The sequence below is a fragment of the Coregonus lavaretus genome (assembly GCF_964263955.1).
Source record: "Coregonus lavaretus genome assembly, chromosome: 17".
Classification (NCBI taxonomy): domain Eukaryota; kingdom Metazoa; phylum Chordata; class Actinopteri; order Salmoniformes; family Salmonidae; genus Coregonus; species Coregonus lavaretus.
The window spans coordinates 29304402-29448580 of NC_140004.1; the positions used below are offsets into that span (position 1 = coordinate 29304402).

Consider the following 144179-nt stretch of genomic DNA (forward strand, 5'->3'; position numbering starts at 1 on the left):
CCCATGTATTGAATAGGAAGCAAGATAGCTTGTATTTATTGTGCACATGTCAACCATTTGTTTTGTTTATTATTATTCAGGTAACCATGTACTTGACACTTCAAAACCAACACAACAAAAAGTATTACACATATTTGTTTTTTTGTAGCGTCCCTGTAATCAATCATACTATGACCAGACTCTGCCAAGAGATTCGGGTGTTTATGGCACAGGCAGTAATGCACTTGCTCTATTTCTCCATGGACTGCTGGTTCAGGCCCCACCAATGATTACCCTTTATTTACTATACCAAGCAAAACAGTATGTCCAAAACATCTGGATAAAATGTTGATTACAAAGAACAGAAAGTAGTCATTGTAAATGGTTTATGTTAAATAATGTGAAATTAAGAATTGATTTTTGGGCATTTATAGTCCATAAATCTAAATTGAGGATAGTATTAGGCTAATACGGCAATGTCCTCAATTTGAACCAGTATACTATACTGTCTGTCCTCAATTTAGATGTCCGATTATGTAAATATGGTAAATGTGAAGAATGATCCGTTTCCTTCATTGTTTAAATCCTGTTGTCGTCGTCCCTCCCTACATAATCGCTTTATAGCTTTTAGTACATGAGAAATCCCCTTTTTCATACGATTCAATTAACTTGCGTCGTAGCCTATGTTTGTGAACTCATTTTCTGGTTTGAGCGTTCGCAGGCGGAACTAAACAACTCCGGAGTAAAATCACATCTGTCGGCGAAGCGAAACAAACCACACTGGGAAACAAGCGCGTCTTGAAAACAACTTTCAAAAATAGCTTAACATTTTAAGTGATTTGTGACGTTTTAGTGCTTTTTCAGGGAAGATTTCTCTGAAGATAACTCGGTGCTGTCCATAGAATGCAATATTGTTTTTCGCCTCTTATTCTTGGAGAGGTGCGAATCACTATTTTGGGCAGGTGAAACGCTCTGACTGTGCCTGGCCTTGAGGAGTGGGCTTATGTTTCTCAGTACTGGCTGTCTTTTTATATAAGCAAATAAGAAAATAGCTACTGGATCCAAGACCAGAGACATACTGATCAAGTATGCGCTTAACTGGAGTAGCCTACACTGGCGAGGTGTCCCTTGGATCACCGCTGGGATTACGTTGTCGTAATGTTCAATACTTCGGACGTCGATCACACTTTCAATAAGAGAGAGGATGTTTCCGAAGTTATCAATGGCACTCTGGGGATTTTCTACAACGTCACCGCTGATCCTACAGTCATGTGGAACGATACGTGCGGGGAGCCACTACTTGATTTCGGCAGTGGAGAGAAGATAATTATCGGAGTGATGTTGGCTATCATCACAGCGGTCACCGTGATGGGAAACACATTGGTTGTCATAGCGGTTTGCGTGGTGAAGAAACTAAGACAACCATCAAACTATCTTCTTGTGTCGCTGGCCGTGGCAGATCTCTCCGTGGCAATAGTTGTCATGCCTTTTGTTATAGTGACAGACCTAACTGGGGGCAAGTGGCTTTTTGGGGAGGTGTTTTGCAACATCTTCATTGGTATGGATGTAATGTGCTGCACAGCCTCCATCATGACCCTGTGCGTGATCAGCGTTGACAGGTGAGTTAGTTAAACTCTAACAGTGGAATAAAATGTAGGGTGCGTATTGGTTAAGTGGGACACTTAAGCTTTATAATGGATATCTTTACACTTACGCTTTATAATGGATATCTTTAAATGTGTACAATAACAACCAACAATCAATGCCTGTGTGTTCGTGAGGAAGTATGTGATGATAACGAATGGGTTCAATGGGCATTAAGTCATCATTGTGGGCGTGGCATCCTGTGTAATGACACGTGTCTTTAGAGGCATAATGGTAAGTAAAATGACATGGGTTCTGAGGTAAATAATGTTAAGGATATAAAAAAATAAGTATTAAGGATATAAAAAACTAAGAAAGGATATTCAGTGTCTCATTACAGCATATTTTGTAATGGGATGTAATTGTAAATCAAAATGACTGTAAATGGTTTTCTTACTTCTCTCACCTTTTTAGAATATTGACATTTTGGCAGTGTCCCAGGATGCCAATTAACTACTATAAAAACTGGGAGACTCCTCTAGGCCATTTTAATGCAGAAAAATATTTAGTGGGATTATGAAATACATGTTTTCTTAACAGAAATCCATTTTCTAAATCGGATCTAATGTTTGATTACATTTTCCTCAAATCTGCTAGCTTGCTAGCAAAATCTAGCATAGCTGCATTTTACTTAAGATATGAAAGATATTACCTCACCAACATAAAAAATCCTATCTAGCTATATTCATAACCATACAGGTATATGATGACAAAAAAAAGTGTATTTTGCTGTATTTGACTCTGGTGACAATAAAACAGTCATTTAAATTTTAAGGGGTGAGGTCTTTCTGGTTTCATTCTACAAAATGACCACTAGGGTATATTGTTGAGAATGTTGAGCTGATAGGCCTAGATGAAGTTCATTTTATTTTATTTATAGGCAATGCAATTACATATAGGCTACATCATATAATTATAATCAAGTATGATGATGATAATAGTGGCCTCCTGTAGCTCAGTTGGTAGAGCATGGCGCTTGCAACGCCAGGGTTATGGGTTCGATTCCCACGGGGAGCCAGTATGAAAAATGTATGCACTCACTAAAAACTGTAAGTCGCTCTGCATAAGAGTGTCTGCTAAATGACTAAAATGTAAATAATAATACGAATAATAGCCTAATAATAATCATAATAATAGTAACAATAACAATAATACATTATAATTCCACTAAAATATCTAAATAATGTTTTAATACATTTCATGTGAATGAATAATTGAAATTCCTCATATACTCTAATTTATCCTTCTTTACAATAAATAATGAAGTGTCCCACTTTGCCAATCAAGGTGTCCCAATTTGCTGTTATCTCGGGACAATATGTGTATGAAGAAGAGTCATCCATCCTGTTTTTAATATTTATTTATTTCTTCTTTTGTATAGTGTAGTAGAGTTTTTAGGCTATTTAGAATGGTATCATGTTGGGGGTTAAGACAATGGGATGATTCTCTAAGGTGTTCCAGAAAGCACATTTTCAGAAAGTGTCCCACTTTACCAATACTCGCCCTATAACAAGGAAGGAAGTATCTAATGTATAGGCTGTTAGGTGACATTAGTCTAGGGTTGGGCCGATATGTGATTAAATCAAATATTGTGATATTTGACATTGAAGATGTATCATGAAGTACAAGACGATATATCGATAAGACTAATAAGTGCAAGACTATACTCTATTTGAACATTACAAATAAAAACAGTGCCGTTTTTTTTTCAAGTTAGACTGTATCAATATGTTGAACATTAAGTCTAAATTAATAAACTAAGCCAAAACAAATTCGTCACATGAAGATTATTTAATGAGAATAGCTAGGTTTCCATCCATTTGCCGACAGATTTTCATGCGCATTTTTCCCACCAGAGATGTTTCCATCAAATTGACTTGTGGATAAAATGCTGTGTGTTTTATTTTATTTATTTCACCTTTATTTAACCAGGTAAGCCAGTTGAGAACAAGTTCTCATTTACAACTGCGAACTGGCCAAGATAAAGCAAAGCAGTGCGATAAAAACAACAACACAGAGTTACATATGGGGTAAACAAAACATAAAGTCAAAAATACAACAGAAAATATATATACAGTGTGTGCAAATGTAGCAAGTTATGGAGGTAAGGCAATAAATAGGTTATAGTGCAAAATAATTACAATTAGTATTAACACTGGAATGATAGATGTGCAAATAGAGATACTGGGGTGCAAATGAGCAAAAATAAATAACAATATGGGGATGAGGTAGTTGGGTGGGCTAATTTCAGATGGGCTGTGTACAGGTGCAGTGATCGGTAAGGTGCTCTGACAACTAATGCTTAAAGTTAGTGAGGGGGATAAGTGTCTCCAGCTTCAGAGATTTTTGCAATTCGTTCCAGTCATTGGCAGCAGAGAACTGGAAGGAATGGCGGCCAAAGGAGGTGTTGGCTTTGGGGATGACCAGTGAGATATACCTGCTGGAGCGCATACTACGGGTGGGTGTTGCTATGGTGACCAATGAGCTAAGATAAGGCGGGGATTTGCCTAGCAGTGATTTATAGATGGCCTGGAGCCAGTGGGTTTGGCGACGAATATGTAGTGAGGACCAGCCAACAAGAGCGTACAGGTCACAGTGGTGTGTAGTGTATGGGGCTTTGGAGACAAAACGGATGGCACTGTGATAGACTACATCCAATTTGCTGAGTAGAGTGTTGGAGGCTATTTTGTAAATGACATCGCCGAAGTCAAGGATCAGTAGGATAGTCAGTTTTACGAGGGCATGTTTGGCAGCATGAGTGAAGGAGGCTTTGTTGCGAAATAGGAAGCCAATTCTAGATTTAACTTTGGATTGGAGATTCTTAATGTGAGTCTGAAAGGAGAGTTTACAGTCTAACCAGACACCTAGGTATTTGTAGTTGTCCACATACTCTAGGTCAGACCCGTCGAGAGTAGTGATTCTAGTCGGGTGGGCCGGTGCCAGCAGCGTTCGATTGAAGAGCATGCATTTAGTTTTACTAGTGTTTAAGAGCAGTTGGAGGCTACTGAAGGAGTGTTGTATGGCATTGAAGCTCGTTTGGAGGTTTGTTAACACAGTGTCCAATGAAGGGCCAGATGTATACAAAATGGTGTCGTCTGCGTAGAGGTGGATCTGAGAGTCACCAGCAGCAAGAGCGACATCATTGATATACACAGAGAAAAGAGTCAGCCCAAGAATTGAACCCTGTGGCACCCCCATAGAGACTGCCATAGGTCCAGACAACAGGCCCTCCGATTTGACACATTGAACTCTATCTGAGAAGTAGTTGGTGAACCAGGCGAGGCAGTCATTTGAGAAACCAAGGCTATTTAGTCTGCCAATAAGAATGCAGTGGTTGACAGAGTCGAAAGCCTTGGCCAGGTCGATGAAGACGGCTGCACAGTACTGTCTATTATCGATCGCGGTTATAATATCGTTTAGGACCTTGAGCGTGGCTGAAGTGCACCCATGACCAGCTCGGAAACCGGATTGCATAGCGGAGAAGTTCCATGATTAGAAAAACTAATCATGGAAAAACTATAATAATTAAGAAACCCATTATAATTGTTTTTTACCGTAGTGAAACTATTATCTTTGACTCCTGAACAAACTAAAATTAAATAAAACCCATAAGAAATTATGTTCAGTTTTAGTTGTTTTTTCTTCAAAACGTTGGGCAAAAATCAAATGGGTTTTTCAAGCATTTCTTTCCTATGGGGTTTTCAGGCATATGAATCTGGCAGGTAAATGCTGCCAGGAGATGGCGATGTTTCAAATAGGCCTAGCTTGTGCATCACTAATCTCTCGACAGACTGATTGCCTCCCACAATGTACCAATGTTCCTGCATACACGTCTGTAGAAGTTCCTGCGTCAGTTGGGACAGACAGAAGGAGTCGGAAATGGGACGTATGTCACCGGTGACGTCACCGCCGTGTCTTCTTATTTTCCTAGTGTAAACATACCCGCCGTACACAAAGTAGTAGCTAGCTAGGAAGATGGAGAACGCAGAGGTTATTTATAATGAATGCCTTTCGTAAGTGGCTAGTTTGCATCATCTACCTTCACTAAAACCACTGCAAAGGTTTTGCCTGCAAACTTTGGTTTCGAATGGCGACATCCTGGGAGAGTTGTCTGTCTGAAGCTGACCCTCCCCTGAATTTTTTTTCCCCTTTCGAAATGTCCAAGAAAATCCAACATCTTCCCCAGACCTAGTGCTGCTGTTGCCTAGGTCTGGGATTTCCAAGACTAGTGCATCACTATCATTAACTAACAAATGTGCTATGACATCTTATAAATCATAACCAAAACCAAATTACTTATCTCAACCAAATTTAGAATTCTTATTGATTCACTTGGTCCTTATCAATCAAAGTTAAAACCCTCAACTTTATCACCCATTACAACTGTCAGAATGTACTCTTCTGTACTCTTCTATAAACATACAGTTCTCATCCTGAGAATAAATACAGATCATTATCTCAACGCATTCTTAATACTATTAATTTAGCAGTGTATATACCTCCTACCCAAATTAGCAAAACATTTCAATTTTTTTTTATTATCGACACATATAACCAACCCCTTCCTTCCCCGGCACTTAAATCTTCTGGCGTCTCTTCATTATGTTCTTCAGACAGCTTCATAGTTCAAAATGAATTGCCCATGACAATGTCCCAACTTCAATGTCTCATCAGAGTCACCAGCATCTCTACACCCCATTGTGTCTTGTCCATTTGCCAACCAGTATACCAACAACCTGAGAAATGTTGTATTCGAACAGATCTTTCTCCATTCTCACTCAATGGTGGACTCCTGTCCCACTCCCTCGATATAAAAACATGAAAGAAAATCAGTTGATAGCTTCAATTGGCTGTTGTAGGCCGGTTGCAGGTAGAAGTGGTGCTGTATAGGAACGTCTTCAACGCCTCTATTCATCTTCAGCCGGTTCAGAGGTTGTTTCTTTTTAAGGTTCACACCATTCTAGGCCAAATTATCCCTGCTATGCATCAAGACACCATCTGTATTTACCTCAATTGAAGACAGAACATTTACATTTACATTTTAGTCATTTAGCAGACGCTCTTATCCAGAGCGACTTACAGTTAGTGAGTGCATACATTTTTTCATACAGATGAAGGTCGTGGCTCGTGCTGAGCCGTAGTTTCAAGCTGATGTACCTCCCGGAGGGGATCTTGGACGAGAAGGCTTATTTTGATGCAAATCAATGTGTAATTATGCATGTACTCATTTACATGTCCCAGGCTTTCCTATTCAATCCTGATGGCTGATGGAAGAAAATAGTACTATGGGATTCTTAATTGGCAATCTGTGTCAATTGGCCTTCGGCCTTAGTAGGCTGCACAGAGGTTAACAGAAATCTACTTTAAGAAAAGGCAACTTCTGATTGCAATAACCTCAGTGCTTGGTGTTTAATGATAATGGATGGAATAAGCAGAATAAGGATCCTTTGGATGGCCTCTGTTTAATGTGTCTTGTAGCTCATTGTTAGGCCAGGCACAAGTCACTACACCACCTTAGGCTCAGCGAGATATCTAGTGAATTTACTGCCAGTAACCAAAGTCAAGTTATAGGTGGAACCTAAATAGCAAGTGGAAATAAAGGGCTGGATTCATTAAACAGAGTTGAGCAGCGCCAATGACTGCCATGATTGAATGTAATTATGGATCTCCAGTGCCTTGGTAGCCAGACCTACAGTGACACAACACACCACATTAAGAAAGTCCTGGTTTCCCACAGCCTCACTGCTTAAGGGGTTCAGCCACTGCAATAAAGGTTAAACCCCCATCCATTCTCCCATGCAGCTAAGTGGACTATAAGAGAGTTAATATAACACAAAGAGGGAGTGGGATGGAAAGGAGATGGCTCACTCAGGCTCAGCACACAGATTACAGACAAAGCATGTCCACAGAATACTGATCGATCGGATGAGAGGAGGAAGTGTCTTTGAATTGGCACCCAGAGATCCCACATCGTTGCTGTGATCTTTGTTGCTGAGCAGGGCTGTCTGTGTTATAAACCAAATCTTTCCTGCAGAGATGGAAGGTGGTGCAGAGATACAGTACAGTATTTGGAGGGCATCAACTACCACAGGGGAAGATTATGGAGCGATTTTGCCAACAGAAATTGTATTTGAATACCATAATTTTGAATTTGTATTAGGACATTGAATCTGAATTTCATATTTTGGAATTTGTAATGCACAAATTGAATCATTGAATTCATAAATTGACCTTGTATTTCATGATCTGAAACTGAATTGAATGAATATTGCATTCAGCTTTAAAACCACTAACCTTGTGTTGTTGTCCTGGCCCACCAGAGGTAGGTTCCCTGGCGCTCACTGTAGGAACGGATTGCCTTTTCAGGAACTTAACAGTTTAAGTGAGTTCATTCCTAATCCAATAAATCCATATAAGCATTGATTATATGACAAATTATGTTTTACCAATTATTCTTAATACCAATTCCTAATATACTTCCCAATTTCTGTTAGGGAAACCCTCCACATATATAGAAATGAATAGTGTGACAGTCAGGTGATTCTTGAAATTCTGGAAGATCTTGAAGTTCTTGGAGGTCTGTCCCTCCACCGAGGGAATCAGCCATCACACGTAGCTCATCAGTAGCATTCCCTTACCATCGTCTCCCATCACCTGATCCTTGTCAGCTCCAGCATCCTCAGCTCCCTCATCTCTAGATCGTCGGTTTCCTCGTAGTACTCTGTTGCATTGGTTTATATGATACCAGGTTGATCTCCCCTCTATCCATACATCCGTTGGTGTAGACTGGGTGATGATGTATGGTCCTTTTAGATCTGACCCTTCTTCTGTCCCTATGGTCTAGGATCATGCAGAGTCCTTCTCCATTTATCAACATCGCTCTGTGGAGTGTGTCCTTCTGGCAGCATACCAATAGGGAAGTTGAGAGTCCCTGCTGCAAAGACACACAGACAGAAACACAAAAGAAAACAATGCTCTGCAGTGGCGGTGCCATCTTTCTCCTCTGGGTTTGAACACTCTTACAGTGGGACACATAAATGCAGGTATCTCTCTCTGCTACTTTCCCCTCCATCAAGGTAGCCAGCAACACCTAGTACTGACCTCCTCACCTGGATTTTGTCCATCTCTGACTTCTTTAATCCTTTACCGTCAGTCTCCCATGTGCATACAATGCCCAGATTCTCCTGTTCGTTTTGGCAGAGAAGCCTTCACCCTTGGGGAGAAAGTCTTAGCAACATTGTTAGGTGAGACACCATATGCTACTATACCCTGTCTTCTTATCATTCAGGAGAAGCCTTGAGAAGTGCCCATTCTTGCATCTTGCTATAGGTCACCAGTTTCATAGACAGGCCTCCTCTACATACAGCCTTATACCACAAATACACTTTCACCTAAAACATTTAGTCTAACCCATAACACATTAATTACTACTGCTCATATTCTTCATATAATTTGCATATTTACCAAAAAACCTCATTCGAGCAGTACTTCCCCCCCCTTTGGACACATGACTCACATCGTGATTCATGCATTCCAAAACAAAACAATGACATTGTTTGTTAAGCCAAAATAATAAATGACATTAAAATGACAACATTTGATAATACCTTAACTTAATTGTATCCCATAAAGTAATTCAAGTAATATCAACATTGACTAGCGCCAGGTGTTCCTCATTCCGGACTAGCTCTCTCACTCTTACCTTATTATGGTCCGAATCATATATATGACTATTGCCAAATTATAAACTTCTTCATAAATTACCCTCAACTCTGTATAATAAATTACCTTAAATTACTAATCCATTGCCTCTTGGCTTTCCAGTGTGGGTGATCAATTCACACTAGAAAGTCAGGTCCGAGGTCATTCAAACCCTTCAAAGAAGTGTTTCATTCTATAGTAGACTAATCATTAACAACAGTCAAAACATTTAATACATTTTGTATGCCAAGTGTACAGTAAGTCCTCATTACATTTCTTCTCAAAATAAATCACGTGTTTACCCAAAACTCACTCAGAGAACAATAGCTTCAGAAAATTCTGTGACTTAACATCTTTGACCCGTTAAAACCCCCTAAAATCTAAATAACAATATATATAACAATTATTTTAGGTGGGTTGTGTGTGGTTATTTGAGAAACCCTATTGGAAAACAAAAAACAAAAATGGCCAGGCCTTATTTAATTCGGTAGCTCCCTCTTATGACCTAATTATAAGACTGCCAAATTTTACTAACTGCTCCACCTATCCCCCAGACTTTTGAAACAGCCCACTGAGAGATAAGGAAATCCCCCTTTTCCTGGAAGAGAAAGTATACATTTCGTTAATATTCAATTATAATCAGCAATCAAAAAATATTAATTTCACACAAAACATGATGCAGATATACCCTGGCCTACCTCACATCAATAATCGTTTGTTTCAATCTAATTCCTCATAACTACTTCAGAAGAAGATTACATAAAATCTCCCAATTAACCTACTTTCTTTTTAACACAGAAAACCCTCTACAATCTCTGTTATCCTCTACCGCTGTCTTTCTATCTATCGGTACTTTAGCAGATGACAAATTATTTTTAAGTTATAGTCAAAACAAACAAAACTATTCACAGGGATACAACTTAAATCACTATGTTATCCTATCCGCCATGGGTTGGTAAGACAATCTCTTTCGTATAATCTTATCAATTCAACCAGTGATTCAGGTCAACAGCATCAATGTAACAGTTTTTCTTCCTTCCCTACATGGGCTTGAACCAGGGACCCTCTGCACACATCAACAACAGTCACCCTCGAAGCACCATTACTCGTCATTCAACATGCAGAGCAAGTAAAAAAACTCCTTCAAGGTCGCAAGTTACGTCACCTATCGAAACGCTACTAGTTAACACCACTAACTAGCTAGCCATATCCCACAGGTAACACTCACCACACTTTTGACATCCTTTTCCTTTACCGCAGCAACCATTGATCCGGATACACCAAACGTAACCCATAATGACACTTACAGCTCTATCACGTTCAGCTAACCCCAGTTGCTAACACCCAGAGATCAACACATAGAAACTCTCCATACAACAAATAAAAACCATTCTCAAACAGCGTTCTGCCTTGACCTCTATCGTAGGTTTAAAAACTAACTTGACAACTTTAACAATCAATTGCTGCAGTATCTACATGTTTGATTCAGTTTATCTGTTATGATATTGTATCAGTAATATTTCTGTAGTGACCTCAGCTACAAGTTCCTATTTTCCTCAGTTAATGTTATCTTTCATACTCTGCTCCCTTCCAACACTGCTTCATAATCCCTGGTGTTTTTTAAATACTCGATTTATTCTCTTTGTCCCCTTGCTTCACTTCCCATTAAGATAAGACACTCGCTTCCCTGTGCGTCGTCCCTATACAATACTATTATTATCCCCTTTATCAACGAAGATAATACCAATCCGCCATTATTAAATTCAGCAGATCTAGGTAACTGTCCTTTCTAAGTAGGCTACAAGTAACAAACCAAACACTTGCTGTAGTTGACAAGCATATATTGAATTTATATCCATATTATCAATATCCAATTAATTGATAGACATTACGCCACCATTCTCAATCGTTTATCTAGCTAACCATTATGCAACCCCAAAATAATTACTACCTCGAAATCGTCTCGCTATTCCTGTTAAATAAGTGAGTCTTTCAATTTGAACCCAGCATGCTGATAGATCTTCCATTCTACATCACCAAAAATAAATACTTTGTAGTATCTGTCTAAGCAACACATACCAACAGTAGAATTACACTCATAAACCCAGATTTGTTTACTCTATGCCATTTCCCCAATGCTATTGAAATGACACAGAAATCCCACAAATAGCACAATTATACTGGTTTATCTTCTCACCATCCAATACAAAACGAGATTCCTTCACTACATCACCTTACCTCTGCAATGATAATTAGTTTAATAGAAACCCCAAATTGGCTTTGTACTATGTTATAAGTTACGTCTATAAATTCCAGTCCTTATGGGCAGTTAATTTCTTAACCCTTATCTCTATCAAATGATCCATCACCGGAACAAAATCAGAAAACCTTTATTTATTATTTCCCACCCCTCTACCTTTGGGTGAGCAAGTTAATACATACATATTACTCTAATTGCCTCTCTAGTAATCGATTACCCACATAAACTTCATCCTATTTTCACATCTTCACATACTCCATATAGAAGTATGGCCACGTGTAGCTCAGTTGGTAGAGCATGGCGCTTGCAATGCCAGGGTTGTGGGTTCGATTCCCATGGGGGGCCAGTATGAAAAACAAAACATGAATGCACTCACTAACTGTAAGTTGCTCTGGATAAGAGCATCTGCTAAATGACTAAAATGTAAAATGTAGAACTTTAGAAACACCTAGGTACTCACATCAAACAATCCCTTCGTGTTTTGTTTAACAATCCTTACTCAACACAAATCAACTTCTTCAAACATACTACCAGCAGAACCAAAAAAAAAAAAAATATATATATAAAACATATACTTTTTCATTACACTCTAAAATAACCTCACGTTCTCCATACCACTCCTTGATATTATATGATGGGCATTGATGTACGGAACCACAGTATAATGTTATATCAAAGCTTATTATCCAAACTTATATAAACCTATCATACACATTCATATAAGTTATTATGCACCCTTTCAGATTACAATTACTTTCTGCTCTTTGTTCATAAAATAGCCTATGTTGTTCCATATACAGTGGGGGAAAAAAGTATTTAGTCAGCCACCAATTGTGCAAATTCTCCCACTTAAAAAGATGAGAGAGGCCTGTAATTTTCATCATAGGTACACGTCAACGATGACAGACAAATTGAGAAAAAAAATCCAGAAAATCACATTGTAGGATTTTTAATGAATTTATTTGCAAATTATGGTGGAAAATAAGTATTTGGTCACCTACAAACAAGCAACATTTCTGGCTCTCACAGACCTGTAACTTCTTCTTTAAGAGGCTCCTCTGTCCTCCACTCGTTACCTGTATTAATGGAACCTGATTGAACTTGTTATCAGTATAAAAGACACCTGTCCACAACCTCAAACAGTCACACTCCAAACTCCACTATGGCCAAGACCAAAGAGCTGTCAAAGGACACCAGAAACAAAATTGTAGACCTGCACTAGGCTGGGAAGACTGAATCTGCAATAGGTAAGCAGCTTGGTTTGAAGAAATCAACTGTGGGAGCAATTATTAGGAAATGGAAGACATACAAGACCACTGATAATCTCCCTCGATCTGGGGCTCCACGCAAGATCTCACCCCGTGGGGTCAAAATTATCACAAGAACGGTGAGCAAAAATCCCAGAACCACACGGGGGGACCTAGTGAATGACCTGCAGAGAGCTGGGACCAAAGTAACAAAGCCTACCATCAGTAACACACTACGCCGCCAGGGACTCAAATCCTGCAGTGCCAGACGTGTCCCCCTGCTTAAGCCAGTACATGTCCAGGCCCGTCTGAAGTTTGCTGCTAGAGTGCATTTGGATGATCCAGAAGAGGATTGGGAGAATGTCATATGGTCAGATGAAACCAAAATAGAACTTTTTGGTAAAAACTCAACTCGTCGTGTTTGGAGGACAAAGAATGCTGAGTTGCATCCAAAGAACACCATACCTACTGTGAAGCATGGGGGTGGAAACATCATGCTTTGGGGCTGTTTTTCTGCAAAGGGACCAGGACGACTGATCCGTGTAAAGGAAAGAATGAATGGTGCCATGTATCGTGAGATTTTGAGTGAAAACCTCCTTCCATCAGCAAGGGCATTGAAGATGAAATGTGGCTGGGTCTTTCAGCATGACAATGATCCCAAACACACCGCCCGGGCAACGAAGGAGTGGCTTCGTAAGAAGCATTTCAAGGTCCTGGAGTGGCCTAGCCAGTCTCCAGATCTCAACCCCATAGAAAATCTTTGGAGGGAGTTGAAAGTCCGTGTTGCCCAGCGACAGCCCCAAAACATCACTGCTCTAGAGGAGATCTGCATGGAGGAATGGGCCAAAATACCAGCAACAGTGTGTGAAAACCTTGTGAAGACTTACAGAAAACGTTTGACCTGTGTCATTGCCAACAAAGGGTATATAACAAAGTATTGAGAAACTTTTGTTATTGACCAAATACTTATTCTCCACCATAATTTGCAAATAAATTCATTAAATATCCTACAATGTGATTTTCTGGATTTTTTTTTTCATTTTGTCTGTCATAGTTGACGTGTACCTATGATGAAAAATACAGGCCTCTCTCATCTTTTTAAGTGGGAGAACTTGCACAATTGGTGGCTGACTAAATACTTTTTTTCCCCACTGTACCTTGATGCCATCTGGTGAACAAAAAATGGTTGCATCGAGTTTACTTAAAAGGTCTCTTCCCATCAACGCCATAGTAGTTGTAGCACTTACTATAAATGAATGTTGAAAATGTAATATCCTCCAAATCAATTTGTAATGGGGGAGATATAGGATCAATTTGCGGAATTCCACTAATTCCGATAGACTGGACTTTCTGTTTACTTAAAGGACACCTTCAAACTTAACTGTGGTATTTGTAATGGGCTATCCGAAATATGCAATTGTGGTGCATCGATCATGTATTTAGCCTATCGGTGTTGTATGTCATTATTACATTTACATTATATTTAAGTCATTTAGCAGATGCTCTTATCCAGAGCGACTTACACATTTAAATATAGATGGTATCAATACAGGAATAGAGCATATATGGATGAAAAGTTAGAGAGGGGTCACATTTCTTACTAAGCTGCTTGGGTTACAATACAGCAAAAAACTTTGATGCAACACTTAAATAGAGCATTGAAACTGTACAATGAGTGGTCATTTCAGTATTAATACACATAGAGAGAGGACACGATGCTTACAGCTGCACACAGGGTATCTATGCACTTCCATATAGCACGTAAGTGTCCCTGTAAATAAACTACTGTGCCCAGTAAGAAAAGATACATACCAATGGGCTACTCCCAGTGACATACAGTGTCACACACATTATGGCATTGTATTTATTTTCTTAAATAAAACTTCATGATACTGTACATTTCATAAATATATTTTACAATCAAGAAATGGATACAATTTGTATCAACAAACAAAGGTCATTTCTATACATTTTAGGCTTTGTCGTTTGCGGCACTTCAAAATGGGAGGGGAGGGGGCTCTCTGCTCTCATCAAAAGTATGAAACATGCACATGGTATGTCAAAATAAACGAAATACTAATGTGCATTGGATATGTCCCAATACCTTGGTTTCAGAAAATTGTATTTTACTCACTGAGAAAATAAACAATTCCATGACAGTCTTTAGAAATGATATTATAACCAACACATTTCACATCATTATGAAGCCTTTCAAACGTGAGGGAAAGTACTGAGGGGAAAGGTAGGCACGCAAACTGTAAGCCAAATGCCAGAAACAACCCTGACGGCAGCCTCGCATTCTGAGTGTTTCACAGGAAGAAACATTTAGGCAGTGTGTCACACCTTCTCATGAAGAGACAACAGGCCCAACATGGCCTGCTTTTAGTTAATGAAAAAACAAAGTCAACAAAGCCCCAAAATTATTTTGGGCAAATAACATTCAGAAATGTTTTTTGTTTTCTTTACATGTGTTCATTTAGATGGGTTCTCTCAGCATTAATAAGGAAACAGATGCTTTTCTTTAAAGCATTTTGCCAAAGAGACTTCACCAGTTCCTTTGTAATTACAAATATTAGTCACGTTAGACACACTGGAAGTGCCATCCTGTGCCATTAAGTCACATGCCAGGTCCCAATGATATATACACGCTCAAAATGGTTCCCCCATAATAGATTACCCGGCTTCTCCTCTCTAGGTTTATTCTGGGAATTAGGTTGCGGTTGGGCAGGAGTCCAATTTCCCTCTCTCGATCTCCCTAGATTATTATCGTTCCCCTGCTTCAACGAAAAATTCCATAATTTTATTTGCTAATCTATTGTTTAAATTGACATTTTGGTTTTGTTTGATTATTCTAAATATCATTTTATATTCATTTCCCATACACTCTCTAGTATATCTATTTTTTTCAATGTTTATTCGTCCTGTATGACCTCTAAACCTTCTTTCTGCCGTTTCGAAGGCCCTACCAGACCTTTCTAACCACAATGCCCTACATATCTCGCGCCATCGTTTGATCTCAAAGTTATCTGTTTTAGGAAACATATATTTTGACCTGAGTTTAAGAAAAACCTATGTGGACGGATTCTTTTCATAAGGTAGATTATGTTGCTCCATTGCCAAATTACCTAATGTCCTAACTGACTTTTCCTCCTTCCTAATGATATTTACAGTCCATTGTACTCATTAAATCCCATGCTTTATACACCTCTTTCATATAATCTAGATCCCATTTCGGGTTGCTTATGGCTGTATTATCAATTATATACTTTCGCTCTACCTGTAATTTATCCCTTTTAAAACGACCATCTTGAGGATAGTCATTATCTGTCCATGCTGATAAATCACTAAGATATAGCTCCACATAGAAAAATCCTAATTTACTTAACTCCATTTGCACATTGTCTGATTTTCACTACTTTTACAAGAGACTTGTTCTAAATGCGGATTTGTCTGTAATAATTTAGTCATTTCCTTTCTCTCTCTTTGAGGTAAATGAAGCTCTGATTTACTCTTAATGGTGACTGTTTTTCCAGATACCGGTCTACTAAGCTGGCCATTCATTACTTCTATTAGTTCATGCAATATTAGTAATCAAATACTTGAATCAACTCCCCACCTTGATCTTTATTAAAATGTTGTTTGCCTATTTTGTCATTGGTGCCATGATTCAACAGGCTCACTTGTATCTGCTCTGATTGTTTTTATGCAGTATGAGTTATTGTTTTCTCTCTCTCCTGACCGTTTTGAGTAATTCACACAGGACTAATTCTCTCTTCACCAAGGTACTCTACCTCTTAGAGGATTGAACCTCCTTAATTTATACTTCTCCTCTATAGTGCTGTCACTCCCTTAATTAATTATGGCTTATTTTAATTTATAGGGCTTTTACAAAGGAATCTAACCTTCTACAAAGGACTTTTACCTTCAACCAAGGACTTTAACCTTCAACCACGGTTGAGGCCTTGAACCTCTTCACATCTAACACTTTATGATGATTATTTCACGCCAAAGGACTTAGGTTCAAGTCCTATATAAAATAGTTTTATCCTATTTTATAATGTTGTACACCTTATAATCTCGTCATATTTTAGGACTCGAACCTCTGAACTATTTTATGATCCATTAAAAGACCCTACGCCCAATCTTGTTAAACCCACTCTCCTTCTCCTCTGTTGTTTTCTACTCATTACTCTGAACAAACCCTGCTTAGAATCATAGCACCATGTAATTATGTAATTTGATATTTCTCCTTACATCTATTTACGTACTCAAATACCACTCATCTGTTCCCCTCAAATCTTTTTGAATTTTAAACGTTCGTTACAGCTCAGCTTCACCACAGATAAGCAGAATTTGACATACAGTGGTCCTCTGTAGCTCAATTGGTAGAGCATGGCGCTTGTAACGCCAGGGTAGTGGGTTCGATCCCCGGGACCACCCATACGTAAAAATGTATGCACACATGACTGTAAGTCGCTTTGGATAAAAGCGTCTGCTAAATGGCATATTATTTATAATTTTAAAAAATAAAGTCTGCTTACCTGTTAGTTCGGCTGTGAACTGCATCATGTTCGTTTAGACACCAATCTGTTATGATGAGTTTCTCTGGTATCGAGTACTTCAGGATGTAAAACAATATGGGATACAGATTAAGAGTTGATTCATCATTATTTAATTCAGTACTGGATTCAATGACAGGTGGTACGGACGTAGCCTCCTGCCATCTGAATGACTTCCATAGAAAATCTCTGTTTACAGTGGGGAGAACAAGTATTTGATACACTGCCGATTTTGCAGGTTTTCCTACTTACAAAGCATGTAGAGGTCTGTAATTTTTATCATAGGGACACTTCAACTGTGAGAGACGGAATCTAAAACAAAAATCCAGAAAATCACATTGTATGATTTTTAAGTAATTAATTTGCATTTTATTGCATGACATAAGTATTTGATCACCTACCAACCAGTAAGAATTCCGGCTCTCACAGACCTGTTAGTTTTTTCTTTAAGAAGCCCTCCTGTTCTCCACTCATTACCTGTATTAACTGCACCTGTTTGAACTCGTTACCTGTATAAAGACACCTGTCCACACACTCAATCAAACAGACTCCAACCTCTCCACAATGGCCAAGACCAGAGAGCTGTGTAAGGACATCAGGGATAAAATTGTAGACCTGCACAAGGCTGGGATGGGCTACAGGACAATAGGCAAGCAGCTTGGTGAGAAGGCAACAACTGTTGGCGCAATTATTAGAAAATGGAAGAAGTTCAAGATGACGGTCAATCACCCTCGGTCTGGGGCTCCATGCAAGATCTCACCTCGTGGGGCATCAATGATCATGAGGAAGGTGAGGGATCAGCCCAGAACTACACGGCAGGACCTGGTCAATGACCTGAAGAGAGCTGGGACCACAGTCTCAAAGAAAACCATTAGTAACACACTACGCCGTCATGGATTAAAATCCTGCAGCGCACGCAAGGTCCCCCTGCTCAAGCCAGCGCATATCCAGGCCCGTCTGAAGTTTGCCAATGACCATCTGGATGATCCAGAGGAGGAATGGGAGAAGGTCATGTGGTCTGATGAGACAAAAATAGAGCTTTTTGGTCTAAACTCCACTCGCCGTGTTTGGAGGAAGAAGAAGGATGAGTACAACCCCAAGAACACCATCCCAACCGTGAAGCATGGAGGTGGAAACATCATTCTTTGGGGATGCTTTTCTGCAAAGGGGACAGGACGACTGCACCGTATTGAGGGGAGGATGGATGGGGCCATGTATCGCGAGATCTTGGCCAACAACCTCCTTCCCTCAGTAAGAGCATTGAAGATGGGTCGTGGCTGGGTCTTTCAGCATGACAACGACCCGGAACACACAGCCAGGGCAACTAAGGAGTGGCTCCGTAAGAAGCATCTCAAGGTCCTGGAGTGGCCTAGCCAGTCTCCAGACCTGAACCCAATAGAAAATCTTTGGAGGGAGCTGAAAGTCCGTATTGCCCAGTGACAGCCCCGAAACCTGAAGGATCTGGAGAAGGTCTGTATGGAGGAGTGGGCCAAAATCCCTGCTGCAGTGTGTGCAAACCTGGTCAAGACCTACAGGAAACGTATGATCTCTGTAATTGCAAACAAAGGTTTCTGTACTAAATATTAAGTTCTGCTTTTCTGATGTATCAAATATTTATGTCATGCAATAAAATGCTAATGAATTACTTAAAAATCATACAATGTGATTTTCTGGATTTTTGTTTTAGATTCCGTCTCTCACAGTTGAAGTGTACCTATGATAAAAATGACAGACCTCTACATGCTTTGTAAGTAGGAAAACCTGCAAAATCGGCAGTGTATCAAATACTTGTTCTCCCCACTGTATATAATGCTTTCCGAGCTGCTTCTGTCCCACACAGTTGCCAACCATTATTGAGTGTCACTCATCTACCACAATAGCATCCACATACTTGGTATTGTATGTCACCCCAGCCAGGCCATTCCATCACGTACACCTTCTAAGATTATCACAAGTGGCCCCCAATCTATCTTGGCACGCAGACCTTCTGTCCCTCACCAGTGACCTCTATAACACATGGCGTGTCCTTGTCCTCTCTCCTACATGCAGCTTAGGAGTTTACCTACATTAATGAATCCTGTATCAAACAGTCGTCATATCACCAGGGAATATATTAAAAGTTCCTGTTCCATACAGAATGCAGACAATATTTTAATCAATAAAGAGTGGTCAACAGTATCGAAAGCCTTTGATAAGTCAATAAAGAGGGCAGCACAGTGCTTCCTCCTATCCATAACCTTTACCACATAATTTAACACCAAGGTTGCAGCAGAGATGGTGCTATGACCAGGCCTGAAACCAGACTGGTGAACACTTAGAATACATCTCGTATCTAGGAAGGATCTAAGCTGACAGTTGATTAATGACTCCAAAGGTTTAGCTATGCAAGACAATTTCAAGATATGGCGATAACCTTTGTGGAAAGGGAGTACATGGGCCGCCTTCCAATCCCTGGGGATAGCACCTGAGATAATCGTCAGATAAAATATATGTGTCAATGACTGCAATTAGGGGAGCAGAAAACTGTAGCAAGAAAATGATGTATTTCCGTCCTGTCAAGTGATCTTCCCATTAGAAAATCAATGAGCAGACAAAACATTTTATTTATATTTTGTAATAATGTATAGTAATTTTATTTGGTTATCCATTCGCACCAGAACATGGATACAATCATGCATAATTACGTGTGCTGGTTAATGTATTGTGTTTTCTATGGATTATGTACAGTGTTTGTGTTAATTGTCCACATAAGCTGCAATGCCTTCAGAAGGTATTCACACCCCTTGACATTTTCCACATTTTGTTGTGTTACAGCCTGAATTTAAAATGGATTAAATTGAGATTTTATTGTCGCTGGCCTACATACAATACCCCATATTGTCATAGTGGAATGATGCTTTTAGAAATGTGTACAAATTCATTAAAAATGTAAAGCTGAAATGTCTTGAGTCAGTAAGTGTTCAAACCCGTTTTTATGGCAAGCATAAATAAATTCAGGAGTATACATTTGCTTAACAAGTCACATAATAAGTTGCATGGACTCTGTGTGCAATAATAGTGTTTAACATTATTTTTGAATGACTACACCATTCACATACAATTATCTGTAAGGTCCCTCAGTCGAGCAGTGAGATTCAACCACAAAGACCATGGAGGTTTTCCAATGCCTCACAAAGAAGGGAACCTATTGGTAGATGGGTAAAAATAATAGCAGACATTGAATATCCCTTTGAGCATGGTGAAGTCATTAATTACACTTTGGATGGTGTATCAATACACCCAGTCACTACAAAGATACAGGTGTCCTTCCTAACTCAGTTGCTGGAGAGGAAGGAAACCGCTCAGGAATTTCATCATGAGACCAATGGTGACTTTAAAACAGTTACAGAGTTTAATGGCTGTGATAGGAGAAAACTGAGGATGGATCAACAACATTATAGTTACTCCACAATATTAATCTAATTGACAGAGTGAAACGAAGGAAGCCTGTACAGAATAAAAATATTCCAAAACATGCATCCTGTTTGCAACAAGGCACTAAAGTAATACTGCAAAAAATGTAGCAAAGCAATTCACTTTTTGTCCTGAATATTATGTTATATTATGTTATGTTTGGGGCAAATCCAATACAAGACACTACTGAGTACCACTCTCCATATTTTCAAGCATAGTGGTGGCTGCATCAGGTTATGGGTATTCTTGTAATCGTTAAAGACTGGGACTTTTTTCAGGATAAAAAAAAATTAACGGAATGGAGCTAAGCACAGGCAAAAATCCTAGAGGAAAACCTGGTTCAGTCTGTTTTCCACCAGACACTGGGAGATTAATTAAAATCTACACAAATCTACACTGGAGTTGCTTACCAAGAAGACATTGAATGTTACTGAGTGGCCGTGTTACAGTTTTGACTTAAATCAGCTTGAAAAATCTACGGCAAGACTTGAAAATGGTTGTCTAGCAATGATCAACAATCAATTTGACAGAGCTTGAAGAATTTTGAAAATAATACTGGGCAAATATTGCACAATCCAGGTGTGCAAAGCTCTTAGAGACTTACCCAGAAAGATTCACAGCTGTAATCACTGTCAAAGGTGATTTTAACATGTATTGACTCAGGGGGTTGAGTACTTATGTAATCAAGATATATTATTGTTTTATGTATTTCTTTACAAATGTTAGAATTTTTCTTCCACTTTGACATTAGAGTATTTTGCGTAGATCGTTGACAAAAGGCACTGTGTATGTATTACAGTCCACCTACTCACAATGCTAGATTTGACTATATTTCACCTGACTACATGATTTAAAATTCATGCAACATTTGATGTCATTCTGCAAGCATGCCATATGTGACTCACTCTCCTATTGAGCAAACTGGACCTACCCCATTGCCAAACCTCCCTGCTTTCAATGGGCAAATAAACATGCTCTCTGTCAATTACACTGATCCTTGATATTAATATGTAGATAAAAATCACCAGGATGGGCAGCTCTTCAGCAAGCATACTCAGAGTACACACAATGTTCATGCTTTTTGTACTAGCCTCTCTTTGATTTGCCAAAATGCTTACACACTAAATTATTTCCTCAATGTATCTTTGCTTGCATCATCCACAGATATTTCTCCTGATGATGACTGATACCCTGATTTAGTTCTACATTGAACATTTTGAAAATAATCCCCAGCATTATTCCCCTCACCCCACCCGAACCACTCTTCCTCCTCCTCCTCTTCTCACTCAATCTTTAAGAACTATCACTTTCTGCCAGGAGAGAGAAAGAAGAGAAGTCTGCTTGTGGGAATCATTGCTCACTGTAATTGACTGGTTCTAGATTGCTCTGATAGCACGTTGCATTGTGCAAAGAGGAGACAGGTTGGAAGCACTCCACTGTTCCCAAATAATAATGTATAAAATACATTTGAGTGAACAATCAGGTTGCGCCGCCTCATTCAGAGGCCCCAATGAAGACAAATGCTGATAGCGGTTACCATGATCAGATTATCCTTCTCCCTTGCTCATAATGCCTTATTAGTCCAATACATTACACCAATAAATTATTCATGGCACCAGCACTGCTTACTCGAAAACAGAATAATTCTGTATGTCATAAGAGCTAATACTATTAAAGGGGAAACAGGAACACTCTGACGCACAAGCGCGTCATCAATTAACATAATAAAAAATCCCCATCAAAATCTGTCTGTTTAACCTAAAGATATCCAGGTTTTTTTGTATGGGCTGCGTCTCAATCCACCCCATCTGCCTATGTTGGCCTTCCACATTTGCGGATGGAAAGTGGCAGAGCTACAGCCCTGTTTGTCAGATCAGGAGACATCCTGAAAATCTGTCTTCTCGCGAAAATGTCTGTAGTGTCCGAACCATTTGGTTTAGTTCTACAAATTAATGGAAAGGGAAGACTCACAAACATGATGGTGTTCTCCGTTTTGTTCTACGGGACTCGTCTGAAGGTAACCCGATACTGGTTTAAAAAATGAATGGAAGTAGTTTTGTGCCCCCTATATATCCGACAGACACTTAAAAACCTTATTACTTATGATTTATTTTTGGACTGTCTGTTTTGTCATTTATGAATGTGTTATTCAATGCGTTTCGATGGGCTATAGCAGTAACGGCCAAATTCTAAATTTTATCCAGATATTTTAAAATATCAAAAAAATACTATACCTGCAGGGGTCCTGAAATTCAAAATCAAATAGCTAAATGATCCATGGTATGACCATCTTAAAACAATTCCATACTCACATTTAGACTGAGAAAATAAAGTAAAAGGGCCAACATACCAGGAATGAATGATAACTAAAAAATCCTTACAAAAAGAACCGAAATAGCTAATGAATTTGCCAAATATTACCAATAACTAAATACTCCAGAGGTGCAAGAATCTAACATAGAGAAAATACAAACCTACTTAGAAAAATGTTTACTCCCTAAAGTGACCGATGAACAAAATGCTAAGTTAAACCATCAAAACTAAGTTGGAACTTAAATGGGATCAAAATAAACTGAAATACTTAGGGATTACCATCCCCCAAGATTTGACGAAACTACATCAGTATAACTTTGGAACACTGGAAAACCAGCTTATACAGGACCTACAAAGATGGAAATTGAAACTATTAAAATGATTTGGATTCCTGTTCCAGAATCTACCAATAACTATTACTCTAAATATTATTTAACAGTGGGACAAACTACTGAGTAGTTTTTGGTGAGGAAGAAAAGCCAGTGTCAATCTTAAAACAATCAATGTAAACAAGCAGGGGGGCTAGCATTACCAAACCTAATGAATTATTACATAGCCGCCAATGTTCCCTACATTTTTGGGGGGCACTGAGCTAATTTTCGGTCTTGTGAGCGGAAATTTGAACATTGAGAATTTTGTGCAACTTCCGGCACACGTTTACAGTGAACACTGAGGCTGTACCCTTACAGTTTTAGACAGTAGCCAATATGCTATTGTGGCTATTTGAGCATAATGTAGGCCTACCAACAAAACCAATGGAGCAAATCCCATAACATTTTCACATGGAAATAGCTTTTGATTTCTATGATATAACCTACAGTAGCCTATATGCGGTGTTCAATGCAGGCCTACATCGCATGAGACTTAAAAAAAAAATGTTTTTACATTATGATGGGCTTGACATAAATTAATTATTTTTTACTTGTTCTGTAACACCATGGGCCAAATAGGTGACTGTAAATTGCATTGTATTGTGTTGTATAAAATGTAATTATTATTACCATACAGAGAATTAGACAATGTAGGCTACCCCTCTGCCTATTGGCTTATTTACATATTCGAGCCTGTCTGAAAATACAACACTGCCCCTTTAATTAAGACATAAGCTTTTTACCTGACTGGCTTTTCAAAGACAGTTTGAAATGTAGCCTACACGCAGTAACTCCTCATTGCTGACCTATACTTATCTATAACTGGGCTATAACTCGCTAACTAGCAAAGAATATGAACAAATGTGCACACGAGTGGCTCTGCGCTCTGATCTGAACTGAACTGATCTGAAAAGCGCATTCACTCGCGGGTGATTGAAAGACCGCTCATGGGTTACCCCCGCCAATATAATACTACTCTGTTGCACTCTAGCTCTGACTACAACAAAATCACAGACTCAATCTTGCAAAGTTAGATTTGTTTTGCTTTGTTGAATTGAAAAGGGTCTGATATAATGTTGATTCGATCACAGAAAAAACGTTGATCTATATAGTGCAAACTAATGGGGCGAACTCAGTGAAGTTCAATCTCTTGCGTCTGCACGACATGGCATTTCTTCTGAGCGGCAGTCCTGGATTAAGTGTGCGGCCACGCACTCTCGCCGTTGAGAGGGAACATTGATAGCCGCACAACTAAAAATTAATTATTGTATGAACCCGGCATCAACAGCTAAATGGAGACAGATGGAAATCCAACTATATTTATGAAGACAATCAATACAGACTCTCGGAAGATAATACCTGTATAAATAACACCATAAAGGTCTGGACAAAGATCACTAAAACAAAATGCATCCAAACAGACCTGATCTACCTGCGAGAAATTGTAATGGACAGCGACTTTAAGCCAAGTATGATTGGTGATGCATTTAAATTAATTGGGAAGACGAGCTGCAAATAGTAATAACCCAAGAGGACTGGGAGGACATATCTAGAAACACGTCCAAGACAACCAACTCTCTACTCTGGAGGGAATACTCTTGGAAAATTCAGTCAAGATTTTTCATAACTCATATAATACAATCAAAATACAACCGTGACATCACACCAAGTTTCTGGCGTAACTGTGGGGAGAGCAGAGCTAACCACACTCACATATTATATTCCTGCCCAGTCTTCAATCATTTCTGGACCGAAGTAAGTGGGTGCGTATCTGCGTGTGTGTGTGTGCTTTTGTTTGTCCTGCAGTAAAAAAATTACCCCTAAAAGGCTTAGACTTTTAGGGGTTAGTATTGTTAGGGCCCTTCCTTCATGATGCCGATATGGTATGGAGGATAAATATGACCTATGATGACATGGTCCTATTATGAATCAACAAGTGTGACAGAAGCATCCGTGTGTGAAAAGATGTTTTGAGAATGACCATATTTGAAATATTCAGCCAGGTCAGTGTGATTGACACTGACAGGTGAGGAAAATTGATGTCTCAGAGAGACAGAAACTATGGTATATGGCCAGTGGTTGTTCACCCTCCAGTGAACTCAGCATCTGCCTTTCTAAAGCATATGTCACTGATGGACCGCTCACAACAAATACTTCAGCTGTCCCCCATGCAGGTGGTTCTAAAGGCCTACATTTTCAAAACAATCTATAACAGGCTGTTGTTGTCAATAAGATTGGTAAATAAAGGTAAATCATGAAAACTAAAAATATCCTAAAACCTCCCTGCCTTTCCTGCTTATGCAGAATGACTCCAACTTTTCTTTAAGCAATCTATTTCTTCCTTCCTCGCAAATATATTCCATCAAGCTAACCTTTAAAAGGAGAAATAAACAAAGCCAATGTGTTAAACATAACCACGTTTTTGAGGACAGCAGCACAGAGAGCAAAGTCAACATGACCTCACCCCTTGTTGGACATTGTTGACAAATTTGGCTTTTCCTTAATTGATGAGAGACAGACAATTGGCCCCAGTCTTTAAAGGAGGTTGTCTCAGTCTCGCCCTAAACAAAAAAGAGAGTGATTGTGACTGGTGATTATCAGGGACCATCGTGTGAGATAAAATGTCCTAGTAATTAGGGGTCTGAACTGAACAGCTCATCGCTTATGCTCAGCAGAGCCAGGGAGAAAAAGTCCTTATGTGAGGGAAAGCATGTCTAAAATGATTAGATGGACAATTGGATCCGTCAACTACTTGAGACAAATAAGACACGTGCATGTGCACAAAACAATCTTCGAGCAAGGGAAGACCTTTCCAGAGTTTAGTTTCATGCTGCAAATCACTTCTCTGTTGTGAAATTAAGTCTAAACTGATTTAGCACGGTAGCGCCCCAGATCAATAAAGCCATTTTATAAAGATATAAAGTCATCTTGAGATACATGCTTGAGATTATCAGGAGATCATCTTTTGGGATGTCAGTATTATTGGCAAGTTGGGTATTTAGACGGATTGACTGTATCTGCACACTAGGCTACATTCAGTCATATCCTAGAAAGCCAGAAAAGGATTTGCTCTTCAGTGTAGCACACTCATTTAGAAAACTACTGTGCAGTTGTAAAAACATTTTATAGGCCTATACACTATTGATATCTATAAAAAAAAGACTAATGCTGTGTTTGACATGCCTTTCAGAATTCCCAGCAAGGTCACTCTACGTGATAAAAACTAACATTTTGATTGTGGATCAAAGAGAGAGTGTCCATGTGTTTCAGTGGACCCGTTTAAAAAAGGCGAGGTGCAGAATCACTAATCTTGATTACATAATGTGGATTTATTTTGGATGCAAGGTGGTGATTTGTAGATCAGTGATTCTTCGCAGTCCGACAGCATGCATCACAATGTAGTGATTAGTGAATCTCAATCACGTATACAAGCATTGGTTTTTCGCCCTATATGGTCCCTGGTCAAAGGAAGTGTACTATAAAGGGAATAGGGTGCCATTTGGAACGCAACCTGAGGGGACCTCTAGATGAACATGAGATGCTATCCCAGCATCTTAGGCAGGGATAAAGGATGCATAGAAAAACATGGACCACTATGCTGGAACTAATCTCTGTGCTTCTCGGACATTTCCCCGGCTGTCAGGTCGGTTGGTCCCTAGCTGCCCCGGGCCTGGATGCACTCAGGCATGCACGCACGCACCCAAGCGTGCGCGCTCACACACACACGGACTGCACATTGGAGAGTGTGGCCCCACTTCACAATGATTGAGGATGACGTTTTTTTTGTCTTACATTTACATTATATTTTAGTCATTTAGCAGACGCTCTTATCCAGAACGACTTACAGTTAGTGAGTGCATACATTATTATTTTTTATTTTTTCATACTGGTGGGAACCCTACCAACTGAGCTACATCCCTGCCGGCCTTTCCTTCCCATACCCTGGACGACGCTGGGCCAATTGTGCGCCGCCCCATGGGTCTCCCGGTCGCGGCCGGCTACAACAGAGCCTGGATTCTAGTGGCACAGCTAGCACTGCGATGCAGTGCCTTAGACCACTATGCCACTCAGGAGACCTATGGGGAGTCTTGGTATTGATTTTCTCTATGGGTAGTTTCTGCATCATTTGTGGTTATGAAAACCATGCAGGTGAATGAGTTCTGGCTCAACTATCATCCATGGATGAGGATCTTCTCAATTGGGTTCTACTCAGCTGAGCCAAACTATATTCCTGAACAGCTCTTACCACGTACATGGCCACTGCACAAATCTTACTCTGGAAAGTGTGAATAGGGAAAGATTTTTCAGAAATATGATCAGGTCTATTCTCCAACCTTTGTTATTGCTTTTCTGCCCCTCCTCACTCTCCAAACATACAAATTCATCACCATCATCATCATCGATGGAAATAGTCTTACCTAGTGTGAAAGCATTAGAACTGCCCTTGTCCAGTTCCTAAAAAGTTGCTTTCTCTTGAGGCCAGTTCTAGTTCTCACCCCTCTGAAAATAATACAGTATGTTGTATATACATTTTTTCAAAAGCCAGATATTAATTATTCATTGGCAACAGAGGGGAGAGGGAGGATATTCCCTGTCTAGAGTCACACAGCCGTTGACAAAATCTAGATAGTACTAAGGGAATGGAATAGTTAGTTATTGCAAAGAGACATATCCTCATTAAAATTGCAAATGAAAAATAACACTGTCTTGCACGCAATGCATTTTTGGATGGAGGGACGGATATAGGTCTGTCTTAAAAAAGGTGTGGTGTCCCTCTTACATGGTCAGGCAGGCTGCTAGACTAAATATGTCCATTCTCTCTATGTGTGATGTGATTCCCATCCATTGTAACAGCTTGCTTTGGCCCTTAAATACATTCTGCCCAATGTACCCAGAACCAGTTCACGCCTGGGGCAGGTAGCATCTAACATACTGTAGCGATCCTCGCTATTTGACCCACGTTACAATTCCAAGTGGGTTAACACTATTGGTGCGATACTTAGGGTGTTTGCCTTTCATGCCAGAGACCTGGGTTCGCTTCCCTGTCCTGCTGTTTGTTACACTGGTGTCAGGAGTGGGAATGGCGGCTGTGAGGCCATTGGAACGAACAGCCCGGATGTGGGATGTGTGAGGGGGCTGAGTAGTCGAAGCACGGGGATGTGTCTTACTGTTCGGAGGGGGCAGTGTAGCAATCTAATCCCGAGACTCGGAAAATGAATAGACGGCGTAAGAGAGGCTTACAACTATGTTGGCAAATAAATAATCCGCCTCTACCCTCCATTCTATTGGCGAACGTACATTCATTGCAGAACAAACTGGACGAGCTCCGTTCGAGACTATCCTATCAATGGGACCTGAAGAACTGTATTATCCTATGTTTGAGTCGTGGCTGAACAAGGACATGGATAATATACATCTAGCTGGTTGGTGGTGTGTGTCTCTTTTGTTACAACAGCTGGTGTGCAATCTCTAATATTAAGGAAGTCTCGAGGTTCTGCTCGCCTGAGTTAGAATACCTCATGATAAACTATAGACCATACTATTTTAAGAGAGTTTTAATCTATATTTTTTGTAGCTGTCTATTTACCACCACAAACCGATGCTGCCACTAAGACTGCATACAATGAGCTGTATAGGGCCATAAGAAAACAAGAAAATGCTCATCCAAAGGCGGCGCTCATAGTGGCCAGTGATTTTAGTGCAGGGAAACTGAAATTCATCTTACCTCATTTCTACCACTATGTCACCTGGGCAACTAGAGGAGACAAAACTCTAGATCACCTTTACTCCACACGCAGAAACACATACAAAGCACTCCCTCACCCTCCATTTGGCAAATTTGGAGGGTGAGGGAGTACATCACTGGGGCCGAGTTCCCTGACATCCAGGACCTCTATACCAGGCGGTGTCAGAGGAAGACCCTAAAAATGTGAAAGACTCCAGCCACCCAAGTCATAGACTGTTCTCTCTGCTACTGAACGGCAAGCGGTACCGATGCACCAAGTCTGGAACCAACAGGACCCTGAACAGCTTCTACCCCCAAGCCATAAGACTGCTAAATTGTTAGTTAAATAGTTAACCAAATAGGTACCCAGACATCTGCGTTGACCCTTTTTGCACTAACCTTTTGACTCATCACATACGCTGCTGCTACTGTTTACTATCTATCTTGTTGCCTAGTCACTTTATTAATTTTACATTTACATTTTACATTTTAGTCATTTAGCAGACGCTCTTATCCAGAGGGACTTACAGTTAGTGAGTGCATACATTTTACATACTGGCCCCCTTGGGAAAATATTATTCCTAGTTACAGTGGGGAAAAAAAGTATTTAGTCAGCCACCAATTGTGCAAGTTCTCCCACGTAAAAATATGAGAGAGGCCTGTAATTTTCATCATAGGTACACATCAACTATGACAGACAAATTGAGGGAAAAAAATCCAGAAAATCACATTGTAGGATTTTTTATGAATTTATTTGCAAATTATGGTGGAAAATAAGTATTTGGTCACCTACAAACAAGCAAGATTTCTGGCTCTCACAGACCTGTAACTTATTCTTTAAGAGGCTCCTCTGTCCTCCACTCATTACCTGTATTAATGGCACCTGTTTGAACTTGTTATCAGTATAAAAGACACCTGTCCACAACCTTAAACAGTCACACTCCAAACTCCACTATGGCCAAGACCAAAGAGCTGTCAAAGGACACCAGAAACACAATTGTAGACCTGCACCAGGCTGGGAAGACTGAATCTGCAATAGGTAAGCAGCTTGGTTTGAAGAAATCAACTGTGGGAGCAATTATTAGGAAATGGAAGACATACAAGACCACTGATAATCTCCCTCGATCTGGGGCTCCACGCAAGATCTCACCCCGTGGGGTCAAAATGATCACAAGAACGGTGAGCAAAAATCCCAGAACCACACGGTGGGACCTAGTGAATGACCTGCAGAGAGCTGGGACCAAAGTAACAAAGCCTACCATCAGTAACACACTACGCCGCCAGGGACTCAAATCCTGCAGTGCCAGACGTGTCCCCCTGCTTAAGCCAGTACATGTCCAGGCCCGTCTGAAGTTTGCTAGAGTGCATTTGGATGATCCAGAAGAGGATTGGGAGAATGTCATATGGTCAGATGAAACCAAAATATAACTTTTTGGTAAAAACTCAACTCGTCGTGTTTGGAGGACAAAGAATGCTGAGTTGCATCCAAAGAACACCATACCTACTGTGAAGCATGGGGGTGGAAACATCATGCTTTGGGGCTGTTTTTCTGCAAAGGGACCAGGACGACTGATCCGTGTAAAGGAAAGAATGAATTTGGGCCATGTATCGTGAGATTTTGAGTGAAAACCTCCTTCCATCAGCAAGGGCATTGAAGATGAAATGTGGCTGGGTCTTTCAGCATGACAATGATCCCAAACACACCGCCCGGGCAACGAAGGAGTGGCTTCGTAAGAAGCATTTCAAGGTCCTGGAGTGGCCTAGCCAGTCTCCAGATCTCAACCCCATAGAAAATCTTTGGAGGGAGTTGAAAGTCTGTGTTGCCCAGCGACAGCCCCAAAACTTCACTGCTCTAGAGGAGATTTGCATGGAGGAATGGGCCAAAATACCAGCAACAGTGTGTGAAAACCTTGTGAAGACTTACAGAAAACGTTTGACCTGTGTCATTGCCAACAAAGGGTATATAACAAAGTATTGAGAAACTTTTGTTATTGACCAAATACTTATTTTCCACCATAATTTGCAAATAAATTCATAAAAAATCCTACAATGTGATTTTCTGGATTTTCTTTTCCTCATTTTGTCTGTCATAGTTGACGTGTACCTATGATGAAAATTACAGGCCTCTCTCATCTTTTTAAGTGGGAGAACTTGCACAATTGGTGGCTGACTAAATACTTTTTTCCCCCACTGTATATATACATATCTACCGCAATTACCTGGAACCCCTGCACATCGACTCGATACTGGTACCCTGTTATCACGAGAATTTTGTTATCTCAGTGGTTGAACTCAACTATCACTCAAGCTTTGAATAATTCCCAAAGGGTGTAAGGCTCTGGTTTAATAATGAATTAAACAAAGTCCCGTTCTGCAATAGGTCAGTATTTTTATTCATGAGAGCTCTCCCGCTAAAAACACACACAGACTTTTTATATGCGTTCACACAAAGGAACTGGCTCTGCCCACCTTTAGGCGGCCTGTGACTTTCCACAGTATAGAATGTTTAAGTTTGACAGTTTCTAGGTCTCCTTTCCCCTGGAATGTTTGTCTCCAGCAGTTTCTACCCCTCTTCTCTGTTAGTGGGTTTATTGTCTTATAACTCTAACACAGTTTACACAGTCATACAGTATCAGGGTGGAATACTTTTAGTCATTACTCTAAACATAGAAGAATTTGTATCACCTGTGTATATAGCCAAGTTATCGTTTTATTATTACTTTTATTATTACATGTTATTACTTTTCTATTATTTCTCTATTTTCTTTCTCTCTGCATTGTTGGGAAGGGCCCCTAAGTAAGCATTTCACTGTTAGTCTACACCTGTTGTTTATGAAGCATGTGACAAATACAATTTTATTTGATGAGCTACGTTACAATTCCCACCAAATGGGACAACCCTATTGGCGTGATGCGAAGGGTGTTTGCCTTTCACACCTGTGACCTGAGTTCACTTCCCTGCCCAGCTGTTCGCTACAATACTTTATATAGTCCCCTTTTTACTACCTTTGATAGTTGCATGTGAGCCGGTGCCAATTCTGTAGAACCATTGAACATACCAGTGCAGTACATTGCCTTCAGAAAGTATTCACACCCTTTTTCCACATTTTATTGTTACAAAGTGGGATAAAAATGGATTAAGTTATAATTTTTTTGCAATGATCTACAGAATTTACTGGAAAGTGGAAGAAAAAGTCTAACATTTTTCAAGAATCTATGGAAAATAGAACACTAATATATCTTGATTAGATAAGTATTCAACCCCCTTTGTCAATACATGTTAGAATCACCTTTGGCAACGATTACAGCTGTGAATCTTTCTGGGTAAGTCTCTAAGAGCTTTGCACACCTGGATTGTACAATATTTGCCCATTAGTCTTTTAAATATTCTTCAAGCTCTGTCAAGTTGGTTGATCATTGCTAGACAGCCATTTTCATGTCTTGCCATAGATTTTCTAGCCTATTTAAGTCAAAACTGTAACTAGGCCACTCACTAGGAACATTCAGTGCCATCTTGGTAAGCAACTCCAGTGCCTTGTGTTTTAGGTTATTGTCCTGCTGAAAGGTGAATTTGTCTCCCTATGTCTGTTGGAAAGCAGACTGAATCAATTCCTTTAGGATTTTGCCTGTGCTTAGCTCTATTCCGTTTCTTTTAATCCTAAAAAACGTCCTTGTTCTTGCTGATGACACGAATACCAATAACATGATGCAGCCACCACCATGCTTAAAAATATGAAGAGTGGTACTCAGTCACATCACTGGGGTGGATTTATCCCAAACATAATGCTTTGTATTCAGGACAAAAAGTTCATTTCTTTGCCACATTTTTTGCAGCATTACTTTAGTACCTTATTGCAAGCAGGATGCATGTTTCGGAAATGTTTTATTATGTACAGGCTTCCTTCTTTTAACTCTGTCATTTATGTTAGTATTGTGGAGTAACTACAATGTTGTTGATCCATCCTCAGTTTTCCCCTATCTCAGCCATTCAACTCTGTAAGTGTTTAAAAATCACCATTGGCCTCATGGTGAAATCCTTTAGCGGTTTCTTTCCTCTCTGGCAACTAACTTAAGAAGCGCGCCTGTATCTTTGTATTGACTGGGTGTATTGATACACCATCTAAAGTGTAATTAATAACTGTACCATGCTCAAAGGGATATTCAATGTCAGTTTTTTTTTACCCATCTACCAATAGGTGCCCTTTTTTGTGAACCATTGGAAAACCTCCCTGATCTTTGTGGTTGAATCTGTGCTTAAAATTCACTGCTCGACTGAGGGACTTTACAGCTACAGTATAAAGAATGCCTCTACCATTTATTGTTGTTTGTGAGCCAGTGAATAAGTTCAACCAAGGGTAGTCCTGTGGGTGTGTGGGTGTGTGTAGTTGTTTGGTGCAGAATGAACATCCACCCACCACAGCACAGCACACGACCTGGATGACGGTTGCACAGGTAATACAGAGTGACACAGAGGAGGATGCACACTCAGTGGCATTCTCCCTCCCCCCTCCACCTCTCCAAAGACACAGTGCCTGAAATATGTAGGATAGGAGGAATGTGGCTGAGGAGAGAGGACAGAGGAGGTCTCCTCTAAAGCTACAGTAGTGTGGTCATATCAAAGTGAATGCGTGCTTGGAGAGGCATGCTTTTTCTCATGTAGTCCTTTAATATTCATCCCCAAGAAATTATGTGTTTTCTGCATAAGTCTATCAGTTTATTGACCACTGATATATATATATATATACAGTGGGGAAAAAAAGTATTTAGTCAGCCACCAATTGTGCAAGTTCTCCCACTTAAAAAGATGAGAGAGGCCTGTAATTTTCATCATAGGTACACGTCAACTATGACAGACAAAATGAGAAAAAAAAATCCAGAAAATCACGTTGTAGGATTTTTAATGAATTTATTGGCATATGATGGTGGAAAATAAGTATTTGGTCAATAACAAAAGTTTCTCAATACTTTGTTATATACCCTTTGTTGGCAATGACACAGGTCAAACGTTTTCTGTAAGTCTTCACAAGGTTTTCACACACTGTTGCTGGTATTTTGGCCCATTCCTCCATGCAGATCTCCTCTAGAGCAGTGATGTTCTCCCGAGTGGCGCAGTGGTCTAAGGCACTGCATCGCAGTGCTAGCTGTGCCACTAGAGATCCTGGTTCGAATCCAGGCTCTGTCGTAGCCGGCCGAGACCGGGAGACCCATGGGGCGGCGCGCAATTGGCCCAGCGTCGTCCAGGGTAGGGGAGGGAATGGCCGGCAGGGATGTGGCTCAGTTGATAGAGCATGGCGTTTGCAACGCCAGGGTTGTGGGTTCGTATCCCACAGGGGGTATGAAAAATAAATAAATAAATAAAATAAAGATACAAAAAAAAAGTATAATCATAATGTGACTAAACTGTAAGTCGCTCTGGATAAGAGCGTCTGCTAAATGACTTAAATGTAAATGTAAATGTAAATGTAATGTTTTGGGGCTGTCGCTGGGCAACACAGACTTTCAACTCCCTCCAAAGATTTTCTATGGGGTTGAGATCTGGAGACTGGCTAGGCCACTCCAGGACCTTGAAATGCTTCTTACGAAGCCACTCCTTCGTTGCCCGGGCGGTGTGTTTGGGATCATTGTCATGCTGAAAGACCCAGCCACGTTTCATCTTCAATGCCCTTGCTGATGGAAGGAGGGTTTCACTCAAAATCTCACGATACATGGCCCCATTCATTCTTTCCTTTACGCGGATCAGTCGTCCTGGTCCCTTTGCAGAAAAACAGCCCCAAAGCATGATGTTTCCAACCCCATGCTTCACAGTAGGTATGGTGTTCTTTGGATGCAACTCAGCATTCTTTGTCCTCCAAACATGACGAGTTGAGTTTTTACCAAAAAGTTATATTTTGGTTTCATCTGACCATATGACATTCTCCCAATCCTCTTCTGGATCATCCAAATGCACTTCAGACGGGCCTGGACATGTACTGGCTTAAGCAGGGGGACACGTCTCGCACTGCAGGATTTGAGTCCCTGGCGGCGTAGTGTGTTACTGATGGTTGGCTTTGTTACTTTGGTCCCAGCTCTCTGCAGGTCATTCACTAGGTCCCCCCGTGTGGTTCTGGGATTTTTGCTCACCGTTCTTGTGATCATTTTGACCCCACGGGGTGAGATCTTGCGTGGAGCCCCATATCGAGGGAGATTATCAGTGGTCTTGTATGTCTTCCATTTCCTAATAATTGCTCCCACAGTTGATTTCTTCAAACCAAGCTGCTTACCTATTGCAGATTCAGTCTTCCCAGCCTGGTGCAGGTCTACAATTTTGTTTTTGGTGTCCTTTGACAGCTCTTTGGTCTTGGCCATTGTGAAGTTTGGAGTGTGACTGTTTGAGGTTGTGGACAGGTGTATTTTATACTGATAACAAGTTCAAACAGGTGCCATTAATACAGGTAACTAGTGGAGGACAGAGGAGCCTCTGAAAGAAGAAGTTACAGGTCTGTGAGAGCCAGAAATCTTGCTTGTTTGTAGGTGACCAAATACTTATTTTCCACCATAATTTGCAAATAAATTCATAAAAAATCCTACAATGGGATTTTCTGGATTTTGTTTTCTCATTTTGTCTGTCATAGTTGACGTGTAGCTATGATGAAAATTACAGGCCTCTCTCATCTTTTTAAGTGGGAGAACTTGCACAATTGGTGGCTGACTAAATACTTTTTTTCCCCACTGTATATATATATATATATATATATACAGTGGTGTGAAAAAGTGTTTGCCCCCTACAACCTAACAACTGGTTGGGCCACCCTTAGCAGCAACAACTGCAATGAAGCGTTTGCGATAACTTGCAATGAGTCTTTTACAACGCTGTGGAGGAATTTTGGCCCACTCATCTTTGCAGAATTGTTGTAATTCAGCCACATTGGAGGGTTTTCGAGCATGAACTGCCTTTTTAAGGTCATGCCACAGCATCTCAATAGGATTCAGGTCAGGACTTTGACTAGGCCACTCCAAAGTATTTTGTGACCTCTTGGATGAGTTGTCGCTGCGTTCTTGGGGTAATTTTGGTCGGCCGGCTACTCCTGGGAAGGTTCACCACTGTTCCATGTTTTCGCCATTTGTGGATAATGGTTCTCACTGTGGTTCGCTGGAGTCCCAAAGCTTTAGAAATGGCTTTATAACCTTTTCCAGACTGATGGATCTCAATTACTTTCTTTCTCATTTGTTCCTGAATTTCTTTGGATCTCGGCATGATGTCTAGCTTTTGAGGATATTTTGGTCTACTTCACTTTGTCAGGCAGGTCCTATTTAAGTGATTCCTTGAGTGAGAACAGGTGTGGCAGTAATCAGGCCTGGGTGTGGCTAGAGGAATTGAACTCAGGTGTGATTAACCACAGTTGAGTTGTGTTATAACAGGGGGGCAAACACTTTTTCACACAGGGCCATGTAGGTTTGGATTTTGTTTTCCCTTAATAATAACAACCTTCATTTCAAAACTACATTTTGTGTTTACTTGTTATCTTTGACTAATATTTAAATTAGTTTGATCTGAAACATTTTAAGTGTGACAAACTTGCAAACAAATAACAAATCAGGAAGGGGGCAAACACTTTTTCACACCACTGTATATACAGTGAGGGAAAAAAGTATTTGATCCCCTGCTGATTTTGTACATTTGCCCACTGACAAAGACATGATCAGTCTATAATTTTAATGGTAGGTTTATTTGAACAGTGAGAGACAGAATAACAACAAAATAATCCAGAAAAACACATGTCAAAAATGTTATAAATTGATTTGCATTTTAATGAGGGAAATAAGTATTTGACCCCTCTGCAAAACATGACTTAGTACTTGTGGTGGCATAACCCTTATTGGCAATCACAGAGGTCAGACGTTTCTTGTAGTTGGCCACCAGGTTTGCACACATCTCAGGAGGGATTTTGTTCCACTCCTCTTTGCAGATCTTCTCCAAGTCATTAAGGTTTCGAGGCTGACGTTTGGCAACTCGAACCTTCAGCTCCCTCCACAGATTTTCTATGAGATTAAGGTCTGGAGACTGGCTAGGACACTCCAGGACCTTAATGTGCTTCTTCTTGAGCCACTCCTTTGTTGCCTTGGCTGTGTGTTTTGGGTCATTGTCATGCTGGAATACCCATCCACTACTTATTTTCAATGCCCTGGCTGAGGGAAGGAGGTTCTCACCCAAGTATGGTACATGGCCCCGTCCATCGTCCCTTTGATGCGGTGTCCTGTCCCCTTAGCAGAAAAACACCCCCACAGCATAATGTGGTGTTCCTGTGGTGTTCTGGGCTGATTCCTCACCATTCTCATGATCATTGCAACTCCACAAGGTGAGATCTTGCATGGAGCCCCAGGCCGAGGGAGATTGACAGTTCTTTTGTGTTTCTTCCATTTGCTAATAATCGCACCAACTGTTGTCACCTTCTCACCAAGCTGCTTGGCGATGGTCTTGTAGCCCATTTCAGCCTTATGTAGGTCTACAATCTTGTCCCTGACATCCTTGGAGAGCTCTTTTGTCTTGGCCATGGTGGAGAGTTTGGAATCTGATTGATTGATTGCTTCTGTGGACAGGTGTCTTTTATACAGGTAACAAGCTGCGAACCCTTTAAGAGTTTTTCTGTATTTCTGGATTTTTTTGTTGTTATTCTGTCTCTCACTGTTCAAATAAACCTACGATTAAAATTATAGACTGATCATTTCTTTGTCAGTGGGAAAACGTACAAAATCAGCAGGGGATCAAATACTTTTTTCCCTCACTATATATATATATATATATATATATATATATATATATATATACAGTGGGGAGAACAAGTATTTGATACACTGCCGATTTTGCAGGTTTTCCTACTTACAAAGCATGTAGAGCTCTGTAATTTTTATCATAGGTACACTTCAACTGTGAGAGACGGAATCTAGAAAATCACATTGTATGATTTTTAAGTAATTAATTTGCATTTTATTGCATGACATAAGTATTTGATAAATCAGAAAAGCAGAACTTAATATTTGGTACAGAAACCTTTGTTTGCAATTACAGAGATCATACGTTTCCTGTAGGTCTTGACCAGGTTTGCACATACTGCAGCAGGGATTTTGGCCCACTCCTCCATACAGACCTTCTCCAGATCCTTCAGGTTTCGGGGCTGTCGCTGGGCAATACCGACTTTCAGCTCCCTCCAAAGATTTTCTATTGGGTTCAGATCTGGAGACTGGCTAGGCCACTCCGGGACCTTGAGATGCTTCTTACGGAGCCACTCCTTAGTTGCCCTTGCTGTGTGTTTCGGGTCGTTGTCATGCTGGAAGACCCAGCCACGACCCATCTTCAATGCTCTTACTGAAGGAAGGACGTTGTTGGCCAAGATCTCGCGATACATGGCCCCATCCATCCTCCCCTCTATACGGTTTAGTCGTCCTGTCCCCTTTGCAGAAAAGCATCCCCAAAGAATGATGTTTCCACCTCCATGCTTCACGGTTGGGATGGTGTTCTTGAGGTTGTACTCATCCTTCTTCTTCCTCCAAACACGACGAGTGGAGTTTAGACCAAAAAGCTCTATTTTTGTCTCATCAGACCACATGCCCTTCTCCCATTCCTCCTCTGGATCATCCAGATGGTCATTGGCAAACTTCAGACGGGCCTGGACATGCGCTGGGTTGAGCAGGGGGACCTTGCGTGCGCTGCAGGATTTTAATCCATGACGGCGTAGTGTGTTACTAATGGTTTTCTTTGAGACTGTGGTCCCAGCTCTCTTCAGGTTATTGACCAGGTCCTGCCGTGTAGTTCTGGGCTGATCCCTCACCTTCCTCATGATCATTGATGCCCCACGAGGTGAGAAATTGCATGGAGCCCCAGACCGAGGGTGATTGACCGTCATCTTGAACTTCTTCCATTTTCTAATAATTGTGCCAACAGTTGTTGCCTTCTCACCAAGCTGCTTGCCTATTGTCCTGTAGCCCATCCCAGCCTTGTGCAGGTCTACAATTTTATCCCTGATGTCCTTACACAGCTCTCTGGTCTTGGCCATTGAGGAGAGGTTGGAGTCTGTTTGATTGAGTGTGTGGACAGGTGTCTTTTATACAGGTAACGAGTTCAAACAAGTGCAGTTAATACTGATAATGAGTGGAGAACAGGAGGGCTTCTTAAAGAAAAACTAACAGGTCTGTGAGAGCCGGAATTCTTACTGGTTGGTAGGTGATCAAATATGTATGTCATGCAATAAAATGCAAATTAATTACTTACAAATCATACAATGTGATTTTCTGGATTTTTGTTTTAGATTCCGTCTCTCACAGTTGAATTACAGACCTCTACATACTTTGTAAGTAGGAAAATCGGCAGTGTATCATATACTTGTTCTCCCCACTGTGTGTGTATGTATGTGTGTATATATATATATATATATATATATATATATATATATATATATTTACACTGCTCAAAAAAATAAAGGGAACACTTAAACAACACAATGTAACTCCAAGTCAATCACACTTCTGTGAAATCAAACTGTCCACTTAGGAAGCAACACTGATTGACAATATATTTCACATGCTGTTGTGCAAATGGAATAGACAACAGGTGGAAATTATAAGCAATTAGCAAGACACCCCCAATAAAGGACTGGTTTTGCAGGTGGTGACCACAGACCACTTCTCAGTTCCTATGCTTACTGGCTGATGTTTTGGTCACTTTTGAATGCTGGCGGTGCTTTCACTCTAGTGGTAGCATGAGACGGAGTCTACAACCCACACAAGTGGCTCAGGTAGTGCAGCTCATCCAGGATGGCACATCAATGCGAGCTGTGGCAAGAAGGTTTGCTGTGTCTGTCAGCGTAGTGTCCAGAGCATGGAGGCGCTACCAGGAGACAGGCCAGTACATCAGGAGACGTGGAGGAGGCCGTAGGAGGGCAACAACCCAGCAGCAGGACTGCTACCTCCGCCTTTGTGCAAGGAGGAGCAGGAGGAGCACTGCCAGAGCCCTGCAAAATGACCTCCAGCAGGCCACAAATGTGCATGTGTCTGCTCAAACGGTCAGAAACAGACTCCATGAGGGTGGTATGAGGGCCCGACGTCCACAGATGGGGGTTGTGCTTACAGCCCAACACCGTGCAGGACGTTTGGCATTTGCCAGAGAACACCAAGATTGGCAAATTCGCCACTGGCGCCCTGTGCTCTTCACAGATGAAAGCAGGTTCACACTGAGCACATGTGACAGACGTGACAGAGTCTGGAGACGCCATGGAGAACGTTCTGCTGCCTGCAACATCCTCCAGCATGACCGGTTTGGCAGTGGGTCAGTCATGGTGTGGGGTGGCATTTCTTTGGGGGGCCGCACTGCCCTCCATGTGCTCGCCAGAGGTAGCCTGACTGCCATTAGGTACCGAGATGAGATCCTCAGACCACTTGTGAGACCATATGCTGGTGCGGTTGGCCCTGGGTTCCTCCTAATGCAAGACAATGCTAGACCTCATGTGGCTGGAGTGTGTCAGCAGTTCCTGCAAGAGGAAGGCATTGCTATGGACTGGCCCGCCCGTTCCCCAGACCTGAATCCAATTGAGCAGATCTGGGACATCATGTCTCGCTCCATCCACCAACGCCACGTTGCACCACAGACTGTCCAGGAGTTGGCGGATGCTTTAGTCCAGGTCTGGGAGGAGATCCCTCAGGAGACCATCCGCCACCTCATCAGGAGCATGCCCAGGCATTGTAGGGAGGTCATACAGGCACGTGGAGGCCACACACACTACTGAGCCTCAGTTTGACTTGTTTTAAGGACATTACATCAAAGTTGGATCAGCCTGTAGTGTGGTTTTCCACTTAAATTTTGAGGGTGACTCCAAATCCAGACATCCATGGGTTGATAAATTTGATTTCCATTGATCATTTTTGTGTGATTTTGTTGTCAGCACATTCAACTATGTAAAGATAAAAAGTATTTAAGAAGATTATTTCATTCATTCAGATCTAGGATGTGTTATTTTAGTGTTCCCTTTATTTTTTTGAGCAGTGTGTGTGTGTGTATATATATATATATATATATATATATATATATATATATATATATATATATATATACACACACACACACACAGTTGGGGAAAAAAGTATTTAGTCAGCCACCAATTGTGCAAGTTCTCCCACTTAAAAAGATGAGAGGCCTGTAATTTTCATCATAGGTACACGTCAACTATGACAGACAAAATGAGAGAAAAAAATCCAGAAAATCACATTGTAGGATTTTTAATGAATTTATTTGCAAATTATGGTGGAAAATAAGTATTTGGTCAATAACAAAAGTTTCTCAATACTTTGTTATATACCCTTTGTTGGCAATGACACAGGTCAAACGTTTTCTGTAAGTCTTCACAAGGTTTTCACACACTGTTGCTGGTATTTTGGCCCATTCCTCCATGCAGATCTCCTCTAGAGCAGTGATGTTTTGGGGCTGTCGCTGGGCAACACGGACTTTCAACTCCCTCCAAAGATTTGTCTATGGGGTTGAGATCTGGAGACTGGCTAGGCCACTCCAGGACCTTGAAATGCTTCTTATGAAGCCACTCCTTCGTTGCCCGGGCGGTGTGTTTGGGATCATTGTCATGCTGAAAGACCCAGCCACGTTTCATCTTCAATGCCCTTGCTGATGGAAGGAGGTTTTCACTCAAAATCTCACGATACATGGCCCCATTCATTCTTTCCTTTACACGGATCAGTCGTCCTGGTCCCTTTGCAGAAAAACAGCCCCAAAGCATGATGTTTCCACACCCATGCTTCACAGTAGGTATGGTGTTCTTTGGATGCAACTCAGCATTCTTTGTCCTCCAAACACGACGAGTTGAGTTTTTACCAAAAAGTTATATTTTGGTTTCATCTGACCATATGACATTCTCCCAATCCTCTTCTGGATCATCCAAATGCACTCTAGCAAACTTCAGACAGGCCTGGACATGTACTGGCTTAAGCAGGGGGACACGTCTGGCACTGCAGGATTTGAGTCCCTGGCGGCATAGTGTGTTACTGATGGTAGGCTTTGTTACTTTGGTCCCAGCTCTCTGCAGGTCATTCACTAGGTCCCCCCGTGTGGTTCTGGGATTTTTGCTCACCGTTCTTGTGATCATTTTGACACCACGGGGTGAGGTCTTGCGTGGAGCCCCAGATCGAGGGAGATTATCAGTGGTCTTGTATGTCTTCCATTTCCTAATAATTGCTCCCACAGTTGATTTCTTCAAACCAAGCTGCTTACCTATTGCAGATTCAGTCTTCCCAGCCTGGTGCAGGTCTACAATTTTGTTTCTGGTGTCCTTTGACAGCTCTTTGGTCTTGGCCATAGTGGAGTTTGGAGTGTGACTGTTTGAGGTTGTGGACAGGTGTCTTTTATACTGATAACAAGTTCAAACAGGTGCCATTAATACAGGTAACGAGTGGAGGACAGAGGAGCCTCTTAAAGAAGAAGTTACAGGTCTGTGAGAGCCAGAAATCTTTTTCTTCTCAATTTGTCTGTCAAAATTACAGGCCTCTCTCATCTTTTTAAGTGGGAGAACTTGCACAATTGGTGGCTGACTAAATACTTTTTTCCCCCACTGTGTATATATATATATATAATAGCAGTGATGTATTCAACACTCTCTATACCCTTCTCCCCAGTGGGAAGTTATGCAATGCAGGCTTCAAACAGTGTTTTCTAAACAATAAGAAGTTGGAGTTCGTCCGACATACTGGAATTTGTGAAAACATAATTGAATAATTCAGTTTGCTGGGAACTTTATTTGTTGAAAGCATGCATTCACAATAATAGTTTTGCCTCAGAACTGCCCTCCACCTTGTTGGGCATTTGACAAAAATAGAAAATACAAAAAAATGTCTGATCAATGTGATAGGCCTATAATGTCACCATTGAGGGTACAGTACTGTCTGTTTTAATTTCATAGCCATTAATTACCAAAACACATTGTTATAGAGCTACAGAACCAATCCATCATAATGATCTGTGAGAGAGAAGAGGTCCCAGGGACTTGGAGGAGAGGATGGCAGAAAGGATAATAACATCACCTTGGTGGCTAGGCTACATCGTTTGTCTCCATACTTCATAAATGTACTTTCCCTCTACAATATTGACTCTGTGAGGTTAGAAGGTGCACTTGGGTCTCCGCTATCACGGAACTCTGATAAGCTGTCTGGCCAGCTCTCATCGCACAGCAGGTAGCCTAGCGGTTAGAGAGGTGAGCCAGCAACCTGAGCGTTGCCAGTTTGAATCCCAAGTCCAATGGGAAACATTGGTGGGAAGTGAGCTGGAAACCGGAGGGTTGCCGGTATCAAATCCTAGATGCCATTGCCTGCCGTTGTGCCCTTGAGCCGTTGTGCCCCCCCCCCCCCCCCCCCCCCCCGTGTAAAACCTAGCAGTACTACTTCTTTCTGAGAGTGAAGCGGATATTTAGCAAGAAAACATTACTATTTGTCTCTCTGAAATGAAATCATCAAGTGATAGACTTTAAACAAATACTGTACATGTCTGTCATTGAACAACCCCATGCCATGATTAGATAGTGAAAGAACACACACATCTCTTTCATAATTTCTTTGAACAATAAATGCAAATGTACCAACATTTCTGAAATTGGATATAAAGCATTTTGGAATTAAACTCTTATGCATCATACAGTGCATTCGGAAAGTATTCAGACCCCTTGACCTTTTCCACATTTTGTTACATTACAGCCTTATTCTAAAATGGATTAAATCGTTTTTTCCCCCCTGATCAATCTACACATAATACCCCATAATGACAAAGCAAAAACAGGTTTTTAGATTTTTTTGCAAATTAATAAAAATAAAAAAAACACGGAAATATCACATTTACATAAGTATTCAGACCCTATACTCAGTACTTTGTTGAAGCACCTTTTGGCAATGATTACAAGCTTGGCACACCTGTATTTGGGGAGTTTCTCCCATTCTTCTCTGCAGATCCTCTCAAGCTCTGTCAGGTTGGATGGGGAGCGTTGCTGCACAGCTATTTTCAGGCCTCTCCAGAGATGTTCAATTGGGTTCAAGTCCGGGCTCTGGCTGGGCCACTCAAGGACATTCAGAGACTTGTCCCGAAGCCACTCTTGTGTTGTCTTGGCTGTGTGCTTAGGGTTGTTGTCCTGTTGGAAGGTGAACCTTCGCCCAAGTCTGAGGTCCTGTGTGCTCTGGAGTAGATTGTCATCAAGGATCTCTTTGTACTTTGCTCCGGTCATCTTTCCCTCAATCCTGACTAGTATCCCAGTCCCTGCTGCTGAAAAACATCCCCACAGCATGATGCTGCCACCACCATGCTTAACCGTAGGGATGGTGCCAGGTTTCCTCCAGACGTGATGCTTGGCATTCAGGCCAAAGAGTTCAATCTTGGTTTCATCAGACCAGAGAATCTTGTTTCTCATGGTCTGAGAGTCTTTAGGTGCATTTTGGCAACCTCCAAAAGGGCTGTCATGTGCCTTTTACTGAGGAGTGGCTTTCGTCTGGCCAATACCATAAAGGCCTGATTGGCGGAGTGCTGCAGAGATGGTTGTCATTCTGGAAGGTTCTCCCATCTCCACAGAGGAACTCTGGAGCTTTGTCAGAGTGACCATCGGGTTCTTGGTCACCTCCCTTACCAAGGCCCTTCTCCCCCGATTGCTCAGTTTGGCCGGGCAGCCAGCTCTAGGATGAGTCTTGCTGGTTCCAAACTTCTTCCATTTAAGAATGATGGAGGCCACTGTGTTCTTGGGGACATTCAATGCGGCAGAATTTTTTTGGTACCCTTCCCCAGATCTGTGCCTCGACACAATCATGTCTCGGAGCTCTACGGACAATTCCTTCAACCTCATGGCTTGGTTTTTGTTCAGACATGCACTGTCAACTGTGGGACCTTATATAGACAGATGTGTGCCTATCCAAACCATGTCCAATCAATTTAATTTACCACAGGTGGACTCCAATGTAGTTGTAGAAACATCTCAAGGATGATCAATGGAAACAGGATGCACCTGAGCTCAATTTCGAGTCTAATAGCAAAGGGCCTGAATACTTATGTAAATATATATATTTATTTATTTATTATTTAACCTTTATTTATCTAGGCAAGTCAGTTAAGAACAAATTCTTATTTACAATGACGGCCTACCAAAAGGCAAAAGGCCTCCTGCAGGGACGGGGGCTGGGATTAAAAATAAATAAATATATATATATATATATATATATATATATATATATATATATATATATATATATATATATATATATATATATATATATATATATATATAGGACCAAATACATATTACAACAAGAGAGACAACACAACACTACAGCATGGTAGCAACACACGACAACACAGCAAGGTAGCAACCCAACATGAAAACAACATGGTAGCAACACAATATGGCAGCAGCACAACATGGTAGCAGAACAAGACATGGTACATACATTATTGGGCACAGACAACAGCACAAAGGGAAGAAGGTAGAGACGACAATACATCACGCGAAGCAGCCACAACTGTCAGTAAGAGTGTCCATGATTGAGTCTTTGAATGAAGAGATGGAGATAAAACTGTCCAGTTTGATTGTTTTTTGCAGCTCTTTCCAGTCGCTAGCTGCAGCGAACTGGAAAGTGGAACGACCCAGGGATGTGTGGGCTTTGGGGACCTTTAACAGAATGTGACTGGCAGAACGAGTGTTGTATGTGGGCTCCCGAGTGGCGCAGTGGTCTAAGGCACTGCATCTCAGTGCTTGAGGCATCACTACAGACCCCCTGGTTTGATTCCAGGCTGTATCACTACCGGCCGTGATTGGGAGTCCCATAGGGCGGCGCACAATTGACCCAGCGTCGTCCGGGTTTGGCCGGTGTAGGCCGTCATTGTAAATAAGAATTTGTTCTTAACTGACTTGCCTAGTTAAATAAAGGTAAAATATTTTTTTTTAAATAAAATACAAATGTGGAGGATGAGGGCTGCACTAGGTATCTCAGATAGGGGGGAGTGAGGCCTAAGAGGGTTTTGTAAATATGCATCAACCAGTGGGTTTTGCGACGGGTATACAGAGATGACCAGTTTACAGAGGAGTATAGAGTGCAGTGATGTGTCCTATAAGGAGCATTGGTGGCAAATCTGATGGCCAAATGGTAAAGAACATCTAGCTGCTCGAGAGCACCCTCACCTGCCGATCTATAAATAACGTCTCTGTAATGTAGCATGGGTAGGATGGTCATCTGAATCAGGGTTAGTTTGGCAGCTGGGGTGAAAGAGGAGCAATTACGATAGAGGAAACCAAGTCTAGATTTAACCTTAGCCTGCAGCTTTGATATGTACTGAGAGAAGGACAGTGTACTGTCTAGCCATACTCCCAAGTACTTGTATGGGGTGAATACCTCAAGCTCTAAACCCTCAGAGGTAGTAATCACACCGGTGGGGAGAGGGGCATTCTTTTTACCAAACCACATGACCTTTGTTTTGGAGGTGTTCAGAACAAGGTTAAGGGCAGAGAAAGCTTGTTGGACACTAAAAAAGCTTTGTTGTAAAGCATTTAGCACAAAATCCGGGGAGGGGCAAGCTGAGTATGACTGTATAATCTGCAAATAAATGGATGAGAGAGCTTCCTACTGCCTGAGCTATAATGTTGATGTAAATTGAGAAGAGCGTGGGGCCTAGGATCGAGCCTTGGGGTACTCCCTTGGTGACAGGCAGTGGCTGAGATAGCAGATGTTCTGACTTTATACACTGCATTCTTTGAGATAAGGTATTTCTGTGTTTTTATTTTATTACATTTGCATACATTTATAAAAACCTGTTTTCACTTTGGCATTATGGGGTATTGTGTGAAGATTGATGAGGGAAAAAAATCATTTTAACGTAACAAAATGTGGAAAAAGGCAAGGGGTCTGAATACTTTCCGAATGCACTGTACGTAGAGAGAGAAGGCACAGTGATGGAACCTTGAAAACGTCCCAGAATAAACTTCCTCAGGCAAGGTGTTAATGTAAGGATTAGGGATAATTGGGTTGTGAATAATTTGCACATTTTGCACTGTGGGTTCAATACAGAGCAACGCAAGTAAGAAAAAAAAGAGGATAGAGTATGATGGATTAGCTATAAGCCTCCAGGAGATTGAGACCTGCTTCTTTGCTATGCATATAACGTGGCAGTGACTTGCATGTATAATCTCAGAGCAAGGGAGAGAGCATACTGGGGGGAAAGGCCAACTGTTGACACAGGTTTTAAATGGCGCAGGGAGTTTGGCCTAAATCATGTTGCATAAAACATGTTGCAGGTTGCATTATTCATCTGGGATAGACAAAAGCTAAACGTTTTACACAGAGTAGGATAATGGGAATCCCATTGATGGAACAGATTACATATTGTAGATTGTGTGTGTGTGTGTGTGTGTGTGTGTGTGTGTGTGTGTGTGTGTGTGTGTGTGTGTGTGTGTGCTTTGGCGTTGTTATAATGCTCTCCAACCAAGGGTACTAATGAGACACAGATATACTGTACATCCCTGTGGATATGTAGATTTATCATGTTGGTAAACAGTCTTCCACACAAATTACGATTGGTAGTGAATCTTTGTTGTGTGTGCTGGTGTGTGCGTGTGTAGACATGTATCTACTCTACACATCCACATCATTTAGAATGATGATGCTGTGGCATTTTCCTGCTTCCTAGAACACCACCACAGGGAGAGAACACAAAGTACAATTATGATGTTGTACATTTCCTGTGAATCACAGACTCTGTTTTTCTTTTAGCTTTCTAAAGGCCAAGTCAGCAATCTTTCAGTGAACAAATAGGCTACTTATTTCATGCTGGAATGAACTGTCATGACTTTGACACCCACTTAGTAATTTACAATAGGCTATAGCAGAGTGGAGACTTCTGGAATTTTAAAACCCTTTCACTTAATGTAGAATAACCTGTTTAGGAATCCTTAATCAATCCATCAATGCTACTTTAGATTCACATATAACAGTTATGTTATATATTGTTTATACTGTAGATGCCTGGTGCAATCCATGTTTACTGTGTGAGTGTACACTTTGTGTTTGCTCCCCTGTAAAGGTACACTTCAGGTGTCTATCTAAGAGGATATATATATAGCGTAGAGATAACAAGTCCTAGCAATATTCAAACTTGTCCCAACTTGCAAGTGAAGATGATCAAATAGATAGAGGGTATGAACATAAGCTATTCCATGCTTACTTTTTTGCTCATAGCACCGAATGTGTTTTAAGAGATAAACAATATTGTGCTTCACTGTAAAGTTTCCCTGGTAATGGGATATATTGAGATAAAGTGGAGAGTTATGTTATAGTTTCCTGCTATATTATTCTGTATGTGCAGTGAACAAACAAACAGAAACATAGACTCTCCCCCAAATCTGTCATTTCTGATGCATGTCAGTATTTAGGTTTTCATCCAATTTTAGACAGATTTTCATGCAAATATTCTAAAATCCACATAAAGAAAATATGCACATTTTCCCACCAGTAGTGTGTTTCCACCAAAATAACTTTCTGCAGATAAAAATCAGTGTGTGATGATGTAGTGCACACAAAATGTACTTTTCTGCTTAAGTTTTCATATATCAAATAAAAATGTAAAGTTCAATGTGTTTCCATCGCATTTTCAATTCTACCGATAGCTTTGTCATAAAAACTGTTGCGTTAAAAAGCAAATGTGCCTACTCTGATCTTGGCACGTGCGCTCTAGCCAACAGCTTGCAGATACAGTGTGGGCAGGCTGTGCAGTTCATCATAAGTTATTTAATCTGTAGCCTAATAAACTGCATGGTTTCCCTAGTCATAGTGGGAGGACTACACACCATATCATCACGACTCCAAGTTTACTTCAATATGATGGTTGTGATATCAATATTTGTGCATAAAGGCGTTTACACTGCCATTTCTCACATAATTAATTTTACAGACACAAAAAGATCCCACCATGGATCTGTCGGCATTTATAAAATTGTACCGGAACTTACTGTTTCCATCACAGCTGTTTGTGATTTTTTTAAATACGGTATGACTTTACTCGCATAAAAACTGTGGATGGAAACATGGTTAGCGCCTGGTTTCAAATTAGATTACATTAATTTTTGCTTCCTTGCTGTCTCTGTTGGAGGAGGTATATTCATGGCTGATATAAGCAATAGGGTAAGACAGTTTCCTTTCCTTCTTGATAAAAATAATTAGTCATGAATTTCCATGTTAAGATATTCCCATGTTTTATCTGTACTTTTTTTGCCCTAATCTCTCAGTAATGTTTGGTGTTTGCAGCAACAAAGGTCAAACTACACACACTGTACCAGCATTTTCTGTGACGTAATTTTCTGTGACGCAGGTCGTTGATCATTTTGAGCATAACAAATAGTTACCTACCTCTTCCAGTAAAGGTTTGTTTACTTCTAGGCAGTTGCGTGTCCACCCCCCACCCTGAAACCTGATTGGCCACCCCAGTGGCCCCCCAAGAAATTCTAAGATCTGAAAGGCCGCCTCTGAATATATTGATAATTTTGACCAAGACGCACCGACAGCAAGACTCATCAATCTCACCGGAGAAAGCATCCGAGCGAGGCAAACAGCACCCCTCTGTCTTAGTAGGTGTAGCCCATGTATCTGATGCTGTCTGGCCGAAAAGAGCATGACATGTCATATTCTTTTTGGCCAGACAGCATCAGATACATGGGCTACAGATACTAAGACAGAGGGGTGCTGTTTACCTTGCTCAGATGCTTTCTCTGGTGAAATAGATTCAGCCTCTTGCGAATTGAAGGACAGTATGAAACACGGATGTACACAAATGAGAAATAATTTTATATGTTTTATTTCTTTTTTTATTGTTAAAATTTTTGGTCCCACTACACGCCACTTTGTCCCTTTCCATTCAAATGGTGGGTGCAGAGTGCACTGTTCGGATGCTTGACTTATTCTTATTTTGAAGTAGAAGAACTTGCGCAGGTAACTGACTTAGCCTACTTTTCGAAGTGATTTGTTTGAAAATCAGATGAAAACATCAAGACTGGTTGTGGTCATGACACATTTAAAGGTAATACATTTGTGACTAGTTTCAGGAAACAAGGCGTATGTCACGCGTCACTACTTCACAGGAGAGCCATTTGAACGTAAACTTTTTTTTCTTTATCAAAATGCGTTTTGGGGCAGAAATGCCTTCTGGAACATGTGAACTTTCATGTGCCTTAATAACAAACTTGTATGCCATCTGTAAATACGAATGCAATTGTTAAATTACAAGCCTAGTTGGTTTAGCTACAGAAAAAGACAGCAACCTTCCCGCTAGCCATGATTGGCTGAGATAATGAGTGGACTGGACATGCCGAGAGATGAGTTTGGATTGGTCTGCCATGTAGCACCTTCTGTCTATAACATGAGCTGGTCAGTATGTGTAGGTAATCCTTTCTAACACAGCTTTTTTGAAAGATATCACATAGTGGAACTACATAAGTGTTGCTGTCCACTTTCTGGAGGACCGAGTTTTGAAATCAGTGGAATTAGAGTATGATAGCTAAGGAGATGGAGAAGATTCTGGAGCAAATATGTAGACGGAGACGAAAAGAGAACACATAGAAGGCTGTTGTATAAAACACCTGTCTACGGATAACTAAGGGCAAAAATGGCTGACTCACTAGCTAACATTACGTGTATGAGCTGTGTGTAGTTATATTATTTGTATCTCAGAGCCATTTGCATCGCTAGTTATAGCCTAATGTTAGCTAGCTTACATTGAACCTGGTTGGTTAGCTACCTGCTGATTAATGCAGGGTAGTAACGTTATGAGTTGGGATTATGGTTCATTGTTTAGCTAGCTAGCTACATGTCTAAACAAAAGACTCCACTACTATGCAAGTAAACATTTCAAAAAAATGTTAATGATGTCACTGCGACAACTGTCGATAGACGTAGCTGGTAAATTCACTCCGGCTATCTACTCCGATTTCAGAGCACTCTCGTCTGAGTGTGCGAGAGCGCAGAATAACTGATACATTTACGAACGCTCAACACCCGTTGAATATGTCCGGTGTCAGTAAACGTTGGCAAAAAAACTTAATTAAATTGTTGCCAGCAGCACAGTTGCAGTCACCAACGCTCTGGATAACATAAAAACAGCCTAACCAGCTCTGCTAGGGCGACTAAAATGGTCAGAGTGAGCTGTTCTCTCATTTGTGTCTGGAAGTAGCTAGCAAGTTAGCCAGTTAGCTTGGGTGCTTGACTGCTGTTGTTAGGTCAGAATGCTCGGATCAACCCTACTCTTCGTCCAGAGCGTCCAGTGTGTGCTCTGAACGCTCCGAGAGCGAAACGTTCTGAATTTACAAACGGACAATCTGACAACACTGGAATTACTTTCCCATTGTTCCTCAACTGTAGTGTATGATATACTATTTTCTAGCTCTGAGTCTCTACTTTTATCCAATGTAAAAAACACAATTTCAAATGTTGCTACATAAGACCGAATCGAGCCGGTTGGTCACGTAAGGTCCCACAGTTGACAGTGCATGTCAGAGTTAAAACCAAGCCATGAGGTCGAAGGAATTGTCCGTAGAGCTCCGAGACAGGATTGTGTCGAGGCACAGATCTGGGGAAGGGTACCAAAACATTTCTGCAGCATTGAAGGTCCCAAGAACACCGTGGCCTCCATCATTCTTAAATGGAAGAAGTTTGGAACCACCAAGATTCTTCCTAGAGCTAGCCGCCCGGCCAAACTGAGCAATCGGGGGAGAAGGGCCTTGGTCAGGGAGGTGACCAAGAACCCGATGGTCACTCTGATAGAGCTCTAGAGTTCCTCTGTGGAGATGAGAGAACCTTCCAGAAGGACAACCATCTCTGCAGCACTCCACCAATCAGGCCTTTATGGTAGGGTGGCCAGACGGAAGCCACTCCTCAGTACATGACAGCACGCTTGGAGTTTGCCAAAAGGCACCTATAGACTCTCAGACCATGAGAAACAAGATTCTCTGGTCTGATGAAACCAAGATTGAGCTCTTTGGCCTGAATGCCAAGCGTCACGTCTGGAGGAAACCTGGCACCATCCCTACGGTGAAGCATGGTGGTGGCAGCATCATGCTGTGGGGATATTTTTCAGCGCCAGGGACTGGGAGACTAGTCAGGATCGAGAGAAAGATGAACGGAGCAAAGTACAGAGAGATTCTTGATGAAAACCTGCTCCAGAGCGCTCAGGACCTCAGACAGGGGAGAAGGTTCACCTTCCAACAGGACAACAACCCTAATCACACACCCAAACCAATGCAGGAGTGGCTTCAGGACAAGTCTCTGAATGTCCTTGAGTGGCCCAGCCAGAGCCCGGACTTGAACCTGATCGAACATCTCTGGAGAAACCTGAAAATAGCTGTGCAGCGAGACTCCCCATCCAATCTGACAGAGCTTGAGACGATCTGCAGAGAAGAATGGGAGAAACTCCCCAAATACAGGTGTGCCAAGCTTGTAGCGTCATACCCAAGAAGACTCGAGGCTGTAATCGCTGCCAAAGGTGCTTCAACAAAGTACTGATTAAAGGGTCTGATATTTCAGTATTTTTTTATATATACATTTGCTGAAATGTCTAAAAACCTGTTTTTGCTTTGTCATTATGGGGTATTGAAGAGGGAATATTTTATAAAAATCAAGGGGTCTCTATACTTTCCGAATGCACTGTAAATGGCCTGGGCTAATTTCTCTCATACTGAATCAGGAGCCGGGGGACAGAATAAACACCCAGTCTCTCAAAATATTTGGATGTCCCTCACCCTTCAATGTTGCGATGAATATTTGCAAAATGTATTGCTCATAGAATTAAAAAGGTCGTATCGGATATTATTAATCACGATCAGACATGATTCCTAAAAGGAAGATATATTTGAGACAACATTAGACAATTATTTGAAATAATTGAAACTATGAGAATGCATGGAAGCCAAGCATAATCTTTATAGAAGATTTTGAGAAAGGCTAGAATTTATAAGTGCCTGGATTATTTCAATTTTGGAGAATCTCTCATAAAATGGATAAAAGTAATATATAACACTCCTTTATGCAAAATTATAAATAATGGTTATTTCTCTGAGAATGTTGAATTGCCAAGAGGTGTAAAACAAGGTTGCCCTCTATCACCATACTTGTTCGTTATTGCCATTGAATTGTTAACTTTATCATGAGATCAGATTTTTATAGCTAAGGGGTTCGAAAATAATGCATTAGAAACAAAGGTATCAATGTATGCCGACAATTCAAGTTTTCTCTTGAGTCCACAATCTTCAACCCTGAATGGCCTTATTGAGGACCTGGATAATTTCTCCAGTTTATCTGGACTAAAACCCAACTATGATAAGTGTACTATATTACGGATTGGGTCTCTAAAAGACACAAACTTTCATTGTTATGTGGTCTCCCGATTTAAATGGGCGGACAGTGCAGTTATGTACTTGGTGTTCACATCCTGGAAAAGTTGAATGATCTTGCAACTATCAATTTTGATAGAAAACTAAGCAAAATACACTACCATTCAAAGGTTTGGGGTCACTTAGAAATGTCCTTGTTTTTGAAAGATTTTGTCCATTAAAATAACATCAAATTGATCAGAAATACAGTGTAGACATTGTTAATGTTGTAAATGGCTATTGTAGCTATTTTTATGGAATATCTACATAGGCGTACAGAGGCCCATTATCAGCAACCATCAGTCCTGTGTTCCAATGGCACGTTGTGTTTGCTCATCCAAGTTAATAATTTTAAAAGGCTAATTGATCATTAGAAAACCCTTTTGCAATTATGTTAGCACAGCTGAAAACTGTTGTGCTGATTTAAAGAAGCAATAAAACTGGCCTTCTTGAGACTAGTTGAGTATCTGGAGCATCAGCAATTGTGGGTTCGATTACAGGCTCAAAATGGCCAGAAACAAATAACTTTTATGATTTTATGGGAAAATTACCCTTATTAATTCTCTAGCGATATCACAGTTTACATATCTATTCATGGCTCTACCGACTCCGGGATAATCTTTTTGTGTGCAGAAATATGTGAGCCAGTAAAAATATGTCATTTTATTTGGAATGGCAAACCAGATAGTTAAATAGATATATTTATATAATGAATATGAGTTTGGAGGGCTAAAACTATTAAATATGAAGGTATTAAACCTCTCTCTTAAAGCTTCTATTATACTGAAACTGTATCTAAATCCAAACTGGTTTTCCAGTAGGCTACTAAGAGAGGCACATCCAATGTTTAAAAGGAGGCTCTTTGCTGATATACAGATTAAAACCATTGATTTCTGGTGGAACGATGGAACCCTGTTTTAAAGTATCCTCCTTTTTAAATGAAGCCATACAGAGTTGGCTACAATTCCAATTTTATCCTCCAAAAGAGGCAGAACATATATTACAGCAAATAGTATGCCTAAACTCCAATGTACTGATTGCGGATAAACCAATTATCTTGAAGATAATGTATAAGGAAGGCATCATGTTTATGAATTACATTGTAATTGACAGTAAAATTATGTTACACAAGCAATTAATCAAGGTTTATGGAGATGTATGCTCAATACAAAATTGTAACCAACTCATCGCAGCTCTGCCACAAAAATGGTAGAGGCAATTACTTAAAAGAGGAAGGAATGAATTAGTTTGTCTGCCACCAATAAAAAATCAAATGGCTTAAAATGACCACTAAGATAGTTGGGAACAGATTTTCGATATCCAAATACCATGGCATCGGGTTTATGAACTGATTGATGCATCAATCCGTTCTTTTCAATTTAAGCTATTATACAACATTTTTGCTATAAAAAAGAAGTATCAGTTTATGGGGCATTGAACAGTCAGTACTGTGCAGACTCTGCCACGTGGAAACAGACTCAATAGAGCACCTCTTTTGGTACTGTCCATCGGTGGCTTGTTTTTGGAGTCAGGTCCAGGAATGGTTGTTATGTCATAAAATCAGGGCGCAGTTGGGGCTGCAAACTGTATTGTTGGGGGATTTGAAGGACAACAGTCAGTAAATAGGAAATATAATTGTGCTCTTGGGTAAAGTTTTTATATTTTCAGAAATGTTGCAGATGGTAGAATGGAGGGATGTATTGAGACACCATGGTAGAATGGAGGGATGTATTGCTGGGATGTATTCTTCCATGGTAGAATGGAGGAAATGGTAGAATGATGATTAACTGGGAAAGATGGGTTGATCTGTGGCTGTCTGAAGGTGGGAATAAATACATACAGACATGCACAGTATAAATGTTTGAGGTAATCCAATCAGGGGTGAGTGTGGGGATGTGATTATTTTTTGTTTTGTGTTTATTTATTTATTTTTTCTGTTTTGGTTTCCCTTTGTGAGTGGGGCCACATGGTTTCCCATGTGCTGGTCCTGGTGGTTTGGTGTGCTCACTTCCATGCCCACCCGGGCGGTGCTTGGTCCTTTCCGCCCTTGGAAAATCCCTTTGGGGTGGGGGCTTAGCCCTGCCAGCATCTCGGGCGGATGGGTGGGGGCGAGAGCACCCACTGATGGGAGCGGCCATTTGTATTGTCTTTGTATTATATTGTATTGTTTTTGTTAAAATAACTATAAAAAAATGTACTTTTGGAATTGATTTATGATTTATTTGAAAAGGGAAATGTACCAAACCTAAGCTGAACCATCATAATTATTTTCAAGAAATTCACCTTGCATCTATTAAGGTTGAAAATGTTATGGCCCCCCTAAACTGGGTCTGTGCCCCACCTTTGCCACCCCATTCAAAATGTTATGGACACGCCACTGCTTGTAGGAACATCAATGTCACCACGAAACACTGAATGAATATTGATATGAAGATTACCGTTGGTCTATATTGATAAAACCATATGTCCTAGTCATGTTTTACTCTCTGTTTGTAGAGCCCAGGGCAGTAGACACATTGATATACTCCAGGGAAGGCTTAACATTTACCATAACTAAAGTCTCTTATCTTTCCAGCTATACACTGAGTATACAAAACATTAAGAACACCTCAATAACAGAGCATAGCTTTCACCTGGATTCACCTGGTCAGTCTATGCCATGACATAGACTGACCAGGTGAATCCAGGTGAAAGCTATAACCTGTTATTGATGTCACTTGTTAAATCCACCGAACTTGACACAACTGTGGGAAGCATTGAAGTAAACATCGGCCAGCATCCCTGTGGAACATTTCCGACACCTTGTAGACAATGTTCCCTCAAATTATTTTCGGCACAATTTCAGGTCCGCTGAGCTCAAACTTAAACGCTGTGAAAATTCTGTGCAACTTCCAGCGTGCATTTACTGTGAACACTGAGGCTATACCCGCTTTAAGTTACGGTCTTAACAGTGGCCAAGTAGACTACTGTGGCTATTTGATCATAATGTAGGCCTACCAGAGTGGCCTACAGTGGGGAAAAAAGTATTTAGTCAGCCACCAATTGTGAAAGTTCTCCCACTTAAAAAGATGAGAGAGGCCTGTAATTTGCATCATAGGTACACGTCAACTATGACAGACAAATTGAGAAAAAATAATCCAGAAAATCACATTGTAGGATTTGTAATGAATTTATTTGCAAATTATGGTGGAAAATAAGTATTTGGTCACCTACAAACAAGCAAGATTTCTGTCTCTCACATACCTGTAACTTCTTCTTTAAGAGGCTCCTCTGTCCTCCACTCGTTACCTGTATTAATGGCACCTGTTTGAACTTGTTATCAGTATAAAAGACACCTGTCCACAACCTCAAACAGTCACACTCCAAACTCCACTATGGCCAAGACCAAAGAGCTGTCAAAGGACACCAGAAACAAAATTGTAGACCTGCACCAGGCTGGGAAGACTGAATCTGCAATAGGTAAGCAGCTTGGTTTGAAGAAATCAACTGTGGGAGCAATTATTAGGAAATGGAAGACATACAAGACCACTGATAATCTCCCTCGATCTGGGGCTCCACGCAAGATCTCACCCCGTGGGGTCAAAATGATCACAAGAACGGTGAGCAAAAATCCCAGAACCACACGGGGGGACCTAGTGAATGACCTGCAGAGAGCTGGGACCAAAGTAACAAAGCCTACCATCAGTAACACACTACGCCGCCAGGGACTCAAATCCTGCAGTGCAAGACGTGTCCCCCTGCTTAAGCCAGTACATGTCCAGGCCCGTCTGAAGTTTGCTAGAGTGCATTTGGATGATCCAGAAGAGGATTGGGAGAATGTCATATGGTCAGATGAAACCAAAATAGAACTTTTTGGTAAAAACTCAACTCGTCGTGTTTGGAGGACAAAGAATGCTGAGTTGCATCCAAAGAACACCATACCTACTGTGAAGCATGGGGGTGGAAACATCATGCTTTGGGGCTGTTTTTCTGCAAAGGGACCAGGACGACTGATCCGTGTAAAGGAAAGAATTAATGGGGCCATGTATCGTGAGATTTTGAGTGAAAACCTCCTTCCATCAGCAAGGGTATTGAAGATGAAACGTGGCTGGGTCTTTCAGCATGACAATGATCCCAAACACACCGCCCGGGCAACGAAGGTGTGGCTTCGTAAGAAGCATTTCAAGGTCCTGGAGTGGCCTAGCCAGTCTCCAGATCTCAACCCCATAGAAAATCTTTGCAGGGAGTTGAAAGTCTGTGTTGCCCAGCGACAGCCCCAAAACATCACTGCTCTAGAGGAGATCTGCATGGAGGAATGGGCCAAAATACCAGCAACAGTGTGTGAAAACCTTGTGAAGACTTACAGAAAACGTTTCACCTGTGTCATTGCCAACAAAGGGTATATAACAAAGTATTGAGAAACTTTTGTTATTGACCAAATACTTATTTTCCACCATAATTTGCAAATAAATTCATTAAAAATCCTACAATGTGATTTTCTGGATTTCTTTTTCTTATTTTGTCTGTCATAGTTGACGTGTACCTATGATGAAAATTACATGCCTCTCTCATCTTTTTAAGTGGGAGAACTTGCACAATTGGTGGCTGACTAAATACTTTTTTTCCCCACTGTACCATCAAAAACAATGGAGAAAATGCATCCCATAACATTTTAAATGGAAATAACTCATCATTCAGCCTACGGTAACAGCCAATGTGTGGTGTTCAATGTAGGCCTACATTCCATGAGACTTTTGAAAAAAACATGCAGGGCTTGACATTAACCTCTTTATCCACTTGTCCTTCAGACAAGGAGGTGACTGAAAGAGTTGTTGTGTTTGATGCAATAAACCACTTTACAAAATAAAATGCATTATTATTCCCATACCATTATTACAGAGAATTAGGCAAATTATGCTACCCTTTGCCTATTGGCTACTTAGCTTATTCAACACTCTCTAACACTGCCCCTTTAAGACAAAAACATCTCTTTACCTGACTTGCTTTTCAAAGACGTCTATAAATGTACATGTTTTGTGCTCATGTAAGAAGCAATCACTCCCCTATTGTTTTAGGTGTTCTTAATGTTTGGTATACTCAGTGTAGGTTAGCTCCAGTATCTAGCTTGAGACATTTTATACAGTACAGAAAGAGAGACATGTACAGAGTCTGAGCAGATATTTAAAATGCTGTAACATGAGAAATCTGTTAAATAAAACATGTTATTGTGTGCTGATGTCACGATCTGGATGTTTTGAAAAACTGATGGAGCTCCTCCGTCTTTCAAGGAAATCTTAATCGTCTCTCTCTTTCTTTCTTTCTCTCTCACACTCTCTCTCTGTCTCTGAGGGTGTTTTTTTTACAATGTTGACCTGCGAAGTGCTATTAGGGTTGCATCATTTAAAAGGTATTAGGGACAATTAAATATTGACCTTTAACCAACATCTTTTGGTTTTTAAATGCATTCAAACTGACACAGTAAAGAGTTTGAAATAATCTCCCCCACATTCCTGTTCTATTCATCTAGAGATGTTTAGGTTACAAGCGGAGGCTTCAACCAGGGAACTTAGATTGTGAAATGTAGGGAAGTGAGACGGATACAAATAAAACCTGCTCATTATGGGGTCGGTTACCTTGGTAACCATGAACCTCAAAATCGTCCCAGAGGTCAAGAGCAAAAAAACATATTAAAAGTATTTATGCTCCCCATTAGGGGTTGAAATGCAGACCTCGTAATAGCAGGGCCTATTTGATTAAGAGGCTCCAGCCTCCATTTGAAGCAGCTATAGCTAAATCAGGGACACACAGAGTGTTTCTTGGTAGTCTTAAATAAATACTACTTTGAAACAAAAGTATACACCTCACACACATGGTTATGGGCTTTAAAAAAAGAAGACACCTGTCAGATATAGAGTTGAAATGTATTCAATTTTGAGTTTGCATCCCAATATTACACTTTATATACATCACAGAAGACTGAAATATAATAAAACCGTTTGACATAGAAACACCGGATTTTCGGCATTTAATGTAAAGTACTTACAGAAAACGTTTGACCTGTGTCATTGCCAACAAAGGGTATATAACAAAGTATTGAGAAACTTTTGTTATTGACCAAATACTTATTTTCCACCATAATTTGCAAATAAATTCATAAAAAATCCTACAATGTGATTTTCTCGATTGTCTTTCCTCATTTTGTCTGTCATAGTTGATGTGTACCTATGATGAAAATTACAGGCCTCTCTCATCTTTTTAAGTGGGAGAACTTGCACAATTGGTGGCTGACTAAATACTTTTTTTCCCCACTGTACATATTCAGCTTCTACCAATAGACATACATATTCAGCTTCTACCAATAGACATACATATTCAGCTTCTACCAATAGACATACATATTCAGCTTCTACCAATAGATTTAAGTCATTGCATAATAATGATAAAAGAGTTGGCACATTCATAAATATTTTAGTGACCGTCTTAGGACACCCAGTAAATGAGTTTGGGTTCTGGGACTGGCTGGCTCATAAATATACTCTACATGGTAGTATTACATGTTGTACAGCACAACTGTGTGTGTATGCTGGTTTATCACAATCTAATTTATATCCTCTCTTCACTCTTATACCTTAAACATCTATCTATAATTGGTTTTTAGGTATAATTACTCACAATATCCAGAGGAAATGATAGAGCTTATTATCTAATCACAGACTCATACACACACTAGAATTAAACTTGACATACACACCTGCTCTTATATATAATGTGACAGACCAGCTGTGCACTGTATTAGTGTGCCCATTAACCGTTTATTGTTTTGACTTTAATAGCTGGCTATTATCTTTATCAGTGGGAAACTCTATAAACTCCAGTGGTGCAGGTGGTTTCTGAGTTCTACAATGATCCACTGTAAATAAGGCCACAAAACATATATGTTTTATTGACCAACACACAGTACCAGCCGCTGAACAGGCTGGTTGGAGAGAGAAAGGAAGGAAGGTAATCTAACTTTGGGATAATATGTGCTCACGAAGTTGCAGGGGCCAGGGTTACTGCTCAAACATCCTCCACTTCTAAAGTGGAAAGAGTTATTAAAGATTCAATGGTATGGTTTCCAGTCGATGAGGCACAGGCCGGACAAATAGGTCTACAGATGATATGCTTTAGGTGGGATTCTCCCATGTTTCAGTGTAACAGGGTTGGTTATGTTTCCACTTGACACTGCAGAAATATGTATTTGATGTTTATGTTTTCTAATTGGTTGGTTCAAGTCAGATGTCAATAAGGTGTTATGCCATTGGTCATGCTTGCAGATAGAGGGAGATCGCGAACGCAAATTCTTCACATTCTGATATTGACATGCAAGCGGTAGGTCACGTTTTGGAATACTGTATTCTATTTTACAAAGTGTACGAGTTCACTATGTACATGTCCTGATGTGTGTGTGTGTGTGTGTGTGTATATATATATATATATATATATATATATATATATATATATATATATATATGTATGTGTGTGTGTGTGTGTGTGTGTGTATGTATGTATATATGTGTGTGTGTATATACACTACCGGTCAAACGTTTTAGAACACCTACTCAAGGGATTTTCTATATTTTTACTATTTTCTACATTGTAGAATAATAGTGAAGACATCAAAACTATGAAATAACACATATGGAATCATGTAGTAACCAAAAAAGTGTTAAACAAGTCAAAATATATTTTTTAATTTGAGATTCTTCAAATAGCCACCCTTTGCCTTGATGACAGCTTTGCACACTCTTGGCATTCTCTCAACCAGCTTCACCTGGAATGCTTTTCCAACAGTCTTGAAGGAGTTCCCACATATGCTGAGCACTTGTTGGCTGCTTTTCCTTCACTCTCCTTCTTGGTCAAATAACCCTTATACAGCCTGGAGGTGTGTTGGGTCATTGTCCTGTTGAAAAACAAATGATAGTCCCACTAAGGCCAAACCAGATGGGATGGCGTACCGCTGCAGAATGCTGTGGTAGCCATGCTGGTTAAGTGTGTCTTGAATACTAAATAAATCACAGACAGTGTCACCAGCGAAGCACCCCCATGTAACCGGTGTGAAATGGCTAGCTATTTAGCGGTGTGCGCTAGTAGCGTTTCAGTTGGTGACGTCACTCACTCTGAGACCTTTAAGTAGTTGTTTCCCTTGCTCTGCTTTTGTGGATAACAGTGCTTTGAGGGTGACTGTTGTCGATGTGTGCTGAGGGTCCCTGGTTGAAGCCCGTTTAGGGGCGAGGAGAGGGACGGAAGTAACACTGTTACATTGATGCTGTTGACCCGGATCAATGGTTGCTGCGGAAAAGGAGGTCAAAGGGGGGTGAGTGTAACCAGTGTGAAATGACTGATTGAAGAGGGTCCCTGATTCAAGCCCGGGTAGGGGCGAGGAGAGGGACGGAAGCAACACTGTTACACCCACACCATAACACCTCCTCCTCCATGCTTTACGGTGGGGAATACACATGCGGAGATCATTCCGTTCACCCACACCGCGTCTCACAAAGACACTGCGATTGGAACCAAAAGTCTCCAATTTGGATTCCAGACCAAAGGACTCATTTCCACAGGTCTAATGTCCATTGCTCGTGTTTCTTGGCCCAAGAAAGTCTCTTCTTATTATTGGTGTCCTTTAGTAGTGGTTTCTTTGCAGTGATTCGACCATGAAGGCCTGATTCACACAGTCTCCTCTGAACAGTTAATGTTGAGATGTGTCTGTTACTTGAACTCTGTGAAGCATTTATTTGGGCTGCAATTTCTGAGGCTGGTGACTCTAATAAACGTATCCTCTGCAGCAGAGGTAACTCTGGGTCTTCCATTCCTGTGGCGGTCCTCATGAAAGCCAGTTTCATCATAGCTCTTGATGGTTATTGCGACTGCACTTGAAGAAACTTTCAAAGTTCTTGAAATGTTCCGTATTGACTGACCTTCATGTCTTAAAGTAATGATGGACTGTCGTTTCTCTTTGCTTATTTGAGCTGTTCTTGCCATAGTATGGACTTGGTATTTTACCAAATAGGGCTATCTTCTGTATACCCCCCTGCCTTGTCACAACACAACTGATTGGCTCAAACGCATTAAGAAGGAAAGAAATTCCACAAATTAACTTTTAAGAAGGCACACCTGTTAATTGAAATGCATTCCAGGTGACTACTTCATGAAGCTGGTTGAGAGAATGCCAAGAGTGTGCAAAGCTGTCGACAAGGCAAAGGGTGGCTATTTGAAGAATCTTTTTTGGTTACTACATGATTCCATATGTGTTATTTCATAGTGTTGATGTCTTCACTAATATTCTACAATGTAGAAAAAGTAAAAATAAAGAAAAGTCCTTGAATGAGTAGGTGTTCTAAAACGTTTGACCGGTAGTGAATATATATATATATATATATATATATATGTGTGTGTGTGTGTGTGTGTGTATATATCTATATATGTGTGTATATGTGTGTATATATATATATATATATATATATATATATATATATATATATATATATATATATATATATATATATATATATATATATATATATATATATATACACACACACACACACACACACACACACACACACACACACACACACACACATATATATATATATATATATATATATATATATATATATATATATATATATATATATATATATATATATATACAGTGGGGAGAACAAGTATTTGATACACTGCTGATTTTGCAGGTTTTCCTACTTACAAAGCATGTAGAGGTCTGTAATTTTTATCATAGGTACACTTCAACTGTGAGAGACGGAATCTAAAACAAAAATCCAGAAAATCACTTTGTATGATTTTTAAGTAATTAATTTGCATTTTATTGCATGACATAAGTATTTGATACATCAGAAAAGCAGAACTTAATATTTGGTACAGAAACCTTTGTTTGCAATTACAGAGATCATACGTTTCCAGATGGTCCATTGGCAAACTTCAGACGGGCCTGGACATGCGCTGGCTTGAGCAGGGGGACCTTGCGTGCGCTGCAGGATTTTAATCCATGACGGCGTAGTGTGTTACTAATGGTTTTCTTTGAGACTGTGGTCCCAGCTCTCTTCAGGTCATTGACCAGGTCCTGCCGTGTAGTTCTGGGCTGATCCCTCACGTTCCTCATGATCATTGATGCCCCACGAGGTGAGATCTTGCATGGAGCCCCAGACCGAGGGTGATTGACCGTCATCTTGAACTTCTTCCATTTTCTAATAATTGCGCCAACAGTTGTTGCCTTCTCACCAAGCTGCTTGTATATGTATATGTATATATATATATATATATATATATATATACATATATATATATATGTATGTGTGTATACAGTGGGGAAAAAAAGTATTTAGTCAGCCACCAATTGTGCAAGTTCTCCCACTTAAAAAGATGAGAGAGGCCTGTAATTTTCATCATAGGTACACGTCAACTATGACAGACAAAATGAGAAAACAAAATCCAGAAAATCACATTGTAGGATTTTTTATGAATTTATTTGCAAATTATGGTGGAAAATAAGCATTTGGTCAATAACAAAAGTTTCTCAATACTTTGTTATATACCCTTTGTTGGCAATGACACAGGTGAAACGTTTTCTGTAAGTCTTCACAAGGTTTTCACACACTGTTGCTGGTATTTTGGCCCATTCCTCCATGCAGATCTCCTCTAGAGCAGTGATGTTTTGGGGCTGTCGCTGGGCAACACGGACTTTCAACTCCCTCCAAAGATTTTCTATGGGGTTGAGATCTGGAGACTGGCTAGGCCACTCCAGGACCTTGAAATGCTTCTTACGAAGCCACTCCTTTGTTGCCCAGGCGGTGTGTTTGGGATCATTGTCATGCTGAAAGACCCAGCCACGTTTCATCTTCAATGCCCTTGCTGATGGAAGGAGGTTTTCACTCAAAATCTCACGATACATGGCCCCATTCATTCTTTCCTTTACACGGATCAGTCGTCCTGGTCCCTTTGCAGAAAAACAGCCCCAAAGCATGATGTTTACACCCCCATGCTTCACAGTAGGTATGGTGTTCTTTGGATGCAACTCAGCATTCTTTGTCCTCCAAACACGACGAGTTGAGTTTTTACCAAAAAGTTCTATTTTGGTTTCATCTGACCATATGACATTCTCCCAATCCTCTTCTGGATCATCCAAATGCACTCTAGCAAACTTCAGACGGGCCTGGACATGTACTGGCTTAAGCAGGGGGACACGTCTTGCACTGCAGGATTTGAGTCCCTGGCGGCGTAGTGTGTTACTGATGGTAGGCTTTGTTACTTTGGTCCCAGCTCTCTGCAGGTCATTCACTAGGTCCCCCCGTGTGGTTCTGGGATTTTTGCTCACCGTTCTTGTGATCATTTTGACCCCACGGGGTGAGATCTTGCGTGGAGCCCCAGATCGAGGGAGATTATCAGTGGTCTTGTATGTCTTCCATTTCCTAATAATTGCTCCCACAGTTGATTTCTTCAAACCAAGCTGCTTACCTATTGCAGATTCAGTCTTCCCAGCCTGGTGCAGGTCTACAATTTTGTTTCTGGTGTCCTTTGACAGCTCTTTGGTCTTGGCCATAGTGGAGTTTGGAGTGTGACTGTTTGAGGTTGTGGACAGGTGTCTTTTATACTGATAACAAGTTCAAACAGGTGCCATTAATACAGGTAACGAGTGGAGGACAGAGGAGCCTCTTAAAGAAGAAGTTACAGGTCTGTGAGAGACAGAAATCTTGCTTGTTTGTAGGTGACCAAATACTTATTTTCCACCATAATTTGCAAATAAATTCATTAAAAATCCTACAATGTGATTTTCTGGAGAAAATAAATCTCAATTTGTCTGTCATAGTTGACGTGTACCTATGATGAAAATTACAGGCCTCTCTCATCTTTTTAAGTGGGAGAACATGCACAATTGGTGGCTGACTAAATACTTTTTCCCCCACTGTATGTATATGTGTATATATATATATATATGTGTATGTGTGTATGGTACCTGTTAGATATTGGGGGCATCCTGGGATGTGCTTTTGTATGTTATTGCTGTAAGAGCAAGTTAGCTAGCATACTCTAATTGTAATGGTCGCATTAGCCCCTGCCAATTCACAGTTATTTCCATGCTAACAGCCGAATCACGAATCTATAGCCATCAACATACTGTTGTCCTGCACATCTAATGTGCTTCCTTGTGTGTATCGTCAGGTACTTACATTTATTGTATTTTGTTCTATTTTTGTCATTGTTATGATGTTTGATTACAAAATCCCCTGTCTGATATAGACATGCAAGTGACGAATCACGAATCTACAGCCATCAACATACTGTTCTCCTGCACATCTAATGTGCTTCCTTGTGTCTATCGTCAGAATAAACACCAATCAACTGGGCTCGCTGGCTAGACAGTCGTTTCTTTCCAAACACAACGCAAGAGAGTTACGAAGTATGATCACATCTGTTACACTGGTGCCGAGACCAGTTTTAGCTGGACAGCTGTTACATCAGCACCTGCAAGTAAATGGTAATAAAGGTTGGAGTCTGTTTGGTCAGCTCCATCTCAACACACACGATCATAAAAAGAGTTAAGAGTGAGTGGTGCCACAGCTCTTCACTGGTTACGGTTAAGGTGTCTGCATACATAGTGTCTGTTAGTTCCTAGCAGAACTTGGCTAGGCAATGTGAATGTCTGTGCTCGCATACTCCCTTAAAATACCTTTGACTGAAAAACAAGAAAAACCGGCAATATTACTGTTTGTCCCTCTTGAGATGCTGTAGCAACAAGTACACTTCCTCAAATTAGTCTGAATGAATCTAAGATAATGCAAGAAATCTGTAATTAATCAACGTTTTTGCCAAGGAGGCCATAGTCGCGCTATTTTACATCTAACTAAGATGTTTGGTAAAGTATTTCTCAAGTGAAAGAATTAGCAGGAAAACTAGTCGTCTGTTGTTGAATGACAACAAACACTAGAGGTAAAGAATCCCTACTGTTGACCAATCACCAACGAAGGGGCGTAGACTTCGGTTACCGAATTTCAATAAGCTTCAAGAAAAAAATGTGTGCGCTCGAAAAGCCCCCCCCCCCAAAAAAAACAGCAGAAGGCTGCCGAACACCAAAACGAACAAAAACGTCAGAAAATGTTGTCATAATATATGTGCAAACCGTTTCGACTGGGAAGCATACGGTAAGCTTTATGGGCTCCGATGGTAAAAAATTAATGTGGGCCTGGTCACCGTTTACAAATCAGGGTTGTCAAGGGTGGGGCCAGACAGAGCACATTACGGATATCCATATTAATGTTCCATTAGGGAGTTTTTCAAGGATTCTAATAGTGTCACAGGGTAGGGAGTACTTTTATGCAAGCACATGTGTAGTATTTGTTTTCTTTCAAAATACTAAAGCTTTTGCTTGATTGAGCAGAAGGGTCCCAACCCCTCCCATTTGGCACTCGATCAGGCTCTAGATCTGGACTGGCATTTGAACCCAGGTATTTTGAGATGTAGAGAAAGGGGATGGCATGTGGGGTAGGGCTGGTGGGAAGACAAACCCCAGCGCACAGATAAAACCGTACAGGGATGACTCAGCCAGAGTTTATGTAAGAGACAAAGCCGTTTTTATATAGGCACTTCCAGCTCCTAACTGACCTTTCCACTCACTCGTTTTAACCTTGACCTGGCCACAGATGGGCTAGACAGCCAGGGTCAGTCAAATGTCCATACACATAGTAAGAGGGGCAGGGGTTAATGGGAGAAAGCCCAATTAAAAAGACAATGTGAAAGAGAGAGGTAGGACATTCTCTTTTTTTCTCTACTTTAGATAGGAGTTATTGGGGCACTGACTGACATCATTATACAGGCACATTTGTGTTAGTCCATTATCAGCAGGAGGACTTGTAAGGCAACTGCAGCATACGTCAGTAATACAGAGCTATTCAGTATGAAGATGTGCTGAAGTTGCTTTCTTTCTGTGCATTCAAGTTTCTCCATGGCACTAACATTTTCTTTATATTTAGCAAATTAACCATGAAGCGAGCAGCAAATGTACTGAACGTTTAAAGAAAAACAGCAACTTGACAGTTCTCGCGTTCTGAAAAAAGTAAACTTCATTTCAGATTAGCATCAGCCCTGGCTGCACATGTGCATCTCATTCAAATCCACTGTTCTCTCAAATACATTGTACAGTGTTGTTATTGCAAATGTACAGTACATCTGATATTTGATACTAAAGCAGAGAGCAATCTACATTTGAAAAACTCAATCCAATTGTTTTGTTGACACCGAAAACCTCCCTTTAAGATAAACCCAATTTGTTTGAAAATTACATAATTGTATTCTTATTCTTAGAGACTCTCGGCCTAAAAGCTACCCAGCAGACTATATTCCTTTTTTAGTGTGTTGCTTTTGTTGATGTTGCGGGAAGCCATTCCAAATTAGCCACTCCAGCCCAGTTAAATATTTCACCATGTTTCCCATCTCAGACAGAACGCGTGGTGCTCCTGCACCTGGAGATGAATAACAGCCACTGCAACCATGATGCAGATCCTGGCCCTTCCATTATGCATGTGTGCAGAAAATAGTTCCACTTTACTGTGCTTCGCCAGCCTAGCGGAAGTAACGGAACTATCCATTAGCTCAGCCACACTGTTTGACTAGGGCAGGGGTCTCCAACCTTTTCTAGCATAAGAGCTACTTTTAAAAAATGAAACATGTCGGGAGCTATTCATTTTTTTATAGCTTTCAAATAGGCACATTCTTCTCTTCTCCTCTACCCTGCAACTCTTCCCCGGGTCCTTGGTGTACAAGATATGTGTTTTCTGTTAATATACCTTGTAAAATAATGGTTATTAAACAACTCTAAGGGGCCCCATAAAATTATATTCACATTTACATACAGTACCAGTCAAAAGTTTGGACTCACATACTCATTCAAGGTTTTTTCTTTACTTTTACTATTTTCTACATTGTAGAATAATAGTGAAGACATAACAACTATGAAATAACACATATGGAATCATGTAGTACCCAGCAAAGTATTAAACAAATCAAAATATATTTTATATTTGAGATTCTTCAAATAGGCACCCTTTGCCTTTATGACAGCTTTGCACACTCTTGGCATTCTCTCAACCAGCTTCACCTGGAATGCTTTTCCAACAGTCTTGAAGGAGTTCCCACATATGCTGAGCACTTGTTGGCTGCTTTTCCTTCACTCTGCCGTCCGACTCATCCCAAACCATCTCAATTGGGTTGAGGTTGGGGGATTGTGGAGGCCAGGTCATCTGATGCAGCACTCCATGACTCTCTTTCTTGGTAAAATAGCCCTTACATAGCCTGGATGTGTGTTGGGTCATTGTCCTGTTGAAAAACAAATGATAGTCCCACTAAGCCCAAACCAGATGGGATGGCGTATTGCTGCAGAATGCTGTGGTAGCCATGCTGGTTTAGTGTGCCTTGAATTCTAAATAAATCACAGACAGTGTCACCAGCAAAGCACCCCCACACCATAACACCTCCTCTTCCATGCTTTACAGAGGGAACTACACATGTGGAGATCATCCGTTCACCCACACCGCGTCTCACAAAGACACAGCGGTTGGAACCATAAATCTCCAATTTGGAGTGTGCAAAGCTGTCATCAAGGCGAAGGGTGGCTATTTGAAGAATCTCAAATATAAAATATATTTGTTTAACACTTTCTTGGTTACTACATGATTCCATATGTGTTATTTCTTAGTTTTGATGTCTTCACTATTATTCTACAATGTATATTCTACAATGTAAAAAATAGTACCAATAAAGAAAAACCCTTGAATGAGTAGGAGTGTCCAAACTTTTGACTGGTAGTGTAAGTATTCAGACCCTCGCTGCACAGCTATTTTCAGGTCTCTCCAGAGATGTTAGATCGGGTTCAAGTCCGGGCTCTGGCTGGGCCACTCAAGGACATTCAGAGACTTGTCCTGAAGCCACTCCTGCATTGTCTTGGCTGTGTGCTAAGGGTCGTTGTCCTGTTGTAAGGTGAACCTTCGTTCCAGTCTGAGGTCCTGAGTGCTCTGGAGCAGGTTTTCATCAAGGATCTCTCTGTACTTTGCTCCGTTCGTCTTTCCTGACTAGTCTCCCAGTCCCTGCCGCAGAAAACATCCCCACAGCATGATGCTGCCACCACCAGGCTTCACCGTAGGGATGGTATTGGCCAGGTGATGAGCGGTGCCTGGTTTCCTCCAGACGTGACGGTTGGCATTCAGGCCAAAGAGTTCAATCTTCGTTTCATCAGACCAGAGAATCTTGTTTCTCCTGGTCTGAGTGTCCTTTAGGTGCCTTTTGGCAAGCGGGCTGTTATGTGCCTTTTACTGAGGAGTGGCTTCTTCCGTCTGGCCACTCTACAATAAAGGCCTGATTGGTGGAGTGCTGCAGAGATGGTTGTCCTTCTGGAAGGTTCTCCCATCTCCACAGAGGAACTCTGGAGTTCTGTCAGTGACCATCGGGTTCTTGGTCACCTCCCTGACCAAGACCCTTCTCCTCCGATTGCTCTGTTTGGCAAGTCCATATTATGGCAAGAACAGCTCAAATAAGCAAAGAGAAATGACAGTTCATCATTACTTTAAGACAAGTAGGTCAGTCAATCCGGAAAAGTTCAAGAACTTTGGAAGTTTCTTCAAGTGCAGTCGCAAAAACCATCAAGCGCTATGATGAAACTGGCTCTCATGAGGACCGCCACAGGAAAGGAAGACCCAGAGATACATCTGCTGCAGAGGATTCGTTCATTAGAGTTAACTGCACCTCAGATTGCAGCCCAAATAATTGCTTCACAGAGTTCAAGTAACAGACACATCTCAACATCAACTGTTCAGAGGAGACTGCGTGAATCAGGCCTTCATGGTCGAATTGCTGCAAAGAATCTACTACTAAAGGACACCAATAATAAGAAGAGACTTTCTTGGGCCAAGAAACACGAGCAATGGACATTAGACTGGTGGAAATCTGTCCTTTGGTCTGATGAGTCCAAATTTGAGATTTTTGGTTCTAACCGCTGTGTCTTTGTGAGACACAGAGTAGGTGAACGATTATATCCGCATGTGTGGTTCCCACCGTGAAGCATGGAGGAGGAGTTGTGGTGGTGCTTTGCTGGTGACACTGTCTGTGATTTATTTAGAATTCAAGGCACACTTAACCAGCATGGCTACCAAAGCATTCTGCAGTGATACGCCATCCCATCTGGTTTGCGCTTAGTGGGACTATCATTTGTTTTCAACAGGACAATGACCCAAAACACACCTCCAGGCTGTGTAAGGGCTATTTGACCAAGAAGGAGAGTGATTGAATGCTGCATCAGATGACCTGGTCTCCATAATCACCCGACCTCAACCCAATTCAATCAATCAATCAATCAAATGTTATTTATAAAGCCCTTTTTACATCAGCAGATGTCACAAAGTGCTATACAGAAACCCAGCCTAAAACACCAAACAGCAAGCAATGCAGATGTAGAAGCACAGTGAAAAAAGTGAGATGGTTTGGGATGAGTTGGACCGCAGAGTGAAGGAAAAGCAGCCAACAAGTGCTCAGCATATGTGGGAACTCCTTCAAGACTGTTGGAAAAGCATTCCTCATGAAGCTGGTTGAGAGAATACCTAGAGTGTGCAAAGCTGTCATCAAGGCAAAGGGTGGCTACTTTGAAGAATTTAAAATATAAAATATATTTTGATTTGTTTAACACTTTTTTTTGGTTACTACATGATTCCATATGTGTTTTTCATAGTTTTGATGTCTTCACTATTATTCTACAAAGTAGAAAATAGTAAAAATAAAAAATAAAACTTGGAATGAGTAGGTGTGTCCAAACCTTTGACTGCTTCTGTATATATATACGTTTTTATACTCTCAATATTAAAAAATGTCATAGAGAAACAACGAAAATGGATGTTCTGAGTCCATGTCAATGCTTAAATCACATCAGAAGACACATTTTTAGGTCTGGAAAAAAGTGAACTAACTTTTTTACTGTAATACACATTTTAATTTTGCGTTTAAAGGGAGAGGAATGTGTAGGTCTAGCAATGTTTCTGCTGTTAGGCCTACTGCTGCAGCACATGTCATGGCAACACAAAAATGTATGCACGCATGACTGTAAGTCGCTTTGGATAAAAGCGTCTGCTAAATGGCATATTATTATTTATTATTATTATTATTATGGCAGAGTTTGCAAAACTATGGCCACCTAATTGATACAAATAATCATGTTATCTTTATGTCAGGCAGAAAGTATTTCTGTCCATCCATTAGACGGTTATCATTACTAGCATCGTTGCTAACTGACTACATATGGAGTGATAGACAAATGCGCGCTCCAAACAGAGAGACATGGGCAATATTGCTGGAAATTAATTGGCAGATATTGTGTTAAGTTTTACTTTTTAAGCCACTAGTGGCTAACCAGGGGTGGGATAATGTCAATGTAGTTTTGATTGGATAGTACCTAGTAGCTTATGTTTATGACAGTTTGCGATGGAACACATAAAATAAATGGTAGCCTGTGATCTACCTGGTGGAGACCCCTGGTCTAGGGCATTGTAATCCCCTGGGCTCAGGAACACAACAACTGTGGATAGGCCCTAATCCCACTAGGTGGTAGGGCGTAGCAAGCTATCTGCTTTAGTTTGTGAGATGATCGATATCTGTCGAGGGAGGAGCTGGTTTTTACATATTGTGTATATTTATTTATTCTGAAAACATTTACATTTTTTGTCAATTCTTTCACAATTTTTCAAAATGTTAGCTAGCTGGACAGGCAAACGCTGCCGAGTACTAAACTGTAAACCAATCAAAACTTGTGTACTATCCATGGTCCTATCTCTGCTGATCACGTCTGCCAATCACATTATCCTTATCTAAAGTAGTACACAGCTGGTGACATCTCCATCCAACAAACTGCAATTAGGTCAAGTATTTTTTATTTTTTTGTAATCAAACTATTTAGTCATAAACGTGATACCATCAATGCAAGCTGTAAAATGACTTCCAATTTAGAACACAGCAACCTCAGTAATGTAACTAGCTTGCTAGTTATTTAACTAGTTACAACAAATAGATATGTTGCTAGCTAGCAGGAGCAGATAGCTTTATCACTAGCTAGCATGTCAAGGAGCGTTTTAGCTATCAGTTTATTCCAAGTAATATTTCAAGACCACAAAAATCTATAGGACAAGTAGTAGGACCCACTAATTTCATTCATACTGACAAATAATAAATGTCACATTATCCCTGTCAATAGTTGGAGTAGGATGATTGCAGAGCACCCTGCCTCAGACTGTCAGGATGTTCATTTTCTAGCTCACAAACTACATTCCTTTGCTGTGATGATTTATTCTATTCATTCTTGTCTCTCACTTTTGTCTCTAATCAACTCTCCTGTCTCCTGCTCCCAGAGATCAATCAAGTGCTATTAACCAAGCATAGGCTGATTCACTCACCTGTGAGGAGAACCAGCCTACTGCAGTTTGAACTAGCCATGCCATCACTATTTAGACTTTGGGACCACGTATGCATTTGCCTGTTGTCTTTTCTTTGTGGGTTTTGTCATACACAGTCTAGTGCATTTTTTTGGTTGAAGAACACCAACTACAGATACATGTGCTTGTTTGAGCAACTCAAAGACTAAATTCAATGTAGAATCAGTTTAACAGGTGACAAACAGATTATTCTATTATTGTAACATGCAGTGGGGAGAATTCTATTGTCCCTGTCAGGAGCCCAGGCTTTTGCCATAGATGGTGGACTTCTCGTCTCTGGCCCACACAAGCTTTAGATTTAATTCTGCTAAGGCACTTGTCTCTCTCTACATCGGTCAGCTACATTGGTGACCATGGTGGGATCATTTTGATACACCTATGGGGCCTGGGGCACACAAATGCTCCCAGAGAGAAGGGGGAATACTGACAGTTCTATAGTCTCCTTAAGAGGCCCAGGCTTTTGGCATAGATGGTAAAGCTCTCATTTCTGGACTGCAACATTGTAAGATTGTGCCCTCCACGGCACTTGATATACATTGATTAGTAAGTTACACTATATTTAGATACTTCAAATATCACTTGAGACACCTTTGCTATTTGTCTCCGTACTCAATAATGGCGAAACACTACTTGTGATGGTGTTCTTTGTTCGAATGTATATGCATGAAATGTACATTATGGGTAACATGTCTCACACTCAGTCATAGTTAGTAGAACAACAAATGGATTGGCAAGATTTTGGCACCGTCAACTTTTAGGTTAGTAGGAAAGTTAATCATTTAAACCACCTTAATATACTCACATTCACTGAACATTTATAATTTTTAACTCAAACATTCATTTCCCAACTGCTTTTTCTATAGTCCTACAGGCTCTTTATCATTCTCCATACCTTATATTCCAATGCATCCAACATTATACATGCCCACCATGGTATTGGGTAGCTGCTATTTGAGAACTCATCTGGTTTAGAAATCAAACTCTTGTTTATCTTATTGCAGAGCACATTGTACAACTGTTTTTTAGAGAAGATTGTATTGCAAGGTATGCTATATGTGTAGGCTATGCCATATGTATTGGCTAATATGCATATGCAGCTGTCGTTTTTAAACCTCCATTCTAGCATACATGACACATACACACACTTTATATCTACATGCTTTTATTTTGGTTTCTGTGCAAAGTGTATGATTGAATGTTTATTTAAGCCTGCAGCTAGTTACTTGAAATGAGGCATATAATCATGCATAAGCATGATTACAAAATGTAATTCACTGACAGAGATAGCTAATGAAACACAAATTGACATTTACAGTAGCTGGCTAGGCTACTCAAACTGTAACATTGGCTAGCATTCAATAAATTGGCTAAATGGTGAACAGAGTTCCCTATTCGTATTGCATGCTGCATATTTAAAGTGCACTTGAAAACCGATATTTAACTTATTTCAGTCTTTGGGAGCTAGCTACAGTGCCTTCAGAAAGTATTCATAACCCTTGACCTTTTCCACATTTTGTTGTGTTACAGCCTGAATTTAAAATTGATTAAATTGAGATTGGCTGTCACTGGTCTACACACAATACTCCATAATGTCAAGTGGAATTATGTTTTGAGAAAATTTTACAAATTAATAAAAAATCTAAAGCTGAAATGTCTTAAGTCAATAAATATTCAACCCCTCCTTTATGGCAAGCCTAAATAAGTTCAGGAGGAAACATTTTCTTAAGTCACAATACGTTGCATTGACTCACTCTATGTGCAATAGTAGAGGTTAACATGATTTTTGATGCCTCATCTCTGTACCCCACACATACAATTATCTGTAAGGTCCCTCAGTTGAGCAATGAATTTCAAACAGATTCAAAGAAGGGCCCCTATTGGTAGATGGGTAAAAACAAAAGCAGACATTGAATATCCCTTTGAGCATGGTGAAGTTATTAATTACATTTTGGATGGTGTATCAATACACCCAGTCACTACCAAGATACAGGCGTCCTCCCTAACTCAGTTGCCGGAGAGGAAGGAAACCACTCAGGGATTTCACCATGAGGCCAATGGTGACTTTCAAACAGTTACAGAGTTTTATGGCTGTGATAGGAGAAAACTGAGGCTGGATCAACAACATTGTAGTTACTTTACAATACTAACCTAAATTACAGAGTGAAAAACAGGAAGCCTGTACAGAATAATTCCAAAACATGCATCCTGTTTGCAATAAGGCACTAAAGTAAAATGTGGCAAAGAAATTAACTGTATGTCCTGAATACAAAGTGTTATGATTGGGGCAAATCCAACTCAACACATCACTGAGTACCACATATTTTCAAGCATGGTGGTGGCTGCATCATGTTATGGGTATGCGTGTCATCAGCAAGGACTAGGGAGTTTTTTGGGGGGGGATAAAAAATAAATGGAATAGAGCTAAGCACAGGCAAAATCCTAGAGGAAAACATGGTTCAGTCTGCTTTCCAACAGACACTGGGAGACAAATTCACCTTTCAGCAGGACAATAAACTAAAACACAAGGCTAAATATACATTGGAGTTGCTTACCAACACAACATTGAATGTTCCTGAGTGGCATAGTTACAGTTTTGACTTAAATTGGCTTGAAAATCTATGAAAAGACTTGAAAATGGCTGTCTAGCAATGGTCAACAACCAACTTGACAGAGCTTGAAGAATAAAAAAAAAAGTGCAAATATTGTACAATCCAGGTGTGCAAAGCTTTTAGAGACTTACCCCAAAAGACTCACAGCTGTAATTGCTGCCAAAGGTGATTCTAACATGTATTGACAAAAAATAAATAATACAATGTTTTCCTTTTGGGGTATTGTGTGTAGATGGGTGAATTCTTTTTTTTAAATCAATTTTGAATTCAGGCTGTAACACAACAAATGTATCTACATAAACCAAATCACATACAACTTTAAATGAACTTGCTTCTCACAGAGAAAACTAAACTAAACATACTAAATATACTAAATATACTAAACTACATGTATTCAATGTCTCAGCAGATAAAAGTAAATCCAATACTACTTGAAATCATCAGCATGGTAATGAAGCAAAGAGCAAAGACTGGATATTTCCCAAATAAATAGTTTATTTAATATTTTTATGTAAATACAACATTTACATGAAAGAAATGTGAACACTATGGGGATGTTGACCTTAGGATGTTTAAAGGGGCCATACGAGTCTAAGCCCTGTCTAATCTGGGGGAGTGGGGGGTTCTACTAAGCTATGTGGAATTATTTGAAGAAGGTCATACCAAGGATAGTTTTGCTATTTGATTTTTAATTTTAAGAACCCTTGAAGTATCATAAAAAATATATATATATATAATATTTGCTGAAAATGTTTATTTGGCCTTACTGTTATAAGCCCATACAAACGCATTGAATAACACATTCACTACATGGAACAACAGATAGTCCCCCCAAAAAAAATCTAAAGGAAGTTTGTGTTGAAGTGGTCTGGGTGATATAAGAAAGATCAGGTAATATTATTATTATTAATTTTTTTACATGTATTTAACCACTTATTTTTTGGCACTAAACAGGCTAAGCCCTATCTAAGCCGGGGGAGGGGGGTTCTACTAAGCTATATGGAATTGTTTTAAGAAGGTCATACCAAGGAATGTTTTGCTATTTGATTTAGAATTTTAAGACCCCTTGAAGTATACATTTTTTTTTTTTTTTAGAAAATTGTATTTGGCCTTACTGCTATTTGCCCGTACAAACACACGGAATAACATATTAATTACATGGAACAACAGATAGTCCCCCACAAAAAAAATATTAAGGAAGTTTGTTCTGAAGTGGCTGTCCTATATCTGAGAGACATAGGGAAGATCAGGAAACCGTTTGTTTTTGTTGTTGTTGTTTTTTTTTTACATGTATTTAACCCCTTATTTTTGGCACTAAACACTCTCCATATATACTTCCATTCATTTTTTGAACATTCTTGTGAGGCCTGTGGGTGTCCTAGAGCAAAACAACATGTACATGTGTTCGTGAGAGTCTCACCCTTCCACAGAGGGGTCATATTAGTGTGTTTTTCAGCGGCAGGGACTGGGAGACTAGTCAGGATCGAGGGAAAGATGAATGGAGCAAAGTACAGAGAGATCCTTGATGAAAACCTGCTCCAGAGCGCTCAGGACCTCACAATGGGGCGACGGTTCACCTTCCAACAGGACAACGACCCTAAGCACACAGCCAAGACAACGCAGGAGTGGCTTCAGGACAAGTCTCTGAATGTCCTTGAGTGGCCCAGCCAGAGCCCGGACTTGAACCCGATCTAACATCTCTGGAGAGACCTGAAAATAGCTGTGCAGCGACGCTCCCCATCCAACCTGACAGAGCTTGAGAGGATCTACAGAGAAGAATGGGAGAAACTCCCAAAATACAGGTGCCAAGCTTGCAGCGTCATCCCCAAGAAGACTCGAGGCTGTAATCGCTGCCAAAGTTGCATCAACAAAGTACTGAGTAAAGGTTCTGAATACTTACGTAAATGTGATTTTTCAGTTTTTTACTTTTAATGCATTTACAAAAATGTCTAAACTTGTTTTTGCTTCGTCATCATGGGGTATTGTGTGTAGATTAATGAGGGGAAATAAACAATTAATCAATTTTAGAATAAGGCTGTAACGTAATAAAATATGGAAAAAGTCAAGGGGTCTGAATACTTTCTGAATACACTGTACGTCTGGGGGTAGGCCATGTCAAATGGATACATGATGTAGGCCAGAGTATAACTGGATAGATATACTACCCAGCTAGCACAGATGTTTCAGACCAGAGAATCTTGTTTCTCATGGTATGAGAGTCCTTTAGGTGCCTTTTGGCAAACTCCAAGCGGGCTGCCGTGCCTTTTACTTAGGAGTGGCTTTCGTCTGGCCACTCTACCGTAAAAGCCTGATTGGTGGAGTGCTGCAGAGATGGTTCTCCTTCTGGAAGGTTTTGGTCACCTCCCTGACCAAGGCTATTATCCCCCGATTGCTCAGTTTGGCCGGGCGGCCAGCTCTAGGAAGAGTCTTGGTGGTTCCAAACTTCTTCCATTTAAGAATGATGGAGGCCACGGTGTTCTTGGGGACCTTCAATGCTGCAGACATTTTTTGGTTCCCTTGCCCAGATCTGTGCCTCGACACAATCCTGTCTCTGAGCTCTACGGACAATTCCTTCGACCTCATGGCTTGGTGTTTGCTCTGACATTCGCTGTGAACTGTGGGACCTTATATAGACAGGTGTGTGCCTTTCCAAATCATGTCCAATCAATTGAATTTACCACAGGTGGACTCCAATGAAGTTGTAGAAACATCTCAAGGATGATCAATGGAAACAGGATGCACCTGAGTTCAATTTCGAGTCTCATAGCAAAGGGTCTAAATACTTATGTAAATATGTTGTTTTTGCTTTGTCATTATGGGGTATTGTGTGTAGATTGATGAAGAAAAAAAACAATTTCATCAATTTTAGAATAAGTCTGTAACGTAACAAAATGTGGAAAAAGTCAAGGGGTCTGAATACTTTCCGAATGCACTGTATTTAAAACCCATTCACAGTCTTACCACAGAGGTGTAAGTGCACTGGGACTGACAGAGAGAGAGAGTTTGAGACTGAGATGTTTATTAATGCATTAGTCAGAGTTCAGGTGGGGGAGTGAGTGGAGTGGAGTGGTGGCATGACTGTGTTGTTGTGTAACCAAGGCAAGACACATACACCAACCTACCAGTCTGAACCACAACTCTCCTTGAAACACTCTCAGATTGCTATCACCCAGTCAATAAGAGAACGGAATGTATATGTTTTTAAATAACATTCTTCTGTGAAAGTTACTTATGTTTTCTTCTGTTATTTATAGAACGTTTTCTTAATGTTCTGAGAATGGAATTTAGAGCTAATTGATGTTAATGTGTAGAATTTTTTACATTCACAGAATATTGCCAAGAACTGACATAAAAGAGAACCATACATTCTCTGAATGTTCTGAGAATATCTCTTTAGTCACACACATTTTTTTTAAATGTTGTAAAAATATGAAATTAAATAGAACCACATGGGAACGTGTGTGGAATGTTCTGTGGAAGTACTGAAATTCCCACAGAAGAACGTTGTTTCTTAAAGTTCTCTGAACTATTTGAGAACATTACTTTAAATAGAACCATGAGGAAACATTTAGGAAATGTTATGCTGAAGTACTGAAATTCCCACAGAAGAACATTATTTCTTAACGTTCTCTGAACTATTTGAGAACATTATTTTCAATAGAACCATGAGGAAACCTGTAGGAAATGTTATGCTAAAGTACTGAAATTTCCACAGAAGAACGTTTTTCCCAATGTTGTTCCCAATGTCAAACCAGTTGGAGAACATTCCTTGGAGATCGTCCATTACGAAAAATTGTATTAAATGTAACCATGTTTGAACTTTTAGGAAACGTTCTGTTAAAGTAATAAAAATAAATAAAATAAAAATGTTTTGTCAAGTTCCTTAAATGTGCTGAGAATGTTCCAAAGCCAAATAACTATCCTGCACCATTCCCAGAAAGTTTTGGGAAGGTTGTATGCAAAATAACCATTGGACATATACGCTCTCACCAAGCTCTAAGAAACATATGGTTCTCAGAACGTTATGTGCTAGCACGGAGTGCTGTAGTGTTTTCTCCTCTGGGACAAAACTATGCAAAACAAGCAGAGAGGATAGAGGAGACTAAATTGATTGCAAAAACAGGCAGGAGATTCATTGTACTAAGTTCAGTGTACAGTACTCCTGATCCTGCTGCCCCAGTGTCTCTATGTTTTGCATTGTATGTAGCCTTGTATGTTTATCCTGCTTGCATTTCCATATGGGATAATAAAGTTTACATTGCTAAATTATTTTTGTTTCTTCTCTCTCAGGTATCTGGGAATCACCCGGCCCCTCACGTACCCAGCCAGGCAGAATGGCCAGCTGATGGCCAAGATGATCCTGGGGGTGTGGCTGGTGTCCGCCTCCATCACCCTGCCCCCCTTCTGCGGCTGGGCCAAGAATGTCCACACGGGCGGCGTGTGCCTCATCAGCCAGGACATTGGATACACCATCTACTCCACGGCTGTGGCCTTTTACATCCCCATGCTCGTCATGCTCTTTATGTACTACAAGATCTTCAGGGCCGCCCGCAAGAGCGGCCTCAAGCACCGCTTCACAGACTTCACCCGGCGCGAGCGGCTGGAGACGGTGGCCAGTGAGGCGCTGAGGATGCAGGGCCTGAAGCCGCAGGGCGTGGCAGAGGAGTGTGCGGCGCTATCCCGTCTGCTGTCCCGCGAGCGCCGCAACATCTCCATCTTCAAAAGGGAGCAGAAGGCGGCCACCACGCTGGGGGTGATCGTCGGTGTGTTCTCTGTCTGCTGGCTGCCCTTTTTCATCCTGTCCACAGCCAGGCCCTTTATCTGCGGGGTGGAGTGCAGCTGTGTGCCCATCTGGCTGGAAAGGTTCCTCCTCTGGTTGGGTTACGCCAACTCCCTCATGAACCCCTTCATCTACGCCTTCTTCAACCGGGATCTGCGGTCCACCTACAAGGACCTGCTGCGATGCCGCTACCGCAACATCAACCGACGACTGTCCGCCGTGGGCGTGCACGAGGCCCTCAAGGTGTAGGAGGAAGAGGACAAGGATGACGAGGAGGAGAGTTTGGGGCCCCAGAAGTGTCCAAGGAATTTTAAATGCCGTCCTTTTGCAAAGACTACTGGGAAGTGCAGTCTCTGTGGTTGTATAATGGAGGCTCAGAGGGATGACCTGTGACCTGGCGGTAGTATTGTAGATAAAGACAGAGACTGACTGACTTCCTCTCTAACCCGCTGCAGAGGCACAGAGATAAGGCCATTACTTAGGTCTGTGTCTGTGTGACTCACTCAGTCATTCTATTTTGGGACCCAAAACCATGGACCGTATTTGACGGTCTATTCAAGTTGACACTGGCTTTGTGAATATGCTACAGTTCAGTCTAGACTTCATATTCATGTCAGGTGGATGGTGCATTAACTGGGGAAATGACATTCGGACCCAGGCGATAATTCTGGGTCATTAAAAGCATGGGCTGTCAATGGATTTCTTCATGATGATATTTGCCAAACTGATGCTTAGGCAAGTGGGTGCCATTGGCTATTGACTTAAACCAGTGAAGGTCACGGAATCGGTATCTACGTAACTGTTTCCAGTTCAACTTGTCCGTGGTACAGTAGGTGATGATGGTGAACAATTGAAAGTGGTCTGTATAAGTATATGTTAATCTATTATTTTGTGGAGGCAGTTGTGTTTTCTGTTTACCAACAAAAACACTGCAAAACAGAGGGGTATACTACAAAGCAGGATCAAGGAGGCTGAATATTCTGAAAATGTTGAACGTTTTTAGAAATATAATCTTGAAATGAGCATTGGCTCATTGACTCAACAACCAAAAACACATACATGTATCTATGTTTAGCTTTCTTAATGAATCTGTTATTTCTGGTTGTTTATCAAAGTTAACTGGCTAACTCATTGAATCTGCTTTGTAGTATACACCTCAGAATGCAATTCTTTGTGTTGTCATTTTACTTCCAGACATGCCTTTGTCTGTCAGTTTCTCTCTTCAATCATTTAATTGAATACATTGATCTCTGCTGGCCAACATCACTTTAGTATTAAAGAGTTAACTACAAAATCAACCCAAGGGACACACACACAGACCCAAGGGAAACACACACAGTACATGGCCAAGATAATATATTACTTTGGAATATAAATTGTAACGCAAATGAAAGCCAACAAACAAAAGTTAATCTTGCAATGTTACCACAAAGCACTTGAGGGTAGCAAAGATGACAAGCCTGTGATTTGATTTAATGGGGAAGAGGTAGAAGAGAGGTGGTACAACAAGTAGGCCTAATGGTTATCGTCGGAAAATGTACTGTAACTTGAAACATACAGTACCAGTCAAAAGTTTGGACACACCTACTCATTCAAGGGTTTGTCTTCATTTTTACTATTTTCTACATTGTAGAATAATAGTGAAGACATCAAAACAATGAAATAACACATATGGAACCAAAAAATATATTTTATATTTGAGATTCTTCAAAGTAGCCACCATTTGCCTTGATGACAGCTTTGCACACTCTTGGCATTCTCTCAACCAGCTTCATGAGGAATGCTTTTCCAACAGCCTTGAAGGCGTTCCCACATATGCTGAGCACTTGTTGGCTGCTTTTCCTTCACTCTGCGGTCCAACTCATCCCAAACCATCTCAATTGGGTTGAGGTCGGGTGATTGTGTAGGCCAGGTCATTTGATGCAGCACTCCATCACTCCCCTTCTTGGTCAAATAACCCTTACACAGCCTGGAGGTTTGTTTTGGGTCATTGTCCTGTTGAAAAACAAATAATAGTCCCTCTAAGCGCAAACCAGATGAGATGGCGTATCGCTGCAGAATGCTTTGGTAGCCATGCTGGTTAAGTGTGCCTTGAATTCTAAATAGATCACAGACAGTGTCACCAGCAAGGCACCCCCACACCATCACACCTCCTCCTCCATGCTTCATGGTGGGAACCACACATGCGGAGATCATCCGTACACCTACTCTGCGTCTCACAAAGACACAGCGGTTGGAACCAAAAATCTCACATTTGGACTCATCAGACCAAAGGACAGATTTCCACCGGTCTAATGTCCATTGCTCGTGTTTCTTGGCCCAAGCAGGTCTCTTCTTCTTATTGGTGTCCTTTAGTAGTGGTTTCTTTGCAGCAATTTGACCATGAAGGCCTGATTCATGCAGTCTCCTCTGAACAGTTGATCAATCAATCAATCAATTTTATTTTATATAGCCCTTCTTACATCAGCTAATATCTCGAAGTGCTGTACAGAAACCCAGCCTAAAACCCCAAACAGCTAGTAATGCAGGTGTAGAAGCACGGTGGCTAGGAAAAACTCCCTAGAAAGGCGAAAACCTAGGAAGAAACCTAGAGAGGAACCAGGCTATGAGGGGTGGCCAGTCCTCTTCTGGCTGTGCCGGGTGGAGATTATAACAGAACCATGCCAAGATGTTCAAAAATGTTCATAAGTGACAAGCATGGTCAAATAATAATCAGGAATAAATCTCAGTTGGCTTTTCATAGCCGATCATTAAGAGTTTGAAAACAGCAGGTCTGGGACAGGTAGGGGTTCCATAACCGCAGGCAGAACAGTTTAAACTGGAATAGCAGCAAGGCCAGGCGGACTGGGGACAGCAAGGAGTCACCACGGCCGGTAGTCCCGACGTATGGTCCTAGGGCTCAGGTCTCTCAGTTGGCTTTTCATAGCCGATCATTAAGAGTTGAAAACAGCAGGTCTGGGACAGGTAGGGGTTTCGTAGCCGCAGGCAGAACAGTTGAAACTGGAATAGCAGCAAGGCCAGGCGGACTGGGGACAGCAAGGTGTCATCATGCCCGGTAGTCCTGACGTATGGTCCTAGGGCTCAGGTTCTCAGAGAGAAAGAGAGAACGAGAGAATTAGAGAGAGCATACTTAAATTCACACAGGACACTGGATAAGACAGGAGAAGTACTCCAGGTATAACCAACTAACCCCAGCCCCCCGACACATAAACTACTGCAGCATAAATACTGGAGGCTGAGACAGGAGCGGTCCGGAGACACTGTGGCCCCATCCGAAGAAACCCCCGGACAGGGCCAAACAGGAAGGATATAACCCCACCCACTCCGCCAAAGCACAGCCCCCGCACCACTAGAGGGATATCCCCAACCACCAACTTACAATCCTGAGACAAGGCCGAGTATAGCCCACAGAGGTCTCCACCACAGCACAAACCAAGGGGGGGGCGCCAACCCAGACAGGAAGATCACGTCAGTAACTCAACCCACTCAAGTGACGCACCCCTCCCAGGGACGGCATGAAAGAGCACCAGCAAGCCAGTGACTCAGCCCCTGCAACAGGGTTAGAGGCAGAGAACCCCAGTGGAGAGGGGAACCGGCCTGGCAGAGACAGCAAGGGCTGTTCGTTGCTCCAGCCTTTCCGTTCACCTTCACACTCCTGGGCCAGACTACACTCAATCATATGACCTACTGAAGAGATAAGTCTTCAGTAAAGACTTAAAGGTTGAGACTGAGTCTGCGTCTCTCACATGGGTAGGCAGACTGTTCCATAAAAATGGAGATCTATAGGAGAAAGCCCTGCCTCCCGCTGTTTGCTTAGAAATTCTAGGGACAATTAGGAGGCCTGCGTCTTGTGACCGTAGCGTACGTATTGGTATGTACGGCAGGACCAACTCGGAAAGATAGGTAGGAGCAAGCCCATGTAACGCTTTATAGGTTAACAGTAAAACCTTGAAATCAGCCCTTGCCTTAACAGGAAGCCAGTGTAGGGAAGCTAGCACTGGAGTAATATGATCAAATTTCTTGGTTCTAGTCAGGATTCTAGCAGCCGTATTTAGCACTAACTGAAGTTTATTTAGTGCTTTATCCGGGTAGCCGGAAAATAGAGCATTGCAGTAGTCTAACCTAGAAGTAACAAATGCATGGATTAATTTTTCTGCATCATTTTTGGACAGAAAATTTCTGATTTTTGCAATGTTACGTAGATGGAAAAAAGCTGTCCTTGAAACAGTCTTGATATGTTCGTCAAAAGAGAGATCAGGGTCAAGAGTAACGCCTAGGTCCTTCACAGTTTTATTTGAGACGACTTTACAACCATCAAGATGAATTGTCAGATTTAACAGAAGATCTCTTTGTTTCTTGGGACCTAGAACAAGCATCTCTGTTTTGTCCGAGTTTAAAAGTAAAAAGTTTTCAGCCATCCACTTTCTTATGTCTGAAACACAGGCTTCTAGCGAGGGCAATTTTGGGGCTTCACCATGCTTCATTGAAATGTACAGCTGTGTGTCATCCGCATAGCAGTGAAAGTTAACATTATGTTTTCGAATAACATCCCCAAGAGGTAAAATATATAGTGAAAACAATAGTGGTCCTAAAACGGAACCTTGAGGAACACCGAAATGTACAGTTGATTTGTCGGAGGACAGACCATTCACAGAGACAAACTGATATCTTTCCGACAGGTAGGATCTAAACCAGGCCAGAACTTGTCCGTGTAGACCAATTTGGGTTTCCAGTCTCTCCAAAAGAATGTGGTGATCGATGGTGTCAAAGGCAGCACTAAGGTCTAGTAGCACGAGGACAGATGCAGAGCCTCGGTCTGATGCCATTAAAAGGTCATTTACCACCTTCACAAGTGCAGTCTCAGTGCTATGATGGGGTCTAAAACCAGACTGAAGCATTTCGTATACATTGTTTGTCTTCAGAAAGGCAGTGAGTTGCTGCGCAACAGCTTTTTCTAAAATTTTTGAGAGGAATGGAAGATTCGATATAGGCCGATAGTTTTTTATATTTTCCGGGTCAAGGTTTGGCTTTTTCAAGAGAGGCTTTATCACTGCCACTTTTAGTGAGTTTGGTACACATCCGGTGGATAGAGAGCTGTTTATTATGTTCAACATAGGAGGGCCAAGCACAGGAAGCAGCTCCTTCAGCAGTTTAGTAGGAATAGGATTCCAATTTCCTGGAAGCTTGCTTCAAAGCTCGGGTATTTTCTGTATACCAGGGAGCTAGTTTCTTATGACAAATGTTTTTCGTTTTTAGGGGTGCAACTGCATCTAGGGTATTGCGCAAGGTTAAATTGAGTTCCTCAGTTAAGTGGTTAACTGATTTTTGTCCTCTGACGTCCTTGGGTAGGCAGAAGGAGTCTGGAAGGGCATCAATGAATTTTTGTGTTGTCTGAGAATTTATAGCACGACTTTTGATGCTCCTTGGTTGGGGTCTGAGCAGATTATTTGTTGCGATTGCAAACGTAATAAAATGGTGGTCCGATAGTCCAGGATTTTGTGGAAAAACATTAAGATCTACAACATTTATTCCATGGGACAAAACTAGGTCCAGAGTATGACTGTGGCAGTGAGTAGGTCCAGAGACATGTTGGACAAAACCCACTGAGTCGATAATGGCTCCGAAAGACTTTTGGAGTGGGTCTGTGGACTTCTCCATGTGAATATTAAAATCACCAAAAATTTGAATATGATCTGCTATGACTACAAGGTCTGATAGGAATTCAGGAAACTCAGAGAGGAACGCTGTATATGGCCCAGGAGGCCTGTAAACAGTAGCTATAAAAAGTGATTGAGTAGGCTGCATAGATTTCATGACTAGAAGCTCAAAAGATGAAAACGCCATTTTTTTTTTTGTAAATTGAAATTTGCTATCGTAAATGTTAGCAACACCTCCGCCTTTGCGGGATGCACGGGGAATATGGTCACTAGTGTAACCAGGAGGTGAGGCCTCATTTAACACAGCAAATTCATCAGGCTTAAGCCATGTTTCAGTCAGGCCAATCACATCAAGATTATGATCAGTGATTAGTTCATTGACTATGACTGCCTTTGAAGTGAGGGATCTAACATTAAGTAACCCTATTTTGAGATGTGAGGTATCACAATCTCTTTCAATAATGGCAGGAATGGAGGAGGTCTTTATCCTAATAAGATTGCTAGGGTGAACACCGCCATGTTTAGTTTTGCCCAACCTAGGTCGAGGCACAGACACAGTCTCAATGGGTATGGCTGAGCTGACTACACTGACTGTGCTATTGGCAGACTCCACTAAGCTGGCAGGTTGGCTAACAGCCTGCTGCCTGGCCTGCACCCTATTTCACTGTGGGGCTAGAGGAGTTAGAGCCCTATCTATGTTGGTAGATAAGAGGAGAGCACCCCTCCAGCTAGGATGGAGTCCGTCACTCCTCAGCAGGTCAGGCTTGATCCTGTTTGTGGGTGAGTCCCAGAAAGAGGGCCAATTATCCACAAATCTTATCTTTTGGGAGGGGCAGAAAACAGTTTTCAACCAGCGATTAAGTGCTGAGACTCTGCTGTAGAGCTCGTCACTTCCCCTAGCTGGGAGGGGGCCAGAGACAATTACTCGATGCCGACACATCTTTCTAGCTGATTTACACGCTGAAGCTATGTTGCACTTGGTGACCTCTGACTGTTTCATCCTAACATCGTTGGTGCCGACGTGGATAACAATATCTCTATACTCTCTACACTCGCCAGTTTTAGCTTTAGCCAGCACCATCTTTAGATTAGCCTTAACGTCGGTAGCCCTGCCCCCTGGTAAACAGTGTATGATCGCTGGGTGATTCGTTTTAAGTCTAATACTGCGGGTAATGGAGTCGCCAATGACTAGGGTTTTCAATTTGTCAGAGCTAATGGTGGGAGCCTTCGGAGTCTCAGACCCCGTAACGGGAGGAGTAGAGACAAGAGAAGACTCAGACTCAGACTCCGACTCGCTACATAATGGGGAAAACCGGTTGAAAGTTTCTGTCGGCTGAATGAGCGACACCGGTTGAGCATTCCAACAGTATTTCCCTCCAGAAGCCATGAGAAAGTTGTCCGGCTGCGGGGACTGTGCGGGGGGATTTATACTAACGTTACTGTCTGTACTTACTGGTGGCACAGACGCTGTTTCTTCCTTTCCTACACTGATATTGCCCTTGCCTAACGATTGCGTCTGAAGCTGGGCTTGTAGCACAGCTATTCTCGCCGTAAGGCGAGAATTCTCCTGTATATTATGAGTACAGCGACTGCAATTAGAAGACATCATGTTAATGTTACTACTTAGCTTCGGCTGTTGAAGATGTTGAAGATGTTGACGAATCATGTCCAGATAAAGCGTCCGGAGTGAAAAAGTTGAATAAGGGAAAAAAGTTGCGAAGGAAAATAACGTAAAGTTGGCAGCTAAAACGCACAGGAAAATGACTCTTCTGTCTCGGGATAAACGTCCGGGGTGAAAAAGTTTAACGAAAAAAGATGAGTGAGGACAAAACTAAAAAGTTGGTAAATTTGTTGAACACAGAGATTGATTAAACGTTTATTAAAAGTAAAACGTGAATAGTTTGGCAGGTAGCCAAGTAGCAACAAACAGCACAGCAACAACAGCACGGAGACAATGCGGAAGCGAGACGGAAGAGACAAGTTCTACAAGCTGGAATTCAAATAAACAAGGAAATAGCATAGAGTCACAGGGTGGCATTTGCTGCTCGTAAATGAGTGTGGAAATGCAGTTGTTGAGATGTTGTTGAAATGCAGTTGTTGAAATGCAGTTGTTGAGATGTTGAGATGTGTCTGTGACTTGAACTCTGTGAAGCATTTATTTGGGCTGCAATTTCTCAGGCTGGTAACTCTAATGAACTTATCCTCTGCAGCAGAGGTAACTCTGGATCTTCCTTTCCTGTGGCGGTCCTCATGAAAGCCAGTTTCAACATGGTTCATGGTTTTTGCGACTGCACTTGAAGAAACTTACAAAGTTCTTGAAATGTTCCGTATTGACTGACCTTCATGTCTTAAAATAATGATGGACTGTAATTTCTCTTTGCTTATTTGAGATGTTCTTGCCATAATATGGACTTGGTCTTTTACCAAATAGGGCTATCTTCTGTATACCAACCCTATTTTAATTTAATTTTTTTGTCATTTAGCAGACGCTCTTATACAGAGCGACTTACAGGAGCAATTCGGGTTAAGTGCCTTGCTCAAGGGCACATAGACAGATTTTTCACCTAGTCTGCTCGGGGATTAGAACCAGCGACCTTTTGGTTACTGGCACAACGCTCTTAACCACTAAGCTACCTGCCGCCCCAACCCTACCTGGTCACAACACAACTGATTGGCTCAAACGCATTAAAATGGAAAGAAATTCCAGAAATTAACTTTTAACAAGGCACACCTGTTAATTGAAATACATTCCAGGTGACTACCTCATGAAGCTGGTTGAGAGAATGCCAAGAGTGTGCAAAGCTGTCATCAAGGCAAAGGGTGGCTACTTCGAAGAATCTCAAATATAAAATATATTTTGATTTGTTTAACTCTTTTTTTTGGTTACTACATGATTCCATATGTGTTATTTCATTGTTTTGATGTCTTCACTATTATTCTACAATGTATAAAATAGTAAAAATAAAGAAAAACCCTGGAATTAGTAGGTGTGTCCAACATTTTGACTGTGACTGTATATCTCTGAGAAATGCCCATTTACAAAATCCACAGGAACCCTCATAATTTCAGAAAACAAAACTCTTCATTTGGCATTCATTGTTCAGTGGAGTCTGCATTGAAGCTCGCATCTGTCTAACATGCTATGCATTATCCATGGAGGAGCAGAATATTGTTCATAGTAAGTTTGACATACATATGTAGGATCTTAAAACCTTTTACTGCAGTGGACTAAATCAGGGTCACACAGAGTGTTTCTCGGTAGTCTTAAACAAATCTACTTTCAAACAAAAGTATACACCTCACACACATGGTTATGGGCTTAAAAAAAGAAGACCGTCAGATATAGAGTTGAAATGTATTACATTTACACTTTATATACATCACAGAAGTCTGAAATATAACAAAAGCGTTTGACATAGAAACACACGGCGGGTTTTTTGAAATAATGTTTCTTAATTCAAAAATTATGAAAACTATTAATAACATTCCACCCATGAGGCCACTAGGTCATTTGACTGGAGGAAAGGGCTACTTTGATCACCCTGTTGCAGGAGAGCCTTCCTGCAATGCAGGACATTTAAAACTTGTAGTGTATTTGAAGTTTAAATAGGCTTCTGAAGTTTGTAATATCCAGACTTGGTTTCCCCTTATGAAAAATGTATCAACCTCTAAAAAAAATTAAATTAATTATAATCCACATAATAATTTACATTTGCTGTTGCTGGATTATTTTCTTGCTGTAGCAAACTGGATCAAATTAAGATCCTACATCTGTAATTCAGCAGCACAGTGGTTTAAACTTTACTTCACCCAAGCACACTTAGGCACATACAGTGGGGAGAACAAGTATTTGATACACTGCCGATTTTGCAGGTTTTCCTACTTACAAAGCATGTAGAGGTCTGTAATTTTTATCATAAATACACTTAAACTGTGAGAGACGGAATCTAAAACAAAAATCCAGAAAATCACATTGTATGATTTTTAAGTAATTAATTTGCATTTTATTGCATGACATAAGTATTTGATCACCTACCAACCAGTAAGAATTCCGGCTCTCACAGACCTGTTAGTTTTTCTTTAAGAAGCCCTCCTGTTCTCCACTCATTACCTGCATTAACTGCACCTTTTTGAACTCATTACCTGTATAAAAGATACCTGTCCACACACTCAATCAAACAGACTCCAACCTCTCCACAATGGCCAAGACCAGAGAGCTGTGTAAGGACATCAGGGATAAAATTGTAGACCTGCACAAGGCTGGGATGGGCTACAGGACAATAGGCAAGCAGCTTGGTGAGAAGGCAACAACTGTTGGCGCAATTATTAGAAAATGGAAGAAGTTCAAGATGACGGTCAATCACCCTCGGTCTGGGGCTCCATGCAAGATCTCACCTCGTGGGGCATCAATGATCATGAGGAAGGTGAGGGATCAGCCCAGAACTACACGGCAGGACCTGGTCAATGACCTGAAGAGAGCTGGGACCATAGTCTCAAAGAAAACCATTAGTAACACACTACGCCGTCATGGATTAAAATCCTGCAGCGCACGCAAGGTCCCCCTGCTCAAACCAGCGCATGTCCAGGCCCGTCTGAAGTTTGCCAATGACCATCTGGATGATCCAGAGGAGGAATGGGAGAAGGTCATGTGGTCTGATGAGACAAAAATAGAGCTTTTTGGTCTAAACTCCACTCGCCGTGTTTGGAGGAAGAAGAAGGATGAGTACAACCCCAAGAACACCATCCCAACCGTGAAGCATGGAGGTGGAAACATCATTCTTTGGGGATGCTTTTCTGCAAAGGGGACAGGTCGACTGCACCGTATTGAGGGGAGGATGGATGGGGCCATGTATCGCGAGATCTTGGCCAACAACCTCCTTCCCTCAGAAAGAGCATTGAAGATGGGTCGTGGCTGGGTCTTCCAGCATGACAACGACCCAAAACACACAGCCAGGGCAACTAATGACCATGTGGTCCTCTGTAGCTCAGCTGGTAGAGCACGGCGCTTGTAACGCCAAGGTAGTGGGTTCGATCCCCGGGACCACCCATACACAAAAAAAAAAAAATGTATGCACGCATGACTGTAAGTCGCTTTGGATAAAAGCGTCTGCTAAATGGCATATTATATTATTATTTAAGGAGTGGCTCCATAAGAAGCATCTCAAGGTCCTGGAGTGGCCTAGCCAGTCTCCAGACCTGAAACAACAGAAAATCTTTGGAGGGAGCTGAAAGTCCATATTGCCCAGCGACAGCCCTGAAACCTGAAGGATCTGGAGAAGGTCTGTATGGAGGAGTGGGCCAAAATCCCTGCTGCAGTGTGTGCAAACCTGGTCAAGACCTACAGGAAACATATGATCTCTGTAATTGCAAACAAAGGTTTCTGTACCAAATATTAAGTTCTGCTTTTCTGATGTATCAAATACTTATGTCATGCAATAAAATGCAAATTAATTACTTAAAATCATACAATGTGATTTTCTGGATTTTTGTTTTAGATTCCGTCTCTCACAGTTGAAGTGTACCTATGATAAAAATTATAGACCTCTACATGCTTTGTAAGTATGAAAACCTGCAAAATCGGCAGTGTATCAAATACTTGTTCTCCCCACTGTAAGTGTAAAACATGTAGAAGTGATCTTAAACTATGGAGATCTATGGGGCTGTTTTTGCTGAGTTTAGTTTTCACCACATACACAAACAGTTAGTTGGCTGCTCGAAACAGACTGATTTTCCCTACCATTTTGATTGTGTTGTAACAAAAGCTGATCAAACTATTCAACTGTGACCTATATGGAAAAGGTACTAATTGTGCTGATGAGGTTCACCAAACAAGGAATAAGTCCACCCATCAACATCTTCATCTCTAACACCTGAAGCATCAGGTATTGCTACTTCTCTTTCATAGCAGGATGTGGTCAAAACTTATTGGAACTCTGCCTCAACTTCAGTTGATCACAACAACTGCTCTGTTCTGTTGACATTATCTGTATCGATCTGTGTAAAACGTAATCATTGAAGCAGCGTGTGCTTTCTCTACCTCGATTTTTGAAAAAGACTTATTATTATTGCAAACAGATATACAGTTGAAGTCGGAAGTTTACATACACTTAGGTTGGAGTCATTAAAACTTGTTTTTGAACCACTCCACAAATGTCACGTTCGTTGAGTAAAGGATTGGACCAAGGTGCAGCGTGGTATGCGTACATGTTTAATTATGAAGTAAAACACATGACAAAAGCAACGTAACGTGACGTTCTAATGGGCTACACATAAACAAGCCAAACCAGAAACAAGATCCCACAACATAGGTAGGCAAAATGGCTACCTAAGTATGATCCCCAATCAGAGACAACAATAGACAGCTGCCTCTGATTGGGAACCACACCCGGCCAACATAGATCTAAACATACTAGATCTACACATAGATATACACATTACATAGATACTCACACCCTGACCAAACCAACTAGCGAACTCTAAATCAGGGCGTGACAACAAATTTCTTGTTAACAAACTATAGTTTTGGCAAGTCGGTTAGGACATCTACTTTGTGCATGACACAAGTAATTTTTCCAACAATTGTTTACAGACAGATTATTTAACTTATAATTCACTGTATCACAATTCCAGTGGGTCAGAAGTATACATACACTAAGTTGACTGTGCCTTTAAACAGCTTGGAAAATTCCAGAAAATGATGTCATGGCTTTAGAAGCTTCTGATAGGCTAATTGACATCATTTGAGTCAATTGGAGGTGTACCTGTGGATGTATTTCAAGGCCTACCTTCAAACTCAGTGCCTCTTTGCTTGACATCATGGGAAAATCAAAAGAAATCAGCCAAGACCTCAGAAAACAAATTGTAGACCTCCACAAGTCTGGTTCATCCTTGGGAGCAATTTCCAAACGCCTGAAGGTACCACGTTTATCTGTACAAACAATAGTACGCAAGTATAAACACCATGGGACCAGGCAGCCGTCATACCGCTCAGGAAGGAGACGTGTTCTGTCTCCTTGAGATGAACGTACTTTGGTGCGAAAAGTGCAAATCAATCCCAGAACAACAGCAAAGGACCTTGTGAAGATGCTGGAGGAAACGGAAAGAAAGGTATCTATATCCACAGTAAAACAAGTCCTATATCGACATAACCTGAAAGGCCGCTCAGCAAGGAAGAAGCCACTGCTCCAAAACCGCCATAAAAAAGCCAGACTACGGTTTGCAACTGCACGTGGGGACAAAGATTGTACCTTTTGGAGAAATGTCCTCTGGTCTGATGAAACTAAAATAGAACTGTTTGGCCGTAATGACCATCGTTATGTTTGGGGGAAAAAGGGGGTCGCTTACAAGCCGAAGAACACCATCCCAACCGTGAAGCACAGGGGTGGCAACATCATGCTGTGGGGGTGCTTTGTTGCAGGAGGGCCTGGTGCGCTTCACAAAATAGATGGCATCATGAGGAAGGAAAATTATGTGGATATATTGAAGCAACATCTCAAGACATCAGTCAGGAAGTTAAAGCTTTGTCACAAATGGGTCTTCCAAATGGACAATGACCCCAAGCATACTTCCAAAGTTGTGGCAAAATGGCTTAAGGACAACAAAGTCAAGGTATTGGAGTAGCCATCACAAAGCCCTGACCTCAAACCTATAGAAAATGTGTGGGCATAACTGAAAAAACGTGTGCAAGCAAGAAGGCCTACAAACCTGACTCAGTTACACCAGCTCTGTCAGGAGGAATGGGCCAAAATTCACCCAACTTATTGTGGGAAGCTTGTGGAAGGCTACACGAAATGTTTGACCCAAGTTAAACAATTTAAAGGCAATGCTACCAAATACTAATTGAGTGTATGTAAACTTCTGACCCACTGGAAATGTGATGAAAGAAATAAAAGCTGAAATAAATAATTCTCTCTACTATCATTCTGACATTTCACATTCTTAAAATAAAGTGGTGATCCTAACTGACCTAAGACAGGGCATTTTTACTAGAATTAAATGTCAGGAATTGTAAAAAAAAAAAACAGAGTTTAAATGTATTTGGCTAAGGTGTATGTAAACTTCCGACTTCAACTGTATATTCCTGGCTTGCACTATATTTTGTCATATGATTCCATGTTACTTAAAGTGTCTAGTGTCGACAACATTCATTGACATACCCTTCTACAACTGCTTTGCCAACATTATTCTCTCAAATTTACCTGGAGAAATGAGAGCATATTTATTTCATCACTTTGTAAATAAAGCAGCACTTGGTTTAAAATCTCAGTGGTTTCTGCCAGTATGCACAGATATTCCCCAGTCCTCAGACATTCAAATGGTCATGAACTATTTAATACCCACAGATGTTATAGCTCTGCCAGCTGTTTCACACTTAAAACAAGCCCTGTCATCTTGCACTTTAAAACAAGAAACTGTCAAGAGGCCTTTAAAATGCTCCTTCATTGTTACATAAAATATCTCCTCACCAAAGAGCAAAACCTAAATAATGCAAAATATATCGACAAAGCTGGCTAGATTTATAGACCTTTCATGGAGGCAATCAGGATAGACCTTAAGGCATTGTATAGGTCTAGTCCTGAAACATTCATAGATTTTCAGATGAACTCAAAACAATCAAAAAAGATTCCCTTCTGAAACATGAGTGACTCTGGAGGAGTGAATGAGGACAGTGACCCAAATACTCCTCATTATTCTCAACCTGCTCCCAGCTAAATATTTTATTCAGCGTTAGTGTGGCAGCTGTCTGCTTCATATCCTGAGAGTCATATGTAAGGGATAATGATGAACGACTTGGAAGGTGTGTTCCACGACGCGCTAGTGGATTCAATTCTAGGGAGAGAGAACGTTTTTGTAATGTTACCCATAATGTTCCCCTAAGGTTTGAGTGTCCAGTTTTCCATTAGTTAGGGGAATATTCTATCTATGTTAGCAAAAACCTGAGAACGTTTTTAGCATGTTTTGGTATTAAAGTTAGGAGAACATTCCCTTTTTTACCTTTATTTAACTAGGCAAGTCAGTTAAGAACAAATTCTTATTTACAATGACGGCCTACACCGGCCAAACCCGGACGACGCTGGGCCAATTGTGCGCCACCCTATGGGACTCCCATTCACAGCCGGCTGTGATACAGCCTGGAATCAAACCAGGGGGTCTGTAGTGACGCCTCAAGCACTGATGCAGTACCTTAGACCGCTGCGCCACTCGGGAGCCAGAGTGTCAATCAGAACTTACAGTGCCTTCAGAAAGTATTCACAGCCCTTGACTTTTTCCACATTTTGTTGTGTTACAAAGTGGGATTTAAATGGATTTCATTGTCATTTTTTTGTCAACGATTTACACAAAACACTCTGTAATGTCAAAGTATAAGAACAATTCTAACATTTGTAAAAAGAAAATAAAACACTAATATATCTTGATTAGATAAGTATTCAACACCCTGAGTCAATGCATGTTAGAATCAACTTTGGCAGCGATTACAGCTGTGACTCTTTCTGGGTAAGTCTCTAAGAGCTTTGCACATGTGGATTGTACAATATTTGTACATTAGTTTTTTATTTATTCTTCAAGCTTTGTCAAGTTGGTTGTTGATCATCGCTAGACAGCCATTTTCAAGTCTGGCCATAGAATTTCAAGCCGATTTAAGTCAAAACTTTAACTAGGCCACTCAGGAACATTCAATGTCGTCTTGGTAAGCAGCTCCAGTGTATATATGGCCTTGTGTTTTAGGTTATTGTCCTGCTGAAAGGCGAATTTGTCTCCCAGCGTCTGTTGGAAAGCAGACTGAACCAGGTTTTGCTCTAGGATTTTGCCTATGCTTAGCTCTATTCCGTTTCTTTTAATCCTAAAAAACTCCCTAGTCCTTGCCGATGACACGCATACCCATAACATGATGCAGCCACCACCATAATTGAAAATATGAAGAGTGGTGATGTGTTGTGTTGGATTTGCCCCAAACATAACGCTTTGTATTCAGGACATAAAGTTAATTTCTTTGTCACATGTTTTGCAGTTTTACTTTAGTGCCTTATTGCAAACAGGATGCATGTTTTGGAATATTTCTATTCTGTACAGGTAACCTTCTTTTCACTCTGTCATTTACATTTTACATTTACGTCATTTAGCAGACGCTCTTATCCAGAGCGACTTACAAATTGGTGCATTCACCTTATAGCCAGTGGGATAACCACTTTACACATATTTTTTTTTTGGGGGGGGTGGGGTAAGGGGGGGGGTTAGAAGGATTACTTTATCCTATCCCAGGTGATCCTTAAAGAGGTGGGGTTTCAAATGTCTCCGGAAGGTGGTGAGTGACACCGCTGTCCTGGCGTCGTGAGGGAGCTTGTTCCACCATTGGGGTGCCAGAGCAGCGAACAGTTTTGACTGGGCTGAGCGGGAACTGTGCTTCAGCAGAGGTAGGGGAGCCAGCAGGCCAGAGGTGGATGAACGCAATGCCCTCGTTTGGGTGTAGGGACTGATCAGAGCCTGAAGGTACTGAGGTGCCGTTCCCCTCACAGCTCCGTAGGCAAGCATCATGGTCTTGTAGCAGATGCGAGCTTCAACTGGAAGCCAGTGTAGTGTGAGGAGGAGCGGGGTGACGTGAGAGAACTTGGGAAGGTTGAACACCAGACGGGCTGCGGCATTCTGGATGAGTTGTAGGGGTTTAATGGCACAGGCAGGGATCCCAGCCAACAGCGAGTTGCAGTAATCCAGACGGGAGATGACAAGTGCCTGGATTAGGACCTGTGCCGCTTCCTGTGTAAGGCAGGGTCGTACTCTCCGAATGTTGTAGAGCATGAACCTACAGGATCGGGTCACCGCCTTGATGTTAGCGGAGAACGACAGGGTGTTGTCCAGGGTCACGCCAAGGCTCTTCGCACTCTGGGAGGAGGACACAACGGAGTTGTCAACCGTGATGGCGAGATCATGGAACGGGCAGTCCTTCCCCGGGAGGAAGAGCAGCTCCGTCTTGCCAAGGTTCAGCTTGAGGTGGTGATCCGTCATCCATACTGATATGTCTGCCAGACATGCAGAGATGCGATTCGCCACCTGGTTATCAGAAGGGGGAAAGGAGAAGATTAGTTGTGTGTCGTCTGCGTAGCAATGATAGGAGAGGCCATGTGAGGATATGACAGAGCCAAGTGACTTGGTGTATAGCGAGAATAGGAGAGGGCCTAGAACTGAGCCCTGGGGGACACCAGTGGTGAGAGCACGTGGTGCGGAGACAGATTCTCGCCACGCCACTTGGTAGGAGGGACCGGTCAGGTAGGACGCAATCCAAGAGTGAGCCGCGCCGGAGATGCCCAGCTCGGAGAGGGTGGAGAGGAGGATCTGATGGTTCACAGTATCAAAGGCAGCAGACAGGTCTAGAAGGACAAGAGCAGAGGAGAGAGAGTTAGCTTTAGCAGTGCGGAGAGCCTCCGTGACACAGAGAAGAGCAGTCTCAGTTGAATGACCAGTCTTGAAACCTGACTGGTTTGGATCAAGAAGGTAATTCTGAGAGAGATAGCAAGAGAGTTGGCTAAAGACGGCACGCTCAATAATTTTGGAGAGAAAAGAAAGAAGGGATACTGGTCTGTAGTTGTTGACATCAGAGGGATCGAGTGTTGGTTTTTTGAGAAGGGGTGCAACTCTCGCTCTCTTGAAGACGGAAGGGACATAGCCAGCGGTCAAGGATGAGTTGATCAGCGAGGTGAGGTAAGGGAGAAGGTCACCGGAGATGGTCTGGTTAGTATTGTGGAGTAACTACAATGTTGTTGAGCCATTCTCAGTTTTCTCCTACCACAGCCATCAAACTGTGTAACTGTTTTGAAGTCACCATTGGCCTCATGGTGAAATCCCTAAGCAGTTTCCTTGCTGTCCGGCCACTGAGTTAGGAAGCGCCTGTATCTTTGTAGTGACTGGGTGAATTGTTACACCATCCAAAATTAATTTCTACCAATATGTGCCCTTCTTTGCGAGGCATTGGAAAACCTCCTTGGTATTTGTGGTTGAGTCTGTGTCTGAAATTCACTGCTCGACTGAGGAACCTTACAGATAATTGTATGTGTGGGGTACAGAGATGAGGTAGTAATTAAAAAATCATGTTAAACAATATTATTGCAAACAGAGTGAGTCCATGCAACTTATGTGACTTGTTAAGCACATTTTTACTGCTGAACTTACTTAGACTTGCCATAATAAAGGGGTTAAATACTTATTGACTTAAGAGATTTCAGCTTTTAATTTTTTATCAATTTGTAAACATTTCGTAAAACATAATTCCACTTTGACATTATGGGGTATTGTATATTGGCCAGAGACAAAAAAAATATAAATTCAGCCTGTAACACAACAAAATGTCGAAAAAGTCAAGGGGTGAGAATACTTTCTGAAGGCAATGTATCTAGAATGTGGTTACAATGTTCTCAGAATATACAACATTAATGTTCTAGACGTGTTTTATGGGACGTTGCAAGAACATTCATGTGTCAATTCTTCTGAGGGTTAGTAGAATATTCCATCAACGTTCCACCAAACATACACAGAACATCGTTGCCATGTTCTCAGAATATTCAATATGAATGTTTTAGACAAGTTTCATGGGACGTTGCAAGAACATTCATGTCTCCAGTTTTCTGAGGGTTAGGAGAATATTCCATTAATGTCCCACCAAACATACATTGCATTCGGAAAGTATTCAGACCACTTGACTTTTTCGGTATTATGTTACGTTACAGCCTTATTCTAAAATGTATTTAAAAAATAATAAATCCCACAAATCTACACACAATACCCCAAAATGACAAAGCGAAAACAGATTTTTAGAAATCTTTGCAAATTTATTAAATATTAAAAACAGAAATACCTTATTTACGTAAGTATTCAGACCCTTTGCTGTGAGACTCGAAATTGAGCTCAGATGCATCCTGTTTCCATTGATCATCCTTGAGATGGTTCTACACATGATTGGAGTCCACCTGTGGTAAATTCAATTGATTGGACATGATTTGGAAAGGCACACAACTGTCTATATAAGGTCCCACAGTTGACAGTGCATGTCAGAGCAAAAACTAAGCCATGAAGTCGAAGGAATTGTCTGTAGAGCTCCAAGACAGGATTGTGTCGAGGCACAGATCTGGGGAATGATACCAAAATAATTCTGCAGCATTGAAGGTCCCCAAGAACACAGTGGCCTACATCATTCTTAAATGGAAGAAGTTTGGAACCATCAAGACTCATCCTAGAGCTGGCTGCCCGGCCAAACGGAGCAATCGGAGGAGAAGGGCCTTGGTCAGGGAGGTGACCAAGAACCCGATGGTCACTCTGACAGAGCTCCAGAGTTCCTCTTTTGGGTACATGACAGCCCGTTTGGAGTTTGCCAAAAGGCATCTAAATGACTCTCAGACCATGAGAAACACAATTTTCTGGTCTGATGAAACCAAGATTGAACTCTTTGGCCGGAATGTCAAGCATCACATCTGGAGGAAACCAGGCACCATCCCTACGGTGAAGCATGGTGGTGGCAGCATCATGCTGTGGGGATGTTTTTCAGTGGCAGGGACTGGGAGAGTAGTCAGGGAAAGATGAACATTGCACAGCCATTGAAAGATGAACGGAGTAAAGTACAGAGAGATCCTTGATGAAAACCTGGTCCAGAGCGCTCAGGACCTCAGACTGGGGCGAAGGTTCCCCTTCCAACAGGACAACGACCCTAAGCACACAGCCAAGACAACGCAGGAGTGGCTTCACGACAAGTCTCTGAATGTCCTTGAGTGGCCCAGCCAGAGCCCAGACTTGAACCCGATCTAACATCTCTGGAGAGACCTGAAAATAGCTGTGCAGCGACGCTCCCCATCCAACCTGACAGAGCTTGAGAGGATCTACTGAGAGGAATGGGAGAAACTCCCCAAATACAGGTGTGCCAAGCTTGGAGCATCATACCCAAGAAGTCTCGAGGCTGTAATCATTGCCAAAGATGTTTCAACCAAGATGTTTTCAACAGGACAATGACCCAAAACACACCTCCAGTCTGTGTAAGGGCTATTTGACCAAGAAGGAGAGTGATGAAGTGCTGCATCAGATGACCTGGCCTCCACAATCACCCAAACTCAACCCAATTGAGATGGTTTGAGATGAGTTGGACCACAGAGTGAATGAAAAGCAGCCAACAAGTGATCAGCACATGTGGGAACTCCTTCAAGACTGTTGGAAAAGCATTCCAGGTGATTACCTCATGAAGCTGGTTGATAGAATGCCAAGAGTGTGCAAAGCTGTCATCTTTTATTTCAGCTCATGAAACATGGGACCAACACTTTACATGTTGCATTTATATTTTTGTTCAGAGTTGTTAAGGACAATATAGTTATCACGTTTCACAAAGGGTGGCTATTTGAAGAATCTCAAATATAAAATATATTTTGATTTTTTAAATACTTTTTTGGTTACTACATGATTCCATATGTATTATTTCATAGTTTTGATGTCTTCACTACTATTCTACAATGTGCAAAATAGTAAAAATAAAGAAAAACCCTTGAATGAGTAGGTGTGTCCAAACTTTTGACTGGTAGTGTGCATTTACATTTACATTTACGTCATTTAGCAGACGCTCTTATCAGAGCGACTTACAAATTGGTGGGATAACCACTTTACAATGTTTTTTTTTTTTTTTTTTTTTTTTTGGGGGGGGGGGTGGGTTGAGGTAAGGGGGGGGTAGAAGGATTACTTTATCCTATCCCAGTTATTCCTTAAAGAGGTGGGGTTTCAAATGTCTCCGGAAGGTGGTGAGTGACTCCGCTGTCCTGGCGTCGTGAGGGAGCTTGTTCCACCATTGGGGTGCCAGAGCAGCGAACAGTTTTGACTGGGCTGAGCGGGAACTATGCTTCCGCAGAGGTAGGGGAGCCAGCAGGCCAGAGGTGGATGAACGCAATGCCCTCGTTTGGGTGTAGGGACTGATCAGAGCCTGAAGGTACGGAGGTGCCGTTCCCCTCACAGCTCCGTAGGCAAGCACCATGGTATTGTAGCAGATGCGAGCTTCAACTGGAAGCCAGTGGAGTGTGCGGAGGAGCGGGGTGACGTGAGAGAACACCAGACGGGCTGCGGCATTCTGGATGAGTTGTAGGGGTTTACTGGCACAGGCAGGGAGCCCAGCCAACAGCGAGGATCGGATGTCGTCAACCTTCTTTTCAAAATGGTTGACGAAGTCATCCACAGAGAGGGAGGAGGGGGGGGGGGGTGGGGGTGGAGGAGGATTCAGCAGGGAGGAGAATGTGGCAAAGAGCTTCCTAGGGTTAGAGGCAGATGCTTGGAATTTAGAGTGGTAGAAAGTGGCCTTAGTAGCAGAAACAGATTAAGAAAATGTAGAGAGGAGGGAGTGAAAAGATGCCAGGTCCGCAGGGAGTCTAGTTTTCTTCCATTTCCGCTCAGTTGCCCGGAGCTAACTATACATTTCTTATATTGGTCTACGGGCCTACAAAAGGGGGTTTGCCAGTTGCCCATCCCAGGCTTACACCTATCAAGTTGTTTAAGATCTACACAAGTGCCTAGGGAGGAAGAGTTTCATCTAACTATACTGGCTCTGTAAACACATGCCCTCGAGATATCCCTTATTGGGACAGTGTTTATGGTCTTCGTCATTGGTGCTGGTGGCCTGGGTTTGAGACCGGTAGGGGAGTCACAATACTGTCACATTCTTAGCTATATATGTTAATGTCATTATTTGGCAACAGTTACAACACACATATCTTATCTAATTAAAATTAGTATCTCATTGAAAGATGGGAATCGATAGAATTCTAGGTAGCTGAGCATCTCTCTATCATCTTTCTGAAATCCACACCACATACACTATGTAGAACAAATGTGTCGTGTTGCTTCTGAGTGAAACATACCCAGAACATGTTTGCCATATTCTCAGAATATCAGAAATGTGTATATTTACAGTAGCATGTCTGTACTTTCTCACTTTTGCCATTTACAGTTTTATTTATTTGTATTTCTTTTTTTGTTTCGGTACTATTTTTACAAGTATGTGTTGAATTTTCAAGACTCTTAGTACAAAACTTCCAAACTGGTAACACTTGTAACGCAGCCAGTCTTACATTCAAAACATTTCATTGTGCATTAATTTTGATTGTAGGCATCTTTCACCACACAACCATTGATCTGAAATATAGGTTTAACTGTGAAATATAATGATTACGTTGGTTTAATCACAAAAACACAAAATAATGATATCTTCTCAATTTTGTTATTTTAACAACCAGTTAATCCAAAAGCGAAACATTTAAGATACATGTTTCAAAATTACCCTTTGAATGTAGTATGCTACAGTAGTGTAAATTACAGTGCATTACACTATTTTCAGATTAGACAATACACTTGCACTATCCTATCATTGAGGATATCTTTCACAAGGTAATCAAATGAAAGAAATGAAAGAAACAGAATGTTTAGCAGCACTAGTTTGCATCAAGGGTTGGAACCGTTATTTTAAAAGCCTGGGAACCGGTTAAAAACGTTATTTTAAGTTCTGGGCGTTTATTTTCCAGTCCCACAAAAATCGCAACAAAGCGCCTATGCAAAGCCCTTACTCTGTCACTCAGAAACAAATTCCAGCGTCTGCCTGCCTGCCAGCTGGAAATCTTTGCCAGTGGGCGTGTGTGTGTAGGCTACCTGCCCCTCCCCCCTGAAGCATAGGTTACTGTAGCCTACTGACAACGTTACAAGCGTAATTCAGAAATTATGGGGAGATGTTTAATTAGAGAAGAATGGATTGACTTTTTCAATGTTACACTGAACAAAAATATAAATGCAACATTTTCAAAGATTTTACTGAGTTACATTTACATTTTAGTCATTTAGCAGACGCTCTTATCCAGAGCGACTTACAGTTGAGTGCATATATTTTCATACTGGCCCCCCGTGGGAAACGAACCCACAACCCTGGCGTTGCAAGCGCCATGCTCTAGCAACTGAGCTACACTGGGCTGAGTTACAGTTCATATAAGGAAATAGACAATTTAAATTAATTAATTAGGCCCTAATATATGTATTTCACATGATTGGGAATACAGATATGCAACTGTTGGTCACAGATACCTTTAAAAAAAAAAGGTAAGGGTGTGGATCAGAAAACCAGTCATTATCTGGTGTGACCATCATTTGCCTCATTCAGCGCAACACATCTCCTTCGCATAGAGTTGATCAGGCTGTTGATTGTGGCCTGTAGAATGTTGTCCCACTCCTCTTCAATGGCTGTGCAATGTTGCTGGATATTGACGTGAACTGGAACACGCTGTCGTACACGCCGATCCAGAGCATTCCAAACATGCTCAATGGGTGACATCTCTGGTGAGTATGCAGGCCATGGGAGAACTGGGACATTTTCAGCTTCCAGGAATTGTGTACAGATCCTTGCGACATGGGGCCGTGCATTATCATGCTGAAACATGAGGTGATGGCGGCGGATGAATGGCACGACAGTGGGCCTTTCTGTGGGTATAGAATATTTCTGGGATCTTTTATTTCAGCTCATGAAACATGGGACCAACACTTTGTTGTGTTTATATTTTTGTTCAGGGTTGTTAAGGACAATATAGTTATCACGTTTCACATTGGATTTATTAACTGCAAAAAAGTAAGATGTGTTTTTAATTGTAGTGCTGCTCTGCACATACAAGCTTGTTAGCTAGCTAGCTACTTGGCTAATGTTTGTGCTGGTCCAACGTTAAACCAACTCAGAAGTTCAAAGACATTCAAAGTTTCTTATAACAAAATGTTCAGCACTTCTAGGCAAGCTTCCTCCATCCTCTCTCGCTCTCTCCTCACCCTCAAAATTTCAGTTGCATCTCGCGCCCTACAGTTGTGAGTGTGTGTGTTTTATCTTTCATTATGATTAAACCATGCTGTTACGGCAAAATATAATTAGCTCTTAACAACTTTCCTATACAGACTAAATCGCTTACTCGCTCCACAGCAAGCTGCTCTATCCCCACTGATTGGTAATTTAATTGAAGTAATTTAATGTCAACACAAATATAAAAATATTTATATTTCAGAGGTTTAAAAAGGAACAGAAAGGTTCGAACCGGTACAGAATTTTATTTTGGTGGTCAGAACAAGTGGAACGGAACGAAAATAATGGTTCTGTTCAGAACGAAATGATTAGAAAATAATTTCGGTTTCAATCCCTGATATCCATTGCATGCCTCATCCACTGCCTGAAGGAGGGTGGTACACTCATGGGGATGGCAATCATACAACTTCCACCTGTATTGTAATCGTGTATTGTATTTGACAGTATTGCACCTATGTATTGTACTCAGTTGTGCAACTTTCACTGGGGACGGGGGGGACATGTCCCCCCCACATTCTGAAATTGCATTTTTGTCCCCCCCAGTTTTATCATTGGACGTGGGAATTTTGATAGTGGGGCCAGAAGGTTGTGGGTTCGCAGACCACCGTGGACAAGAGTAAGGGTGGAAAGAGCTCCTTTTTAGTAAAAGCATTGCATGAATCTATCATTGTATTTGCAGCTCCGAGAAAAATTAGTATTTTATAAACATTTCATACGTCATTTTACATATTAATGGAATCTTTTTTAAATACCACACAAATTACCGAAATTACAGGCTAAGAATGTATAGAGAGATAGTCCTATGTGTTCATCTTATCATATTTCTCCAATGCCAAATCAGTGTATCTTGTTTGCAACGAAACTGTCCCTGTTTGCAAATAATTTAATCTGAGATGTCATTAGGAATCTGAGCATGGTACTTTCAAAAGTTAGGCCTACCTTTCCACCCCAGACAGAGTAGGCCTACCCCTAACCCTAACCCAGAAAATGTAAGCATTAACTGCTGGCTACTCTTCTTCTGTGGCTTAACCTAACAATGGTCACAAATGTTTCTGAAAAGCTGTCTGGGTTTAAACATCTTCTAATGTACAGAAATTGAATAGTATAATCAATTGATAGTGACAGAATTTGGTTGCTTCCCAAACAAATTCAGCCTCTGAATGTCAAAGAAACAAAACAATGATATGCCCATATGCATCAGAGTCAAGTCTTTCCCGGTTATTTTACAGCTTGTTTCTAGCATAAAGCATTGCGGACCAAAGCGCTCTTATAGATTACTTTATATAATCGGATCCATTTTATTTTCTTAAAAATCTTAAGCTAAAAAGCCTGTGCTTTTTGCTATTTTCTTTAATAAAAGGTAGGCCTATGGCATACCCTCTCATACCCCCTCAATTCGAGTCTTGGTTTGAACTCAGCCTGTTCTCATAGACTAAACATAACATAGTTAAACATAGTGAAAGTTCATACGGGACACTCAAATTAAGATGATAATAATATAATAATAAGATGATATGACAGATGGTTAGTTAAGGGAAAAACTGTGGTTGGTCGGGGTGGATGAATGGGTGGGTGCATAACGTGAACATATAGAAACCCAATGGATGAATGGGTGGGCATATAATGCGAACGTCTAGCAACCCAAAGGTTGCTAGTTTGAATCTCATTATGGACAACTTTAGCATTTTAGCTAATTAGCTACTTTTCAACGACTTATACTTTTTAGCTACTTTGCAACTACTTAGCATGTTAGCTAACACCTCCCCTAACCTTAACCTAACTCTTAAACTTAACCCTAACCCCTAGCCAAACGTTAGCCACCTAGCCATCTAGCTAGAATTCATAACATATCACACGTTTTAATAATAATAATAATAATAATAATAATATGCCATTTAGCAGACGCTTTTATCCAAAGCGACTTACAGTCATGTGTGCATACATTTTTACGTATGAGTGGTCCCGGGGATCGAACCCACTACCCAGGCGTTACAAGCGCCATGCTCTACCAATTGAGCTACATGACCCTCCCCTGGACTAGATTATTTAAAAAAAAATACTAAACCCTCCCCTTGACTGAAATTCAAAAAGCATGACCATCCTCCATATTCCTCCAGGTAAACATTCTTTAAAATTTGATCCATCCCTATATATTTGAAAAACAAAAACTATACAAAAACTATTATCTTTGACTGCAAAACAAAATAAAATAAAATAAAAACCATAATCAATTATGTTTAGTTTTAGTTTTTTTCTTCTAAACTATTTTTTATGGGGTTTTTGAGCTTCTGAATCTGGCCAGTATAAGCAGATGTTTAAAATAGGCTTAGCTTGTGCATCACTATCACTAGCTATCACTAGCTAACAGGGAAGAAATCCGAGGGCGAGCACGGAATGTATCTGGGCCAAGCTAGAGCAGCTTGTGAAGTTGCTGGAGCCATTCGCAATCCACACCGACCAACTTCAAACTGACAGCCAGTCGCTGTTTGATCAAATCAAATCAAATCAAGCTTTATTTATACAGCACATTTTAGACATGGAATGCAACACAATGTGCTTTACAGGAAAACAAATAATAATAAAAAACTATGAAAATAAAAGCTGAAATATTTACTACACAACAAACAAGATAAAAAACAAAAGAATGACACAAACTGAACATCTAAAAAGCACCCTGAGGAAAAGCTAAGCTAAAAAGATGTGCTTTAAGATCTCTTTTAAATATGTCCACAGTTTCGGCCCCCCTCAGGTTCTCTGGCTATCCCAGAGGCTGGGGGCATTAGAGGGTAGTGGGTACAGCCCAGTATATCACTGGGGCCAAGCTTCCTGCCATTCAGGACCTACAGTGGGGAAAAAAGTATTTAGTCAGCCACCAATTGTGCAAGTTCTCCCACTTAAAAAGATGAGAGAGGCCTGTAATTTTCATCATAGGTACACATCAACTATGACAGACAAAATGAGAAAAAAAATCCAGAAAATCACATTGTAGGATTTTTATTGAATTTATTTGCAAATTATGGTGGAAAATAAGTATTTGGTCACCTACAAACAAGCAAGATTTCTGGCTCTCACAGACCTGTAACTTCTTCTTTAAGAGGCTCCTCTGTCCTCCACTCGTTACCTGTATTAATGGCACCTGTTTGAACTTGTTATCAGTATAAAAGACACCTGTCCACAACCTCAAACAGTCACACTCCAAACTCCACTATGGCCAAGACCAAAGAGCTGTCAAAGGACACCAGAAACAAAATTGTAGACCTGCACCAGGCTGGGAAGACTGAATCTGCAATATGTAAGCAGCTTGGTTTGAAGAAATCAACTGTGGGAGCAATTATTAGGAAATGGAAGACATACAAGACCACTGATAATCTCCCTCGATCTGGGGCTCCACGCAAGATCTCACCCCGTGGGGTCAAAATGATCACAAGAACGGTGAGCAAAAATCCCAGAACCACACGGGGGGACCTAGTGAATGACCTGCAGAGAGCTGGGACCAAAGTAACAAAGCCTACCATCAGTAACACACTACGCCGCCAGGGACTCAAATCCTGCAGTGCCAGACGTGTCCCCCTGCTTAAGCCAGTACATGTCCAGGCCCGTCTGAAGTTTGCTAGAGTGCATTTGGATAATCCAGAAGAGGATTGGGAGAATGTCATATGGTCAGATGAAACCAAAATAGAACTTTTTTGTAAAAACTCAACTCGTCGTGTTTGGAGGACAAAGAATGCTGAGTTGCATCCAAAGAACACCATACCTACTGTGAAGCATGGGGGTGGAAACATCATGCTTTAGGGCTGTTTTTCTGCAAAGGGACCAGGACGACTGATCCGTGTAAAGGAAAGAATGAATGGGGCCATGTATCGTGAGATTTTGAGTGAAAACCTCCTTCCATCAGCAAGGGCATTGAAGATGAAACGTGGCTGGGTCTTTCAGCATGACAATGATCCCAAACACACCGCCCGGGTAACGAAGGAGTGGCTTCAAAGAAGCATTTCAAGGTCCTAGAGTGGCCTAGCCAGTCTCCAGATCTCAACCCCATAGAAAATCTTTGGAGGGAGTTGAAAGTCCGTGTTGCCCAGCGACAGCCCCAAAACATCACTGCTCTAGAGGAGATCTGCATGGAGGAATGGGCCAAAATACCAGCAACAGTGTGTGAAAACCTTGTGAAGACTTACAGAAAACGTTTGACCTGTGTCATTGCCAACAAAGGGTATTTTTACAAAGTATTGAGAAACTTTTGTTATTGACCAAATACTTATTTTCCACTATAATTTGCAAATAAATTCATTAAAAATCCTACAATGTGATTTTCTGGATTTTTTTTTCTCATTTTGTCTGTCATAGTTGACGTGTACCTATGATGAAAATTACAGGCCTCTCTCATCTTTTTAAGTGGGAGAACTTGCACAATTGGTGGCTGACTAAATACTTTTTTCCCCCACTGTATATACTACAGTAGGCGGTGTCAGAGAAAGGTCCAAATAATTGTCGAAGACTCCAGTCACCCAAGTCATAGACTGTTCTCTCTGCTACCGCACAGCAAGCGGTACACTCTAAAAATAAAAGGTTCCTGGAGTATCCTTTAGGGGTTCTTCAAATTGAAACTATGGGGGAACCCCTATAAGTTCTTTGAAGAAAAGGGTTCTCCAAAGAACCCCTTTTAATGGATCCTCGAAGAACCTTTTGAATAACCTTTTGGGATTAATTATTATTATGAATAATAATACGCATAACAAGAACCACAACACAATATTTTAGTTGTCCGTGTTTATGATTTTAGTGGCAAAGCAAAATAAAAAATAAAAATATGAGGTAAACTCCCAGCAGAGCCCCAAGTCCAATGGGTATATCCTCTGGCGTGTTGATGTTAATGTGTTGATGTTCTCCGTATCCATAGCCAGAATGATTTTGCAGTGCATGGTGATCGAACATGCTTCCTGTTATATTCATCAGAGGTGTAGGGAAGGTGAAGTCTGTGAATCCAAAAAATAGTAATTTTACCGATGTTTAACAAAGCATGCACACAACAGGTTTTTGTGGTAAATGTGAATGAAAAAAACGGTACCTTGTCCATAATGTAGAGGCCTATGGGATTTTCATTGAAGAGGTAAGGGAGGAGAATGGTACATATGATATGATTAACATACCAATACCAATTGACATACCTTTGTACAGTGAGGGAAAAAAGTATTTGATCCCCTGCTGATTTTGTACATTTGCCCACTGACAAAGACATGATCAGTCTATACATTTAATGGTAGGTTTATTTGAACAGTGAGAGACAGAATAACAACAAAAAAATCCAGAAAAACGCATGTCAAAAATGTTATAAATTGATTTGCATTTAAATGAGGGAAATAAGTATTTGACCCCTCTGCAAAACATGACTTAGTACTTGGTGGCATAACCCTTGTTGGCAATCACAGAGGTCAGACGTTTCTTGTAGTTGGCCACCGGGTTTGCACACATCTCAGGAGGGATTTTGTTCCACTCCTCTTTGCAGATCTTCTCCAAGTCATTAAGGTTTTGAGGCTGACGTTTGGCAACTCGAACCTTCAGCTCCCTCCACAGAATGTCTATGGGATTAAGGTCTGGAGACTGGCTAGGCCACTCCAGGACCTTAATGTGCTTCTTCTTGAGCCACTCCTTTGTTGCCTTGGCCGTGTGTTTTGGGTCATTGTCATGCTGGAATACCCATCCACGACCCATTTTCAATGCCCTGGCTGAGGGAAGGAGGTTCTCACCCAAGATTTGACGGTACATGGCCCCGTCCATCGTCCCTTTGATGCGGTGAAGTTGTCCTGTCCCCTTAGCAGAAAAACACCCCCAAAGCATAATGTTTCCACCTCCATGTTTGACGGTGGGGATGGTGTTCTTGGGGTCATAGGCAGCATTCCTCCTCCTCCAATCACGGCGAGTTGAGTTGATGCCAAAGAGCTCGATTTTGGTCTCATCTGACCACAACACTTTCACCCAGTTCTCCTCTGAATCATTCAGATGTTCATTGGCAAACTTCAGATGGCCCTGTATATGTGCTTTCTTGAGCAGGGGGACCATGCGGGCGCTGCAGGATTTCAGTCCTTCACGGCGTAGTGTGTTACCAATTGTTTTCTTGGTGACTATGGTCCCAGCTGCCTTGAGATCATTGACAAGATCCTCCCGTGTAGTCCTGGACTGATTCCTCACCGTTCTCATGATCATTGCAACTCCACGAGGTGAGATCTTGCATGGAGCCCCAGGCCGAGGGAGATTGACAGTTATTTTGTGTTTCTTCCATTTGCGAATAATCGCACCAACTGTTGTCACCTTCTCACCAAGCTGCTTGGCGATGGTCTTGTAGCCCATTCCAGCCTTGTGTAGGTCTACAATCTTGTCCCTGACATCCTTGGAGAGCTCTTTGGTCTTGGCCATGGTGGAGAGTTTGGAATCTGATTGATTGATTGCTTCTGTGGACAGGTGTCTTTTATACAGGTAACAAGCTGAGATTAGGAGCACTCCCTTTAAGAGTGTGCTCCTAATCTCAGCTCGTCACCTGTATAAAAGACACCTGGGAGCCAGAAATCTTTCTGATTGAGAGGGGGTCAAATACTTATTTCCCTCATTAAAATGCAAATCAATTTATAACATTTTTGACATGCATTTTTCTGGATTTTTTGTTTGTTATTCTGTCTCTCACTGTTCAAATAAACCTACCATTAAAATTATAGACTGATCATTTCTTTGTCAGTGGGCAAACGTACATAATCAGCAGGGGATCAAATACTTTTTTCCCTCACTGTATGCCTCCTCCTCTGTATACCTGCAAACACAGACACAAAAGTGAGCAGTTCAGTAATCCTTCAACATATTCTTATAGCATCCATATTCTTACCTCTTTAAAACAAACTAAGGGTCGCCTGATTTGAAAATGGGGTCGCGAGAGAAATGCAAATAAAATACAATAAAATTGAGCTTGGTTCATAGAACTGGGGCTACGTCTGTAACCGGTAGCCGCTAGATGCGGTTGTAATAAACAGAGCGGTATCTGTTTTCTTCCAACAAATGTGGCTCTATCTTTTGAATGGTTTAAACTTCAAAATATTATGACCCCATCACTGAAATATAAGACTCTCTATTTCCCTCTACAATGCCCAAAAGCCTCATTAGAACAGAGTGGACAAGATCAGGCACTAAATTAGGGGAAAAGAACAATCAATGATGATGTTCTTTTCTACAAAGAAGTTCATACAAAATTATTGCCTAATGATCTTCTGAAATCTTCAAACCATACATACTTCAGACTGAAATACTGTCAAAACTACTGTCAGACTGATTTGTAATAGACAGTTTTAGCCCCAATTTAAAAAGTTAGCATTGGCCTTTGATTACATCACCTTTTTTTTTTTTACATGCTGGGGCCTCAAAACTATTTTTATATTAAATTACGGGCCAAAGACATTTTGGAATCCCTGACCTAATGAGACTCTTAAGGGAACGTTCTTTTAAGTTGTGGGAACGTTTGTTGTTAGCTGGGTGTACAGCAAGGTTCCCCAGCTGGCGGCCTGTGGGCCTAACCCTAGGCCTAACCCTAACCCTAACCCAAGTTTTCTGAGCAAAATAAATAAATAAAATAATGTATTACATTAGTTTTTTTCATCGTTGGACATAAAAGACTGTAAAACACCAGGAAATCAGCTCCAAGTGATTTTAATTTAAGAAATCTGTTCCCAAGTATTCCCACGCATAATGGAGAGACACGTGATTGTATACAAATGTAAGCAAGGTTTGAAATGATTATGTTTTCATCAAACAATATATCTCTTTGGGCTTCTTGCGGTCAATTTGCAATCTGCAAATTATTTGTAAGTATGTTCCAGCCCCCTGACTATACGCTCAAGAAAAAATCGGCCCACGACTGAATCTTGTTGATGATCCCTGGTATATAGTATGACTGAGAGGAGAGAAAAGGGAATACACAACAAACGAGGGAGAGAGAAAATAACCTTTGCTCCTGTAGCATGCTGACATTCTGGTTGTGGCAGTCAGACCCACAGGACTGCCAACCCCATCCTGTCCAACTGACGATGTCTGATCTCCTAACAGCCATGGGTAACACTCTGAGGAATGAGAAGAGCACACCCTGAGAAGAAGGCACCCTGCATGTCAACACACAGCTTCGCTAGCTTCCTGTCTCTGTTGCCTGTCCCTGTGCTGGCCTAAATGTGTATCACCACTGGGAGGGAGATGGGGGCAAATGTCCACATGTGATGTCTGTTCATCAAAGGGAAGCAGACAGTAGCAGATGACTCCTTCACATATGCTGCCCAAAGGCTCCCACTGCCAACTGCAATATGACAGCCTGTGAGGGGGTGAAGGGTGAACACACGTGGACAACTTTCATCAGGCTTGAGACTTTGAACGACCACCTCTCTGGAACACAAATTCTTCTTGAAGATAAACCAGAAAATCTTGTTTGGTTGAACAGAGAAACACACACACACACACACTGCTATTTTTAATCCTGCCTGGAAATTAAGTGGAATGCTTTTATTAAACATTAAAGCAAACAGCTCTGAAGTTGCAAAACGTTAACACCTTCTAATTTGTGCCCTATGCCCTAATGCATAAAGGGAATGATTAGCCAAGAGCATTACCAGCATGTCCTAAAGCATACAGTAGTAAATGTTTTTGATGTGTGCAACGCAGCAAGGAGAAGTTATGTAAATGTTGTTGGTATTATAAGTATCACCACACACTTGAGAAGTACGTCTAGGTCACCTATTCTGTTAGGATGAATTAAGGTACTGTGGTCCTCTTAATACTAATGCAGTGGTAGGTGAGCCATAACGCTAGGAGGCCAAAACATGCATAGCCAGGAGGACTGATACACACACTCCTTCTCATGTAATTGGGCTACAAATGCACCCTTGCTCCCACTCACGACCACACTCCCACCAACCTCCATCAAGCCACAGCTATAAATAGACCTAGCTGTGAACACAATTACTGAGTAATCCAATTTATTTGGTGTGATCTGAAATATCAAGTTCCTCCCACAGACATACTTAGAATCTGGGCCGATTGCTGCACGAGAGATAGCTACACTCTTGTAAACATAAACATGGCATCAAAGCAGTAGCTACTGCAGTCTACATGATGTAACCTTCTTCCCCTCCCCCCTTTGAGTTGAAGCAAATCTTACCCACCATGCAGGCCTATAACTCTGTCTTTTCTGGAACAGTAAGTAATTACTTTCCTTCATCACACGATATTTGAGACTCACCGTCTTGCATTTTAATACAGTATATTCATTATGGTCAATGCCAAGAATACACTCCTACGAACAGTATACAGTGGGGAAAAAAAGTATTTAGTCAGCCACCAATTGTGCAAGTTCTCCCACTTAAAAAGATGAGAGAGGCCTGTAATTTTCATCATATGTGCACGTCAACTATGACAGACAAAATGAGGAAAAAAAATCCAGAAAATCACATTGTAGGATTTTTAATGAATTTATTTGCAAATTATGGTGGAAAATAAGTATTTGGTCAATAACAAAAGTTTCTCAATACTTTGTTATATACCCTTTGTTGGCAATGACACAGGTCAAACGTTTTCTGTAAGTCTTCACAAGGTTTTCACACACTGCTGCTGGTATTTTGGCCCATTCCTCCATGCAGATCTCCTCTAGAGCAGTGATGTTTTGGGGCTGTCGCTGGGCAACACGGACTTTCAACTCCCTCCAAAGATTTTCTATGGGGTTGAGATCTGGAGACTGGCTAGGCCACTCCAGGACCTTGAAATGCTTCTTACGAAGCCACTCCTTCGTTGCCCGGGCGGTGTGTTTGGGATCATTGTCATGCTGAAAGACCCAGCCTCGTTTCATCTTCAATGCCCTTGCTGATGGAAGGAGGTTTTCACTCAAAATCTCACGATACATGGCCCCATTCATTCTTTCCTTTACACGGATCAGTCGTCCTGGTCCCTTTGCAGAAAAACAGAACCAAAGCATGATGTTTCCACCCCCATGCTTCACAGTAGGTATGGTGTTCTTTGGATGCAACTCAGCATTCTTTGTCCTCCAAACACGACGAGTTGAGTTTTTACCAAAAAGTTATATTTTGGTTTCATCTGACCATATGACATTCTCCCAATTCTCTTCTGGATCATCCAAATGCACTCTAGCAAACTTCAGACGGGCCTGGACATGTACTGGCTTAAGCAGGGGGACACGTCTGGCACTGCAGGATTTGAGTCCCTGGCGGCGTAGTGTGTTACTGATGGTAGGCTTTGTTACTTTGGTCCCAGCTCTCTGCAGGTCATTCACTAGGTCCCCCCGTGTGGTTCTGGGATTTTTGCTCACCGTTCTTGTGATCATTTTGACCCCACGGGGTGAGATCTTGCGTGGAGCCCCAGATCGAGGGAGATTATCAGTGGTCTTGTATGTCTTCCATTTCCTAATAATTGCTCCCACAGTTGATTTCTTCAAACCAAGCTGCTTACCTATTGCAGATTCAGTCTTCCCAGCCTGGTGCAGGTCTACAATTTTGTTTCTGGTGTCCTTTGACAGCTCTTTGGTCTTGGCCATAGTGGAGTTTGGAGTGTGACCGTTTGAGGTTGTGGACAGGTGTCTTTTATACTGATAACATGTTCAAACAGGTGCCATTAATACAGGTAACGAGTGGAGGACAGAGGAGCATCTTAAAGAAGAAGTTACAGGTCTGTGAGAGCCAGAAATCTTGCTTGTTTGTAGGTGACCAAATACTTATTTTCCACCATAATTTGCAAATAAATTCATTAAAAATCCTACAATGTGATTTTCTGGATTTTGTTTTCTCAATTTGTCTGTCATAGTTGACGTGTACCTATGATGAAAATTACAGGCCTCTCTCATCTTTTTAAGTGGGAGAACTTGCACAATTGGTGGCTGACTAAATAATTTTTTCCCCACTGTACATATATAGTAATGTGAGATCAACCAGAGTCTTGTGTGGGAAGGTGCTGCATCCATATTCAATTTACATATTTGCATATTCTCACAATGTACAAAAAGTAATCCCAACTAACAGGTCCTTCAGTCATTCCTTAATGCTGTCGACAACCTCAGTGTTCAGCATCAGAGCTTTAGGGCATGGGTCAGCAACAGGCAAGTGATTTTTTTTGTCCCCACCCCCAAGGTTTTCTGGTTAAAAAAAGACTGTAAAATCCAGTATTCCCGCTAATATATTTTTGGGACATACATGTATGTGATCATGTCTCAATGTAATCAAGGTATGACATTATTGTCTCTCTCACACACACACACACACACACACACACATACAAACACACAGCCAATGCTGCTGTCCCATGTACTGTATATGGAGATATTATACACTGGACTGTTTTGTTTATACTGTTTTTCACACTGTGTATTCATTCTGTATTCTTCACATACAGTGCCTTCAGAAAGTATTCAGACCCCTTGACTTTTTCCACATTTTATTGTGTTACATCCTGAAATAAAAATTGAGATGTTGTGCCACTGATCCACACACAATAACCCACAATGTCAAAGTGTAATTTTGTTTTTAGATTTTGTTTTTACAAATTAATAAAAAATGTAAAGCTGCAATGTCTTGAGTCAATAAGTATTCAACTCCTATGTTATAGCAAGCGTAAATACATTCAGGAGTTCAACCAAAAAGGCCCGGGAGGTTTTCCAATGCCTCGCAAAGAAGGGCACCTATTGGTAGACGGGTAAAAATAAAAAAAGCAGACACTGAATATTCCTTTGAGCATGGTGAAATTATGAATTATGCTTGGGATGATGTTTCAATACACCCAGTCACTACAAACATACAGGCATCCTTCTTAATTCAGTTTCCAGAGAGGAAGGAAACTTCTCAGGGATTTCACCATAAAGCAGTTACATAGTTTAATGACTGTGATAGGAAAAAACTGAGGATGGATAAACAACATTGTAGTTACTCCACAATACTAACCCTAAATGACAGAGTGAAAAGAAGGAAGTCTGTAGAGAATATTAATAATCCAAAACATGCATCCTGTTTGCAATAAGGCACTAAAGTAATACTGCAAAAAATGTGGCACAGAAATTAACTTTTTTTCTTGAATACAAAGCATTATGTTTGGGTCAAATCCAACACAGCACATCACTGAGTACCACTCTTCATCGGCAAGGACTAGGGAGTTTTTTGTAGTTGATAAAATGAAAAGGAATAGAGCTAAGCACAGGCAAAATCCTAGAGGAAAACCTGGTTTCCAACAGATACTGGAAGACAAATTCAATAACATAAAACTCAAAGACAAATATACACTGCAGTTGCTTACCAAGACGACATTAGTAGTTATTGTAGGGTGGTTTGTGTCAAACTGTATTGCACACCTCTTGATGTAGGATGGGGGCATGTCCGGTGGTAATAACATTTGGTAATTAAAATAGATAACCAGGTGGTATCACCTATGGTTGTAAACACCTTTGAACTGAATAGTTTGATCTTGTCTAGGGTTCAAATTTTTGTATTCCACTTTAGGTATTTATAACGTCCCAACGTTTAGGGTATTTCGTTCAGACTTGGCTGAGTGAAACTTGGTATGCCCTATCGATCATCTACCATGGAGCTTGATCAAGTACCTATGATGGATGTTGAAACATCTGCAAAATCTACCAACAGGTCGGGTCTACTTTATTCCGTCAAGAGGTTCCATCTTGATGTTGAAGATGTGATGAATGTGTCAGCCACCAAGAAATCGCTGCCGATTTTTAGACAAATTCTCCAGCTGGATTCAGACATGTTGAGGGATGAGTGGAACATTTTAGATGGTCGTATCGGGGGTTATGTTTTCATGCCCTCGCAACCTATGGTTACATTTTACACAGCGGAAGAAGGCAAGGAGTTTTTGCGAAGTAAGACACCACATGTGGATTTCACCTCAAGGGAATGGGGTGTTTTCCGGAATGTTTTTTCCATGTCTCACTCGCAAGATGTCGCTAATAGAATAGATGTGTTGTTCAAATGTATTGAAGGGTTAAAACAGTATGACTATATTAGATCAGAGCTATTCCCATCCAATGTTGAAGACGAGCTAGAGTGTGACTGTGGTTGTTAGCACTGACTTATTGTGGCCCTGCCTCGAGCTACCAGAACAACGGTTTAAAAGAGACAAGACAACTATTGAACGACAAATTCCCTGTACCAGTTTGAAGAGTACAGTGGGGGAAAAAAAGTATTTAGTCAGCCACAAATTGTGCAAGTTCTCCCTCTTAAAAAGATGAGAGAGGCCTGTAATTTTCATCATAGGTACACGTCAACTAGGACAGACAAATGGAGGAAAAAAAATCCAGAAAATCACATTGTAGGATTTTTAATGAATTTATTTGCAAATTATGGTGGAAAATAAGTATTTGGTCACCTATAAACAAGCAAGATTTCTGGCTCTCACAGACCTGTAACTTCTTCTTTAAGAGGCTCCTCTGTCCTCCACTCGTTACCTGTATTAATGCCACCTGTTTGAACTTGTTATCAGTATAAAAGACACCTGTCTACAACCTCAAACAGTCACACTCCAAACTCCACTGTGGCCAAGACCATAGAGCTGTCAAAGGACACCAGAAACAAAATTGTAGACCTGCACCAGGCTGGGAAGACTGAATCTGCAATAGGTAAGCAGCTTGGTTTGAAGAAATCAACTGTGAGAGCAATTATTAGGAAATGGAAGACATACAAGACCACTGATAATCTCCCTCGATCTGGGGCTCCACGCAAGATCTCACCCTGTGGGGTCAAAATTATCACAAGAACGGTGAGCAAAAATCCCAGAACCACACGGGGGGACCTAGTGAATGACCTGCAGAGAGCTGGGACCAAAGTAACAAAGCCTACCATCAGTAACACACTACGCCGCCAGGGACTCAAATCCTGCAGTGCCAGACGTGTCCCCCTGCTTAAGCCAGTACATGTCCAGGCCCGTCTGAAGTTTGCTAGAGTGCATTTGGATAATCCAGAAGAGGATTGGGAGAATGTCATATGGTCAGATGAAACCAAAATAGAACTTTTTGGTAAAAACTCAACTCGTCGTGTTTGGAGGACAAAGAATGCTGAGTTGCATCCAAAGAACACCATACCTACTGTGAAGCATGGGGGTGGAAACATCATGCTTTGGTTCTGTTTTTCTGCAAAGGGACCAGGACGACTGATCCGTGTAAAGGAAAGAATGAATGGGGCCATGTATCGTGAGATTTTGAGTGAAAACCTCCTTCCATCAGCAAGGGCATTGAAGATGAAACGAGGCTGGGTCTTTCAGCATGACAATGATCCCAAACACACCGCCCGGGCAACGAAGGAGTGGCTTCGTAAGAAGCATTTCAAGGTCCTGGAGTGGCCTAGCCAGTCTCCAGATCTCAACCCCATAGAAAACCTTTGGAGGGAGTTGAAAGTCCGTGTTGCCCAGCGACAGCCCCAAAACATCACTGCTCTAGAGGAGATCTGCATGGAGGAATGGGCCAAAATACCAGCAACAGTGTGTGAAAACCTTGTGAAGACTTACAGAAAACGTTTGACCTGTGTCATTGCCAACAAAGGGTATATAACAAAGTATTGAGAAACTTTTGTTATTGACCAAATACTTATTTTCCACCATAATTTGCAAATAAATTCATTAAAAATCCTACAATGTGATTTTCTGGAATTTTTTTCTCATTTTGTCTGTCATAGTTGACGTGTACCTATGATGAAAATTACAGGCCTCTCTCATCTTTTTAAGTGGGAGAACTTGCACAATTGGTGGCTGACTAAATACTTTTTTTCCCCACTGTATGTCTCAAGAATATTCACAAACCGGCTTTGAAGACCGCGTCCCTATGGACTGGTACCTTGAGGTCTTGGCTGACAACATGGAGACTGGTTTTCCTGGTGCATGTCCACCCCAAAAACCTACGACTCTGGAGTCTTTTCCACCAACAAAATACCACTGGCTCAAAAATAGGGCCTCTGAATCTAACATACCTGCCAAAGCCTGTGGAAGTGCTTGATGACCCGGACAGTTGTCTCACCACCCCAATTATAAAGATTATCAAGGCAACATTGGTTGTTATCTTGGAGCACATCGTAGCGATCAAGCTAAATAAGTGGTGCATAGGGTGTGAAGTGAACTATACTAGCCAGCTAAGGCATTGTTGTTTGTTTGAACCAGATGCTTATTATTTTGAGAGGTACTTTGACGACGTCACAAAATCATTTTATACACCAAGACTTAAACCCGCCTTGGCTAGGGCTCTGAAGGCCTTTAGTTTTCAACCGCCATTGCCCAAGATTCAAGGATCTGTTGAAACAATTGTTAGATCTCAAGGATGAACTCTAGTTTTTAAAATTGTATAACTGCCTACATTTTGCCGGACCCCAGGAAGAGTAGCTGCTGCCTTGGCAGCAGCTAATGGGGATCCGTAATAAATACAAATACAAATACATTGCACAAAATCTAAGAGAAACCAGGGAGAAACTCCTTGGTCAAAAGAGTGAGCAAGCAGTGTTTGACGCTGTGGATTATTCGGTTGGCGAATCTGATTCAAAAGCTTAGAAATAAGGATGGGGAACCACCTATGCAACTTTGTCAGCTCTCTAACCAAGGACTCTGTGGCTTTAGAGTTGGATGGTATGTTACACAAAGTTATTTTTTATAGTTACCAATATGTTAATATAACACGTTTTGTCAACCTCATCAAACATGTGGATTTGGTCAGGAAAACAAATGACCAATGGTCAAAACTGTTGTCAGATGGGTTTGATTCAGCTGATACTGTGTGCAACTTGTTGTGTAAACTTTTAACTCAATTCTCTAAAGAATGTGAAGACATTAAAATGGGTCATGTATTGTGCTTGTTTACCTATGTAACCGATCTTTGTGTGTTAAAGATGCAGCGTACTGAAACTGTGGACGTAGACAATGTTTTTAAAATGGTAACTGATTTTATACTACTGAGAGATGGGCTGGTAACCGTTGTCCAGGATATAACTAATTTATGTCGATGTACAGTGTCATCATTCTCTGGTTTTGCTTTTTGACGTGACTAAACAACTGGCCTTTGGGCAACCCAGCCGTGTGAGGGCACCAAAGCACTTGGCATATACGTCTGAATTCTTCCTTCAGGCTACACACAAGCACACTGCCTAGCCATCACTCTGCCTAAGCATTGAACCAGATAATCCATGTTTTAGATATGCAATTCAGTTTCCAGTGTTATTGACAATGGAAAGACGTATTGTAAAAACAACAGTACAGTTTAGCCCCCTCTTTCTCCACAGAGGACTCTGTTGTGGTTGCAGCAATACATTTATCTGCAGTGTCTCATTCCTGGTCCACCGTATTGCCCAACCTTTCACCTCCTTAATGTCCTCCGGTTAAGTAGATGATTCCCCTTAAACTCAGCCCTGTAGTTCTCTCCCTGTAAAACTAGGCCTGCCTTTGTTTTCATGTCTACTGTCTCATTGACATTATAGGCATTTATTATTTTAAACCGGTGTTTAAACCACATACAAGCATAGCCATGGTCTAAATGCATGGAAACGTGTTAGACTTAAATGGGATTTTCATGTTTAGTGATTGTTTTGTTGCACATTTGGCTGAATTTGATTCAAAGGCAGTGTATGAAATACTTGTGAGCTGTAGCCACTTCCTTCACAAAGATTTGTCAGCGGTCATCTTTATTTATGTCATCCATACAAGGTCTGGTTGGGTTTTAGTCCGAGGTAGGTGGTCTGTGTGTGGAGGAGGGTTCATGGACCATGGGACGTGTTGTTAGGTTCAAATCCATTAGCACCAGGTGGTGCTATACTCCTGCACGTTTAACCAGCAAAGTGCAAGCCATGGTCCCGTGAGAACCTCTTGTGGTGTTCATATCGGCTTAAACAACCTCATGCACATTCTACTGTAGGGTAGGTGTTAAAACTCTCCTCTGTAGCTAAGCTGGTAGAGCACGGCGCTTGTAATGCCAGGGTAGTGGGTTCGATCCCCGGGACCACCCATACACAAAAAAAAATTATGCACGCATGACTGTAAGTCGCTTTGGATAAAAGCGTCTGCTAAATGGCACATTATTATTATTATACTCAATAGAGATCTAAACGCATGTGTCTTTTCTGAATTTCTTAGATGTTAACTAATGGATCAGATAAAATATGATAAGCGTCACTTCTCATTAATGACTTGCATTTCAACGATGGCTGAACAGATTATGAAAGCTATTTACTACGATCCTTCAAACCCTGGTGCGTATGGGGGAAAAGAAGGACTGAAATGATCATGTTTAGAGGAAGAAACTCAGTAATTCTGATGTTGCCGAATGGATGTCAGCGCAGGATAGTTACACATTGTACCGTCAAGTCCCAATAATTAGTTATTGTTCGTAATATAAACTCATAATTTCAAGCGGATTTGGTTGACATGAGTGCTTATGCTAAATAAAATGATGACAACAAATGTATGTTAACATCTATAGACATTTAAAGTAAATAAGCATGGGTTCGCGTAATGAAAAATAAAAATGGGGTGGAGGTAAAGACTGCTTTTGAATCCATATTGAAAGAAGGACAAATCCCTGGTGAATTTCACTTACTGTAGCTCACTGTAGAAAAGGTTTTGGCAGAAAAAAGACAGAATAGGAAGAAGTTAAGTCTTGTGAAATGGGTTGGATGGCCCGAGAAATTCATGTCTGTACAGATGTAGAGGGTATTGAATCCTAAATTAATATCCGTTAAAAAAGGAGCGTGCCACGGGGCATACCATGCTTCCTCCGGGGTCAAGCCAAGCATTTGCACTAACTTTTCACAACATTTTAGAGATAGTTGTGGCTCACCCCTCAGATTAAATATACTGTATGTTTTATTTCATCATAAACTATAGTCATATTAAATGTTTTCAAAAAAATGTTTATCTCGTCACTAGTTTTCCAATACTTGAGTAATATCTAGATTTAACTTCGAAACTCCAAGCTTTTTTGAGATTCGCATCAAAACTTGAAACGAACCATCTCTCGCTGAACAGCAATGTGTGCAGGTATTGAAATTCTTTCAAAGCCACTTCCCATTCACCTTTCAATTCCACAGGTTTGGTACATTTTGTTGTATAACTAGAACTTGTATTATTTGGATAGATATGATGTGATGAATTACTAGGTGGCGTAATGTCAAATCCTGTGTCCCCCATAGTGAATGGTTTCTAGGTAGGTTTTTGGGGTGGACATGCGCCAGGAAAACCAGTCTCCATGTTGTCAGCCAAGACCTCAAGGTACCAGTCCATAGGGCCACGGTCTTCAAAGCCGGTTTGTGAATATTCTTGAGACATACTCTTCAAACTAGTGCCGGGAATTTGTCGTTCAATAGTTGTCTTGTCTCTTTTAAACCGTTGTTCTGGTAGCTCGAGGCAGGGCCACAATAAGTCAGTGCTAACAACCACAGTCACACTCTAGCTCGTCTTCAACATTGGACGGGAATAGCTCTGATCTAATATAGTCATACTGTTTTAACCCTTCAAAACATTTGAACAACACATCTATTCTATTAGCGACATCTTGCGAGTGAGACATGGAAAAAACATTCCGGAAAACACCCCATTCCCTTGAGGTGAAATCCACATGTGGTGTCTTACTTCGCAAAAACTCCTTGCCTTCTTCCGCTGTGTAAAATGTAACCATAGGTTGCGAGGGCATGAAAACATAACCCCCGATACGACCATCTAAAATGTTCCACTCGTCCCTCAACATGTCTGAATCCAGCTGGAGAACTTGTCTCAAAATCGGCAGCGATTTCTTGGTGGCTGACACATTCATCACGTCTTCAACATCAAGATGGACCCTCTTGGTGGAATACAGTAGACCCAACCTGTTGATAGATTTTGCAGATGTTTCAACATCCATCACAGGTACTTGATCAAGCTCCATGGTAGATGATCGATAGGGCATACAAAGTTTCACTCAGCCAAGTCTGAACGAAATACCCTAAACGATGTGACATTATAACTACCCAAAGTGGAATACAAAAAAAAGGGTGTGTGGTTTGAACCCTAGACAAGATCAAACTATTCAGATCAAAGGTGTTTACAACCACAGGTGAAACCACCTGATTATCTATTTTAACTACCAAATGTTATTACCAACGAATACACCCCCATCATAAATCAAGAGGTTTGACACAAACCGCACAGTTTGACACAAACTGCCCTACATTAACTACTGACATTTAATGTTCCTGAGTGGCCTAGTTACAGTTTTGACTTAAATTGACTTGAAAATCTATGGCAAGACTTGAAAATGGCTGTCTAGCAATGATCAACATCCAACTTGATAGAGCTTGAAGAGTTTAAAAAAGAATAATGGGCAAATATTGTACAATCCAGATAGAGACTTACCCAAAAAGCCTCCAAAGGTGATTCTAACATGTATTGACTCAGGGGTTGAATTCTTATCTAGTCAAGATATATTAGTATTTCTTTTTCATTAATGATTTTTTTAAATATCATTTTTCTTCCACATTGACATTACAGAGTATTTTGTAGATCATGTAGATCATTGAAAAAAAAAGACAATTAAATAAATGTTAATCCCAATTTGTAACACAACAAAATGTGGAAAAAGTCAAGGGATGTGAATACTTTCTGAAGGCACTGTAGTTCATTCTAATTTACATTTACGTCATTTAGCAGACGCTCTTATCCAGAGCGACTAACTACTGTATTTAGCCTACATTGCATTTTGTCACACTGTTTATTTATACGCTGGATTCTCGCTAGATTCTCGACATACTGTAGCTCACTGTAATATATATACTGCTGTACATATCATTCTTAGTATATCTCTTTGGTGTATATACGCATAGATTGCATTTGGATTACTGATACAGTGTTATTTGAGTTGTTAACTGGATTATTGTTCTGACAATCGTGATTTCTTGTTTCTAGTTTTTGATTACTTGTGTACTTGTTTGACATTTTTGCAGCACTGTTAGGAGCTAGTAAAACAAGCATTTCGCTACACCCACTACAACATCTGCTGTCTACGCGACCAATAAACTTTGATTTGATTTGAATTGTTATTTTCAAATACAATCTTTTTTGGGGCTTAGTTGTGGTCAATTTTACAAATTATTATAATTATGTTACGGACCTCCGACCATCCGCTCCGCGGCTGAATCTAGTTGCCTACCCCTGTCTTAGGGAATGCTTTTTTTGTTAAAACAACTAACAGGGATGAATAAGTACAAAGGCATGAATGTCAAAGAAAAACAAAACCAAAGCCCACCACAATTCTTAAATTAAGATAACAAACAAGTAGCCTACTATTACTATCATCAGCGGGAAACATTGAAGTGAATGATGCAGCTGAGATGGCCAGTTAGCCTGTATAGTATACTACTATTGTTCATCCTCTGCTTCCGTCTCATAATCATTCCAGGTGAGTGTCCTGCTCTTCTGTTATCTGTTCTAGTCTAGCAGGCATTCCACCTCACCTCCACTCTATCTCCCCCAGGCCAGTGGCGGAGACAATCGCTTTGTGGGGTCAGTTAAGATCATAAAATGTTTTTCCTTATGATCAGACACAGCATCTTATAAAATAAGTAGACTTTATGTGTTATCTTCTGCCTTTCTCTTTTATGTCTGGTAACGTGCTGAGAGTTCCTTTCATGTTAATCTGATGATGGTGAAAAGTCTAATTTTCCACCCACACACGGTATTATGAGTCAGAGGCTTTAATTACACTCGCACACGAGTCAGGTAGAAAATACAATTTCAGTGCACATTAAGATATAACAAACCTTGTAGGTGTTTCCTCCCTCTGAACATACACTGAGTATACCAACCATTAGGAACACCTTCCTAATATTGAGTTGCACCACCTCTTTTGCCCTCAGAACAGCCTCAATTCGTTGGGGCATGGACTCTACAAGTTGTCGAAAGCGTTCCACATGGATACTGGCCCATGTTGACTGCAATGCTTCCCATAGTTGTGCCAAGTTGGCTGGATGTTGTCACGATCGTCTTGGAAAGGAGTAGACCAAAGCGCAGCGTGTTGCACGAACATGATGCTTTATTTAATTAAAGCGAAACACGAAACAACAAAACAAATAACGATTCGTGAAGTCCACAGTGACAATGACTGACTAGGAACAAAAACCCACAAACACAAGGTGAAAACAGACAGTTTAAATATGGCTCCCAATCAGAGACAACGAGCCAACAGCTGACACTCGTTACCTCTGATTGGGAGTCACTCAAACAAAGAAACACAACAACCTAGAACAACCCAACCAAGAAACAGAACACAAAGAAACGAACACACCCTGGCTCAACATACAGAGTCCCGGAGCCAGAGTGTGACAGTACCCCCCCCTAAAGGCGCGGACTGCGACCGCGCCTCACTAAGGGCTAAACAAGGGAGGGCTGGGCGGGCATACCTCCTCGGCGGCGGTTCTGGCCCCGGCCTTGCCCACCACCCTCCAAACAACCCCCCATAGCGCCCCTGGTCCGGTCTGACCCCGCTGGCTGGATCTGGACTGGACAATGACGGAGCGGATTGCTTACGCTCCGTTGTGGAGCAGCTGACCGGTCTTACCAGGCTGACGACTCGCACCCCGGGCTTGGTGCGAGTAGCAGGAACGGGCTGAACCAGGCTGACGACTCGCACCCCTGGCTTGGTGCGAGTGGCAGGAACGGGCTGGACCAGGCTGACGACTCGCACCCCTGGCTTGGTGCGAGTGGCAGGAACGGGCTGGACCAGGCTGACGACGCACCCCGTAGGCTTGGTGCGTGGAGCAGGGACAGGCCGGGCTGGGCTGACGACGCACACCGTAGACTTGGTGCGTGGAGCAGGAACAGGCCGGGCAGGGCTGGCGACGCACACCGTAGACTTGGTACATGGAGCAGGAACAGGCCGGGCTGGGCTGGCGACGCACACCGTAGGTTTGGCGCGTGGAGCAGGAACAGGCCGGGCAGGGCTGGCGACGCACACCGTAGACTTGGTGCGTGGAGCAGGAACAGGCCGGGCAGGGCTGTCGACGCACACCGTAGACTTGGTGCGTGGAGCAGGAACAGGCCGGGCAGGGCTGTCGACGCACACCGTAGACTTGGTGCGTGGAGCAGGAACAGGCCGGGCAGGGCTGGCGACGCACACCGTAGACTTGGTACGTGGAGCAGGAACAGGCCGGGCTGGGCTGGCGACGCACACCGTAGGTTTGGCGCGTGGAGCAGGAACAGGCCGGGCAGGGCTGGCGACGCACACCGTAGACTTGGTGCGTGGAGCAGGAACAGGCCGGGCAGGGCTGTCGACGCACACCGTAGACTTGGTGCGTGGAGCAGGAACAGGCCGGGCAGGGCTGTCGACGCACACCGTAGACTTGGTGCGTGGAGCAGGAACAGGCCGGGCAGGGCTGTCGACGCACACCGTAGACTTGGTGCGTGGAGCAGGAACAGGCCGGGCAGGGCTGTCGACGCACACCGTAGGCTTGGTGCGTGGAGCAGGAACAGGCCGGGCAGGGCTGTCGACGCACACCGTAGGTTTGGTGCGTGGAGCAGGAACAGGCCGGGCAGGGCTGTCGACGCACACCGTAGACTTGGTGCGTGGAGCAGGAACAGGCCGGGCAGGGTTGTCGACGCACACCGTAGACTTGGTGCGTGGAGCAGGAACAGGCCGGGCAGGGCTGTCGACGCACACCGTAGGTTTGGTGCGTGGAGCAGGAACAGGCCGGGCAGGACTGGCGACGCACACCGTAGGCTTGGTGCGAGAGGCAGGAACAGGCCGGACCGGGCTGGAGACGCGCACCGTCCATTTGGTGCGAGGGGCCGTAACAGGCCGGACCGTACTGGGGACACACACCACTGGCTCTACTCCGGGAACTGGAACGGGCCGGACCGGACTGGTAACACACCCCAGTACCTCTCGCCGTGCCTCTAAACCTCCTTTCCCTACTTTGACCAGTGGCCCCCGTAACCTGGTGGCCTTTTGAATACGCCCCTTCTCTGCCTCCGTCAGCCCCGTCGTCCATGCCCTGTGCCCCCCCCTAAAAAATTCTTGGGGGTGCCTCTCGTCCGTCCGACGATGGCACTGCTGACGCCGCTGCTCCTCTCTCGCCAGGGCCTTGATCCTACCCCAAGGTCCCTTGCCCCCGAGCATGTCCTCCCAGGACCACACTTTGCCCACCTGGGCCATCGCCAGCCTCTCCATCTCCTTTCCCGGCGCTTCCTCCCATGTCCAGTCTGCCTCCGTCTGGACACGCTGCTTGGTCGTTGTATGGTGGGTTTTTCTGTCACGATCGTCTTGGAAAGGAGTAGACCAAAGCGCAGCGTGTTGCACGAACATGATGCTTTATTTAATTAAAGCGAAACACGAAACAACAAAACAAATAACGATTCGTGAAGTCCACAGTGACAATGACTGACTAGGAACAAAAACCCACAAACACAAGGTGAAAACAGACAGTTTAAATATGGCTCCCAATCAGAGACAACGAGCCAACAGCTGACACTCGTTACCTCTGATTGGGAGTCACTCAAACAAAGAAACACAACAACCTAGAACAACCCAACCAAGAAACAGAACACAAAGAAACGAACACACCCTGGCTCAACATACAGAGTCCCGGAGCCAGAGTGTGACAGATGTTCTTTGGGTGGTGGACCATTCTTGATACACACAGGAAACTGTTGAGCGTGAAAAACCCAGCAGCGTTGCAGTTCTTGACACAAACCGGTGCACCTGGCACCTACTACCGTACCCCGTTCAAAGGCACTTAAATATTTTGTCTTGGCCATTCACCCTCTGAATGGCACACATACACAATCCATGTCTCAAGGCTTAAAACCTGTCTCCTCCCCTTCATCTACACCGATTGAAGTGGATTTAAAAAGTGACATCGATAAGGGATCATAGCATTCACCTGGATTCACCTGGTCAGTCTATGTCATGGAAAGAGCAGGTATTCTTAATGTTTTGTATACCCACTGACAAACAAGCAAAACCATCATTAAATATGAATTACATTTTTCAAAACTATTCAATAAAGTGCACATCATTTCAAATATACAGTATGTTAATTATCTATTGAGGAAAATTATAATAAAAACGTAAAACATATGTTTTCACGTAGTATAAGCAGCCAGAAGCCGACGTTAGCATAATTAGCATTCAAATAGAGGTAGCATGGCGGTTAGCTAGTTAGCTTATTTTACTGTATCTAATGGTCATTATCCATACAGGCTGTATCCCTTTTAAATCAATGTTTGAAAGGGAAATGTTGTTAGATAGAATTTTAAGGACAAAAGACAGAAATGGTGGTGAAATGTTTTATCTATCCCTTCTATCTTTTCTTTCCAAAACACTTATCTCTTTCAGAACCAGTCAGGGTTCAAGGCAGCTCACTCAACTGAGTCCGCTCTCCTCTGTGTCACAGAGGTTCTCTGCTCTGCCAAAGCGGACTCTCTCTCTCCTCTGTTCTCATCCTCCTAGATCTATCTGCTGCCTTCTACACCGTGAACCATCAGATCCTCCTCTCCTCCCTCTCCGGGTTGGGCGTGTCAGGCTCTGCAGAATCCTGGATTGCATCCTACCTGGCAGATCACTCCTACCAGCTGGTGTGGAGAGGATCTGTGTCTGCACCACGTGCTCTCACGACTGGTGTCCCCCAGGGCTCGGTTCTAGGCCCTCTCCTATTTTCTCTTTACACGAAGTCACTCGGCTCCGTCATATCCTCACATGGTCTCTCCTATCATTGCTATGTGGATGACACTCAACTACTCTTCTCCTTCTCCCTTCTGACCCCCAGGTGGCAACACACATCTTTGCGTGCCTGGCAGATATCTCAGCTTGGATGTCGGCCCACCACCTCAAGCTCAACAAAACAGAGCTGCTCTTCCTCCTGTGGAAGGCCTGCCAGCTCCAAGACCTCTCCATCATGGTTGACAACTACACAGTGTCCCCTTCCTAGAGTGTAAAATAACCTTCGTGTGACCCTGGACAACACCCTGTCATTCTCGACAAACATCAAAGCAGTGACTCGGTCCTGCAGGTTTATGCTCTACAACATACGTAGAGTATGACCTTTCCTCACACAGGAAGCTGTGCAGGTCCTAACCCAGGCACTTGAAATTTCCCGTCTAGCAACTTTCTTTTGGCTGGGCTCCCCGCTTGTGCCATTAAACCCCTGCAACTTATCCAGAATGCCGCAGCCCGCCTGATGTTCATTCCTAAGGTCTCCCATGTCACCCCGCTCCTCCGCATACTCCACTGGCTTCCAGTAAAAGCTTGCATCATCTTCAATACACTGGTGCTTGCCTACGGAGCAGCAAGGGGAACTGCCCCTCCTTACCATCAGGCTATGCTGAAACCCTACATCCTAACCCGAGCACTCCGTTCTGCCACCTCTGGTCTCTTGGCCCACCCAGCCCTATGGGAGGGCAGCTCCCGCTCAGCCCAGTCAAAGCTCTTCTCTGTCCTGGCACCCCAATGGTGGAACAAGCATCCCCCTAAAGTCAGGACAGCGGACTCCCTGCCCATCTTCCGAAAACGTCTGAAAACCCCCTACTAGCACTGACTTTGCTGATAAATACCTTGTTGACGAAAAATGTACTTGATACGATTGTGATGTGTTGTTGTCTCATCTAGCTATCTGATTGCAATAATTGTAAGTGGCTCTGGATAAGAACTAAATGACTAAAATGTAAAATGTAAATGTAGATAACATTAGGATATTTGCAATCTGTTGTGCCACAAAACTAACTAGCAAACCCGAAAGGTTAACTATATGGGAAATGTTAATTATGCTAACTGCGGCTTTTGAGTGATTATACAAACTATTAACATTTTTCAATTATTTTCCTCACCAGAAAATTAACGTATCTTTCCAATTCTGTGCACGTTATTTAAACGTTTTGACAAATGTACTTTATATTTAACGACATTACTAGCTGTGTGTCAATGCCCCAGAAATTGAAAAACAAATTGGATGAGCCCTTGTTGCCAGTCTGCATAAGGTGCATAGTGCAGCCAGGTGCTCTCCTGCTATCTGTCTCAGCCACTTTCACAGCCAGTCACTCCTGACCTTCCTGGTGTCAGAGCACATTGGTTCTGATCCATGGCTTTAGCTGCTGCTAGACTCTTTCTTCATGGCTGACACCCTGTCTGTCTGTCAGACTCTCCCAGACCTGAGCCTGCTCCTAGGGGTTCGCACAATGCATTATCAGTCACCTGTGTGTTCAGTCTATCACTCAGTCACCTGTAAGTTGGTGGAGGAGGGGCGGGCTAATACTGTACACATACAGTATTCTCCTATATGGCTCTGGCCGGAACCCTGTCCTCTCTGTTTAGTTTTTCGGACAGAAAATACAGAGACCCTCAGGACATTGGGCTATAAATGTGCTGACACTGACTAGTGGAATCGTTTCTTACAGTGTATGTATTGGCCTGTAAAGTGTATATTGGGGCAACAACCCAAGCTCAAGATGCCACAACAGAAAATGAGTTTTTCGCCTCGCATTGACCAGCCATATTAAAGAGATAACACAGCCAGCTCAGACGCACAGAGCTACAGCTCTGAAGACCCAGTCAAACAAAATCCATGGAGCTGAACAAAATCACCTAGACAATAGACAAACCACTTTCCTTTTCCCCCTTGACATCTTTTCTACAGTTTTCCATCTCATAAGCCTTGACTTCGGATTGACTTTATAAACTTCCGGGACAGTAGTTTTTAATGGCTTACACTGGCTGAAAATGATTAAGAAATACAAATCTTTATGTGGTCATGCAGCAACAGCAAAACAGACAAACATACACACACACACACACACACACACATACACTCACACACACACACACACACACACACACACACACACACACACACACACACACACACACACACACACACACACACACACACACACACACACACACACACACACACACACACACACACACACACACACACACACACACACACACACACACACAGCTTGTCGTCTAAAATGTTTAACAGATGGTTATGTCATTCAAATGTGGAGTAATTCCACTGTCGAGTCTCAATATTCTAGATCAGTGGTACTCAACTCTTACCATACGAGGTCCGGAGCCTGCTGGTTTTCTGTTCTACCTGATAATTAATTGCACACACCTGATGTCCCAGGTCTAAATCAGTCCCTGACTAGAGGGGAACAATGAACAAATGCAGTGGAACTGGCTTCGAGGTCCAGAGTTGAGTTTGAGGGTTCTAGATAATATAAACAATATTATTACTGTTTATTAATTCATCAAGTTTTGCCCATCCGGGTGGGTAATGTGTCATCCATTATTTTATATACGTCCATTTCTATTTATTCTCATTGCACAGAATGGAGGTTGGAACAGTATGATGTTCAGCAGGAGTCCAAATCCATTTTCCTCAGATAGCATCAGATGGAACAGGAAGGCTCCTTGGCCAGTGACAGTGGTTGCTATTTTCGTTAAGGTTATTAGGGAGGAGTCTGTCTCTGACATGGGAGAGAGTGCTCTTGTTTTTGGGGCAAAATGTATTCAGGACAGAGTCATCTCTATTTGTGCCCCTGGTCTGCAGGCGCCCGGGGAGCAGAGTCAGTCAGTGCAGATTTAGTGTCCGAGATCTCCTCGGCTGATATCTGAATCCAGATTATTTACTCTTGAAAGGACACACTGCTCATTTTAACTTAATCAGGTCAAGCAAACCCTGTTGTGCATGAAGATACATTTCTGATATTTTACATCTCCACTCCAAATTCAAATGCTTGACAAAAAACCACAGCACATTCACACATTACACAAGCACACGCATAGCTTGCATGGCATGCAGAATGAAATATGGTAACACATGCATTGCCATCTGGCTAAAATCTCCGGTGAAAGTGACAATATGAGGGAAGAAACATACAAAACACAGAATGTCCCCAAACATATTCATTGGAGCATCCACTGCCTCCCTCTTCCCTTGACCCAAGAGACCCATGCCTGGAGGGCGATTATGAAACCCACACCAACAGACAGACAAATAGCAGATGTGAGTGTGGATGATGTGGACTGTTTTAGTCTCATCTGTTTGATACTGAGGATAGGAAGCAGCAGTCTGTGGCTGACTCCCAAATGGTACCCTATTCCCTTTATAGTACAATACTTTTGACCAAAGCATGGAGCATGGGCTCTTGTAAAAAGTAGTGTACTTTAAAGGGTATATCAGGGTGCTGACAGATTTGGCTAAAGAGAGCGGTCCAAGAGCTCAGCTACCTTGAGCGGTCCATGATTGTATTCCTCACAGTGGTACCCCTCTCTGGCTCTGGCAAGTGGAGCAACTGAGAGGGGGGCTGAGAGAGATGTTCTTCCCACCAAGGTGATGATGATGAATTAAGATGATGATACAGGTTCTGTGGTGGTAAATATGCATGGCGCTGTGCTACAGATTATAACCTCAGTCCTTGGCTCCGTCCCAAATAGCACACTATTCCCTATTTAGTGCACTACTTTTGACCAGAGCCCATAGTATGTAGGGAGTAGGGTGCCATTTGAGACGCACACCCTCTTAGTCATCCCTTATGGTCCTTCAGACAACAACAACATGTCTATGGCCTCTTCAGATGGCCATGGGTGGGTGGTCTGAGATGGGGAGAATTCTGGCTCAGAGACAACATGCTGCAAAGAAAAAACCCCACTGACAAACAACAGTCCATTCCAGACCATATATATCCAGAGTTCATGTGAAGAAAAATAAATCTTATATATTTTAATCAGTTTATCTCTCATTCTTATTGGTTTATGAATGTTTGAGAGGGGAATTTACCAGTCCATTTTCATCTACTGTTGGGAATGCATGTGAGGTCAAGTATGCTTTTGAAACACTTTATTCGAACGAACTGTCACTGTCTGACATTGATGTGGACTAATATGTTGAAGTAATGCTGATACACGAGGTTGACACGTTTAGCTACTTTATTGCGGAAACATGTACTTACTATGACTGAGATATGTGGTTGTCCCACCTAGCTATCTTAAGATGAATGCACTAACTGTAAGTCGCTCTGGATAAGAGCTTCTGCTAAATGAGTAAAATGTAAATGAGATACCCAGGCAAGCTTGCATGACAACTAGTGAATCAAGTCACCTGTAGCAGATTCTCCATAGTCTAATCAACACTACATGCAGTAGTTCAATTGTCCCTCTATCTCCTGCTGCACTGATGATAAATTCAGTCAAGGTCTCCTGGTGTAGGTCGGGAATACAAAACCGTTTGAGTCCATTTTATTCATGGACCAGTGCTATAATATTCACTTAGTATACAACAAATTAAGAACACCTGCTCTTTCCATGACATAGACTGACCAGGTGAATCCAGGTGAAAACTATGATCCCAAATCGATGTCACTTGTAAATCCACTTCAATCAGTGTAGATGAAGGGGAGGAGACAGGTTAAAGAAGGATTTTTAAGACTTGAGACAATTGAGACATGGATGGTGTATGTGTGCCATTCAGAGGGTGAATGGGCAAGACACAATATTTAAGTGCCTTTGAACGGGGTGTGGCAGTATGTGCCAGGTGCACTGGTTTGAGTGTGTCAAGAACTCAACAAGCTCAACAGTTTCCTGTGTGTATCAAGAATGGTCCACCACCCAAAGGACATCAAGCCAACTTGACACAACTGTGGGAAGAATTGGAGTCAACATGAGCCAGCATCCCTGTGAAATGCTTCCAACACCTTGTAGAGTCCATGCCCCAATGAATTGAGGCTGTTCTGAGGGCAAAAGGAGGTGGTGCAACTCTATATTAGGTAGGTGTTCCTAAAGTTTGGTATACTCAGTGCATGTTATTTCCTGTGAGATGAGGTATGATTCTAGGGTTGTTAGTAGATCTCAGGGCTTTTATCAGTAAGGACTACACAGATTTAGTTGTATTCATCCAACAGCAATAGAGGCTCAGGTAAAATAGGCCCCTCATAATAAAATAAATATTCGGTACTGTCAAGGTGCTGTGTATAGGTGTGGTGTGGAATCAGGCGCAGGCAGCAGAGGGTAAGTCCAACAAGACTTTACTTAGCACAAAATAATCCACAACAGCCCGGAGGCAAAAAGACGCACACAGGCGTAATGCAAGCGCACACAAAGGTGCGTAAATCTCTCCTAACAACAAGGAGGAAACTACGGAAAAATAGCGTACCGTAACAGGTAGCGCAACCACGACACGAACAATCACACACAACACAAACCTAACAACAAGGAAACTAAATAGGGTGCTAAACGAGACCTAACACAAAACAGGTGTGACTAACAGACAAAACCAAACAAACACGAAACATCGAGCGGTGGGAGCTAGAACTCCGGAGACGACGACCGGCGAAACCTGCCCGAACAAGGAGGAGGAGCCGCCTCGGCCGAAACCGTGACAGTACCCCCCCCTTGACGCGCGGCTGGACGACCAGGGGGACGCGGAGCAGGGCGCGTAGGATGACCACGATGGAATTCGGTCATCAGGGACGAATCCAGAATGTCCCTCCTTGGCACCCAGCACCGCTCCTCCGGACCGTACCCCTCCCACTCCACGAGATATTGGAGACCCCCCATCCGGCGTCTCGAATCCAGGATGGTCCGAACCGTGTACGCCGGAGCCCCCTCGATGTCCAACGGGGGCGGAGGAGTCTCCTCAATCTCAAAGTCCTGGAGTGGACCAGCTACCACCGGCCTGAGGAGAGACACATGGAACGAGGGGTTAATATTCTTGTAATCAATAAATCAAATCAAATCAAATTTTATTGGTCACATGCGCCGAATACAACAGGTGCAGACATTACAGTGAAATGCTTACTTACAGCCCTTAACCAACAGTGCATTTATTTTAAACAAAAAAGTAAGAATAAAACAACAACAAAAAAGTGTTGAGAAAAAAAGAGCAGAAGTAAAATAAAGTGACAGTAGGGAGGCTATATATACAGTAAAATAAAGTGACAGTAGGGAGGCTATATATACAGGGGGGTACCGTTGCATAGTCAATGTGCGGGGGCACCGGCTAGTTGAGGTAGTTGAGGTAATATGTACATGTGGGTAGAGTTAAAGTGACTATGCATAAATACTTAACAGAGTAGCAGCAGCGTAAAAAGGATGGGGTGGGGGGGCAGTGCAAATAGTCCGGGTAGCCATGATTAGCTGTTCAGGAGTCTTATGGCTTGGGGGTAGAAGCTGTTGAGAAGTCTTTTGGACCTAGACTTGGCACTCCGGTACCGCTTGCCGTGCGGTAGCAGAGAGAACAGTCTATGACTAGGGTGGCTGGAGTCTTTGACAATTTTGAGGGCCTTCCTCTGACACCGCCTGGTATAGAGGTCCTGGATGGCAGGGAGCTTTGCCCCAGTGATGTACTGGGCCGTACGCACTACCCTCTGTAGTGCCTTGCGGTCAGAGGCCAAGCAGTTGCCATACCAGGCGGTGATGCAACCAGTCAGGATGCTCTCGATGGTGCAGCTGTAGAATTTTTTGAGGATCTGAGGACCCATGCCAAATCTTTTTAGTCTCCTGAGGGGGAATAGGCTTTGTCGTGCCCTCTTCACGACTGTCTTGGTGTGTTTGGACCATGATAGTTCGTTGGTGATGTGGACACCAAGGAACTTGAAGCTCTCAACCTGTTCCACTACAGCCCCGTCGATGAGAATGGGGGCGTGCTCAGTCCTCTTTTTTTTCCTGTAGTCCACAATCATCTCCTTTGTCTTGGTCACGTTGAGGGAGAGGTTGTTGTCCTGGCACCACACGGCCAGATCTCTGACCTCCTCCCTATAGGCTGTCTCATCGTTGTCGGTGATCAGGCCTACCACTGTTGTGTCGTCGGCAAACTTAATGATGGTGTTGGAGTCGTGCCTGGCCATGCAGTCATGGGTGAACAGAGAGTACAGGAGGGGACTGAGCACGCACCCCTGAGGGGCCCCCGTGTTGAGGATCAGTGTGGCAGATGTGTTGTTACCTACCCTTACCACCTGGGGGCGGCCCGTCAGGAAGTCCAGGATCCAGTTGCAGAGGGAGGTGTTTAGTCCCAGGATCCTTAGCTTAGTGATGAGCTTAGAGGGCACTATGGTGTTGAATGCTGAGCTGTAGTCAATGAATAGCATTCTCACGTAGGTGTTCCTCTTGTCCAGGTGGGAAAGGGCAGTGTGGAGTGCGATAGAGATTGCATCATCTGTGGATCTGTTGGGGCGGTATGCAAATTGGAGTGGGTCTAGGGTTTCTGGGATTATGCTGTTGATGTGAGCCATGACCAGTCTTTCAAAGCACTTCATGGCTACAGACGTCAGTGCTACGGGTCGGTAGTCATTTAGGCAGGTTATCTTAGAGTTCTTGGGCACGGGGACTATGGTGGTCTGCTTGAAACATGTTGGTATTACAGACTCAGTCAGGGACATGTTGAAAATGTCAGTGAAGACACTTGCCAGTTGGTCAGCACATGCTCGGAGTACACGTCCTGGTAATCCGTCTGGCCCTGCGGCCTTGTGAATGTTGACCTGCTTAAAAGTCTTACTCACATCGGCTACGGAGAGCGTGATCACATTGTCGTCCGGAACAGCTGGTGCTCTCATGCATGCTTCAGTGTTGCTTGCCTCGAAGCGAGCATAGAAGTGGTTTAGCTCGTCTGGTAGGCTTGTGTCACTGGGCAGCTCGCGGCTGTGCTTCCCTTTGTAGTCTGTAATAGTTTTCAAGCCCTGCCACATCCGACGAGCGTCAGAGCCAGTGTAGTATGATTCAATCTTAGACCTGTATTGACTCTTTGCCTGTTTGATGGTTCGTCGGAGGTCATAGCGGGATTTCTTATAAGCGTCCGGGTTAGAGTCCCGTTCCTTGAAAGCGGCAGCTCTACCCTTTAGCTCAGTGCGGATGTTTCCTGTAATCCATGGCTTCTGGTTGGGGTATGTACGTACGGAGTGGGCGAGATATGTGCCCTGGGCCGAGATGGCACAGAACTCTCTCCGCCACTCCTCCACCCAACTAACCCCTTTTCAGTGTGTATTAGGGTACCAGCCGGTTCTGGCACCATGGCATGAGAGCCAGATCGAGGCCCCCGCTGTGGATGAGTGGGAGTGTAGTTCTAACCTGTAACTCACCTCGTTCAATCTCCTCAGGACTTTAAAAGGCCCCACAAACCGCCGGCCCAGCTTCCGGCAGGGCAGGCGGAGGGGCAGGTTTCTGGTTGAGAGCCAGACTCGATCTCCAGGTGCGTACACTGGCCCCTCACTGCGGTGTAGGTCGGCGCTCGTCTTCTCCGAGCGCCGCACCCACTCATCCACAGCGGGGGCCTCGATCTGGCTCTCATGCCATGGTGCCAGAACCGGCTGGTACCCTAATACACACTGAAAAGGGGTTAGTTGGGTGGAGGAGTGGCGGAGAGAGTTCTGTGCCATCTCGGCCCAGGGCACATATCTCGCCCACTCCTCCGGCCGGCCCTGACAATATGACCTCAGAAACCTACCCACATCCTGGTTGACTCGTTCAACCTGCCCATTACTCTCCGGGTGGTAACCCGAGGTAAGGCTCACCGAGACCCCCAAACGTTCCATAAATGCTCTCCAGACTCTGGAGGTAAACTGGGGGCCTCGATCGGACACTATATCCTCGGGCACCCCGTAATGCCGGAAGACGTGAGTAAATAGAGCCTCAGCGGTCTGTAGGGCCGTAGGAAGACCCGGCAGGGGAAGGAGACGACAGGCCTTCGAGAACCGATCCACAACGACCAGGATGGTGGTATTCCCCTGGGAGGAGGGAAGATCGGTAACAAAATCCACCGAGAGGTGAGACCAGGGTCGTTGTGGAACGGGCAGGGGCTGTAATTTACCCCTGGGCAAGTGTCTGGGCGCCTTACATTGGGCACATACTGAGCAGGAGGAGACATAAACCCTCACATCCCTGGCTAACGTTGGCCACCAGTACTTCGTACTAAGGCAGTGCACCGTCCGGCCAATACCCGGATGTCCAGAGGAGGGGGACGTGTGAGCCCAATAAATCAGCCGATCCCGGACCTCGAGCGGGACGTACACCTGACACACCGGACACTGGGGAGGACTAGGCTCGGTGCGTAACGCCCGCTCGATCTCCGCATCGACCTCCCACACCACCGGTGCCACCAGACAAGACTCCGGTAGTATGGGAATGGACTCCACGCACCTCTCCTCCGTGTCATACCGACGGGACAGAGCATCTGCCTTCCCGTTCTGGGACCCAGGGATGTAAGTGATCTTGAACACAAACCGGGCGAGAAACATAGTCCATCGAGCCTGGCGAGGATTCAGTCTCCTAGCTGCCCGAATGTACTCCAGGTTACGATGGTCGGTCAGAATGAGGAAAGGGTGCTGAGCCCCCTCAAGCCAATGCCTCCACACCTTTAGGGCCTGTACTACGGCTAACAGCTCCCTGTCCCCTACGTCATAATTCCGCTCCGCCGGACTGAGCTTCTTAGAATAAAAAGCACAGGGGCGGAGCTTAGGTGGTGTACCGGATCGTTGAGAAAGAACTGCCCCGATACCGGCCTCAGACGCGTCCACCTCAACTTGGAAGGGTAAAGTGGGATCCGGGTGCGCCAACACCGGGGCCGAGGTAAACAGGTCCTTCAGTCTCCCAAAGGCCCTGTCCGCCTCAGCTGACCACTGCAAGCGCACCGGACCCCCCTTCAGAAGAGACGTTATGGGAGCTGCCACCTGTCCAAAACCCCGGATAAACCTCCGGTAGTAATTCGCAAAACCCAAGAACCGCTGCACCTCTTTAACCGTAGTTGGGGTTTGCCAATTACGCACGGCGGACACTCGGTCCACCTCCATTCTCACTCCCGACGCAGACAACTGGTAACCCAAAAAGGAAACTGACTCCTGGAAGAACAGACATTTCTCAGCTTTGACATACAGGTCATGCTCCAACAGTCTCCTCAATACCCTGCGCACCAGGGCTACATGCTCGGCCCGAGTAGCACTGTACACAAGAATATCATCTATGTACACCACTACTCCCTGCGCCTGCATGTCCCGGAAAAGTTAGTCTACAAACGATTGGAAGACTGATGGAGCATTCATTAACCCATATGGCATGACGAGATACTCGTAATGGCCGGATGTAGTACTAAATGCTGTCTTCCACTCATCGCCCTCCCTAATGCGCACCACGTTATATGCGCTCCTGAGATCCAATTTTGTGAAGAACCTTGCCCCGTGTAAGGACTCCGTCATGGTCCCAATCAGAGGAAGTGGATAGCTGTACTTCACCGTCACCTGATTGAGACCGCGGTAATCAATACACGGACGCAAACCTCCATCCTTTTTCTTCACAAAAAAGAAGCTTGAGGACGCGGGAGAAGTGGAGACCCGTATGTATCCCTGTCTCAGAGACTCGGCAATGTAAGTCTCCATTGCCTTTTTCTCCTCCTGTGACAAAGGATACACATGGCTCCGCGGAAGCGCTGCTCCTGTCTGGAGGTCTATCGCACAATCCCCTTGTCTATGAGGTGGCAACTGTGCCGCTCTGGTCTTACTGAACACGAGCGCCAAATCCTCATACTCAGGAGGAATGTGCAGTGCTGGCATCTGGTTCGGACTCTCCACCGAGGTCGCCCCTACGGAAACACCCAGACATAACCCCTCACACTGAGCAGACCACCCTTTAAGAGCTTTCTCTCGCCACGAAATAGTAGGATCATGGGTCATCAACCAGGGAAGCCCCAGTACCACCGGATACGCAGGAGAGTCGATGAGATAGAGTTGAATCGTCTCCTCATGACCCCCCTGCGTCCTCATCCTAAGTGGCGCTGTGACCTCCCCAATCAACCCAGATCCTAACGGACGACTATCTAGGGCATGTACAGGAAAGGGTTTGTCGACTGGAAGGAGGGGAATCCCTAACTTAACACAGAATCTCCGGTCTACAAAATTCCCAGCTGCGCCTGAATCGACTAGCGCCTTATGCTGGGACCGAGGTGCAACCTGTGGGAAACAAACAGGTAAGGTAATGTGAACGACAGAAAGCTCTGGGTAAGTAGGGCGCCTACTCACCTGGGTGGACTCCCCACTGTACGACCGGCTCTCTCCCTCACCAGGGGACCCTCCCCAGCACCTAGCCGCGGTGTGCCCTCCGCGCCCACACTTGGTGCAGGAGACTGCCCCCCTCGGGCTCCTACCTCTTCTCCCTCTAGCGCCAGCACCTCCAAGCTCCATCGGACACTGCTCGGAGGCGCTGGAGGGTGGAATGGGGGGCCCCCACCTGGGACGTCCGCGGGTCGCCAGCAGGTTGTCCAGTCGGATGGCCATGTCCACCAGCTGATCAAATGTTAGTGTACTGTCCCTGCAGGCTAACTCCCTGCGGACGTCCTCCCGAAGGCTACATCGGAAGTGGTCTATGAGGGCCCTCTCATTCCATCCCGCATCAGCCGCTAGAGTCCGGAACTCCAGCGCGAACGCCTGAGCGCTCCTCATCCCCTGTCGGAGGTGGAATAGACGTTCCCCCGCCGCTCTCCCCTCTGGTGGATGGTCGAAGACCGCACGGAAGCGACGGGAGAACTCCGCATAGGTGACGGTGGCGGCGTCTATTCCCCTCCACTCGGCGTTGGCCCACTCCAACGCCTTGCCGGTGAGACAGGAGATGAGGGCGGAAACGCTCTCGTATCCCGAGGGCGCCGGGTGTATGGTGGCAATGTAGAGCTCCACTTGTAGGAGGAACCCCTGACACCCGGCAGCGGTGCCGTCGTACGCCCTCGGGAGCGAGAGCCGAATCCCACTGGGTTCCGGTCGATGGACGGGCTGGTTGTCCGGTGGTGAAGGTGATGGTGCGATAGGTGGGGCTATGGGAACCCCGCTGGTCTCCCATCGACGAAGGGTGTCCATGACGCCCTCCAAGGCGTGCCCGATACGGTTGATCCGGTGCTCGTGTCCAAGGAGACGCTCCTCCATGGGGTCGACGGGTGCTCCTGCTGATTCCATCTAGGGGTGTGTGATTCTGTCAAGGTGCTGTGTATAGGTGTGGTGTGGAATCAGGCGCAGGCAGCAGAGGGTAAGTCCAACAAGACTTTACTTAGCACAAAATAATCCACAACAGCCCGGAGGCAAAAAGACGCACACAGGCGTAATGCAAGCGCACACAAAGGTGCGTAAATCTCTCCTAACAACAAGGAGGAAACTACGGAAAAATAGCGTACCGTAACAGGTAGCGCAACCACGACACGAACAATCACACACAACACAAACCTAACAACAAGGAAACTAAATAGGGTGCTAAACGAGACCTAACACAAAACAGGTGTGACTAACAGACAAAACCAAACAAACACGAAACATCGAGCGGTGGCAGCTAGAACTCCGGAGACGACGACCGGCGAAACCTGCCCGAACAAGGAGGAGGAGCCGCCTCGGCCGAAACCGTGACAGGTACCACCAGAGACAGACAAACAAGACATTCTTTATGTAATGCGACATTACATTATTTTCAAAACAGCAGTTAGCATAAGCTGAGGTAAAATCCAAGGATAAGAATGTCCCACTGTTAGGATAGGATGATAAAGTTAATTTACTTAACTTGAAGAACAACCACAAAGCACAACAGCAACTCTATAAGGAGCTACTCCCACGTAATGAAGACACAAAATACATAATTGAAACAACGGAAACCCATTATCAAGCGTACTGTATGCATAGCTTAACTTAGTCGTATTTGGAATAAAGAATCCCCTACCCGTGTCTGTTATTCTTTTAATGTTTAAACGGCTTCCTGATAAAGTATCTGTCATACAGGTAGCAATAGAATCACTTTCCTCTCTCCTCACCCTCTCTGCTCTCACATTGTAACATGCGGAGAGGGTGAGAGGGTGAGGAGAGAAGAAATTGATTTGACTGCTACCTGTTTGTCACACATGGTCCCAGCTATGTAATGTACTGGTACAGTGGGTATCATAAGTATTCACGCCCCTCAGATTTTTTTTTATGGGGGGGGGGATTGAAATAGATTTAATTGTGATTTTCTTTGTAATTGATCTACACAAAATTGACGTCTTTAGATGCCAAACCCACCACTGGTGTGCGTAGCCAAAGAGCTCCATATTCATGTCATCCAACAAATATAAACGCCTGGAGATTGCTAGACGGGTTTGGCATCGAAAGAAAGATGCATATGAAGAAAATAACCCCATACTTACTGTAAAATATGGTGGTGGATCTTTGATGTTATGGGGCTATTTTGCTTCCAATGATCCTGGGGCCCTTGTTAAGGTCTACGGCATCATGAACTTTACCCAGTACATTAACATTTTAACTAAACACCTGGTTGCGTCTGCCAGGAGGCTGAAACTCGGCAGCAAGTTGATCTTTTAGCAAGACAATAACACATCAAAATCCACAAAGAAATAGTTAATTGACCACAGAATCAACATTTTGCATTGGCCATCAGTCTCCAGGCTTGAATCCAATCGGAAACCTGTGGTTTGAATTGTAGAAGGCAAACGAAGGATATCAAGGATCTGGAAAGATTCTGAATGGAGATCCCTCCCAATGTGTTCTCCAATCTCAAAACATTTTAGAAAAAGGCTACGTGCCATTTTACTCACAAGGTGAGGTATTGAAAACAGGGGTGCCAATAATTTTGACCCCTCTTTTAGAAAAGTATTACTTGTTAAGCAAAATGTATTTCTCTGAGCAATTGTATTCGTATAAAATAACAATCTTTTTGAGCATACATGTAGGTACATCATTACAGTCTGACAGTCAGAGCAGTGGGAACAACGAGTTATCACACCATTCTGATTCACTGTTCTGGACTTCAAACAGTGTTCCTTTGTTGTCATGTGTGATTCACTCCCACTGGGCACAGACATCAGTTCAATGTTGAGTTGTCAACTAATGTGAATTCAACTTAAAAATAAATAACAATTGTTTAAAAAAAATAGGGTTAAAAGTTGGGTGGAAAAAATATGAAATTCTCTTACGTTGATGCAGTGGCAATCTTAGCATGTAAATCTTGGTGGAGCAAACTACCTGTCACGTTCATTGATAGAAGGATTCGACCAAGGTGCAGCGTGGTATGCGTACATAGTCGTTTATTATATTAAACACCGACAAAACAACAAAAGCAACGTAACGTGAAGTTCAAAAGGCTAAACATCCAACAAGCCAAACTGAAACAAGATCCCACAACTAAGGTAGGCAAAATGGCTGCCTAAGTATGATCCCCAAACAGAGACAACGATCGACAGCTGCCTCTGATTGGGAACCACACCCGGCCAACATAGATCTACACATTCTAGATCTACACATAGATATTCACACCCTGACCAAACCAACTAGAGATCTCTATGTCAGGGCGTGACAGTACCCCCCCCCAAAAAGGTGTGGACTCCGGCCGCAAAAGCTGACTCATTAGGGGAGGGTCCGGGTGGGCATTTAGCCTCGGTGGCGGCTCCGGCTCCGGGCGCGACATCAACCTTACTGTCCTCTCCTTTTTTGGCTCCCCGTTGCACACCTGGTCCGGTCTGGACCCAGGCGCGATGCTTCCCCTCTCAGTCCTCCCACGATGCACCAAGCCCTGTCTGGACCCTGGTGTGGGAGGCACCGACCCTGGAGAGGGGCTGACGTCTGGGCCTGGATCGGTAATCCTCCCGTGATGCACCAAGCCCTGTCTGGACCCTGGTGTGGGAGAGTAGACGACCGGACCCGGACTGGGCACTGGTGGAGCGGACTGCTCTGGCACTGGATTGGAACCTCTCTGACCGGAGCTGAACTGGACCCTGGTGGAGCGGACTGCTCTAGCTCTGGAGTGGAGCAGCTGACCGGAGCTGGACTAGGCACCGGTGGAGCGGACTGCTCTGGCATTAGACTGGAGCAGCTAACCGGAGCTGGACTGGGCACCAGTGGAGCGGACTGCTCTGGCACTGGAGTGGAGCAACTGACCGGAGCTGGACTGGGCACCGGTGGAGCGGACTGCTCTGGCACTGGAGTGGAGCAGCTGACCGGAGCTAGACTAGGCACCGGTGGAGCAGACTGCTCTGACCCTGGACTGGACCTTACCGGGCTGGGGACACGCACCACTAGTCTGGTGCGAGGAGCAGGTACGGGGCGCACCGTGCTGGCGACACGCACCACTGGTTTGGTGTGAGGAGCAGGTACGGGGCGCACCGGGCTGGCGACAC

General features: G+C 42.3%; 1 protein-coding gene across 1 annotated transcript; it reads left to right on the forward strand.

Annotated features, from left to right (window-relative positions):
- The first annotated feature begins 1073 nt into the window (after positions 1-1073).
- On the forward strand, positions 1074-80920 carry LOC311144485 (5-hydroxytryptamine receptor 7-like). The gene is made up of 2 exons (XM_084180512.1): positions 1074-1598; positions 80058-80920. Exons 1-2 carry the CDS (start codon positions 1138-1140, stop codon positions 80794-80796), a joined length of 1200 nt encoding a protein of 399 aa, XP_084036638.1. The 5' UTR covers positions 1074-1137; the 3' UTR covers positions 80797-80920.
- Positions 80921-144179: the final 63259 nt, after the last annotated feature.

Bases quoted from the DNA above. Each gene is read 5' to 3' on its own strand.
- LOC311144485 (XM_084180512.1), top strand. From the start codon at position 1,138: ATGTTCAATACTTCGGACGTCGATCACACTTTCAATAAGAGAGAGGAT. The intron at 1,599-80,057 runs GTGAGTTAGTTA...CTTCTCTCTCAG, and splicing joins TGCGTGATCAGCGTTGACAG to GTATCTGGGAATCACCCGGC.